Below are 137277 nucleotides of genomic sequence, written 5' to 3' on the forward strand. Positions count from 1 at the left end.
CAGGCTCTGGTCCCAGGTCTTGTGGTCTCTATTCACCATACTTTCTACTACATGAGGCCTCTTCTATGTGACCATGCTTAACATTTTCTTCTGTGCCCCAAAGCACTACATTGTAAATATTCAATAAATAATTACAGGGTTCATTGTTGTAATTATAAGTCAAATGAGTCATAGTTCTTACCACATGCATATTAACAATTACCAACTATACTTTACTTCTCAACAATGCAAGTGATTATTTTCTGACATTGTTCTAGATGAGTGTTTCTCAGGGTATATACCAGCGCAATACCTGCATCAGTCACTTAGGATGCTTGTCAAAACAGATGCCTGGGCTTTTCTCTGTTTCTGTAGAATCTGAATTCCTGAGGATGGAGCCGAGAAACATGCATTTTAATAGGCTTCCCTCATGAGAGTTAATCACACTGAAGTTTAACAATCACTGTTCTAAATAAACATGATGAGGGACAGAATGAACATGAAAGATCAGGTTCTTTTGGAAAGTCAATGTAAGCATATAAAAATATAGAGAAGAGGATATAATTCCTTGACTCAAAGATACCCCCAATTGGAGAATACACCATTGATTTAATGCTAGCTTTTGAAGCAAACAGCATTAAATGTTCAAAAAAATTTTAATTCTGAATCTAGAAAATTTTAAATATTAATAAAGTAAACCTTAGACCTGAAGAAATTCAATAATTATATTTTAAATGGTGTAGTAAAAACAGAAGTTTGGAGATGGGAAGTTAGACATGATCTGAGTAGACTTTGAAAGCTAATCTGGGATTAAGAGAAGAGGAAAGGCATTTCCAATTAGAAAAACAAAATGAGCCAATGATTTGGATAAGTATAATTAGTTCAGTGAATGAGCAAAGCAAATCTTATAGAAAAAGGGTTATTATTACTTTTTAGTAGTTGATAAGGCTGGTTAAATAGAAAGAAGACAAATCAAGAAAAGCTTGAATGCCGGGCCAACTCATAACATTTAGTGATTAAGGAAGTACCTTTATAGGTTCTTCAGCAGTAAATGGAAACAACGAAAGCACTCTTTAATCTGGAGGTATATACAATGTAGTCGAAGGAAAAGAAACAGTAGAGAAATTATTTAGCAGGTTTACTCCAACACACTCACTGACCTAGGACAGCAGCAGAGAGAATGGAAAGTAAGACTTGGATAAAACATTGAAGGAAGAGTCAATTCTTGATTTGACTTGAACGACTGGAAATTTATCTGAGGAATATTGTCATAAGTACATATGTAAAGATTCAGTTACAAGAACATTAATTTCAGTGAAATTCATAATTAAACAATGGAAACAATCTAAATGTCCAAGAAGCAGAAAGTGGTTCAGTCGCATAATGGAAGATTATTAATTTACTAGGAATGTTATAGATGAATACATATTAATGAGTTAGGATACTCACAACACATTGATATCTTTTAAAATGTGTTCAGAATGGTCCAGTTTTTGTTTACAAAAATATGTATGTGTTCAGATGCCTAGAAAAGTCTGGGAAGAATATAGGTAAAGCAAAGTATCACTAGTGTGATCTCTAATACTTCATTCTGCATTGTATGATAAAGGATGTTTTTCTTCTTTTTGCTTATCTATGCTTTCTAATTTTTCTAAAATGAATATGTTTTGGTTTTGTAGTAAGAAATCAAAATTATTTTTTTATGTTAAACATTTTAAATTAAAAAATAAGACTTGTTGACTGAGGAAACTAAAACAAAACTGCTGAATATTGAAAGCCTGGGTGACAGAAACTGATATTAACAAGGAAAAACGTGGGGAAGACAAGAACAAGGAAACATTTTGAGATCAGGATGATAAAACATAGTTTTAGACCTGGCTTTAAAGGTGGATACACACACACACACACACACACCTCAAGAGAGAATATATAGAAAAAATGGCCAAAAGACTAACTTTGGAACATTGTAAAGTTTTGAGAGAATAATGAAAAATAGCATTGGCTGTAGAAAATGAATTTAGAAGCCTTTTACTCTTGCTAAAATTTATTTATTTACCCTAGATGTAGGGAGGGGAGGCTTTTCCTAATGTTAGAATAGTAATTCTCAAACTTTATCATGTATCAGAATCACCTAGAGGTCTTGTTAAAACACAGACCTCTGGGATGCTGGGCTCTACATCCAGTTTCTGATTCTGTAGAATCTGCAGTAGGACTAGAGAATTTTCATTTTTAACAAGTTCCCAGGTGATACTGATACTGCTAATCCAAAAACCACACTGAGAACAACTGTACTAGAGTTGAGAGATATCTGTCAAACTGGTGGATTGGCAGGGCAAAAGTATGTTTGAAGACAGAAGTTCTAAGGAAAGAAGTCCTAAGGCACGATGCACTTGCTCGAATAACAAAACTTTGAAATTTGGTGTAAGACCAGGGTAGTAGGGATTTTTAGTTGAAGGTGATGCAATATGTTCCTTGAATTCATTCCTGGTGCCGCCTATCTGGACCCACATTCAGGTCCCACTTTTGAAAAGGAGTACATAAGTAAAACTGAGAGAACTGTTTCATGATACTGTAGCATATGAAAAGGGAAAAGAAGGTCATTTCCCTCCATTCTCCATCACGCATCTAGAACACCACCAGGGCAGACTAGCATCTGGTAAAGCAGCATGGAGTAGAAGCAGCACATGGTAGGATATCATAGGATTGAATTTGTTTCTGAACAGGTGTGGGACTCCTCATGGGGGCTCTCAGAAATAATTAAATAGGGAATGTACTTTGCAGGAGGCTGGAGTTTCTGCATAAGCAGTTGAGGGCCAGAGCCAGGACAATTTGAATTACACAGAAACCCTTGATTTTCAGAATTTTTACATTATATCTTGAGTAGATAGCTAAGAGGAGTATTTACTTCGTATCTTCTGCTCAGTTAATTTTGATTCAGCTAACAATAAAGAACCATCAAATTACTTTTAGTAGAACCATCAATAAGATAAAAGCAAGATGTTTGATGACAGCTGTTACAGGTATGTTTATGCAGGATAAGCCGAGAAAGAGAAAATGATAGTCTAGGCAATAATTAGAATGCTGCTGTACTCTAGTAGTAAGGTAATAATAAGCAGGACTCCTGGGGGGAGGGCGGCAGCTACAGACCAATGAAGTAGGAAAGGGGTATATAATATCAATAAGACTTGATAGATAAGATAATAGTAAATAAATTCGAGTAAGTCAAAGATAGCACCAACTTTTCTGTCATGGTAGCTAGAAAAGCTATGATCCAACTAAGAAAAACAGAATTTTAAAAGAATAATCATTTTGATAATTAGAGACATATATTTTTTGGATTTCTTAAACCTGAGGTAATAATCAGACTGTGATTTTAATTAGGAGAATGTAGCTTACTTCCTCTTTAGTTATCTCACACTAAAAATTTTTCTTCATCTAAATTTTTATAAGTTATTATTTGTACCACTTATTTAGCATTAATTATTAACTGACATAGTCTCAATGATTATTTCGGGTGTACATGTCTTATTTCCCCAAACAGATTTTGCCCTCCCAAAGAGTAAAACCAATGTTTTACATTTGAATCGCCTATATCTCATTCTCTGGCACTAGCAATAACTCCATAATAAGTATACTTTTTTATAGCATATAGTTCAGATATCCTTTGAAATATATAAAGAATACATTAAAAATTATGATCAATATTCTAAAGATGAAAGGTCAGAATGCATTAAATAATAAAAAGGAACTAGAATGAACTCTTGGAAATTAAATATTCAATAGCATCAATAAACAATGCATTAAAAAAACTGAAAGATCAAGTTGAGGAATCTCTTAGAAAGCAGAACAAAAAGATAAATAAAATTAAAGAATTATAAAATAAATGAAAAAAGAGAATTTCCCAGAACTGAAGGAAATAAGTTTCTACATTGAATGTGATCACCAAGTACCCAGCCCAATGAATAAAGCAAGACCTATCCAAAGCTATATCAAATATTGAAATGTCAGAACACCAAGAAGAAAGAGAAAATCAAATTAACTTCAGAGAGAAGAGACAGGTTACAAATGAATGTTTTGGAGTCTGATAGTATCCAACAACAAACACCTGGAAGCTAGAAGATAATTGATCAATGACTTTAAAATGATGAAAAAGTACTTCCAACGTTGAATTTTATATCCAGCCAAGCTATAGAATGTAAAGGGAGGATAAGGATCTATCTCCTTTCAGATATACACAATCTACAGAAATCTTCTATGCACTCTTTCTCAGGAAGCTAAGAATATGTTCCACCAAATTAAAGAAAAAGAAAGACAGGAGTTCCAAAAAAAAAAAAAGGAATCAATGTGGAAGACAAAAGGAAGGAACTCCTAAGACAATTGCAAAGAGAACTCCTTGGATGACAGCAGTGCATCCAGTCTGTAAAAGAAGTCCACATCAGAGCAAGAGAAGTGCGTGTTCCAGGAGGGATGGACCCAAGACTAAAATGGATCTGAGAGGTAACTTGATATAGTTGACCATGCTGGTAAGTTTGTGGCTGAGTTAGTGGTAGATGAAGAGTTAAGCAAATAAAACAAGGCAATTGTTAATTCCAGGGGGAAAAAAAACTTTAACAGGAAAAGAAATATAATCACAGTCACAGTAAAATGTCTGACTTACTGTGAATATTTACATAACTCTAATGCTTTTTTTGAGCACTTTATTTAATTAAAAATTTTGAAATAATTGGAAGGTTGGAGCAAGAAGAGGAAGAATAGTGTGAGATAAAAGAACTAAATCCTCATCTTTCATGGGACTAAATCAATAAACAGTATCTACAATTTTTTTAATTGAAAAAAATCAGAGTGTAATCATGTTACTTAGGAATATGGATATAGGAGCTAATATCTACAAGTTGAGTGCGACTACTTCTAAAAAACACGACTCAAGACTGTGGAGGAAAATTATATGATGTTATTAACCAATGTTACCCCAGTAAATTTAATTTAAAAAATGCTTTTTAATTGAGGTGAAAAAAAATTGTGGAGAGATAGAGGAGACTTTTTAAATTTTATTATCATCTGGCATTTCTCCCTAGATGCCACTTCCCACCTCCCTTAGAAAAATAACTATGTACATTTTCACAAACTTAAATAAATACATACATATTCATCTTGGCTTATGTAATTGCTGACAACATATGAAAAGAAAAACTGGTTCTGTTTCTTTCTGTTACAAATGTATTGTTAAATTATGTGTGTGAGCATTTGAAACATATACCAATAAAAACTACCAGAGCAAGTATCAATTTATCTAAGTAGGGTTTTGATAAAACAGTGAAAAGCCATTATTTGAGACCTGTTTCATGGCTTTTGGCTCTACTATGGTTTCTGGCCTGGAAATAATTTGTTCATTCAATTTATTCATATTACACACCTTTATAAAACTCCTTTTTATAATCAAGGCACCATGCTAAATTCTGAATATCCTGAAATATGTAATATTCTCATTTGCACTTAATAGCCTGAAATACTGTAGTGCTTAGACTAGCAGCATATTTTTTAATCTATTAACATTGCAACTCTTTTTCAGGAAAAATTCTAATTTGAACAATACTATTTATTGTTCACAGATTGACACGGAGATCAAAACACACACAAAACTCCTTAATTTAACATTCTAAAGAAGCTTTACATTATCTTTTCTAATTTTCCTCTTTTCCGAGAGTTGGATAAATATGATTGTCAATGTAAAAAAAAAGTGGAAGGAGGTCTATCTCCTGCATTCTCAAGAAACAGTTCTTCCCAAGCATTAAAAATGTAGCAATAAGAAAAAACCGCTAGGCAGTAAACCCCATGAAGAGGAGAGCACTTCCGGGTGGGCTGGTTAGCTCAGTTGGTTAGAGCACCTGGCTCCTAACAAGGTTGCCGGTTAGATCCCCACATGGGCCACTGTGAGCTGGGCCCTCCACAACTAGACTGAAACAACTACTTGACTTGGAGCTCATGGATCCTGAAAAAACACACTTAAATAAATAAAATTTAACAGAAAAAAAAGAGATGAGCATTCCTCTTATTCACCATGGCATCCCCAATGCCAAACACAGCAGCCAAACACAGTATCCAGCACGTGCTGTGCGTGCTTGGTACTGAAATGTGTTAAAATGAGTGAATGAAACACTGCTTGGCAATTCTGTCTGCCTACTCTAACCAAAAGAGATACAAAAGATTACATTCTATTAGGTATCAGGTATTTGTATGTCTATGAAGGCACACCTGTCTTGTCAATTTTTGCATCTCCAGACCCTAGAAAATGTTGAAAGATTTTTAAAATAATAGGAAAACAAAAAGCCCTTCTCTGGAACAGGTCAGAATAGCACCCAAATCCATTTTGTTACCAACAAACCTTCCAGTCTAGTTTGTCCTCTCTGAAAATTGCATGGCCCTAAGAGGAGTCAGTTCTAATTAGAAAAGTAACTTTTTCAGGAACAGGCTCTTCCTACTCTATGCAAAGCGAGGCCAAGTTAACCAAACCTCAAAGACTTGGCTAATTCAAGCACAAGCTAATTTATTATTATTGGCCCCAATTACCCACATTTCTTTCTTTCTTTCTTTCTTTTTCCTGCTGCGCAGGCCAATATCCACAACCGCACTGACGCCTCCTGTAGGGCGAACTTTTTCACCGGTAGCTGGTGGGGAACACTGTTGTTTCTCAGCCACACCCGAAGGAGACTGGAATTTGTGCAGGGTGGTCATCCAAACACCTCAAGTAGATCCCAGCCTTTAAAATCTGCGCCTTGTAAGAAACTCCTTCAACTTTCCACATCATATGCTGGGGAAACAAACCTCCTCAACCCTTCAGGACGAGCTTTTTCCCATTCACGAGCCCAAGACGGGGCCCCACAAGACGCAGCTCTGAAGGGTCACAGCGAAGCTGCGCGCCGCTCGCCTGGCCTTTACAGAAACCGCATGTGGTGGGGATGCCTCGTCGTCCAACTTCCGGCCACAGAGTGAAAGGAGGTTTTCCTCCTGGCCACGCCCCGGACACGCCCACCACGCCCCGCCTTCAGAGCGCGCGCTCCGACGGACCGGCGAGAGCGCGCGTGGGAGGGAGGGGGCCACGTGGGAGGCCGCCTCGCAGATGGCCGTCACCCGGCGGCGCGCCGGAACGCGTCGAGTCGCCCCGAGTTTGCCGACCACGCGGCGGCGCGCGCGCGCTCCCGGTGCCCTCCCCCGTGACGTGCGTGGACGAGGCCGCGCAAGGGCGCTGTAGCTGCCAGTACCGCTGTCATGGCGTCGGAGGCGCTGGCGGAGGAGAACCCGCGGCGGTCCCTTTAGAGCGAGGGGCGGGCGGCCGGGTATGGAGAGCGGCCCCGAGAGCCTGCAGCCGCTAGAACACGGGGTGGCCACCGGGCCTGCGCCAGGGACAGGTTCTCCGCAGGAAGGGCGACAGGAGACCCGGCTCGCCGCCGGGGATGGTCCTGAAGTATGGGCGGCAGAGAGCGGCGGCGGGAATGGGCAGGGGGCGGCGGCCGCCGGGAGGCGCCTCCAGGACCCGGTGCCTCCCGCCAGCCCTCCTCGGGTTCCTGAACCGTGCGGCCCCTTCACGGGCTTGGACTTGCAGAAGAGCGATTTGGAGAGCCCTGCTGCCCAGAAGGTGCCTCTGAGAGGACAGCACAAGGTGACCGCCTCCCCGGAGACAGCCGAGGCCGGAGCGGGCCATGGGCTGGGTCCGGCCGGAGACTCGGGCGCCCGCTCGGATCCCGCCGGCACCTGCCGGCCGGAGTTGGCCGCGGGCTCCTCGGAGCCCAGCAGCGCCGGCGGCCTCAGCAGCAGTTGCAGCGACCCGAGTCCTCCCGGGGAATCGCCGAGCCTGGACTCCCTGGAGTCGTTCTCTAACCTGCATTCTTTCCCCAGTAGCTCTGAGTTCAATAGTGAAGAAGGAGCTGAGAGCAGGGTCCCCGAGGAGGAGGAGGAGGAGGGCGGCAAGGCGGTGTTGCCCGGGGTTGTGCCTCTGTGCAGGGGGGAGGAGGAGGAGGAGGAGGAAGAAGGGGAGGCAGCTCAGGTGCTGGCGGCCTCCAAGGAACGCTTCCCGGGACAATCTGTCTATCACATCAAGTGGATTCAGTGGAAAGAAGAGAACACACCCATCATTACCCAGAATGAGAATGGACCCTGCCCTTTACTGGCCATCCTCAATGTTTTGCTTCTGGCCTGGAAGGTACATTCTGCAGCTTTTTATTTCCTACAGCTTTTGGGGAGGGGGAAAAAAACGGGGTGGAGGAGCTTGCTGTGTATTAACTGATGACTTCCTCCTTTCTTTCCTCATTAGTCCCCTTTTCTTCTTACATGAAATTCATTCTGAGACTACCATGTTGAAAGCATTATACGTATGTCAGAAAGAATTGCTGGCAACCTCACGTCTCTCTTGTACTGTTTAAATAAGAGTTTAACTTTCAGTTGTGGCTGGTATACTTACAATAAACTAGGACTTAGAGCATCCTAACCCTTATCATTATGTTTAAACTATATTTTTCTATGTTATTCTTTCTTACTGAATTTATCACATATGCAAAAGAGTGAATAATAGGGGGAAATGATTTTCAGAAGTTATCATCAATCTGTGATATCAGGGAGCAAGTTCTGATTGTTATGTTTAGTCTATTTTCCAACAAATGCTAGCTCTATTTGGGTGTGGACACTTAACAAAATGGTGATAGGGAAGATGTGGCCCCTCAGACAAATTCCATTTAAGGAAAAGCTTTGGTCTGAGACCCAATTACCATAACTTCTTGGTTTTCAAAGATTGTTATAATTTTATGCATGATTTTTGCTTGCCTCATTTCTGTGGCTCTTTTTAGTTTGGCATTATTACCAGTAACCATGCATCAGAATGTTAGGGGAGCTAAAATTGTATCAACTAAAATAAGAAAGATATATTCAAGGTAAATGAGCATAAAAGGGAAGTGCCCATCAAAAGTGAGTAGATTGAGGACTCAGACTCAAAGTGAGTTAGTTATCTATAAATGGAGTGTCCTTTATAAGCTTGCATTTTTACGGTGCTGAGAAGATGTATCTTATAACACATATTTTATTTTCAAATTGATAATTATATCTATAGATAAAACGTTCCCTAGAAAAAAATAGCCTGGATTATTCTGACCAGTTAGGAAGAAAATCAAGTAAAGGGAATTGTATTTATTACGTGCCTTAGTATTCCTGTTACTAGGAAAGGTTGATGCAAAAGAAATAAGATTAGAAAAAACTTACCAGCATCTGGTACATACTGCCACTCAAATATTTTGAATGAAGACTGTGCTTGCTCTTAAAGAGCTGTGGAGTTATTTGGGGTTGCAGCATTGACTTATACTTGAAATTATTAAAGAACAATGCAAGACAATACACTATAAATACTAGATTATAGGTAACATTTTGAAATGCATTAGATATCCCAAAAGGGGAAATTTTCCTTTGGCCTGGCATAGTCCCAGAGAGCTTTGTGGAATTTTTGGGTCTTGAACCAAGCTTTTAAAGAAAAATAGAATTTAGAATAACAAGGAAATGGAATTCCTGGGAGAGACAAGGGTATAAACAAAAGAGAAAAAGAAATAGAATGAATAGTGTGTTTTGGGTGACAGGAGTGGGAGAATAATAGAAAATAAAATTGAAAAGGTGAAGAGCCACTGATGAAGGAGGCCACTGAATGTCAGACTAGGGAACTAGACTTGGTCCTCTGGGCCAATGTTCCCAGTCTTTTTGTAGGAAGGTTATAAGACTTTCCTTTAGGCTTTTCGTTCTTCTTAGTTTCTGTATAGTATGTATTGCAGAAGTTCAGATGAAGGAGCAAATACTGTGGGCTAGAATGTTTGCGGACAGATGAGCATTGAACTGACTCTTTGAAAGACATTGCTTCGAGTGAATGATCAAACGTTTGGGTTCCCACTATGAGTGAGGTACTAGAAATACAAAGACGAGTAAGGTGCAAGTCTGTCCTCCTGTAGCTCACAATTAGTGGGGAGACAGACAATAATTACGATGCAATGTGAGAAGTTCTAAATGTGCTATGGAATTGCAAAGAAAAAGGTAATTGGGGATGGGATGTGTCAGAGAAAGCTTCAAAGAATTGGCAACCTATGGCGTGGGTCTGAAGGATGAGAGAAGACCTTCCCGGCAGAGGGAATAGTGTATTCAAAGATGCTGAAGCAAAAAAAAAGAAAAGGTTTGTTCTGTTTGAGGAGTACAGGGGAGGAGGGAAAGGAAATGGCAATAGTAGGAAATAAAATTGATAGGTGAGGTTAGACTGAATGAGCAGGCATGCTAATGAATTTGGAGATTATTTTCAAATTTGTGATTCTTAGCTTTATTTCTGCCTCCATGCTATTGCTGAACACAAAAGTTACTCATCAGTAGTCATCAGTGATTGATAGGGAGACTGATTAAGAAAATGGGGTCGGATAGTGTTCTTAAAGTGAGCCAGGGGTTCTAGAGGTCAAAACTGTTTCATAGTACTAAGAGGTTATTTGCATTTTTCCCTCTCATTCTCTCACAAATGTCAGTGGAATTTTCCAGGCTGCATGATGTGTGATGACATCATTGCTTTGACAGTTAATGGAATGTGTGCTTGTGTATTCTTATGTGTAAAATTTTTCTCAATTTTCATTTTTAGTACAGTAAGCATTGATACATGTAACCCTGATAGGCTAAAGCTCTTTGGGGTCCTCAATAATTTTTCAGGACTGTAAGGGTCCTGAGACCAAAAAGTTTCAGAAATGCTATAGTAGAGAAAAATAGTAAATAGGCTATGAAGGTAGTTGTCCGATTTCAGATGGGTCCCATCACTGGGGCTATTTAGACTTTATATATCGCTGATTATAGTGAGCTAGTATAAATTACTGGACAGAAAAATGCCATGGTGAAAGTGGTATTTTTGTTTGAGATGAGACTAGAGCTAAGATTGTGGTGAATATAGTAAGAATTGATGAGGATAGCTGTTTTGGATGGGGAGTTCTTTGCCTTTTCTCTTTGATGTCACAGCCTAAATGATGCACTGATCACTACTTGGCTATAGGAAATGAAGGGGCTGACACCACTGTTTCTAATCTGGGCAATGGAGAGTGCTTGGGTCATTCAAAAGGTAGAGATGTTTTAGATGGGAACTTTAGAAAGTTGATGTTAAAGTTTGGTTGTGTCAGGTTGGAAATGTCTGGTAGTGGGACATAAAAATATAAATATTTATTATGTCTCTAGAAGCATGGACTGGGTCTCAGGAAAGAGGTCAAAATTATGGAGAAAAATTGAATTGGGGAAATACTACCTAGATGTAAGCTATGAGAATAAATGAATTCTCTATAGAGTGGTGAGCAATAGTTGTTAACTTTTTCCATCCCAGTTTATATAGGGAACTACAAATTGCTGGGGAAAACATCGTCCCTATCCTCACTCAGTTTCTTCACTCCCTCTTCTACCCCATTCTCTAGCAGACAGAGAAAACAGAGGAATAAAGATTAAACTTGGTCGGGAGAGGGGAATGCTAGACATTAAGGGAGAGAATATCAATGAAACCAGCATAGGCACAATTTGAGACAAGAATAAGAACTAGAAATAGGAGAATGTCATTATAGTCAGAGAGAGACTATAATAAAAAAAAGTGGTTAGAAAAAACAAGTGGTTAGTTATTGTCGAAAGCAACAGCGTCGAGGAGCTGATGGTGGAGGAAAGATTTTGTCAAAAAGGACAGTCGTGAGGACAAGGGTACTGAAAAATCAGGAAGGTATGAACTCCTCAGACTAGGTGGTAAACTTCTCTTCAGAGGAAAGAAACAACAATCTCATTTTCTGAAGTAATGGAAGGAATGGAACAAGGCAGAGTCATACAGAGACATGTTAAGATAGAGGCAGACAGAAATTGAGGCCTCATTTTCCATTTTGACAGTGTAACAGTTGACATCAGTAATAACTATTAACATCAAACTTGTCAGTAATTAAGAGGTAAAGAGGTTGTAAAGCATCGAGGGGTTGGTTTTGTGAGAAAAGTACATTGTATTTTTTTAAAAATTCTAATCTCATTCGACATTATGCATAGTAGGAATCTTAGGTATATGTAGAAAGGTAATAAATAGCAATGGATAAGTTAGGGTATTCTTTAAAAACTTGATATATTAATTTTTCTTTCCTCCCGCCCCAGTAATTCTCTTATACCTGGAAATACAGACAGGAAGAATGGCTAGTTAGGGTTATCAGGGATTGGGCTTTTCAAGAGTTGATTCATGGAAAGTCAATGGAATTAGAGTTGAAAGTGAAACAGTTGATCATCTGTTTTGGGGGATGAAGTAATGAGAAAACCAATAAACTGAACATATTGGGAGGATTTGAATGATTCAAAGGAAGTATCTACATCAGAGATAACAGTTAAAATTATCAAATGTAAGTACTGAGTTGAAATGTTGGAGTTTTAATTAAAAGTGTTGTTTTTGGACTGGAGAGTAGGTAGGTGATCATTCATAATTTGTAAAATAGTTGAGCTGTGATAATCTCAACAAATCAAGAAAAAAGGAAAAGCTACTCATTAAATTTAATGCAAGCTCAAATTTCTAAATCTGTTTAACTAACATCAGGTAAATTTATGTCTTGGAATACATTTCCAATTTGGTTCTTTACTTTAGACTATATTTGGTGATTATTTTAGTTTTTCTTTAATCTCATTTTTATCTGTCAAAAACAATGCCATTTATAGGCATATTTGAGGGCTGTGACTCATTTAATTAGATGTGTTTATAAAAATCAACAAGTCAGAAGATATAAAATATAAAATTTGGTTTCTGGTGATACTGGCCTTATTTTATAAATGTTGACGCTAAGTGATTTAGAAGTTCATTACGCTATTATTTTTCTATTGTGTATGATTTAAATTTTATATTATGAAACATTTAAAAAACTTTCTGCCTTAATATTTTTATGTTTATGAAGGTATTAATTTAATAGAAGGAGTATCTGCTTTGTCCTACTTTTGTTTTCTTATAGAAAGAATGTTATAGTTTCTGGGCCCCACACACTCAAAAAAACCCTTTATATCTTATACTGTACATTGTGATAGAGGACATGTCATATTTTATAGCTAATCATTATGTATCTAATCATTATATAGCATTCTAGTAGAAAAATGAGTACACTGTTCTGATTTAAGATGCTGGAGACACATCTCCTCTCCTCCCCAGCCCTTTTGGGTAGGAAATTCTTTTCTCCCTCTCTTTTTTTGCTTAATAGGAGCTGAGACCATCTCCTACTCCAAGTCAAGGGAGAAATACTAGGGTTCTGAAGCAAGATTTTTTACATTAAACTGTTTTCTCCAGACAGTAAACCTAGAAACGGTAACATAAGGATAAATACATTTGAATTTGTAAAAAAACCAGAAAATTGAAGGTTAAAAAAAAGGCAAAAAACATACACACACCCCCCAAAAAAAAATCCTACCAGAAACTAATAAATCAAAACACACACTACAAACTGAGGGAATTATTTGCCAGATTATGTGTCTAAGGGCTAATTTCTTAATTTATAAAGAGCCCTTACAAATTACAAAAAGATGAGCAATCCAATAGCAAAATGAGCAAAAGGCCATTAACAGAAAATTCAAAGACGTTTAAATGGACATCCTCTATCACCTGCATAGTGGGACACCATGAGGGTGAGCCTCTTGCCAGCAATGAGTGTTTGCTCTAGTTCTCCCTCCCTCCTTGAGGACTTTTTCTTTTGTCATACTCTTCAGATACCTCTTCTTGCTTCTGACTAGGGTTTGGTTTTTTTAACTTCCTGACTTGTAGGAACATTGCAATCACACAAATTTTCTCATATTCCCCTTTTCCTAAAGTAGACAGAAAGCTGTTTTGAGGTTTTCCAAGAGTGTTTATTACTTGTAAAAATGGAAAAACAGATGGTGAGCTTCCATTTTAGCCTCTGCCCACCCTGTTTTTTAATATAGATCCTGTAAAAAGAGATTAGAAATTTCACACAGTGATGGAGTTTTGTTTATACAATAGGTGCAAGTAACACTTCAGAGACTTTCATGTCTAGTCTCTCCTAAGAATTAGGATTGGTGTGGTATCTCTAGATTGGTGAGATAAAGTGGATGAGGGCTGATGATAGTATCCATACTGACAGTGGGGTGATTGTCCCATTATCAGTGTGTTCATTTTCTCCTCTCCCCTTGCTATGGAGTAGCCCTTCAGTGGGAAAACCTTCCCATTCCCCATCCAACCTTGTCTATGTCGAGTCCCGGGTGAAGGACATTTGAGCACAGGTGGTACCAGCAATCATAGAGCTTTGAGTAATAATGGTAAGTACTCAATTATTTTTATGTCTAGGTACTATGCTAAGTATTTTACAGGCATTATATGCATTTTTCTCTTTTAATTTCCTCAACCCCATCATGAAATCCTCATGTAGATATTGTTCCTATTTTATATATATAGAAAATTGAAGTGCATAAAGGTTAAGTAATTTGCCCAAGGAAGATTATCACCCTCTCCAGAACCAGAACTCTTACTTGGGATATTTGGTTGGGAAGTTAAAATTCAAGATACCAGTAAGCCTGTGGACAATTGGTCTAAAACAAAGCAGGGTGAAAGAGACAGTGATAAAGTCAGAGAAACAGAACTAGACTTCGTGATTCCTTAGACGAAAACCTGGGGATCTGGTACCAGCTGCTCTTTAACAGAGACTCCTTCTGTTTTTAGCCCTCTATGCTTTATCCCATGTCTTCTGATTCCTCAAGACACTTCCAATTTCAGAGCCTTTCTTGGGTTCTTTCTGTGGTGAATGAGCTTGCCTTTCCATCATAGTTTATTAAATACGATATTTTCAATAATTAGTAACTATCTCTACTACCACTACTCTAGTTCAGACTACCTTCATCTCTCACCTGGACTACTTGAATAGCCTACTAACTGGTCTCTTGTCTTCCCTATTACTGGCTGTCTGTCAAGCAATTAATGTAAAACTTTCAGCTTTTTTTGAGGGAGGGGGTGGAATTTTCAGCATGGTAAGCTTGCTGACCTTCTTAAATATAAATCCAGTGTATTTTGAACTGAAGATGTCTTTTTTTACTAGTAAATCTTTTTTTTTTTGTCTTTTCTTTTTTTAATTTTTTGGGGTGACAATTGTTAGTGAAATTACATAGATTTCAGGTGTACAATTCTGTATTACATCATCTATAAATCCCACTGTGTGTTCACCACCCAGAGTCAGTTCTTCTTCCATCACCATATATTTGATCCCCCTTACCCTCATTTCCCTCCCCCCAACCCTCACTAGTAAATCTTTTACTGGTAAAATTCACTGTAACAACATTCTTCATTACTCTAAAACCCTTTGAATTGCATATAAAATAGGACATTCTTGAAAATCTAATATGTGTGAATATATCTGCAGTTTCTGATGGTTTTAAATAGTTTTAAGTAGGCCTCGGTATTACTCTGAGGATGAGGTCTAAATTATTATAAAAATTGATGGTGAAAGTGTTTCAAATTGGCCTAAGTTGAAGGTTGTCTCTTATAAAATTTTCCTGCTTTGAAATACTGCTGGCAAGTAGAAAGTCAGTTAGATTTACTAAAAATCTTGAGTTTTACTATTTTTAAGTACAGTAATTATTAATAATAAATAGTACATATAAGAAATTAGAATATAAAGCATGATGTGTAATAGTTTGTAATGCATAAGTTTATTTGCTGTAGCCAAAATTAAAGGCATGCTGAAAGAATCCTTAATTTTTTAGTCCTTATTTTGAAAAAACGACATTTCTTCCTTTTAATTCCCATTAATAATGCTTCTAATATTTTCAAAAAAATAATTTCTTTACAATTTCAATTAAAAATAGCATGAATGAAATATGATTTACAGCATATTAAAAATTAGTAAAATTTTTGCTAAGAAGAAATTACATTATTTAGTTGGTCCATTTTACCATAGTAATGCAAAAATAGACTGCAGTACAAGAATCAAATATTTCATGTACAAATCAATACTGGTTCTCTCCTGAGCTCCAACTCAACTTTCTGTTTGAATGTTAAACTAAACTTCACAGTTCTGAAGCAGATATCATCTTCTACAAACTTATCTCCCCTTACCCAAAATCTGATTTTTATTGATTGCATGGATCTTCATTTTTAGTCATGGATCTTCATTTTTAGTCTCCTGAGCCTTAGAGTCAACTTCAATTATTCTTTCCCCATCATCCTCCACTTTTCATTGGTCACGAAGTGCTGTCAATTATTTATTTAAAATATATTTCAGATGACGTTTTACATACGATTTCATTGTTTTGTAAAAGTCTATAAATACTGGTATAATGGAGAAGATAATTGGCTTAGGAGTCAGGATCTCAATTCACACTACAGCTCTTCTACTTTGGACAAATTAACTTTTTAATGCCTTCGTTTATTCTTTGAACTTAATAATGCCTGCTTCATAGGATTGTTGTGGACTAAGGGTAATATGTAAATTGAATGGCAATTAGTAGAAGTTCAATACGTTTAAATATTTTTCCTGACTTTCCTAAAGAGCAGAGACTGGCAGCTAATATTTTATCTCCTTAAGTATTTTTCCAACTTTAAAGAGGTGTTAGAATTCAAACTATGTATTTCTTGAGTACTTATTAATTGGTGTTCTAATGAAACATTTAATAATGTTCTTTGGCTGGTTATTTTCATACTTACCATTACCTATATAAACTGCTTCTTATTTCTTAGTTATTTCTGGGTCCTCTGCATTTCTTTCTACCCTCAGAATATTAAAATCATAGGTATCAAAGTCTTGGCGTGTATCTTTTTGGATGTTTTACATTCCTGTTTAAGATTTTATTAACACTTTAAACAGAAGGTCTTTTGTTGTTCTCCCTTTTGGTTGCTTGAGTCTATTCTAAAATACACTTCACTCTTTAAATGACTAAAAATCACAGATAATTGGGCTGAATTAATGAGGTTTTATCCTATAGCTGAGTATTTGGAGTTGGAGTAGCTATTTCCTTTGTTAATTGAACTATTCTTGCTGTGCTTATAGTATTAATTTGCTCAGGAAATCTAGTTAATACAATAAAATATTTATAGGATAGGACATTATTTTCCTGGAGAATAAAAGCTTCATTTTATTTGTACTCTATTAATTTGGAACTATGTGTTAATTTGGGAGGCTTTGCTCAGATTTCAGGAAGACTATTTAAACTACTTAAGAGAATACCTTCCAAGTACCTACATATACATTGAAGTACTCTCCTGTACTTATAAACTTTATAGGTTATTACTAAAAGAGGACCACCTGAGAACCTAGGTCATACTCCATTTTTTTTTCTAATTATAAAATTGTAAATTTAGAGATTCAGACAGAACTCCACAATTGTTAATTCTTAGCTAATTGTATATTCTTAGCTAGCTGTCCCATAACCTATTGCTCTTTAATAAAATTTAAAGAGACAAAGGAGTGAAAGTCTTAGGATCATTAACAAAACCTTTAGCACTTGCTTTGAGGCTATGGTGTTAGAAGAAAGCAAAAAGAGAAGCAAACTTTCAGGAAGATCATTTTGTGGTTAAAAAAAAATTAAGATCTGTTGATGGCTCCAAAGTATTAGTGAGAGGCAGCTATTTTTCTTCACTATTATACTCTTTTGTCCCTAGTTTTAATGAACATCCAGAATATTATATAGGCTAAGATTTAGGAAACCAACATACCTCTGAGTATGCTTGTGAATAAGTCAGTTACAATATTTGCATATTTGTTGTTTCACTTCTAAAATCATTATAGAGGTTGTCATTTCCTATTTCAAATATCTGAAGCAACACATGGTAGGCAGTTATTATTTGGAAATTTCAAGGCTAAACCCTGAAACGATCTGTTTGTAGAAATCGAGGATTGTAGAATATATTTCACAAATACGTATACTGGTTAGTGCCTTGGTTTCTTATTTTTATAATTCTATAATAGGATTACTACATTAACCAAAGCAGAGGGATAAGTAAGCTATTCATTTATGGAATATTTTGGTGAATATATTTCTGTAGTGAATCTGTCTGGGATAAAAGAATGCATAGGTATTATTTAAGAAACATTGCTAGATGTAAATGGGACTTTCAATTGGTCTGACAGTTCAGAATATAAACATTCACAGTGGTTTAAATATCAGACCTTCAAAAGCAATACTGAAGCACCTGATAAAGTATTATATTATATAAAAACAGTTAAAATTATCTAAAGCAGGGATCAGCAAACTTTTCCTGTAAAGGACCAGATAGTAAATGTTTTAGATTTTGTGGACCATGTGGTCTCTGTTGCAAAGACTCAACTCTACTACTGTAGTGCAAAAGCAGCCAGACAATACATACAAGGTTAGGCGATTAAGTTCGCGAACTCATCCTACAAAAAGTGCTACACACCTCATTGCTGAATATCCCTATGGTCACCTTCGAAGTACTCCCCTTGGGAAGTTATGCACCGACGCCAATGCCTAGTCCACCCTTCAAAGCAATTTTGGAACTCTTTTTTTGTAATGGTCATCAGAGCTGTTGTCGTATTATCCTTGATGTCCTGAATGTCGTCAAAATGTCTTCTTTTCAATATTTCCTTTATCTTTGGGTAAAGAAAGTCACTGGGGGGCAGATCAGGTGAGTAGGGAGTAAACAATTCAGTTATTTGTTTACTGGGTAAAAACTCCCTCACAGACAGTACCGTGTGAGCTGGTGCAGTGTCATGATGAAAGAGCCGTGAATTGTTGGTGAAAAGTTCAGGTTGTCTAACTTTTTCACGGGGCCTTTTCAGCACTTCCAAATAGTAAACTTGGTTAACTGTTTGTCCATTTGGTACAAATTCATAATGAATAAGCCCTCTGATATCAAAAAATGCTAGCCCATCATTGCAGCAAGTTCTCGAACTTAATTGTCACACCTCATAAACAAATGAGGGTGTATTTGTTTATGATAACACTTTATTTAGAAAAACAGCCAGGGGACTACAATTTGCCAATGAGGGTCAATTTAAAAATATACCATATATATAGGAACACTCTGTACTTTCTGCCCAATTTTTTTCTGTAAACCTAAAACTACTAAAAAAAAATAGTCTATTGCATTTAAAAAAAAAAGTTACAGAAAATAAAAATATTTAGAATCAAGTAATGATCAAAACCTCCATGGAATCTCTTTGTTTTCACTGAGCAATAAATCCACTGGATGACTAAATCATTGTCAACTGTCATGTATGCTCTCAGACGGTCTCACACTGTTCTGTGTACAGGGATCTTTTTTAGAACCTATTCATTGACTGAAACAGATAAACAAAAAATTATGACATACTATTACCACATTTGGTACCAAAAACACCCTAGAGCACCTTTTTCAGCCTTTGGGGGAATTGTTGGAGAAATTGCTAATTTCAGTGATTTCCTTGGTTGAACAGAAAATAATTCCTGAAGAATTTTAAACTATGTTGCTATTCTATCATTGGTATATTAATTACTTTGTTTGAGTTTCCATCTTACAGTATTTACTTTTCTCCTATGACTATACCACAGAGTATGCTTTTGAATAAGTCAGTTAAAATATTTATAATCATTAGCTATAATATCTGTGTAACTCATCTGACAATTCATTTGAAAAATTAATTTAGACTGTGTTAAAGCTGAATTAACGTTAGAAACAAATATGACTATAACATGTATCTACTTTAAAATGTTTATTGTCAAATACAATACAGAAAAGTACATAAAACACATATCTAGTTTAACAAGTTATTATAAAGCAAATGTTAGTGGAACTATCATACAAGTAAGAAACAGAGTTGCCAGCATGTCAGATGTGTCTTATATGCTCTTTTCCAACTCCCCTTATCCCTAGGGCTAACCATAATCCTGATTTTTATGGTATTCATATCCTTACTTTTTTAAATAGTTTTATCACCAAATGTGCAGCTCTAAATAATACAGCTTAATTTTGTCTGTTTCAAAACCTTACAAGTAGCATCATACGGTATGAATTATTCAGTGTGTGACTGGTACTTTAATACTGTATTCATTTTAGCCATTCAACAATAAAAAATGGCCAGTGCAGACTGAAGTAATAGGATATTGAGTTGTGGTCAAGCCTGTCTTCAGTAATATTTTTGGTGCCTCTTCCTGCCTTTTAACTGCATTTCTGTCACGCAGAACACTGCTGCAGGTGCCTAATGACAGTCATAGTGGGCGGTGAAAGGCAGAGCACGAGGCTCTGAAAACAGATTTCTCAGTGTCTCTATGAGACCTTATATCATTTTGTAAAGTTTATGGTGATAGGATTGACTTTGTTGTATTTTATAACAATTCATTATAAAGATTTTATGTGAATGTTGATGTATACATACAGTAGATACACATACACACTTGTGTTTCTAGAAGAAATTGTTTAATCACCTAAAACATTTGATTTTATAGAAAATGTACTTTGTTTTTCAGGTGAAACTTCCACCGATGATGGAAATCATAACCGCTGAACAGCTGATGGAATATTTAGGTTAGTGTTGAAAAGTAGATGATTTTTTATCTCTTTCAAAATAAAACAAAGTTTTCAAAGCTAATATAGTATCAAATCTCACCTTCCTGAAGTGCTATTATATAATCTACTTTAAATTATAATTTTTAATGTCTTAATTAAAATTTTGTTTCAGTATGCTACTGTTCTTGGATGTTAAAGCCTTCTTTCTGACGAGGATTAAAATTTTGTAATATAAATAAGGAGACTGGATTACTTCTAGAAAACAAGATACATATTCATTCAAATAAATTGAAGAATCGGAAATGGCATAGAAACTCTGATATTGCCTGGTGAAAGTGTTAAGAAATGCTGAGTAGACTTGAATGAAAGACCCAGGAGATGATTTGGAACAGTGCTACCCAAAGTATGATTCATGGACCTATGCCGGTCTATAAAATGCTAGCTACCAGTCTGCAGTGAGATAGGGGCTTGTACCAGAATGTAAAACATTTACATTAATAAGCACATTGTTCTGTTCACCGGAAATTTTTTCATAGCAAAATTTTCTTGATGAAGGAAGCAGTGGTATTGAATTGCATTCTTATGCAAGCTTCTTATTTCAAAATAGACCAGTAATACACAGTTTGCAGACCAACTGCATTGAGTAGATCTTGTTTATGAGCAGGTAGTTGTGTATCATACTGAGGTCTTTTATAATTGAGCAAATAAAAATTTATATATTTATACTATTACCAAATAGGATATCTTAATCTGTATTCTCACAATATTTTTATTAATTAATTTTTTTGTTAGCTGATTAGTTTGTCTATGCCATTTTAGACAACTAGCTGTTTTTTTGTGTGTATGAGATGTAGGCTTGATGAAGTAAGAGATTGCAGCTTTTGGAAAACCCTCCTTTATGTAATTAATATCATATTATCCCATTTACTGGCTAGGGAACCTCACAGACGTGGGTAGATTACTTTGACTACCTAGATATCTAGAAATAGAATTTCTAATTATACCTCTTTTAGTCTAGTTTGGTGATTCTTAGACGGTGATTTCTAAGATATATTTCATGGGAAGGCTGAAACATGTGTCATGCTTTTAAGGAACAGCCAGTATAACTTCCATGGAGGGTGCAAAGGGGACGTAGCAAAAGATGATGGTAGGTAACGGGGTCATATCATATACGGCCCTGTAGGCTATTACAGCAACTTGAACTTTTGCTGGGAATGAGCTGGGAAGCCATTAGAGGATTTTCAACAAAGAACTAACATCATCTGACTTTGAGTTTAACAAGAATTCTCTAGCTGTTATGATGAAAATAGAACTTAGGTGGGGTAAGGACAGAAACAGGGAGATCAGGAAGCTATTAGACCTGGCAAAAGATGGTGGTAGCTTCAAACAGGGTAGTAGAAGTAGAGGTTGTAAAATGTGGTCAGTTTCTGGATATAGAGCTGGCAGAATTTGCTGGTTGGTGGACTGTGGGGTGAGATTGAGAGTGGAGTCAAGGGTCATCCGTGGTTTTTGGCTTGAACAACTGGAAGGATGGAGTTCACTTCAACTGAAATAGGAAAAAATGGAAGGAACGTGTTTAGGGAGGAATGTCACAATTTTGGTTTTGAGATGTTTATTGATATCCAAGTGGAGATTTCAGGAAGGCAATGGGATATAAAAATCTAGAGCTCAGAGGAAAGGTCCAGACCAGCACTGTACAATGGCACTTCCTGTAATGATCGAAACGTTCTGTATCCGTGTTCTCCAGTTTGGTAGCCACTAGCCACGTGTGGCTCTTGAGCTCTTAAAATACAACTAACATGACTGAGGAACTGAACATCAAATTTAATTTTAATTTAAATTTATATAGCCACGTGCTGCTGCTGGCTAATACATTGGACAGTACAGATCTAGTCTGTAAATTTACATTTAGGACCAGAAAACATAAACAAAGTGGGTTAGACTAAGAGGGATCATGAAATTTTAATGGGGGATAAACAAAAATTGATGAAGAAATATCTAGATCTAGGGTAGTGAAAGAGGTTTGGAAGTCCTGGGTGAGGGCACTCAGCTATAGGGCAGGCAGCATGAAAGTAATGTAATCGTAATGGGGTGTGGGGGAGCAGTGAGCAAGAGAGATGCGAGAAAAAAGATTCTGAAGAATTTGCCTTGCCAAAAGTAAACTTCATTCAAGGCCAATCCTGCCAGGACAAATTGTTTAATTTTCTAAGTTATTTGAATTTTCTCCTCTTGAGATTACTCCAGTTCTCTGGAGGAACTAGAAATGCTTTTGAGTTAATAAGCAAACACTAGTAGAAGGTTATAAGTGAAACCAGTAATTGATTTCCTAGCACCACACTGAGGAACCACAAGGGAATGGGAATTTTGATGGGTAAAGATTAGAGGAGGAGTGGATTTTAATTTGGAAATTTTTATTAACTAGAGTAGTAGAGCAGGGCCACACGTGGACAAGGCTTGTTGTAGGGCTTTGGTGTACAGAAGAAAAGAACAGGGATACCTAGGAAGTACTAAGAGATCTAATAAAGTAAAGTGGGGAGGAAGTGTGGCAGAAATGGTAGGAGGATAACATAAAAAAGTGTCACACAAATTGGAATTTAAACTATGACTTGACTCATCCAAAATAATTTATATGATGATGAGATTAACATAGTATTACAGTAAGGAAAATGGTTGTTGGGATGGTGGTGTTCTCTGACTTTAAAAGAGACAATGGATTTTATCTTTTGAATATAAATACTATATTGGTTGGTCAATGTTGAAGCATTTTAACATTGCCCAGAGTTGACCATGTTTCCTCTTTTCCAAATGCTCACATGGGATAAGCTAACTGCTGCCAAACCCTGTCTTCCATTTTTCGGCCTCATGAAGCTCTCAGATTTTTGTTTCTTGATTTCTGCTTATTTGGTATATCCCATTAGCAGCAAAGTCTTATGGATTCTTTCTTTGAAATTCTTCTCCTCTTTGTATATTAATACTTCACAACATGATTTATTGCAAACTCTATTATTTCCTTTCCCCCTCCAAATAAGCCTACATACCAGTGTTATCTTTCAAAAGCATCAATTTCATCCTGCACTTGTCTAGTTAAAAACATAAAGATCCCTTATGATGTTTTATAAGCAGCCATATTATTTATGACTTATTATTATCTGATCGAGTTTACTAATCCAGCCATATTTCCCACCACTCTGCAACATAAATCTTACATATAAACCTTCTTATAAGCTGTCTGTATGAAATGATGTTTCTTAATATGTACTTTTTCCATCACTCTTTCTCCCTCAAAGAATGCTGTTTCCTTCACTGCCTTGCCAAGTTCTGCCCATTTTTCTGAATCCAGTTTAAATACTGCCCTCTCCAAAATATATTTCTGAGTACTACAGACATTATCAATATCTCTTTTTAAAATTATATGATACTTAAGGCATTTATTACATTTTTACTGTATTATACTTTATCATTATCTTATTCTCTGTTTCCTATATGTTCTTTGCTCAAATGGATTATTGGTTTTTTAAGAGAATCATTCATCTCCTAATATTTGTTTTAACCCATTAATAAATACAGACTCTCATGAAATAGTTAATAGATTGAAATAATATTGTTGACTAATTTCAGGTAATAAAGGTTAGATAAGCTAGAAAAAAACAGCACTCTTAAGAGTAGATTTATTTAGGTATCTAAAACTGAAAGATGCTATCTTAGAAACTCAAACTCAGAACTGACTCTGAGTGGTGAACACACTATGTGGCATATAGACGATGTATCACAGAACTGTACACCTGAAATCTGTGTAACTTTATTAACAGTTGTCACCCCAATAAACTTTAATTTTAAAAAAAGATTTAAAAAAAACTAACTCAAACTCAGCCTTTTAAAAATATCTGATTCTTCTACCAAATGAAATAATACAGTACAAATACAGCAATTATGTTCTTGATTATTTGAATAAATAATGTACAGAATTTACTCAAAATAAAGTATAGTAGTTTTCAGTTAAATGCTGTATTAAAACCCCTCTCTATGTGCACACACGGCACACATGCTATGTGCCATATAGGGAAGGACTCAAAAATGCTTGTTAAATAGCCTTGCTTATATAGCTCTGCAGTCAATTAATTTAGTGCTTTTGAAGTAGTTCTTTTACCTATGTGAAATAAAATCTTTACTAGTTAGGTTTTGCTATCATGAAGTTCTAATTAGAAGTACAAATAATAATATATTAATGTTCAAAGGAATTTTTTATCAGTTGGAAAGCTTAAGAGAATACTTGATGCAGTCTTAAATTAATTTGAATTAGAAAATAAAGTTTATATTATAAACAATTTAATCAACGTGTTAGTGACTTCGGAGGGACGGTGAGAAGCTGGTTTCATATATAACTTTATATCAAAATAAATTCCAGATAAATAAAAGATTTAAACATTAAAAAAGACAAACATAAAATTACATGAAGAAAGCATATGTGAATGTTTGTATACTTTTAAGAGGTGGAGATCTTTCTAAACATGACATTCAACCCAGAAGCTGTAATAGAGGAGTTTGACTATATTATAATTAAGTATTTCTGTATCACAGAAAGTAGACAAAAAATCATCAACATAAAGTCAGAAGTCCATATAGGAAAAAATATTTACCACCTATATAACAGTAAATGTTCTGATTCCTCTAATTCAAAAAGAGCTTTTATAGTTCAATGAGAGTATAGTTAATACATAATTAAAAAGGCAAAATATAAATTAAAAGGCACAGCCAATATCAAAATGGAGCTACATATATTTAAAAGGTGCCACATATACTAAAAGTCATACATACATTAAAAAGGTGACACCAAATAAAAATACATATGTAAAAAGATATCAGTTTTTTTAAATGCAAAATAATTTTATTTACTTCTCAAAATGGCAAACATTTAGAAGACTGATAACACCCATTCTTGTTATATTGTTAATATCAGTGAAACTTGGTACAACCCTTTAGAGCTTTATTGTAGTTAGTGAAAGATGTTCAAATATATTGTAAAATGTAAGGAAAAGAAAGCTCAAAAGAATTAGAGTATGTACTCTGAAAAAAATATGTAAGACTAGCAAACAGTTAATATCGATTTTCTCTGAGTAGAGTTGGGGAGTTAATTTTATATGCCAACTATTGCTATAATTTATAATTAAAATCTATTACCTTTGTAATCAGAAAAAAGTACTATTTTAAAAAGGCAACTTCATAATTTCTTTTTACAGGAGATTACATGCTTGATGCAAAGCCAAAAGAAATTTCAGAAATTCAACGTTTAAACTATGAACAGGTAATAGAAACAATTTTTGTTATATTAAAATATGTCATTTTTAACTTATGGCCATATTCATTGGTCTCTCTATCAGTGGCCAGTCTGTTTTATATGAACATATATGCTATATAGAATGAAATATAGATATCATTCTACAGGACTATGTAGAATGATAACCTGGTATTTTCCTTGCAAATATTGACTTTCAAGTGATTTTGTCATTGAGTCATCCTTCCTCATTTTATTTATTTATATTTTATAATTATATTTAAGAGAAAGTTGAGCAAATGATATCTAGGGTATGTCATTAGGACCCTGCAGTTTCATAGTTTCAATGTGTCCCCATTTCTTAGCATGTTCTTTCGAGATTCTGTTCCATAATATAGAAGGGGTCACTAGGCTCAAAATTATTGGAGCTGGAAGAAAGCAAGCAGAGCTTCCTTTTCCTCAGTATTCTTTCTTTCTTTGATAGTAGAAGGCAAGATGCTATAGTGGAAGGAAGTCTCAACCAGGGAAGAAGTAGATGTCATTGGAACCTTTACATTTACTTTCAGAGCTTTTTTATATATTTTCACTAGTATCAAATTTGCAAAAAGGAAGCAAAACCTCATTTCAGTATTGCAAAATTTATTGAATTTGAATATTCAGATGATCTAGTCCTAAGAGAATGGAAAAGCTAACATGTTGCATTGCATCACTGTGTGAGGTAGGAAATCTGTAGCTAAAGCCAAATTGGTATGCTAAGTAATTTAACTTCTATTGAAATTTATAGCTTAAAGCAAGGGTTTCAAAATGTTTTTTGCAATAGAAACCACTTTTCAAATGAAATCTTATGGTAACCTCCAATATATAAAACCAGTAAATAATATTTTATAAGTATAAACTGATATGGTTTAGTGTTTATTATTTATCAGATTTATGTCATCTCTTACTGAAAGCAGGCTGTTTTGATTAAAAACTTGAAATTAAGAATTATGGATGATAATTGCAATTTCAATTCAACCTCAAAATTCATTTTACTTCTGTTATACAGTCTAGAGAGAATCTTGATGAATCTTTGCAAATAATATCAGTATTTTGTTTGTTGTCCATCTTGCAGTCTCAGGATACACTTTCATTAAGGTGTTGTAGACTCTTGGAAAATGATTGGAAGTAAAGTTTTGTTTCAGAGTTAAAACAAACAATATCTAACAACCGTTTATAAACATGCCAGACAAAAAGTACCCTGCATTTAAAATAAGCTCTAAAACTATTTATAAGGTATTGTGATTACACTATCATTAGCTTTGGGAGTAGTATGTATCAAGCTAGCATGTCTGAGTATGAGCCGGTATCTAGTGTTCCACAAGTATGATGTAATAATGTTACTTTCTGTAAAATTTTATATGAACAAAATGTTCAAGCCTGGATTATAGGAAGACCAGTGCAGAGCTGCCGCCTTCCTAATTAAAACCTCTTCATCAGAAGTTGTAATGTAAACAAAGAGCATATTTTCCCCAGTTTTGCTTAATGATAGATACCCTGACAAAATAAGAAAACGTTGTGTATTTGTGTATGGGTTTATGACAGATTTTTAAATGAATACAAATATATTTTAAAATACATTTTATATTAACCATTGTCACCCCAATAAACTTTAATTTTAAAATAATTAAAATATTTCACCATGTTAGAAGTACGTTTGGGGAAAATTCAAAGAAACAGTTTAACCACTGGCTTAAAGGAACCAATAGTAATTCTTTCTTGTGATGGCTTGCTTACACCATACCTAAGGTCTCTGTATTTTATAATACGATCATAATTTGGATTTAGGAACAAGATAACAAAATATTTATCCTTTTAAACTCTTTGTTTAGAAATTTATTTATTTTTATCATTTATTAATCATTACAAAGACTATCAAATGGTATCAATTTAGTTATTTTAATACTATATAATCTATAAAAAATGTGGAAGATATATAAAGGTATAAGCATGAGCTCAGAAGCTATTTGAAATTACAATTTCCCTAAAGGAAATTGGGTGACTGGTGACCTAGAATTTAACAAATATAAAAGAAAAATCAGTAATAGTAGAACTACAATCCTATATAATTGCTCACTATTGTTACAATTTTTTTGTGTTCATCTTTGCTATAGCTTTAGGCAAAATTTTAAAAACACTGAAGGAAAAAATGTGAACTGTTTTTAAGGGTTCAACTTTTGAGAAAATACAGTTGACCCTTGAACAGTGCACCGACAGGTGCCACTGTTGGGGGCACCGACAGGCTACACACAGTCAAAAATCTGCATATAACTTTTGACTCCCCAAAAACGTAACTACTAATAGCCTAGTGTTGACTGGAAGCCGTAACAATGACATAAACAGTCATTTAACACATATTTTGTATGTTATATGTATTATGTACTGTATTCTTATAGTAAAGTAAGCTAGAGAAAAGAAAATATTAAGAAAATCACAAGGAAACTAAGATAATATTGAATAGCAACTATAATTGAAAAAATAAAATAAAACAAAATCATAAGGAAGAGAAAATACATTTACAGTATTTACTGAAAAAGATCCGCTGAAAACGATTTACTGAAAACTTTGTTCTTATGACCTAAATTTAGAGAGTTCCGAGTTTTAATATAAAAGGATTTATTTCATGTTCACCCTTTCTACTCTAAGCTCTCAAATAGCCTATAGTCTACTCCTGTTTTATATCTTTATATCTTTTAATGGCTTGATAGCACAGTGTCTGATTAACATTAGGGATCCCGTAAAATTTTATTAAATTTTATATATTGGCTTTTATTTGTTCCATCAAATATATCCTCTATAAGCATATCCATATTTAATGTATTAAGATGTTTAGAAAAACACGTTTAAAATAGTCTTTGTAACAAACTTATGTGATCATATTTATTGAGAAAACTGATGTGAACAGAGTGACTCCTTAATTTGGCCAACAAGACTTTGTGATCCAGCCGCTGTCTCTTGCAGACTTCATCTCCCACCACTTTGCACTTCATTTATTTTGTTCTAGCCGTGCCGGACTCTTTGTTATTCCATGGACACAATATTGAACTCATTTCTGCATCAGAGTTTTTGCACTGATGCCCACTTTGTCTGGAATACCTTTTTTCCAGAGCTCCCAAGACTCAATAGTTTGCTTGGTCACTATTGGTCATTATTTAAGTGTCATTCTTATATAGATCTTTTTTTAAAGCAGTTTAAGTTCACAGCAAAATTGAGTAGAAAGTACAGAGTTCCCATATCCCCCCAACACACACCACAACCTTCCCCACTATCAACATCCTGTACCAGAGTGATACATTTGTTATAACTGATGAACCTACATTGACACGTAATTAATACCCAAAGCCCATAGTTTACGTTAGGGCTCACTCTTGATTTTATATATATATTCTATGGGTTTTGATAAATGTATAATGCCATGTACCCATCATTGTAGTGTCATACTGAATAATTTCACTGCCCTAAAAATCCTGTGCTCTGCCTATTCATTCCTCCCTCCTCCTAACCTCTGGCAACCACAGATCTTTTTACTGTCTCCATCTTTTGACTTTTCCCACAATGTTGTTTGAAATCATATACAGCATGTAGTCATTTCAGATTGGCTTCTTTCACTTAGTAATGTACATTCAAATTTCCTCTGTATCTTTTAGTGACTTGATAGCTCATTACATTTTTCTTTTTTTGTGTGTGTGGTTAAAAACCATATATAATTTACTCTTAACCATTTTTCAGGGTATAATTCAGTAGTGTTAACATATTCATGTTGTTTTATAAACAGATCTCTAGAACATTTTCATCTTATAAAACTGAAATTCTATTCCCATCAAACAATTCCCCAGCTCTTCCTCCCTCCAGCCCCTGACAACTACCATTCTGCTTTGTTTCCATGATTTTGGCAACTCTAGGTATCTCATATAAATGGAATAATGCATTATTTGTCCTTTTGCAACAGCTTATTTCATTCAGCACGGTGTCCTCAAGTTTCATCCCTGTTGTACCATGTAATAGGATTTGCTTTTTTTTTTTAAGGCTGGATAATATTCTATTGTATGTGTATACCACATTTTCTTTATTTATCTGTCAATGGGCATTTGGGTTACTTCTGCACATGGGTATACAAATATCTCTTCAAGATGCTGCTTTCATTTCTTTTGGATATATACCTAGAAATGAGAGAGGCCTTCCTCTAGAAACGTTTATCTTTAGGCTTCCTGGTCTAAAATAGGTCCCTCATCCCTGTCACTTTGTACATCCTTATCTGCTCAATTTTTCTTACCAGTACTAGACATTATATATTTTTATATTTGTCTCTCACAATAGAATGTTAGTTGCACAAGATCAGGAACTTTGTCTATTTTATTTACTATTAGATTTTTAGAACTCAGATTTGTGCCTGGCACCTAGTAGGTACTTTTGTTTTAAGGAGGGTGCAGCTCACAGTGGCCCATGCGAGGATCGAACCAGCAACCTTGGTGTTATCAGCACCACGTTCTAACCAGCTGAGCTAACTGGCCACCCCCTAGTAGGTACTTAATAATAAAAGTTGAAGGGATGAATAAAATGGACAAAATGAAAAATTAGAAGTACATGTGCTTACATTTACATATCTTTGTTGTTGTTGTTGTTTGACTTTTTTCATTTTTACCCTTCCCTTTCTTTTTTCAGAATATGAGTGATGCTATGGCAATCTTGCACAAACTGCAGACAGGCTTGGATGTAAATGTAAAATTCACTGGTGTTCGAGTGTTTGAATATACTCCAGAGTGCATAGTATTTGATCTTCTTGATATTCCTTTGTACCATGGGTGGTTAGTAGACCCTCAGGTAAGTAGAAATTATATAAATTATATAAACACAAATGTAGTAAAATTTTATTAATTTGGCAAATTAATCTCGATTTATGTTTTCTGATACTTATATTTCTATGCTTTTTCCTGGAATTAGCCAAATTGTGAGGTTAAGGGCGCAGACTGCTAAACCTGCCCAAGACTGCTGAGTAATTTCAAGGAGTTAGGGGCCACATCCTCACCAACACTTGTTATTATCTTTCTTTTTTATTATAGTCATCCTAATAGGTGGATCCTAATAGGTCATATCTCGTGGATTTATTTGCATTTCTCTGATGACTAGTGATGTTGAGCATCTTTTCATGTGCTTATTGGCCATTTGTATATCTCTTTGGAGAAATGTCTGCAGATCCCTTGCCCATTTTTTATTGGGCTATTTGTCTATTTGTTACTGAGTTACAAGAGTTCTTTATATATTCTAGGTATAACTCTCTTATCAGATACATGATTTGCAAATATTTTCTCCCATGCTATGGGTTGTCTTTTCACTTTCTTGATGATATGCTTTGAAAAAAGTTTTTAATTTTGATAAAGTCCAATTTATCTATTTTTCTTTTGTTGCTTATGCTTTTGGTGTCCTACCTAAGAAGGCTTTGACTAAGCCAAAGTCACAAGGATTTACTCCTATATCTTCTAATAGTTTGATAGTTTTAATGCTTAGGTTTAGGAGTATGACTCATTTTGAGAAGATTTTTGTGTATTGTTTGAGGAAGGAATCCAACTTTATTCTTTTGCATGTGGATATCCAGTTGATTTAGTACAGTTTGTAGAAAAGATTATTCTTTCCCCCATTGAATTGTCTTAGCACTCAGAGTGATCTGTATAAAATAAACCCTCCCCATTATCCTTGTACTCTTCTCCTTTCCTTAAAAGCCTCCAGTGTAACTAAAATAAAGTGCAAAATCCTTATTAGAATTTTTATGATAATGCTACATGATCTAGACTTGGCTCATTTGTCCAAATTCACCTCATACAATTCTCCTACTTTTTACTACCCTCTAACGACACTAACTGCCTTTCTGTTCTTCAGACATGTCAAGTTCATTCCTGTCTCGGGTTTTTATACTAGTTGATTGCCCACTGTGGAACATTGTGTTACTACCCTAACTCATTGTTCTACCAGATCTTCCTATTTCTAGTTCCTCATTATTCAGGCCTTAGGTCACATATCACATTGTAAGAGAGACCCTCCCTGACCAACTTGTTGAAATTAGTCACCCTTCTTTTCTCCAGTCATTTCCTCTTTTATTACCCTATTTGATTTTCTTTTCCACTTATCTAGAATTAGTATTTATTTCTTTACTTGATTGACTGTCATCTCCCACGAGAATGTATGTTTTATTAGGACTGGGCTCTTATTTCTGATTACTTAAAACAATGCTCGGAACATAATCGGTTCTCAAATATTGACTGATGGAATGAAGTTTGCATTTAGGCATGCATTAACTACACAGTAGAGGGCGCAATAGCAAGGACTGGGCAGTGTTTTTTTATCCCTGACCATTGGTAAAAGCAACTGGTATTCTGGGCAATGAAAGGGTGTTTTTCTGTAAGCAGGATATCTGTATTATCTGTCTCTAAGAATATCACTGAAAAGTCTAAACATGTCCAGCACTTTACACATCCAAGGGGAGACTTGTTGGATGCTGACAGATGACAGTGCCAGGTAGCTTAGATTCTTGAGAATGAGCTGATGGCCTAAGGAACTTAAGCCTGAGTTCTTACGATTGGACTCAGATCATCCCTCTGACTATATGTAGCTGTTTGTTTTGGTAAACAGTTAAATTCAGATGCTTAAAGAAAAAAATGTAATATAGGACAGACATGGTTCATCAGACTTTTCTGATCTACACAGTGGTTTTCAAAGTCTTGTGCTCTATATCTATTTTACTTGTTTTGTGACAAAAGGATTCTACTCCTGAAAAAGAAAAAAAGAATAAGGCAAAGTTTGAAATAGGTCTGTGAAATATCTTTTAGAACTGGCTAGTTCTTTGTATTCTAATTATGTGTTCTGCAAATAATTATCCTAAAAATAAATATGATCAGTTCTCTGAATGGTGGGTACCAAAATTCAGCCACGGAGAAATTATTTCTCATTATTAATTGGTAACTAACTCGTTAGGAGCAACATTGGAAGCCAGATGACAGTGGAAGTGATATATTCAATGTGCTGAAAAAAGACAATGCTAACCTACAATCCTGTTCGCAGAAAAATGATCTTGCAAAATAAAGTCATTTCTTAGATTAATTAAATTAAGATAATTTCCTGCTGGTAGACCATCATTAATGGAAACTCCAAACAGGATTTTTGAGAAGGAAAGTGATCCCAGATGGAAGGAAGAGTGAATGAAGAGAAAATAACATGATGAATATGTGGACAAATAATAAATGTTGACTGTCTCAGATAATAACATTATCTTTTGGGGTTTGAATAAAGAACATTAGCATATACAAAAAATAACATAAGGTGGGAGGAAAGTATTCTAAGGGCCTAGAATTAATTCTTCAAAAAGAGAGTATTAACTTCTGACTTTGATATGGTAGGGAGAAATATTATAATATCTATAATTTCTCTGTTCAATATGGTAGCCAAGTGGGGCTATTTAAATTTAATTAAAAATTTATTTCCTGAATTGCACTAGACACATTTCAATTGTTAATTACCACAAGTGGCTAGTGGATAACTTATTGGGCAACACAGATTTGGAATATTTCCATTATTGCAGAATATGCTTTTGGATATTACTCTTTTAGAGTAACCATGAAAAGCATAGAAAATATAGTGGGTAACTTCTAGATTAGTAGAAGGAAAAATTAATCAATCCAAGAAGAAAGAAGAGGTATTGAACTGATAGGATAGAGAGAAGAATATTGAACTGATAGGATAGAGAAAATGGTAGATTTAATAAATTCAAATACATGAATAATTATAGTAAGTATAAATAGGACTAAATCCTCTAGTTAAAAGATAGTGATTCTGAAGCTAGATTAAAATATATATATTTGCTGTTTACAAGAGACATGTATAAAACAGTATGAAATTAAACAGAAAGATTGAAAATAAAAAGAAGAAAAAAACAGATGCCATACAATTGCTAATCAAAAGAAGGCTGGTGTACCTATAGTAATTTCAGAAAGAACAGACTTATAGTTTAAGTCACAGCATTACTAATGATAGATTGTTTAATTTGCTAAGAAGATACAATCATTTTAAATTTCTACGTGCCTGGAGACACCTGGAAAGTAAAAAAACGTCTTAATTGACTGTTCATTCCTTGAACAATAGAAACTGTCACAAAGAGTAAAGGTCAGTTTTTGACAATGAAAAACAAAATTTGTATGCATCTAATAACATAACTTCAAAGTACATAAAGCAAAATTTAATAGAAGTATAAGAAGAAATAGGTCATCATACTGGAAAACTTTAATATACCTTTCTTTGTAATTGTTAAGAGCACAAAAGAAAACCTAATGAACATACATTCTTCTAAAAGAATTTAATGAACTTTTTATTTTTGAATAATTTCAGAAACAGGAAATTTGCAAAAATATTATAGAGAATTCCCGTATACTCTTTAGCCAGTTTCCTTTAATCTAACGTGACCATAGTATATGTGTCAAAACATAGAAATTTAATATTGATACATTACTATTAAATATATTAAAGTCTTCATTCACATTTCACCAATTTTCCCACTAATTTCTTTGTTGTTCCAGAATCCCATCTAGGGTATCACATTGCATTAAATCATCGTATCTTCCTACTCTCTTCCTGTCCATGACATTTTTTCAGTCTTCGTTTTTCATGAACCTGACTATACATTCTTTTTATACACCTTAAATTTTAGATTTCGAGACTAAATTTATAAAGATGTTAGTTTTCTCTAAAATAAATTACAGTTTCAATACAATCCCAAACAAAATCCCAGCAGATTTGTGGGGAGTAGTTGTGGAATGTGACAAGTTCATTATGTAATTTATATGGAAATGCAAAGAGCTAGGAATAGAAGCCAAGATACTCTTGAAGCAGAACAAGTAGGAAGGACTTGCTCTTCTAGATACAAAATATTTTCAATATTATAATTAAGAATTAGAACAGTGACAGAGAATAGAGAGGCCAAAAAGACCGTGCACTATAGAGCAGTGGGGGAAGGAAAAGCCAGTCCTTTCAATAAAAGGTGCTAAGACAGATAGCCATTAGATAGACAGCCAATTCAAATTTCTAATTAGATAGCCAATTAGAAAAAAAGAAATTGTTTCCCCAAACTCACACCATAAAATTCTGTGCCACGTACATTGATGTTTAACTGGAAAAGATAAAACTACATTAGTTTGAGAATATGTTTCTAACCTTAATGATGGAAAAGGGTTTCTAAAACAAGACACAAAAGCATTAACTGAAGAACGTTGGTAGAACATGAGTATATTAAAATTGAGAATTTCTGTTTATCTAAAGAAATCCCAATGAGAATGTAAAAGTAAGCCACAAAGTAGGAGATGATTGCAACTTATATAATGAATAAAGGATTAATATCCAGAAGGAATAAAGCGCTCCTAAAAGACGGACAACCCAGTAAAAGAGGAGTAAATGACTTGAACAGGAGTTTCACAAAAATGGATATCCAAATGGCCAGTGAACATATGAACTAGTCATCAGGGAAGTGCCAATTAAAACCAAAAATGAGATAGCACTACTTACCCAACAGAATGGCTAACATTTAAAAGTCTGACAATACTAAATGTTTGCGAAAATATGCAATGTAGAGAATTCTCATTCGGCTGATGAGAATGTAAATTGGCTATCTACTTTGGAAAGCAGTTTGGAGTTACCTAGTAAAGTTGAAGATAAGCATATCCTAAGACTCAGAAATTTAACAAGGCATATTCTCTAGAAAAATTCTTGACATGTGGAACAGGATAAGTGTACAAGAACATGTGCAGTACATTTGCAGTTCATAGCAGTATTACTTGGCATAGACCCAAACCGAAGACAACTTAGACAGCCATCAAAAGATGAATAAATAAATACATTGTTGTATAGTCATATTATGGAACACTAAAGAACAATGAAAATAAAGAACAGCTACATACCACTACATACAACTACCTAGTATATTATATATTTGCTTATTTGGTTTATTGTTTGTCTTTGCTCCAGAATATAAATTTTATAAAAGCATAGACCATCTATTTTGCTCACTGCTAAGTCTGCAGTTTCTCTCACAGCACCTGGTACATAGTAGTGCATAAGTGACTACTACTGAATTAATTGAATGAAATACTAATGTAGATTTGGTCTATGAAAACTTGAAATTTTGTATTGTTCATTGCTAGTCTATAGAAGTACAATTTATTTTTATATATTGATCTTGTATTTATTGTTCTAGTTGTATTTTTGTGGATTCCTTAGTATTGAATATTCAGATTCTTTGGAAAGGCAATGAAGTTGATTCATTAAAGACAATTGCTGTAAACAATAAAAGTGTTAAGAAAAATAATGAAAATCTAAGGGCTTGTGCCTTCAAATTGCTTCTTAGGGGTCTAAGTTTTCATTTTAAATGAATCAAAGCTAAAAGTCATACCGTTTTGTGCGGTTTACATAAACTTATAGCCGAAAGATCACCTTTGAAAGAAAAGGCCTTATTTGGCTCTACATCAAAAGATTGACAAGTGAATACATTCATGTGTTTTTAATTAACATGAAATGTTTAAGATATGTGTATAACATTTAACACAATTCTCTGCTTTGACTTTTTCAATTACCTGATCTTCCCAATCAACCATCAGTCCCACTTGCATAGCTAAGAGGCTTTTACCATCCTAGAATTTTGCAGGAACAAAGAAAATAAATTCCTAGAGCACAGCCGCTGTTCTCCAACTTTGCGATGCAGCCGTGGAATAAAACTTAGACAACTGAGAAGCAACTTGAGCCTGGAATTCTTTTAGATCTTTTTAACAAACTCCCAGTTTGGGAACTACTGTCCAGAGGATTATTTGTGCTGATATATGTCAAGACTTGTGGTATTCAGAGATTAAGTATTTAAGATCATTTTGATGTGGAAAGAAATACATTGGCAGTCTTATGTTTTATATCATTATATTAATTTGTACTTGTTTTATTATGCATATATAATTAATACAGTAGTACACATAACTAATTCAGAAGTATATTGTAGGGATAGAAGGGCAATCAAAATAAGTTATTTAGACAGCAGAAGCCTATTTTTCTTCAATAATCAAAGCAAAGTATAATGGAGGAAGAGTAGAGATGCCCAATTTTATTTTCCTATAGCTTAAAACTTTGAATTTATTTTCCTACTGTACCTTCAAAGACAGATTAAATAAGAATCATTAGGCAAATACTGTCCATCATTAACATAGTATATTAACTTCAGTAAAACAATGTTAGTTATGTCTACTCATATCTCCGCTGTACTTTGCTAGGAAGGAAATAATAAATAAAATGGAAAACCTTTAATCCAATAAATTAATATCTTTAGATTGCCTTGCTTTAAATACAAAACATTTGTGTTTTAGTAAAAACAATAAATAAATAACTGAGATTTTTCTTATTTTTTCTCTGAAATATTTTAATCACTTAAATGCATCTTTAAGACCTTAAGAAATAAAGTTGCATGTAATAATCCCATTTATTTTTTGCATAATTGAAATACAGCTTAGCAATAATTTTCATAATATGTTATAGCTGTAAACAAAATTGGAAACTGTTGGGTATTGATTTTAGTGCTGATTTTTTTCATAAGTAATATTTGTATATTTAGCATTGTATTAGAATAAAACCCTAAAGACTTATATAGATTTCTTTGTAATTGTTTTTAATCTTATCATGATTAGTGAGACAGTCATTTGTTTTCTAGATTGATGACATTGTAAAAGCTGTTGGTAACTGCAGCTACAACCAACTAGTGGAGAAGATCATCTCTTGTAAGCAGTCAGACAATAGTGAGCTGGTTAGTGAAGGTGGGTGAGTGCTATTACATGACTTACTCTTGGCAAAATAACTTCTCTGGTAATTGAATATCTTTTAAATGTCTTAAGACTTACGAAAGAATACAAGTGATGCTACTTGTAGGAATTAAAAGAAGTAGTTATTCATAAAGGTGCCAGTGAAAGGTTTGTCTTAGAACCCTTTTCACTTGACTTGTAAAATCAGGCCTGGATTTTAATAAGAGTCTTTGGACTCTTGCTAGTTTTGATATGGTGTGTTACCCAGGGGTAACTGATAATTGCTCTTTTTAAAAAGGATTATTATTTGTGAGCCCTGTGTGAACTTCATAATTCATCCTGAACACTTCAGTTGACGGGGATGAGTATTATGATACGCAAGTGTTCATTTTAGTAGGGCTCTGCCGTATGTTTCAGTACAATATAGTATATACTAAAGCTCTATTCCAGATCAAAGTATACCTCTAATTGTCAATTTTTCCAATCCTTAGCTACTTAAAATCGCTGATTTCGTCACCATAGAAGCAGTTTCATTTTTTTTTTCAGCTGTGTTCCAGTCAGTGAAGGGAAGAACAGATTTGAACCCAGAATGCTGGCAGGAGATACAGCATTTAGATATAGTTCTACATAGTACCTTCTCCACCACCCCGTTCACTTTTTCATAAATATGCTCAAATACTGAAACTGCTATTCTCCTGTTTGAAGGGTAAACAAAATAAAGAGAAATCATGAGAAGCAGGAGGTGAACTACATCATTCTAAGACAAATTTTTTACGAGGTATAAAAAAAGTTGATTACAATGACCACATTCTTAAAAATTAAAACTGAATGACTAGAAGAGTATATGAGAATATATAAAAGAAGATGTGTACATGAATACCATACTATATTGATTAACCAGAACCCAACTAATTATATTACTCAATTATCCATAAGTTTAACATAGTTATGCAAGAGGCAAGTACCAAGGAAATACACAGTGTTTTACTTGAGGCTTATCCTAGTCTACTTGCAGTAAACATATAAATGTACAGGGATATTGATCATTGATTTGTATGACAGTTCTTTCACTACAACCTAAGGCAGCAAAGTTTAAATTTTAGGGGGGAGAGGAACAATAAAAGCTGTTAAAAATATTTTCTCTCAGTTAACAAACTTCCACTCACTAGAACTTATCAAGCTCTCATTACTATAAATATATTCCAAAACAACAGCCTATAAAGAAAATTTCCATCTGTGGATTCCTACTTTCTCAGTAACTTCTAATATGCTATTCAATAACAATTAAGGGAACAATAGGATTCAGAAAGTGTTAACAGATGAAATGATAGCCACGAAGTGATATTTGGGTGAACAGACTTACAGGGTAAAGAGGCCATAGGAAACACTGTCAACAGCATTTTTCCCAAGCCAGGCTGCAATATAACAAGGTAGGACTTAGGTAATATACTAATTTACAAATGAATAACAACAACAAAAAACCCCGTCCCTTTTTGTTACAACTATTTGTTACAACTATTATTATTTCTCTGACATTGATTCCCCAGGATAAGAAAAATAATAGCTAATTTATATAGTATCGATAACTTGAGAAGAATATCTCAGTAAAAGGAAGGAAGGAATTATCCTCTTTAGTGGTACAGAATTTTCAGGTAATATATATCAGAATTGATTAACTCCCTGATATATAAATTTTATAATGGTGAAATTCTGCATATTAGATTTCCATATCAACGAATAATTATATATGGGATTCACTACAATTAAAAAGCTAAACTACTTTTTTGTTTATAAGAAACTACAAATATGTAGTCTGTTTGAAATAATTTTTGACCAATGGTTACTTGTATAAGGCACTAAGAAATATAGGAAAGAAAAGGCCACAGGGACATTTTTACTTATAATGTAGCAATTAGCTTCCCTCCATCATTTTCTTCATCATATTTTCTTGGGTATAGTGCTTAACTGAAGTACTCTGCTTTCTTTTCTATATAACCTACAACTGTAACTTTCCTTCTTATTCAATAAAATAGGCAAAAGGTGATTTATTAATAATTAACAATCCTTTATTAAAAATAATTAAGCTTTGGTCTTAGATGATAACTATATTTTTTAAATTCAAATATTTCATTTTTATAAGGTTCATAATATTAGAAATACTTTTACTATCTTTTTTTATTAAAAATGTTATTTAGCTGACAGTCAAATAGAATTCTTTCAAATTCTTTCAGATGACATTCATTTTCTTTTGATGACAACACCTTATAAATAAAAATACAAAAAACACTACATTTACATAGAATGCATATTATTGGCTATCTCTTCTGGGTGTTAATACTTCCTTGAATCTAGTTATAATGATGATTTGTGGCATAGCAGCATAAATCAACAATGAAAACAATAATAGCACGGTACCAGCTGCCAGACTTCACCAGAGCTGGTCATTTAATTCCAGATGCTCTCTCAGGAAGAATTTCTTCTTTTAACAATTGTTTCTAGGTAAAAAAACATGCTTAAAGAAATAATTCCAGAATAACCGTTTATTCAAATATTTATTGAGCCTTTATTATGTGTTATAAACACAGAAAATTATAGTTTGAATTCATATTATTTTTATTGAATAATATTGATTTCCTTTTTTATTCTTTTATTTTGAAAAAATCTCAAACCCATGAAAAAGTTGCAATAGCACAACGAATATATATACACATATAAATATATGCATATATATGTCTATATATATATATATATATATATATATATATATATGCTTCACCTAAATTTACCAATTAACATACTGAATTTTTGCTTTCTATTCTCTTTTTCCCTCTCTCTCCCCCCTCACATGTTTTTGCCTAAAATTTTGTGAGAATTAGTTACAAATATCATAGTACTTAACCCATTAATACTTCAACACTTGTCTCCTAAGAACAAAGAATTCTCCTGTATAATTGTCACACAATTAACTCAGGAAATTTGTCATAATATACTGCTATTATGTAATATACTGTTCATATTCAAAATTCCCCAATTGTCCCAATAATGCCCTTTATACCTGTAAGTTTTTCAGTGTAGGTTCCAATCAAGAATCATCTAATTGGCATATCAATTTAGTCTATTAAAATCTAAAACAGATTGCTAAACTTTTGTCTGTCTTTTCTTTTTTTCTTTTTGGTCTTTTGTGTTGTTGACTTTTCTTAATAGTCTAGGCCAGTTGTTTTGTAGAATAGTCCTCAATTTGGATTCATGTGATTGTTTCTCCATGAGCGGATTTAGGTTATATATTTTTGGTGGGAATACTACATAGGTGACATTGCGTCAAATGAGGTGGCACATGATGTCTGATTATTCTATTATTGATGATGTTCATATATGATTAAGGTGGTATCTGCCAGACTTTTTTGTTGTAAAGATGCCCTTTGCTCTTTGTAATTAATAAGTAATCTCTGCTGTTATGCTTTGAAACTGTGTGAATACCCTGTTGCCTAAGTCTTTCACCCAATAGAGTTGGCATTCATTGATTCTTGCCTGAATCCATTATTACTATGGTGGTTATGATATTTCTGTTATTGCTTCTACATTTACTAGTTGGCATTCTTCTGTAAAAAATAGCTTTCCCTTCTCCTCCCCTATTAAAAAATTTTTTTTTATCCATGTAGACTCATGGATTGTTTCTTATTTGTTGTGTTACGATCCACTATTGTCTTTATTCTTTCTGATTCTTCGAATTTTCCCATAAATGACCAATCGGATGGTCTCAAGTTGGATCCCATGTTCTTTTGATATCTTCATCATTTCTTGAGCACTTCCTTGTTTTCTATCATAATAAGATGTTCTGGGCTCTGTACTGCATCCCTAGAATCAAATCATATCAACCCCTGTATTTTCAAAGAAAATCAGGCCATTAGATATATTAAAAGTAATATTTTTTTTGCCCCCTCCTCTTGAGAGAAAACATTCATATAATATGTTCGATTTTTGAAACTTTACATAAATGAATTTAAAAAGAAAATCAGACCATTTGTTTAAAGCTATCACAATGACACAGTTAAATTTTGATTGAGTTTAAATGTGAGCACAAATCTCAGGCAGGGCTACATCTAGCCAACATTTTAAAATAAGCAAAATTTCCTTTTATCCTGTTTCCTCTTTTTGTTACTTTTTGCCTAATCTAGTGCCCCTCTTTCTAACTTTACATCTTTTAAGGCACTCAGTACTTTGTCTCTAATAACTCTTTAATAATAGTGGAAAATAATTTGGTAAACTAATTTAGCATTGAATTTCTGAAACTAATAAATATTTTCAAACACATTAATGTCAGCAAAATAATTCTTAATTTAAATTTATTTTCAGTAATGTTTTATTATTACCATTACATTGTTTTACCTTACTTTAGTATCATTAATAAGACTATAACAAAATAGAAATTTAATCTAAATGTTGCAAATTTAAAAAAAATAAATGTTGCAAATTAATTATTTGTCATTTGAAGCAGCAATGGAGATAAATACACTGCTATGTAACACTTAGAATTGTTTACCAAAGTTTGTTTAATTAGTTATGAAAAGTTGAAACTAGAATAGTCTTTTGAATATTCCATTAAAATCACAGGAGTGTTAGTGTTTAAGAGTTGGTAGAAACATTGTTCTCTATGTGTCTAAATTACTATACTTTATGGTTTGAAGAGAAATTCAGTTTGCATTTGTAATAATAAATACTAAATTTTTTAACTTATTACCAATAATTCTTCTGGGTTCCAGTCTTCACTTTACCATGTGTAGTTTTGTCCTTGAGCAAATCACTTCTTCTCTTTGAGTCTCTGTCCTGTTCTATAGAAAGACCTTTCTAATGTTGAATTTCTTAATTTCACCCACATACAAGTAATGTGCTATATCTCCACTTATTGTGTCTTCTTGAAAGGGATTTGTAGAGAGGATGTTGTGTGGATGAGGTGTGTGAGGGGCATGTAGAAACATCTTTCTGAAGGAAGTATTTAGTAACACTGACATTACAAACAGCAGTGGTACATCTCAGCACAGGCATTATACTTAATTTTTAAATGCTATATAATAATAAAGTACTTTAGTATTTAACCCATATAGTCTACTCAGTAACGTAGTACTTAGCAAAGTAATGATAATAATATTGGGGGGGGGAACTCTTATTTCTGAATATATAATCCCAAAGAGTTGCAAATGTGCTATAAATTTCCTTTGGCTGTGGCCTTCTATATAACTTTGCATTTCCTCTCCTACCTTAACCAATTCTTTGGAATAGTGCGATACGAGGTCTAACAATTAAGTTTGCGAACTTTGTTGCAACGATGTTGCTTAACCTTTTTTGGTATCAGAAGGATTCTTTGTTATAAATTTGTGCCAACTGTACAAACAGTTAACCAAGTTTACTATTTGGAAGTGCTGAAAAGGCTGCGTGAAAAAGTTAGACGACCTGAACTTTTCACCAACAATTCATGGCTCTTGCATCACGACAATGCACCAGCTCACATGGCACTGCCTGTGAGGGAGTTTTTAGTCAGTAAACAAATCACTGTATTGGAACACCCTCCCTACTCACCTGATCTGGCCCCAATGACTTCCTTCTTTACCCAAAGATAAAGGAAATATTGAAAGGAAGACATTTTGATGATATTCAGGACATCAAGGGTAATACGATGACAACTCTGATGGCCATTCCAGGAAAAGAGTTCCAAAATTGCTTTGAAGGATGGACTAGGCGTTGGTGTCAGTGCAAGCTTCCCAGGGGAAGTACTTTGAAGGTGACCGTAGTGATATTCAGCAATGAGGTATGTAGCACTTTTTCTGGGATTAGTTCATGAACTTAATTGTCAGACCTCGTATATTGGTAACTTTTTACAACCACTTTGCAGCTTGACATTAAGGTTGAGGGACGGAGAGGGAGTAGAATAAACCTATACTCTCCAGCTGCCTCTAGCCCTACCAAGTTTGTTTTCAATTTCTTGTTGACGTGTCAATTTCTTAAACACAGGTTCATCTTTACTCCCTATATTTGCACGTCTGTTCACTTAAATATTTTAGAGCACTCTCTTCCCCCTTTTGCTTCTGAGACATTTCTTCCTTATTAAAGGAAGAGAACAAAAGGAGGAAGAGAAGAAGAGAGATACAGGCACTTAAAATATTATACAGTCGATTTTCATTATTCCCAGTAGTTATGTTCTATAAAGTTGCCGTGAACACTGAACGAAGTGAATACTAAACCACTGCTCCTAGGGGAAGCACAGGATTAGGTTCCTGTGAGCCTCTGGTCAAAAGATTTGCATCAACTCGTAAATGCATAACCTTGTTTTATGTGCATCTCTGTTTAGAGACACCTTATTTACTATATATTGTTGATTCAGTAACATTAAACTTACGGCCAACAGCACTATACCTTGCTAGAGCAAAGCTGCAAAAATATGTGCTTTCTCCGTAAGACACATCACAGCCTTTGTGCATTAGGAACACTAAATAGCACTTCAGCAATATGCTTGGGGGCCATTTTACACAGTAAAAATCAATCTCCCAACAAAGCACAAAAATGTGAAGAATGTGGCACCAAACAAGCTCTGTGAAAAGGACACTTGTTTATAGTATGAGAGCTGAAAGAGAAGGCAACATTGCCTTGTTTGACCTCAGTGGGGAATGTGTAAGTTGGGTGACTCAATTTTTTTGCCATTTTGCACATATCCAGAAATGACTCTGAAAGCACAGCAAGTATTGATTTTAGAGTTATAAATTTTAGGTAGTAGGCAAATTTGCAAATATGAACCCGCACCAATAAGGAGGATCAACTGTACATATATCTTTTAAACCCCAGAAATCTTCTTTATATTTTATTATGTTTTGAAAACAAAAGAGATCATTTCCATTTCGGAACTTGATATATCTATGTAATGCAATAATATATCTAAAGTGGCATATGTTGGAGGAGATTAGGATAAAAATGACATCAATTATCGCACTGTTTTCTGTTCATTTTACGTGTACTTTTAGTTTTAAGGCAAGAATTGAGCAGTTTGTAAATTGAGGATTATCTGAGAGCTTTGTTAAAATCTTGAGCAACTCAATTTGTTAAGGCTGCTTTTAATTTCTAAACACCTATCTATTGGGGAAGTAGCTGTTGACATACATCTTTCGCTCCTATGGACTTTTTAAATTGCTAACTCTTGCCGTCTTATTTCTTTTAATGGGTTTTAGTTGTATTGTATCTGTGTGTTTTGTTGTAAGCTGCCGGAAATCCTTTTTGGAAGTAGGTGAAGTATAAGTAAATACATTAATTGATAAAAAAATTTCATATAACTGTTTCTTTAGGATGGGAATGTCTGTAGACACATCTTCCAGAATAAAAAAAGTAGTCTCCAATTTGGGGCCATCATGTTATAGTAGGAAAAGTCTTATTTTAGCTAGCCTTTCTTCATACAATGTAAGTAGAAAATCTTTTTAATTTTGAAATTATTATTCCATCTAATATTATGCATTGGTTCCATAGGCTTTGTAGCTGAGCAGTTTCTAAATAACACAGCCACTCAACTGACGTACCATGGATTATGTGAACTAACTTCAACGGTTCAGGAAGGAGAACTTTGTGTGTTTTTTCGGAATAATCATTTTAGCACCATGACCAAATACAAGGTATGATATCGAAATAGCTATTTAATTGTTATTTGAAATTAAAGGAGCTTGGTTTAGAGATGTCTTATGATCTACTTCAAAATAAAAAATAAATAAATTTAGCATAATATTCCTTAACCATCAAATGATGAAGGTAATTATTAAATACTTCTTTAGGGTAGAGTGTTTTTTCAAATCAGTTTTTTGTTTTTATTTAAGTCTCAACTACTTTTTCAGATTACTTACTGCATTAAAACATATTTATTTCCTTTTTAAGAAAAAATAAAATAAATCCTACAGATAGACCTAGGATGACTGCTAATGGTAGATGTTTATATTTGAGGGCTATAGGAGTTTAGAAGAATCGAGATTTGTCTTTATGATAGTGTTTGCTATTATTAATCAGTATGACTTTAAATTCTTATCATGCCATTTATGGCTCTGCCAAACAATCTTACTGATTCATCCCTTTTGTTATCTCTTTATCCTTCCCTTCATTTTTATAGCTGCCACCTAATTCAGGATATATTTTATAGCTGCCACCTAATTTATACCTAAACTTCTGCGGTAGACTACTACTCTGATCATGTCAATAATATAACAAAAATGTTCATTAGCACCCAGTGCATACAGGATAACAATGCAAGGTATTTTCTACTCTCCCCCTGTGCCAACACTTTGCTTCAGCCGTAACGGTCTGTCTACTCATTGATAATCCTCCTTTCCCGTACACTTTATGCTTTTCCATATCTGCATCTTTACTGCCATTTACTTTTGCTTACTCCCTATTTGAAAAGATCACTCCTTTTTGCCTATCCAAATTTCACCTTTTAAGAAGCATTTCAAAGACCAGTTCTTCAGTAAAGCTACTACTTCTCTCCTTAAACCAAAGGTTCTCAACCCAGCTTGCATGCTAGAACTCCCTAGGGAGCTTTTTAAATAACCCCAATGCACAGAGCCTACCACCCACTCAAATCAGAGTCCCTGGAGAAAGGACCTGAGCGTCAGTATTTTTTAGACGCTCCCGGGTGATTTGAACATAAAGGTAAAGCTAAGGCTGAGGACCGCTACTTTACCATCCTTCTCTAGCTGTTATGGGCCATAGCATGCTTACCCTTATTGATGAATACCTAGTTACTAGTTTTCTTTATAAATGTTTCTTACTTTTCTAAATGAAAGTAAGCTTATTGAAGTCAGGAATCAGGTCTTCATGTTTCCTGTAACACTTTAATCAATGAATTGCACAAAGAAGTGTAAATAATAATGTGTTTGCTTTCATAAGAATACCTTAGCTCTCCTACTCCTATACTAGCTATGGCAAGTGTTCATCTTATTGCTCCCACATTTGAGCTAGATGTGTACTAGATATGGGCCCCAAGTCATCCATATGCCTCAGAAATTTAAGGCCAAAGAACCTCAGGATCAGAATTATTGCTATATAGTAAATACGGCTAAGTCATCTTGCTTTACCTGATCTCTTCAAGCCCATACTTTATTCATTCATTTAACAAATAACTATTGAGCATGATTATGTCAAATATCTATTGAGCCCGATTCTGGGAGCTCAGCTAAGTATGAGACCCTTATTCTATAGCTAAACAGTGTATCACAATTGATAAATTGTCCTCTTGCCTCTTGCACAACACTAAAGTGCTTTGGACTTGGAGGCAAGAGTGGTTGGGGATTTACTTAGACTTTTTTTTTTTTTTTTTTATTTACTTAGACTTTTGCAGGAGGCCCAGTAAGAAGTTACACTGACTTGGACTAGGGTGGTAAAGAAATGGAGACTAGACAGATTCCATAGACATTTTGGAGATGTAATCTACCAGATGGGTGGTTAGGATATGAACAATAAGAAAGAATGATTTCTGGGTTCTGAGCATGAACAACTGGATGAACACTGCTGCTCTTGATTGAAACAGAGAATACTGGAAGAGGAGAAGAAACACATGAAATCAGCCTTGGAACTGTTATAGCTGCTTCTGAGGCATGCTGCAAGTGGAAATGTTGGGAAAATTGTTAAAGACTAGAATAATTTTTGTGTAAAATAGTAATTTGGGGAGAGGATGTAATTTACATGAAAAATATGGAATGAGAAGAAAAGAGAAGGCCCAGGACAGAGATTTGAGAAGTGCCAACATTTAAGGATCAACTAGAGGAGTATGAACTAGCAAAGAAGACTGAGAAAGAAAAGAATAAAAGGAAAGTCTGAAGAATGTGGTATCATGTAAGTCAACAGGGAGAGAGTATTTCAAAAATAATGGAGATTTCAGTTGTTAAATGCTGATGAGAGAGCATTGGGGAGGAGGGAAAGTATCCATTAGCAATATGGATTTCATTGGTATCTTTTAGAGAATGGTAGCAGCAGAAAAAAACCAAATTTGAATTGGTTAAGAAAGAAGCGGAATGTCAGGAACTGAAAACAGATGATAAGCACTCTGAAACAGTTTGTCGGTGAGGGGACATAGACATGCCTCATAGCTGTAGTGGAGTGTGGAATCCAGGGAGGGGGTTTCTTGTTGTTTTTTAACATGAGAGATTTGATCATGTTTAACTATTGAAGGACTCAACAGAGAAAGGTTGAAGACTGGAGAGGGGATAATTGATGTTAGAAGGCTCCTAAAAAAGTGAGAAAGGATAGAAATTTTCACAGGTGACGGGGATTGGTTCTTGATTAAAAAAAGAGATCTCTTCATTGTAAAGGAGGGAAGAAATAAACTATGAGTACAACTACAGGTGAATTTATAGATTTGATGGCAGGAAGTAGAGAAAGTTACTGTTTGAATGCTCCTGTTTTCTGTATTATGTGGAAGGCAAGATCATTTACTGAGACTGAGTAAGGGGTGGGAAGGTTTGGTTTCAGATTGGAAGAAGGAAAGTTTTAAGTCGTCCTTATAGCATGTGGGAAAAAGCTCTAACTAGAGAAAGTAAGAAGAATCACCAGGCAGTGTTGGGAATGGTAGTTATTACATGAATATGCCACTTGCGTAATTTTTCTGCAGGAGTATCCATCAGAGTATGGAGAAGGTGGCTAGTTTGTCATTCTAGACTTGGGACTGTTAAGTGGTGCAACAAAGAGTAGAAGCGCAAAAGAATTTAGGGACATGATGGTATTATGAACATAATATTGTCCAAATTTATAAATATTGCCTAGAGAAAACAAAATACCATTCTTCACTAAGGTGATTCTCTTTATATAGAAAGGATAAATAGCAACAATTATACTGGCGGCTACAGTCACTAGGAGAAATGCCACTGTTTACTATAGTGACCACCAAACCAAAACAGTAACATTATTTTTTACTTTTTACTATGAAAAATTGCAAACTTACAGGAAAGTAACGAGTGTATGCCTATTATACTCATTTTATACTCATTTACTTTTAACAATTTTGACATTATACTGTCTTCATCTATTTTTATATTTTTTGCTTATACTTTAATATGCATCTCTAAACAAGAAAATTTTCCTTTCAAATCACAGTACCATTATAGCATCTAACAAAATTAACTATAATTTTTAATATCATCTAACACCCAATCCATATTCAAATTTCCCACTTGTCCTGTGTGTTTTTATGGTTGGTTTGTTCAAACCAGAATCTAAGCAAGGACCGTGCATTACATTTGGTTAAAGTAACTGCATTTTAATATGATGCAAATCTTGTGTTTTACAGAGATCTCACAGACCTTTGGGCTGTTTGTTTATGCCTCGTTAGAATCCTCTCCGTCCTATTTCCTATATTCCCATTGAACTATATTTTCATTCCTGAGAGTCTTGAAATAAAACACTGCTTTACTATGGCAGAGTACCCAATGAGTACATTTTTTACAAGAATCACAGACTTTCCCTCCTTATTGATCCAGTGACTGATTAACTGGATTTACAACAAAATCTACAACACTTCTTTGACTGTTGCTGTAGAAGTAGAAGCCCTAGAGGAATACTTAATAAAATTTAGGAAGGGGTTCCTCCAATATGGTATCCATTTGCTTAATAAGGAAATAGGATAGAAGATTCTGTCCGTGTTCTGTTAAACCTGTTAAGCATTAGAACTAATTTCTACCACTAATTCCTGAGTTTCTGTAGTTCTTTATAAACTTGAATGCCAGGGAATTGGACGTGATCTAATAATGATACAAGTAAGGAAAAACTAGAAAGCTGCTTTTTCAAACAAGATATGGTTACTTTTAATACTATTAAGTTGGTGCAAAAGTAATTGCAGTTTTTGCAGTTATTTCTAACCTTTTAAACCACAATTATTTTTGCACCAACCTAATAATATATTAGATCTTCATAATGCCTTCTCACATTTCACTTTTGAAGAACCCCGAGATTTTAGGGCCATTTTATGCATTCATATTTAATGATCACTTTATTTCCCATGTTCTATCCCTGTGAACTCTTTGGAACACCTATAGTATAAACACAGTCCATCCCACAGAATTCAGATGTACTTTCAACAAAAAAATGAATTTAGTATCTGGATAGAATACTTTCTACTACATATAAGTGGTATCTATAACTAGGGGCCTATAATAATAATAAAATGCCAGTCTATAATAAAATAACAATCAGTCATAAATATCTTCAAATTTATTATTTTATTAGTGGGGCTTATTTCTATTAGAATTTCCAGAAAGGATCTTTATGCTTTTTGGTACCCATATCACATCATATGCCATTGTCATCTCAGGACCAAGACCAACAAGGAAGAAGTCCAGGACAAAAAGGATTACTTAGGAAAGGTCATCTCCAGCTTTATTATTGGTTGTTTCAGTTTCCTTAGGAATTTAGTAAACTCTTAACTTGTGTGTAAAAATCTTTCGTCATCTAAAGTCTTTTGAAATTCTAGAGGTGTATGAGCTATGGACTTTTCTTTGACCAAGGGGAGGTATATTTCTGTTACAGCATTCTCCAGTACTAGCTCTCTGTTCTAACTCCCGTCTTTAGACTTTCGATAGAGGCAAGGGCAGATTCTCTAGTACTCTCTCTACATCAAAGCATTGAAGAGTGTAGATATTTCTAAAATCTTTACCTGGACAAAGTATTCTCTCTTTTTTAACTTGACGATTCCATCTCCATAGACTTTTTATTAGGACTTCTATCATCACGCAGTCACAATGGATGTGTTAATCAAATTGACTATTTTTGTGTGTGTAATATCTACCAATCGACCTCACATTTCCCAACTATCTAACATAGTATGGTATGATCTGTGGTTTTATTTTATTTATTTGTTTATTTTTTATTGGGGAAGGGGAACAGGACTTTATTGGGGAACAGTGTGTACTTCCAGAACTTTTTTCCAAGTCAAGTTGTTGTCCTTTCAATCTAAGTTTTAGAGGGTGCAGCTCAGCTCCAGGTCCAGTTGCCGTTGGTAGTTGTAGGGGGCGCAGCCCATCATCCCTTGCGGGACTCAAAGAGTTAACCCGGCAACGTTGTGGTTGAAAGCCCACTGGCCCAGGTGGGAATGGACCCGGCAGCCTTCGGAGTCAGGAGGATGGAGCTCCAACCGCCTGAGCCACCGGGCCGGCCCTGATCTGTGGTTTTAATTGCACAGCTTCTCATGACATTTTCTCTAACCACGCATGCTAATTGACTTCCTGTTGTTGGAAAGTCTTACCATTCCTAGTTTTGTGGTTTACTATTCCTAAACTCTGGACAGGTACCTCTGCTGTTTCTTCCACTAGTCGTAGCAAGGTAATCAAGTCCAGCTCGTGTTAATTATTAGTTGTAATAGCACTCTCCTTGAACCCTTGATTATATTCATCCTTCATCTGTCCATTGGCAGCAAATACATATAACCTCCAATTTCTGCTACCACTTACATTACCTTGCTCCACGGACTTCCGCCTAATCTTGTACAATTAAATTGCCTAGATCATCTTGGCAAATGCACACTGATCCTATCAAGATTTGTACTTTTCATCAGTATGACTAGGTTAGAATCTGAAGCAGGAGGAGACTAGTGAGAGAGAGCAGGGCCCGTGCTTTCAGGGCCAATCATGTGGTTCTAGATAGTGAGATGATTTTTTATATAGGCAGGAAATTTTAAAATATAAAAATGAGTTGTAAATAAACTACCTTTTCCCTAGATACAGACTTTTTAAAGTCTGGGTTTTTTTTGTTCGTTTTATAATTTTTTAAATTTTTTTTATTGGGGAACAGTGTGTACTTCTAGGACTTTCTTCCAAGTCAAGTTGTTGTCCTTTCAATATTAGTTGTGGAGGGTGCAGCTCAGCTCCAGGTCCATTTGCCGTTGCTAGTTGCAGGGGGCACAGCCCACCATCCCTTGTGGGACTCGAGGAATTGAATTGGCAACCTTGTGGTTGAGAGCCCACCCTCCAACCAACTGAGCCATCCGGGAGGCAGCTCAGCTCAAGGTGCTGTGTTCAATCTTAGTTGAAGGGGGCAGAGCCCACCATCCCTTTCGGCACTCAAGGAGTTGAACTGGCAACCTTGTGGTTGAGAGCCCACTGGCCCATGTGGGAATTGAACCGGCAGCCTTCGGAGTTAGGAGCACGGAGCTCCAACCGCCTGTGCCACTGGGCTGGCCCCTTAAAGTCTGTTTTGCTTTTCATATTATCCATATGATCATGACTGTCAGATTCTTATATACGAGTATATAATTCTACCGAGGGTGCCAAAAAAATGTACGTAAGCGGACACTTGAGTCAGTGTTGCTCAAGCAGTAGTTCGCCGTAATCAGAAGTGTCCGGACACTGATGGTAACCACTTTAGCACCTATTGTAATTGCAGAAGTCAAACATGACTTGTATTCATCTTTTGTTATCGGTATATGTTGAATATTACAATTTTAATAGTACTTTCCTTTCTTAAAATGTATACACACTTTTTTGGCACCCTCTGTATATCCAAGATGTAGTTACATTCTTTTACCTTTATGATCCTTCTCCACTTCTCCAGTACTTCCTGCTTGCTTTTGAGTAATATAAACTACTGATCCCTGGGTCCCTGTCTTAGGTCACCTAGCTTCTACATCTTTGGTTTATATGACATCTGCATAACTCTTTCCCCGTCGTGACTTCCTCTTGATCATCCCTTTCCCCTAACAACTTTATGTCTATCATAACAGTTTCCTCTGCCTTTGGTTTCAAATTACTGACACATCTCTGGAGTATAAAACCAAGGTTTTTGAGGTTGGCTTTTGTGTGTTTGCTTTTTTACTTTACATGTAATAATTAGAAGTAAAAAGCAGATTAGAAGGAACTACAGTTCTAGAGAAGTACTAAAGCAGGGTTGTCCAAACTGCGGCCTGCAGGCCAACTGCGGCCCTCGATCCATTGTTAATTGGCCCACAGCAAATTCCAAAAATATATTTAGTTTACTTAAATAAACCAGGTGAGGCAATACGTACTTCACCTCGAGTGAGTGGCCCGGCTGTTTGTGTATTTTACCGCATATGGCCCTTGGTGAAAACCATTGAAAAAAATTTGGACACCCCTGATTTAAAGCCATATTAAAGAAAGTTGTTCATTCTCTTTCCTCTTTGACCAAGACTACAGTAGGAATTTTTTTTCCACAGAAGGCTACACTTAAGTAACAATTCACTTAATTTAGTTATTTTAAAAAGGTGGTTGATACATCAAAAATTGTCACTTCCTTAAAATTTTTTTTTTTTAAATGGGGGCACAGTGTAGAGAAATGTAGAAACAGAGTAAGGAAAGTGATAGATTCCACAGTATAGGAAGAGAGATTTATCTTTTTCTCTTAAATAGGAGGCAGGAGAAGGAAATAGATACAGAAACTGAGATCTAGGGGATATTCATGAATATAGTATCTTATATTCATTAAGTACCATGTGTATTACATGGTGGTAGCACTGTCACTTTATATTCATTATCTCATTTAATTTTCACAAGTCTCCGATGAGATGCGAATATTATTACTCGTTTATTATTTTAGAACTGAGAGAAAAGGCTTACAGCCCCTCTGGTACTTGCCTAAGACCACGCTTTGTCAGCAGCTCCAATCTGACTTTCATGTCCACACTCTCCACAGCTCCACCTTTCCGGGGAGACTTCTTTGTGGATGAGATTTATGTTTGTTAAGTAAGAGTCAAGTTCTTTCAATTTCTAAAATATCTTAGAAATTCTCAGATCTAACTGCCTCTATATCACTTTTTAAGAAAAGAAAACTAAGATCCAAAGACATAAAGTAATTTGAATCTAAGCTAGTAAACCAAACATATTCAGGCAGTGCTTTCCTCCATATTTTAAAGGCTGGAATTATTTAATTTTTTTAAATTGCGTTTGACACATTTCCTTTTATCAATTTACAAATTGTGATGATATCACATGTGTTATTCAAACTCTGTGTACTACTAATTTATCAGGATATCAGTTTTGGTATCCACTTGCCTATTTTTAAAAAAAATTATAAAAATTTCTAATTTATCATTTTATATGTTATGCATTTTTCTATATTTACATAATTTAAGAATTAACACATCTATTAGTTATTTTTTACGAAATTAATATTTTAGAGAGTGGTGAGAGAGACCTTCTAAATAAATTAATATTTTAGAAGACTGGTGACTCTTCTAAGATTCAAGGCTTAGAAAAGAAAGCTTTGACTAGATAATGTAGCAAAAGTGATGCAAACTATATTCTTGATGGTGATTTAACTGTAGACTCTCAGGAAAAACGGGCCTAAACTAATCATTACTATGCTAATACATAGTTTGCTGTTCTACACTGCAATTATATAAAGGAACTGTTGAGTAATAACCAGCGTTGTTGACAGTGGGCCACTGACAGACCTTTTAGATAAATGTCAAGATCTAAAAGAAGAAGAAATTGAGGCTGATGGTCCATGAGAAGACAGGTCAGCTGTACCAAGAAAGGGATACCATTTTAGTTAAAACTTATATTCAGATGCTATAGATGATAATAGCTTTAATAGAAACCCTCCCAGAAATTACCCATCCTAACGAGGCATTTGGAAAAAAATCATTAAGTTGTGGTTACTCCCCTAACACACAGCCAATCTATGATCTGCATAAAATAAATTATAAAGCCTAGATATTGTATAATATAGTGGTATGTTGAAATGTATTATGATAAGTGTAAACAGAAGAGTCATATCCATTCAGTAGAAAATTGGCTGGAAAGAACTTTTGGTTTTTCTCTTACATTATCCTAGGACAAGGTAGACCCTAACTGGAAATTAAAAATGTGTCACATAATGAGGACTATGGCTCTGGTCCTCAGGGAGTTTGAAATGTATTAAGAGAGATGAATAAGTAAGCAGACAACTACAATTTAATGTATAGTGTTATGATAGTGGTAAGTGCAGGAATCACATAAAGGGGGTGCCTAATTCCGGACTAAGGTGGGACCATTACTTCCCATGAGAATCCTCAAGCACTTAGCGTATGGCAGGCATTCAAATAGTTGATGAATTGAAACATACCTGATTTCTTAAAATGCATGAACATGGAGTTAATTTTTGCTTAGAACAGTGTCTTTCAACTTTGTATCAAAATGTTTTTCTTTATGAATACTTTTCATGTTACTAGAGTAATTTCAGTGACTGTATATATTATTCGGTATTTACAGCTAATTCTTGAATGTAACTGGAAGTAGACAACAGGGAAGACTTTGTACTTTAGGAAGAGCTATGTCCCACAGTGCTAGACACATAATAAATGTCGAAAAATAATTAGATTTTTAAAGCTTCAGAATTTTATCTACACACACCATCAAACTCTTTAAAGGAATTTTTTATTCTTAATTATTAAGATTAATTGTGAATGATAATAGAGAACATGAAAAGTATGATTTTTGTGAATAAACACTGTGTTAACCAGTGGGAACTCTGAACAAGTAAATGAAAGTCATATCCTTGGCACATCTGAAGAAAATGGCATGTAAACCTTATATGCTATACTAGGGACACTTTATATATGACTGGAGTTAAACTAATGCCTGTGAAAAATTACATGTCAGTGCTAAGTTCTGTGTTAGTGACTGTAAATACAGTATGAGTTCATTGCTTGATTCAATAAATATTAGGCTCCAACTTTATGATAAATACTACAATAAGGTCCAGAGTAACAGAGATTAAAAACTATAGTCTGGGGAATAAGGCAGGAAAACTCAATCATGGTACAGTGTTATTCAGTGCTACAGAGAAAGGAAAAATTGATATGGATTAGTCATATAGGCTTCATTTAAAAAAAAAGACAGACAATGTGATATCATTTTATTGTAACTGTGTCTTACTTGTTACCTGATGTATTTTTTTAGGAACTTGTATTTTGCTATTTTGTGAAATGAGACTATAAAACCTAAAGGTTATTTATAAGTCATTTATTTAGTTGAGCATGCCACGAGATATTTTTCATTATACTGTAGTGTACCAATTATAAATTATATTTAAAACTAGGTAGATTTAATTCAGTAAGCAAATTAGATGTCTATTTGATCTATTATTATGTTGTATAGACCTAACAAGTAGGAATAATTAATATGCTTTAAAAATCCAGATTAAAAATTTCTCTTAAATCTTAACTAGTTTTGATCAATTTAACAGTCCATTTTCTTTTGTTGTTTCTTGTTAAGGGTCTACTGTATTTGTTGGTAACAGACCAGGGGTTTCTTACTGAAGAAAAAGTTGTTTGGGAAAGCCTACACAATGTCGATGGTGATGGAAATTTCTGTGACTCAGAATTTCATCTGAGGCCTCCTTCAGATCCTGAAACTGTATACAGAGGACAACAAGATCAGATAGATCAGGTAAATTTGTTTTGTCTTCTTCATATTGTTTAAAATTCTCATTCCTTTTAAATATGAATTTAGTAGTCCAAAACTTTTGAACTAAAGATTTATTCATTAATATGCTTGTGAAATTTTCCTGACACTTCCTAAATAGGTAAGTGATCATTCTGCATGTAAATTAATTACACACTTTGGTTCAGAAGGCCAGATCATATTGAACTGTGAAGTTCATGGTAAAGAGTTTGAATTTTATTCCAGTTAACGTAGGGAAGATATGCCCAGTATATCACATGGAAGTGACATAATCTACTTTTTAAAAGGATGCTAGGTAGAGAATGCATAGGAAGGACACAGGTATAAGCAGAGAGGTGATGATGGCCTGGGGTGGTAGAGATGATGAGATGAACACATATTTGAAATATATTTTGGCTAATCAGAAGAAGTAGAAAAGAGGGAGTTTTAAAGATAGCATGCACTGGGTGGATATTCGAAGCCTTAGAGTCCAAGATAGCGAAGAGTAGACACTTACAGCAGGAGCTGCACTAGTGAGTAGAATTATTTAGAACTGAGACAGATAAGATTTTTGCCTGCTATAGGTAAGTAGGCTTGCTGCCACAAATGTGTTTATTACTAGAAGTATAACAGTGATGTGACTTCTTCTCTGAGGCAGAAATCTGGGTATATTAAATGGTTGGCAAATGTTTTGTGATGACAGTTTAAGTGCATAGAGACTGGGTTCATTTAGCCAGTATTCATTGAGCAGTTATATTCCTAGCACTATAATTAGGTCCTGGGGACACAAAGATAAATTATTCAATTTTGTCCTCAAAGATTCTGCAGTCTAGCAGGGGAGACAGACGTTTGACCCCCTAATATTATATATTGTTATATCATGGCAATTTGAAGATCAAGGTATGAGTGTACAGAAGAATACTTGATTCAATCTAATATTATTTATAGGACTCTTAGCTTTCCTTTGACAAACAGTCATAATAAGAAACTTACTCATTTTCTTTCAGAAGCTATACAGGGGTATTGTTTTTTTAAATATTAAGAGAAATGTGCAAGATTTTTCTAACCACTGTATGTACAAACTATTGGAGCAGAGAGAATGAAGGTAAAGCAATATATTGCCACAGTAGGTCTAGTTGTAAGGTGTTGAGATCACACACACACAAACACACACACACACACACACACACACACACACACACACACACGGTGCCAAAAAAATGTCTATACATTTTAAGAAAGGAAAAAACTATTAAAATTGTAATACTCAATACATACCAATAACAAAAGATGAATACAAATCACATTTGCCTTCTGCAATTACAAGAAGTGCTCAGAGTGGTTACCATCAGCGTCCACACACTTCTGATCACAGCGAACTACTGTTTGAGCAACAACGACCAAAGCGTCCACTTGTACACATTTTTTTGACACCCCCGGTGTGTGTGTGTGTATAAAATAGTTGATAGTGTCTGTGGAAACAGCATTGAAGGAGTGGATTTAAGACCATGGAACTTGGCAAAGAGCAGAGTTTGAGTAATTGAGAAAATTTGAAGGATAAATTCTTGCTATCACAGAGATAGTCATACTAGATAGTATAAGGTTTTCACAAGCAACATATTCTCTTCAGTTATTTAAAATTCTCTTATTTTGAGGGTGGGGGGAGATGCACAGAGTAGTCAATTCATTCAGCATTAATGCTTAATTAAATTTAAAATTATCTAAATTTGTTAAATTAGATAATTTAATCAAAGATGCATCTTTTTCTGAAAGGAAATAATCTGCTTGTGTACATGGGAGGATGGAGGCGATGGTTAAGTAATTGAATACAACTGTATGATGGACAACTATGTTGGCTTTAAAAATAATGTTTTAAAAGAATATTTAATACATAATCTTGGAAAACTCTTATGATTTAAAAACAAAACAAAACCGGAAGACTTGTGACACTGAATGGAAAAAATCAGATTACAATAGTTTCAAGGTTTGGGAGATTTGTTTCAGTTTGTATGTGAATGTAGAAAAAACTAGATGAATATATATTAATTATAAACAATAGTTATCTCTGTGTAATAATATTATGGTAATTTTAACTTGCTTACGGTTTCCTATTTTGCCTTAATTTTCTACTGACATGTTTCTTTTATAAACAGTTATTTTTAAGCTTTCTCAAATGCCTCATATACTGTTTCTACAAAGAATTTCAAAGAAGGCCAAAAATATTTAGAACAATGGCAGCATCACTGAAATGAGTTTATACTCCAAATAGAAACATTTAGATAACTTTTGTTTTTATATTTAAGTTCTGGTATATTTTTTAAAAGCCATTCTCATAGCTTTCTAGATCATAACCTCTGTATTTATACTCATTAGTTCTTTGGTAAAGTCTCATAGCTAAAAGTGGTTACAATTTAATTTCTTAGGACTATCTTATGGCATTATCTCTACAACAAGAACAGCAGAGCCAAGAGATCAATTGGGAACAAATACCCGAAGGAATCAGTGATTTGGAACTAGCAAAGCAGCTCCAAGAAGAAGAGGACCGACGGGCTTCTCAATATTATCAGGAACAGGAACAAGCAGCAGCTGCGGCTGCTTCTGCTTCTACACAGGCTGAGGTGAGACTAGTGCTCTGGTTCTTAAATACAGGGATCACGTAAAGAAATTGTGCTGAGATAAAAACAATTTAAATTTAAATTAGGTGTTGGCTCTTCACTTATGTGAGCATTTTAGTACCCATTAGGTTGTATAACATTGTCTGAATTTTGTGATGAATATTTTTCTAATTTAGTAAAATTATTTTTCCTGAGGTTCTGATGGCAAGATTTTTCAAATTTATTTTTTATGTTCTTAATACCTGCAAAGAATATAAACCAAATTGAACAAAGCCTTTTCTGTCAAGAGGGCAGTGTGAGGTACTACTGGAATGTAGACTTCAAGCCAGATAAACATGGATTGGCAGTTCCTGCTGCAACATCTCAGACAAAGTTCTCTACTCTCTTAGCCTCATTTTCCCTGTATTTCTGTGAAATATAAGATAATACTTTGATTAGCTCTTAGGTTTGTGGTTGAGAATAACTAAATCCAGTGCCTGACACCTACTAAGTATTCAACAAAGGTTAGCACTTTCCCACTTTTTACTTTTTTCCCAGTTTAATGTTTTAAGCACTGAAAATGTGACTATTAATTGGGTTTCTGTATGTTAAATCTCATTTCATTAAATGAAAAGATATTCCCCTTCTTTTGTGTTTAACTGTACCACGCCAGAGCTGTTCCTTTGATTTGGGTATACAAGAAAGCGAGATGTCCTTTAAGGTCTGATTAAGCTTTAAATATAGAGGTCTCCACTGAAATAACATTTCTGTTTCTAGCTCAAATATTGACTATCCCAAGCTTAAAAGTTAAAACCTACCATTTATGACTAGCTTTTCACTAAAAAATGTTTTCTTATTTCACAGAATATACTTAGTCCACACTCTCAGTTCTCAGGACTTTTTTCTCCTTTTAAAATCTGTTTATTATAGTATTTAATGAGAACTTGGAGAGCTATTGTAGTTTACCAAACGGTGTCACTCTCATTAACATTTTCTGAACTTTAACATAAACATTTCTTGAATTTTTTTTTTGAGAGTTTAAAGGCATTTATACAAAAATAGTTAAACTACAATGTTTTTGACATACAAATGGACATCTGTGAGTTTCTCATAATTTTCCTAAGAAATAACAACCGTGGGCCAAGTTTTTAGAAGAAAACTATATTCTCTAAAATGAAAATATTCTTAAAGGAAAAACTTAATTTAAGTCAAATCACATGCATTTGTCATGGAGTCTGATACACAGTGCTTTCCTGCAACAGGTGTTCTCCCCACTGCTTCAAGCAGTGTAATCCTACACATTCTTTTTTGAATTCCATTTACTTGGAATAACAGATACATTAATTGTATCTGTCCAGAATAGTAGAGGCAACTGTTTAGATACCATGTAACATAACTATACATCAGTAGCTTCTTTTACCATTAATGATTCCTTTCACTCTCCGTGGTTTTTCTTTCTAGATAACTATGATTAAGCACCTTAGAAAAGTTGAGGTAATTTCTTCCTGTTTATTTTTCTTAAAGCAAAGCCAGCCAGCACAAGCCTCTCCATCAAGTGGAAGACAATCTGGGAATAGTGAACGTAAACGAAAGGAACCTCGAGAAAAAGATAAAGAAAAAGAAAAGGAAAAAAATAGCTGTGTCATTTTGTAACAAGTGTTGGATTATATCGGAACCATCTATATGTCTTGAGAAACAAAACCGCAGGAGGAAAAGAAGAAAAACCGATAAATACCGTCTGTGCCTGATTTCCCAATGGATTTTGTTCATGTTTTTCAGGGGAAAGGTTGTTACTTAGTTATAATCAGACTCTTTCAAGTCACACAGTACACTCTTTATGAGCTGGAGGTTCATGTTACAAGTTGGAAATGCTGTGTGTTGTCATTCATGAAAAATACTATACTTGTAGCCAAATAAGCAAATCACAGCAAATTTTGTGTCACAGTGACATTCATAACTCATATCAGTTAGTAAGCTATTTTATCTTCTGTTCTAACAGTGAATGGAGGTAATTGATTTTGTCTGATTCCTTCCCGAAATCTAAATATTAGCACAATAGTTTCTGAAATTAATTTTTACAATGTTAAATTATGATATAATCCACAAGAAACCAGGGGTTTAATATAGGGATTTAAAAAGCAAATAATAATAATAAAATAACAGGAATAAATAACTCTTAATTGTATATTGGACTAGTTCAGCCCTTGAACAGCTTTACCTTTCTTTAGGAATGTACATTTTTAGATATTATCTTGAGAATTGATAACGGAGCTTGGATTTAATTTAGATAGAAAAAAAATAAAGATTTGTATTTCTTTTCCAATAGCAAAAAAATTACATAACACTAATATTCATATCCTATCAAATCAGATATTATTGACTTTGTAGTGTGACATTTTGAGGAATTTTGAAATCTTGAATATAGGTAACTTGGACCACAGTTACTATTTATTGACAGTGTGATAAGTGAGAGTAAGAAGGAATCCACAGTGGATGCTAGGCTTTGTAAATATGGGGACGTAGAAAAGCAAATAGTTCGATGTCTACCTTTTTCTAGAATTACCTTGAACCTTAAAATTTAAATCATGTTTATTTGCTAGAAAATTAAGTATACTTAACTAAAACCAACAAAAAAGCACATTTCTGAGTTAGACATAGATGATCTCTGAGTCTCGTAAGAAAGCATTAATAAAAATCTGAAGGGATTTATGTAAAAGCAATCAGATTTTTTTAACTTATGGGAACCAAATAAACCTATAACATCTTGTAGTGTTTGTAGGATTCAGAAAGAATATTTATTGAACTTTATTATGAGGCAATACATATTTTCCTGTATTTCTAGATATAGTTTGGAAAACTATCCTTAATAGTCCTTTTTATATGCTTTATATTTAAAAGTTTGTTTTAGTCATTTTTGAAATGACTATTGCTGCTGCAAGTAGTTATATGATTTACATTCTAAGCCTCGGTAAATTTGTTGGTTTAAGAGCATTTTAATCTAACCTGAGCATCCACTTGGAGAGAGTTTTTTGTGGTCTGGGGTGACAATAGACTACAAAAAAATGTGGTCTAGATTTCTTAAGCTATGTCATTAACATTATCCGTGATCCAAGACCAGTTATAGGAGTAGTCTATATGTAAAAAGTAAAGTCTTATTTATGGAAGGAGTTATTCTAAGGGGAAAATCCAGGGTCAAGCTGTATCTTTTATGTCCTTCTGTATTGCATGTCTGTTTATATTATACCATGTGTTAGTCCTTCAGATTTACTACACTAGCATGATACATCATCAGAGAACCTGCTTGGGGTATAAAACTTTAACACAAAATATTTGGTGAGTTTCCTTCATAAACCAGGATATGCGTATATTGGTAAAGTAATCAGATGTACCACACAATTCTCTGTTGGCTCCAGCGAGTTGACCTGAGTCCAAGTTTACTTGATATCACTCTGTTGGTTGAAGGAGGAAACTCAAACCTAAGGGTTTGTTTTTCCCAGAACAGATAGCAATGACCGTTACATTATATTTTAATAAGAAAAAAACAAAGCAAGAAACCCTGAGAAATTTTAAAAAGCGCATTTGAGGCATATTTTTCCATAATTATATACTGATCTATGTATTGCCCTTGTAATATGTGTAGAGGTGATTCGTCTGCTATTTGCTACCATCTTCTGAATTTGTTCCAAAGATAACACTGCCATCCCCATCCCCGGAAGAAGGCAGCTCACTCAAAAGCAGCAGAGCTGCTCAGAGAAGTAGCTGTCGATTACACTAATAAGAAGTAACTACAAAGTGTAATGTGTTTGTTAATTCAACCCTTTTCTATGTAATATTTTCAAGTCCGACTTTCTTACATTCCTGGAATTGTTTGATATACCAAGAGTAATAATGATAAAATGTTTGCTTTGATTACTGTGGGGAAAAATTAAATGTTCAATTCTATTAAAACAAATACAGAAATACTGGTTTCCCATCCTTGAAGATTATAAAGAATTTAGAGCTATTGTGTCTTTATTTTCTTATATTTTACTCAAGGCAACAAATTATGTATGCAGACATTTCATTGCTGGTTTGGATACATTGGAATTTGACAGTGGTATAGTCAAGTCTTTCCTTCACAGTATTTTGCAATACTTGAAAACTGTTACATGTACACTGCTGCCAGAAGTTAGAACTCAAACATTTTTGTTTTTAATATTTATAGGCTATTTGGGGCACCTCTGCATCAACCAGTTATACCATTAGAGCTAGCAAAAGAGGCACGTGAATAAATGTGATCACTGCACTTTCTCCTGTTTTTAGAGCCTGTTCCTTCATGTCTAATCCCACTGAACCAACGAGACTGTGATTTACAGCAGATTATCAACTCTTAAAAGTAGTGTGTGTTTCTAAAGCAAGGATCCATGACTTCTATTAGACTGTCAAAAGAATCTGGGACTTTTCCCTCAAATTTAATAATCACCTTTTTAAGACTATACACACTAAGTAGTTTGAGGCAGCTGAAATTGGCAGTGGCTGCTTTCTGTAATATGCTGGTCCATTGTGCTTAAAGTAACTTCTTCCATGTTTCAAGGTGTGTCAGGTTAGTAGTTCGATGAGGCATAGATTTAAGTTTAGGATTAGGTTTTGGAATATGTTTTGTTTCACATATGTAGTATTTGACTACTTATCCCTTACTATGTTTCAAAGTCTTTCTCATACTTCTTGATCTTAGTTTAACTAGGCAAGTTAGTATCAGAAATTAGTTGACTGAAACCAACATTAACCATTTTGTACTTGCACAAAAACTTAACATTTTGTTTTCAATGAATCACCAATTCAATTCATTAAAATCTTGAGAGGAAAGGATTAGAGGTCAAGTAGATAGTTAAGGAAAGAATTATTGTGGTCCTATAGTAATACAGGCATATGAAGCAGAAAAACCAAGGCAAGAATTTCCAGAACTCATTTATTTATGTCCTCGATCTCATTTAAATTTTTTTTAGAAAGCAAAAAGCAAACATCACATTTCACTTCTTTCCTATTCAATGTACCAGTTAAATGATGGAAAGCCTATGGGCTTTAACCTATCAAATGATCCTTGAGTATACAACTTAAACTATAATTGTAAACTTAACTAATGTTAAAATAAGATGGAGGTATTAAAGGTAGCATATAATTTCTATTTTAAGGAACTGGAAATGTGGAATTCTGAATCATGTCTAAAAACCTGCCTTTTATCTTGCCATGGGCAAACTTTCTGTACTTCAATTTACTCTAAATATGTAAATGATGCTTATTTTTTAGTGCTTTGCACTCCAGAATAAAGGGCATACTATAAGCACTGAGTATTACTTAAATAATCATAAATAACACGGATCTTTTGTTCTTGAATATGCAGGATTTTCCCCCAGTGACTATTTATTAAGCCAGTTTTTTAATGCTGTCAAAATTTGTAGAATTGTCTGAGTATAGCCTCATTTCTTCCCAAAATGTATTTTACAGTTGCTTTTGTGTTCTGCGGACTATAGGGTCAAAATCAAGAGTATGTTGGCAGAATAAAAATGATTATAAATTTATTGTTTCCAATATCTTTCATATATCTAAATATGTAGATTCTCTTTGCTTTTCCTCCATTGAACGAAGTACAACGGTATCAGGTCACTAATACCATATATGTCAATTTATTGCATGGATGGAATTCATTTAGATCTCTCAAGTACTGTCATTTGTAGGGCTATTTAAATTATTTTTAGTATAAAATGTTACTTGATAATGTGCAGATAAATTCCTTTTAAAAAGTGACTGAAAATGGTAAAGGAACTCATCAGAATCAGAGTTCTTAGGTTCTCTGGAAATTTAGTGTCTTTTTTTTTTTTTTTAAACTGACGGCTAATACTTCTGAAGCTCTTGGGAAAACATGAACTGAGGTTACTCTTGTCAGGTGACACTATAAAACAAACTAAAATTTAAAATCGAAGGCTTCCTAAACAACATAAATTGCAAAATAGAGATAAGGGAGTCTGAGTCACAAATTGCAGGGCCCTGATAAATTTCACTTACTTTGAAGATCTATCTAAATGTCAATTTGGGCATGTATCTTAATCCTGGTGTTTCTGCTGTTAAGAAATTAGAGTTTAATAAATTGTGATATATACATATATATATATATTTTTTTACATAAAGGATTCTAGTTTCTAATTTCACTTCTGATCACAAAAACATGAAACTCAAAAACGGTAAAAGTCTTCAACTACTGCCTCAAGTTCAGCTTCATCCTGTTATCCTAAGAAAGGAGATTTAGACTTGTCTGCCTATAACAGATGTTTTTTAGGGCATGGTACTATCTTAGATAAGGTATTGAAATACCATGGCAGAAATACAAAACCTAAGCTTTAAACCACAGTAGATTAAAGAACTATAAATTGTATTAATCTACAACTCTCTACTTTGATATTAATTCACACAATTTTTTCAAATTACTTAATTTGTCACCATTAACTTTAAAAGCTGTGCACCCAAGCTCACTGTAATACCCCTACTTTGAGAGGCAGGGATGCCTCCTAGATTTAGAGAATGCACAAAGCAAAATTCTTCTGAAGGTGATCCTGGCTTGGCTTTAGTAGTTACAGCTTCAGATAGGAAGTCAGAAAACTGAAATTCCCATTTAAATTCCCAAATCAGCCACCTATCCATATGGGAGTTACAACAAACACCCTACAGACTGCTTCTAATTAATAGGATGTGTTTTAAGACTAAGATTGACATTTAATCTTTAAAGAGGTATCCTATGTTGTCAATTTTTGTCAGCTTTTGTTGTTCTTTTTTACATCTTAATTGTGTGAAATAACTTTTTTTCCCCCAGACTACATAGGATATCTAAGCTTTACAGATTTTTAAAGATGAGGATTTTAAAAGCTTACAGCTGTTTTTGTTAAAAAGTTATCTTAATAAATGACAACTGTTACAGTTTTTACAGATCCACACATAAGTAGGACAGTATGATAGAAGATTGATACATGATTGCTATATAACAGTAAAAGGGATGATCTTCACTGGTGAAACTTCTTAGGAACTCTGAAAGTAATTTCCTAATGTTAGTGCATAAGAGACTTTTTCCTTGAATTGTGCAGAATAATTGGATTGTGGCACACATTTTGTGGAATAGCAGGTAAAATGTTATACACTGCAGAGAAAGTGATCTTGAAATATAACAAGAAGAAGAAACAAGTTTTCTTCCTTTACTGTCGGACTATTTGGGTCCAGAAGTTGCTATGACATATCAGAGGTCTCTGTGCCAGGCTAAGGATTGGCCAATTGGCAAAGAGTTTAAACACATAAACTGTATATGAGTACCTATGCTCTTCTCCTTTCTTTTGCTATCCTAATGCCCTTTCTACTTCTGAAATAACTCATCTGTTTTGCTTTATGACCAGCTTTAATTCCAGTTTAAGAATAATAGCAATCCTAGAGATTGATAGGAAAGAGCATTGTCATACATTCTTTGAATAAAGACACCTTAAAGCATCTATGCCACTTAGGGTTGAATTCAATTTCCATGAAAGTTATTGTCTTAAATGCTAATTATGCTAAAACTATTTCATTCTAAAAAGTATGTCTTAAATAACTTTCAAAATTTCACTTAAAAAGATACACTTAACATAGATTGGAAAGTATAAAATAATTCTGACAGAATTATTCAGTATTATTCAACATTTTACTTCATGTTTGTTACTGTATCACAGGATGGTGTTATTCTTGAATTAAAATATTGGATTTCTTGTTAATATACTTAAAACTGTAACCAATGATAACACCTTTTTTTTATTATAGATTATATTTTATTTCAATAAACTTTGATATTTAGACCAAACAGTCTTTCTGCTATGTATATTCACCTTATTAAGCTATTTCTAATAAATTTAAAATGAGTGGGGAAATGGGGAATTGACATGGTGATTCAAGTTTACGAAGGATTAACTCAGAATACTTGGACCAACTCTTGATAAAGACAGATTTTCTCCACCGCAGGCACTGAATAAAGAAAATTAATTCTAAACCATATACTAGTTAACTACCTGATTCCAGCGGTAGATTTGTTGTATCTGCTACTTCTATCCTCTTGGTGGACTTAACTTAGAACTGAGAAGGGATCATTTTCTCTTTACACCAAGCCAACCCTAATATAAAATTTTTGTCCAACAATTTAATGTCCAAATGAGCTAATGTCTGACATTCTCTGTGGAAGCTTTTTTAGACTCCCCAGCCCTTTAAGCAGAATTAATCATTCCACATAGTGTTTTGCTGAACGCCCCTCATTGTAGCACCTAAGCTAACTAGACTGTGAGCCTTTTAAGGACAGAGATCGTGTGTTACTCATCTTGACTTTCTTGGCATGTTACGTAATTATTGGTACTTTAAATGAACTCTCATATCTATTTACATGAATTATTTTAAAATGTATTATGTAGTTATGGTTGCCTGTGCTTTAAAATAAGTGAGTCAGGTTACTGAATCAATTTTCCCTCTTAGCTTAAAAGTTATGTACATAGAGGGAAGTAAAATCTTTAATCTTTTGTCCACCCCCTCTTCTCTGATTTTCCCTGGATATCATCCTACATCCTCCTAGAGCCAATGGCAGAACACCTAGGGAACAGCAGCATCAACAAGACTAAGGTAAGCAGCACTGTTCTTCCCCCATTTCACAGCCTTCTTGTAGGGTCTCTTTCCTCACTTCATATTATCCTATTTGTTGGAGCTGAGATTTGAAGCCAAGTAGTCTGACTCCAGAGCCTGCGCTTATAAATATGAGTACATATGGAAGACTACAGGTAAGCCAAAGCCAAGTCTGTGTTCAACTTCTGACTCTGGTATTTGTAAGTAATTTTTCTTTCAAACTCTGCAGAAATCTTCAAAATTGGACCTCCTAGCCTTTTTTGTACTCTATAGTCTTAGATCAAGTTCATTCTGCACAGCCTGTTTTTTCATCTCTAAATTGGAATAATTTCTAACTCTTGAAATTATAAAGATTAAAGATAATGTACATAAAATGTCGTATACATAATAAACTGTCAATAAATTGTAACAGATTATTAATAACACATTAGGGACAACTTTTTTATAACCAAGCCAAGAACTTTAAGTGAGAAAAACCTTTGACTAAGGAGATTAAGAGTGGTATACTTTAAGTGGGTGAATTGTATGGTATATCAATTATAGCTCAACAAAGCACTTTTAAAAACCTCCTTAACAAAATTTTAGTAAATCAAATTGAGATACATATAAATATATATTACATATATTATACATAATATAACCAAATTCATATATATAACATCCAAATGTGAATTTTCCCTAGTACACAAGATCGATTTAACATTTAATATTAATGTAATTCACCATATTAACAGAATGAAGGGGAAAACCTATACGATCATCTCAATAGACACAAAAACCATTCGACAGAATTCAGTACCCATTTGTAATAAAAACTATTAGCATATTAGGAACAAAAGGGAACTTCCTCAACTCATAAAGGGTATAAATGAAAAACAGTTGGCATCACACTTAATGATGAAAGACTAAACTGCTTTTCCCTTAAAATTGGGAATTACGTAAGAATGTCTGTCCTTACTATTCCTATTCAACATTCTATTGGAGCTACTAGCCACCAAAAAAGGCCAGGGGTTTATGAAAAAGATAAAAGAAATTTAGAATGGTAAGGGAGATTAACTGCTGTCTTTGTTTTCAGTACATAGAAAACCCTGAGGCATCTACAATAAAACTAGTAGACTTAATAAGTAAATTTAGCAAGGTCACACTATAGAAGAGTCAATAGACAAAAATCAATTGTTTCTATGTACTAGCAATGAACAATAAAAAATTAAACATTTTAAGTATCATTTATAACAGCATCAAAAATATTAACTACTTAGGGATAAATTTTACAGAAATGTGTAACCTACACAATGAAAATTAAAATACATGGCTGAGACATATTAAAGAAGGCCTACTAGGGATGGACAGTTAGCTCAGTTGTTTACAGCGTGGTGCTGGTAGCACCAGGGTTGCCGGTTTGATCCCCGCATGGGCCACTGTGAGCTGCGCCCTCCTTAAAAAAAAGGGCCTACTACATGAAGAGATACACTAATTATGGATTGGAAGATTCAGTATTTTTGGTTAACGTGTCAGTTCTCCCCAAATTCACCTATGTATGCAACACAATTTCATTCAAAGTCCCAACAGACTTTCCTTACAGAAACTAGTAAGCTGAATTTAAAACTTATATGGAAAGCAAGGAAGTGAGATTAACCAAAATAATTTTGAAAAACATAAATAACAACATTGGAGGAGTTACATTACTTGATTTCAACACTTAATATAAAGCTACAGCAATCCAGACAGTGAGGTATTGGTGAAGTATAAACATATATACAGATTAATGGAACAAAATAAAATCCAGAAATAGATTCACACACATACAAATTGATTTTTTTTAAAAAAGGTGCTAAGATAATTAATAGGTAAAAGATAGTGTTTTCAACAAATTACACTGGAAAAACTGTGTATCAATATAGAAAAATAATTGTACCTCAACCTTTAATTTTTGCCATATATAAATCAATTTGAAACACATTTTTTCTAAATGTAAAAGCTAAAACTATGAAACTTCTAAAATAAAACAGGAGAAAAACTTGTGTGATCTTGGGGTAGGCAAAAATATCCATGAACCTTGAAAGAAAACTGATAAATTAAAACTTCATCAAAACTAAAAACTATACTTCAAAGGATACCATTAAAAAAATGAAAAGGCAGAGATCCAAAATGGCAGAGTACACACTGTCTACATCCATATGTGAACATATTAAAATTACAACTAAATTACAAAACAATCAACCTGGAGAACCATCTGAAGTTTAGCCAAACAGAAGTCCTATTAACTAAAAATATAAAGAAACCACAACAAGCCTGGTAGGAGAAGCACAGACAGAACAGGCCCCAAACCTCCCTGCAGCAGTTGAGATTCACGAGGGATATCTGAGATTCATGAGGGACAGCCACAAAGGACACCCCTGGAGGAGCGAGGGACCCCAGACCCCCACACCAGGCTTCCCAGCCCAGAGTACTGGTGCCAGGAAGAGGAGCCCCCACAACATCTGGCTGTGAAAAATAGTGGGGACTCTGACTGTTAGGGTGGGACGGAAGGCTGCAGGAAACCAAGGCGTGTCTTAAACAGCCCGCACACAGACTCACTCGTTCACAGGCACTCACCTTGGGCTCCAGACAAGGTATGGTGACTTGGGGGCCTCAGAGACATGCGTGGGAGTGGTGGGAGGGCAGAGTAAGGAGTGCTGCTGGCTTCAGGTGGACGACTGGAGGTCAGTCAGCATTTTCCCACTAAGGGGTCCTTTTCCTGGGCAGCCGGCAAGTGGGCGCCATCTTTCCTATGTTGAACCTGCCCCCACAGGCCAAATCTGAACCTAATTGGTCTGATGAGCTCCACAGCTCTGCCCTGCAGACTCAGCTGGGACCTCGCCCCACCCAACTTGCACACAGCTGGAGGCACTTTCTCCAGGAGAAGCCAGTCCCTCCTGCACTGCACTCTTTCTTGGAAACTATCAGAGTCCACAGCCCCAGGCAGACAGGGACTGGCCTCGGTGTGCTCTAAGACTTTTGCTGAGTTACGCCAAGCTCAGCACTGGCACCAAACCAGAATCTACATTAACTTGGTGACCACAACTCTTCCCACTCTAGTGACTCCCTGAAACCCTGCCTCACTTAACTCACAAACTGAACAAGACTTTATCAGTGGCTGAACCTTAAGGGAGCCAGCAAGTGGCAGCAGGCCTGGGAATGTCCTGGCTTTTTGCAGTTACCCCAGGCCCGGGACTGGTGGCAGCCATACTCAGTCTGCAGTTGTGGCCTCTCTCCCATGCCTCCAGGTTAAGCAGAGGCAGTGAACAACTAGGCATCACTTTGTAACTACTGCTAGGCAGCCTCCAGACAGTCACAGGCAGTAGCTGACCTCCTGCACCGGAGCTCTTCCCAAGAGGCCCCAGAACCACATATTTGGTGGCTTCAGACCACAGCATAGCACTGCCTAATTAGCCTCACATGGCACACACAAAGGGTGACCTCAAAAGGCACCAGAGCCAGCTTGGGCGAATCCCACCCAGTGGGATAAGTCTTCCCCACAGCATCCAATAAGCTGTAGATGTGGCCAAAGCCCACAGCCAATTAGCCTGAGGGTCAGTCCCACCCACTGATTTGCCAATAGCAATCAAGGCTCAACTATAACAGGAGAGCACACATAACCCACACAAGGGACACTCCTGGAGCACCCAGAGCAGGTGATGAAGGAGACTGTACCACTGAGCCCCACAGGACACCTACTACATAAGGTCACCCAACCAAGACTGGAAGAAATAGCAGATCTACCTAATACATAGAAACAAACAGACAAGCAGCCAAAATGAGAAAACAAAGAAATGCGTTGCAAATGAAAGAACAGGAGAAAAATCCAGGAAAATAACTAAATGAAATGGAGGGAAGCAACCTACCAGAGACAGAGTTCAAACCAATGGTTGTACAATGCTCAAGGAACTCAGTGAGATCTTCAACGAAGAGACTGTAAGCATAAAAAAGGACATAGAAACCATAAAAAAGAACCAGTCAGAAGTGAAGAATACAATAATTGAAATGAAGAATGCATTGGAAGGAATCACCAACAGACAAGATGAAGCAGAGGATCAAATCAGTGATTTGGGAGATACGGTAGCAGAAAACGTCCAATTGGAAGAGCAAAGAGAAAAAAAGAATAAGAAAAAAATGAGGACAATTTAAGAGACCTCTGGGACAACACCAAACATGACAACATTCACATCATAGGGGTACCAGAAGAAGAGAGAAAGCAAGGGATTGAGAACCTATTTGAACAATGACTGAAAACTCTCCTAACCTCGTGAGGGAAATAGACATACAAGTCCAGAAAGTGCAGAGCATCCCAAACAGAACGAACCCAAACAGGCCCACACAGAGACATATTATAATTACAATGGCAAAGGTTAAAGACAAAGAGAGAATCCTAAAATCAGTAAGAGAAAGGCAATTGGAAACTTATAAGGGAGCTCCCATAAGACTATAAGCTGATTTCTCAACAAACTTTGCAGGCCAAAAGGGATTGGCAGGAAATATTCAACGTGGTGAAAAGCAAGGACCTACAATGAAGATTACTCTTCCTAGCAAAGCTATCGTTTAAAATTGAAGGACAGATAAAGAGTTTCCCAGACAAGAAAAAGCTAAAGGAAATCATAACCATCAAACCAGTATGAGGATGTAAAGAAAAGCATAAGGAATATAGTCAGTGATATAGTAATATTAATAACTATGTATAGTGCCAGGTGGCTACTAGTCAGGGGGATCACTTCTTAAATAATGTAAATGTCTAACCGTTAGACTGTACACCTGAAATTAGCATGAAATAATATTGAATGTCAGCTCTAATTGGTAAATTTTAAAAGGAAAGGGGAAGAGCAATAAGAGGTCCATATTTCCAGGTGTAAAATAAGTCATGGGGATGTAATGTAGAGCACAGGGAATATAGTCAACAATATTGTGATAGCATAGTACAGTGTCAGACGGTTGCTGGACTTATCATGGTGAGCACTTCTTTGGGCATATAAATGTCGAATAACTATTTGTTATTCAACTATTTGCTATTGTTTTGTGTACACCTGAAATTAATATAATATTGTATGTTAGCTATATTTTTAATAAAAATCTTTTTAAAAATAAGCAAATGAAAAAGCAGGCCACAAACTGGAAGAAAATATTCCATATATATATATATATATATATATATATATATATATATATATATGATAAAGAACTGGTATCCATGATACGTAAAGAGGTCTTACAGCTCAATAAAATCACAAAAAGCACAATTAAAAATGAGGTAAAGATTTGAACAGACAATTCACAACCAAAAATCTATCAGTGGTCAACAAGTACATAAAAACATGATTAACATCAATAGTCAGCAGGGTAACGTAAACTAAGACCACAGAAAGAGAGTTCTGTATGCCCACTAAAATGGTTAAAATAAAAAAAATTAATACCAATTGTTGGTGAGTCAGTGGAGTAATGTGTACCCTTTACATTGCTGACGCATAATGGTTCAGCCACTTTAGAAAACTCTGGCAGTTTCCTGTAATGTTAGGACATATACTTACTATTATAATAGATAATTGTATGATATATAACAGGTAAAAAATTATATATATATGAGTTGTTATATATATATATTTGATATATTGACACATTTTTACTATTATATATATATGTGAGTTGTTGACACTTTTACTATTATATATCCTAGAAATTCCACTCCTAGATATTTAGTCAAAAGTGAAAATGTATGTATACAGACTTGTATACAAATATTCATAGCAGTTTTATTCATAATAGTAAAAATGTGTCAACAACTCAAATTTCCATCAATAATAGGCGCATGCATAAAAAATTGTGGCACATCCATACAGTGGAATACCAACCACCCAGCAACAAAAAGAAGGAACTACTGATACAATACAAAGCAACATGGCTGAACTGCAGAAACATTACACTGAACGAAAGGAGCCAGGTACAAAAGACATTACTGAATGATTGTGTTTATATGAATCTCTAGGAGACAGAAAATCTGTAGTGATAGAAAGTAAGTGGTTGTCTGGGGCCAGAGCTGTGGACTGTGATGATCAGGAAAGGGCACAAGGAAAACTTTTAGTGATGGAAATATTCTGCACCTTTATCAAGGTCGTGGTCACTTGGGTGTATCCATTTGCCAAAACTCATTATACTTAAAATGTGCACATATCATTTGTAAATTTTACTTCAAAAAATTGTATTTCTAAACACTAGAGAAGCAGTTGAAAACTGAAAATTTTAAAACTTCATTCATAACAGCATCAAACAACATATTTAGATATAAATTTAACAAACGTGTAAGACCTATACACTGAAAACCGGGAATTCAGTTACTTCATTTCTGTCATTCTATGTGCCCACTTGGAGTTTTTATGTTTAAATTTTTTAAATAAACAGAGATGTAGAAAGGGTAATATTTTTGCTTGCTATATGCAAATTTTAGTTGATGCAAAAAATATACTGCATTGTAGTATCTTTTAAATTCAAAATTTTTATTTTAAAACTAAAGAAATAAAGGAAATGCTTATTACAAAAGGTGATTGTGTCATATAAAGGTTATGTTAAGAATTTGCTTTGTGGTGTCCAATATAATATTTATTCACTGGTCATATCTGCCCAACCCTGGATGAAAGGACTTGAAGTGATGTTCTTGTATGTGCCTATGTTTGAATCTTGGTTCCACCGCTTGCTATGATTTTGGGCAAACTGTTCCTTAGTTTCCACACATATAAACTGGAAATAATAATAGTACCTACATCTAAATCATAAGCTGTTGCAGGAATTGAGTTAATGCACGTAAATTACCTAGCACAATGCCTAGCACAAGCAAGTGCTCAATAAATAGTAACTTTTGTGATGATAATCTTACTCATATTTAACAAGCCTGATACACAGTAAGCTTGAAATGTTACCTTATCATGTGGTAAGATTTTTTTCCCTTTAGTGTCCTACAATTGGTTAGAATGATCAGCTGCCTATATTTTGAATTTTCATTTTAAGTTAGACAGTAGGAATCATAAAGGTCATAAATCTATGGATACAGAAATTGGGATGCTTAAGGTTAAATTGCATGCTCCAGCTAGTAGGATCAGACCCAGACTCTAGACCTTCTAATTATTGAACTAGTTTCTTAATCTTGGTATTTGGCTATAACTCTTTCAAACCCTTTTCAAAGGTGACTCTCTAATAGTATGAAAACAAAGTACTGTTTACAGAAATAATACATACTATTTAATATTTCACAGCTCAACCTGGACAGTTCTGAAAGCTCTGGACACAAGTTCCTAAAGCTGATGTATAAGTTCCCCTTCTCCTACCTCAAGTGGTTCAACCATATAAAATTATCAATAATCAGTTAACTAGAAAATAACATCAATCAGAGCATCTCATCCCACTGGCATAAGATTGGGTTTCTAAAACTAAAATGACATTTTGGAGCAGTGATGAGCAAAACTCTCCTACCCATACAATTGTGAGCTGCTCCTCAAAGAACATTCGGGACTACCTACTCTGAGCTGTGTCTCTACAGTGATTCCCAATCCTGACTGCACATATGAATTCTCTGGGGGAACTTTTTTGTGGGAAAATATGCCTAGGCCCCACTCATTAGTATTTCGGGTTAGGACTCAGCTTTGGAACTACTGCCGTATTTCACCCAGTTAGACCTCAGATTTTGTCCGGTACAGCAGCTGTTCCAGTTCAGTTCTCCATTTAACCAGCAACATTTACAAATGAATTTACTCTTCTTTGTCTTACAATCAGAGTATAATGTGACAAGAGAAATAACGAGAATTTGTTCAGTATTCCACACAGATTTTCCCATTGAAATCCTTACAATAGCCCTGGCAGGTAAGCCAAGTTGATCATAGCACCCTGAACCTACAGATAAATTGCCCATAATTGCACACATCTAGTAAACGGCACAACTAGCCCTTGAACCCTCAATTCCTGCATATTCCCAAGCCTATGATCTTGAGACTACAGCACCCTGCAAGCTGTCCCAGAAGTGAGGGCCTGTCCTGTAATCTTGCCCAAGTTTGCAGGATCAGAGTAGCTCTTGGTGGTGAGATGTAGAGCAGGCGAAGCAGGCCCAGTCAGGCTGCCTTCCCCGAGACCAGAGGTAGGAACAAGAGGGACCAAGGATAGCAGATCAATTGGAGAACAGAGTACTAAGTCATTAACGACTAAATATATGGTTTTAGGAAGATGAGAACATTGTAGAAGGGTGTTCCTTTTCTTACTGAATCAGGAGTTTTAGTCTTATCATGCACTTAAGTGACGCATGGTATCCTGTCGTAGCATCTGATCCGTTTCCCTTCCGCTCCACGTTCTAAACACTTGGCAGAGCATGAGAGTCAATAAATGAATTAATATATGTTGATGGACATCACTAGAGACTTATTAAGAGAAAGAAAACCATCTCCATCCCAATGACGAGTTATTGCTTGAGCTTTGGATGGGCTTAGTCAGTCTCTAATAAACTGATGAAAATTTAACTACTGAGCAGATGTCACACTGTTTCCTAAGTCTGTTGGCAAATCCACGTGGGAAGCAAAAGATGACTGAGCACAGAGTTGGGGCAAAGATGACTTCCTGGCTCACGTTCCTGCCTGAGGCAGGCATCTCCTCTCGGGGAAGTGCGTCTGATGGTCTGGGCAGTCTGTCCCTAAACAGTCCTGTTTCATCCTGGTGGCTGCACCAAGGTATGGCTTGGGAGAGGCTTTTGGCCTCAAGTCCTCACTTTAGTTTGCATCAGATACTCTCAAAGTCGCCTGTAAGTATTCAATCTTAGAACAGTATGTTTGTTACACCAATGCAATTTCAAGACAAAACCCAGACCCTGTCCCCCAGTTCCAACCAGACTGTTGCCCGTATGCCTCTACTATAAAAAGTCTGAATCCTCCTCATGGTTGGTTTTTCATTCAAGAACTATTTGAGTGGCTACTAAGTGCCATGTGCTGGAGATACAGCAGTGGGGAAAAAATAGGACAAAAACTTCTGTCCTGGGGGAGCACACATACATCTGAGTAAGAGCCAGATAAGAAATGTCAGATGGGAAAGCAGAGGGAATACGAAGGGTGGGTTAAGAGTGTGGCAGTTTTAAATATCAGGGAAGGCATCCCTGAGAGAACATTTTAGCAAAGACCTAAAGTAAAGATACGTGGATATCTGGGGAAAGCGCATTCCGGATATTGTGTTCAAGAAACAAGAGGGCAATGTGACTAAAACAAAGTGAGCAAGGATAGTAGGAAAAGAGGTAAGAGAAATAGAGCACTCAAAGATTTTTGATTTACTCCAAGGGAGATGGGGAGATATCAGAGGGTTTAAAGCGGGGAAAGAAAAATACGACGTGTGGTGGTGTAGACGTAAGATAAAGGTGATTAGTACAGAATATTTATGTGAAATTTAACTATATGAAACCTGTCTCTTAAGCCTGGTTCAATGTTTAAGTATAGCAGAAAGAGAAAGAAAAGGTACAAGTTTATCTTGTAGAAAGTACTTAAGGATTTCAGAAAACAACTGGTTTCAGGTAAAAATAAGCAATATTTGCTGATTGCTACATTTTTTAAGTGATGTAGGAAGGAGAATTTTATGTATGGCAGCCTTATTGACTTGAAGATAGTGCCTAAATATTTGTGAGGATTAGTCAACTTGTGGGGGGATAATCGAACAAGTTAAATTACAAGTGCTTGAGAGAATGGCAATTAAGCGTATGTTGGAGGTATTGGAAAAGATTCATCTTTGGGTAAGGAATTGGATTAAATGACGTTCTATATAAAGAATGCAAAAGTAATTTGACATTTTCCCCCATAAGGATTCAGTAAGTATTAATATTTCATTGTTGGAATTTAAGTATGGAGGAACTGAGTTAAGTGGCCATCTAGCAAGGGATATAAATATAGGCAGAAGAGTTCCATTTCTCTTTAACTTCATAACTTAAGAGCTTGTAAATTTTTTCTTGTAATTCTAAAGCTTTTATTTTTCATAAAATTATTTTTGGCATGTGTAGTTTCTGACTTCAGTGTCTTGCCCAAGTTTATTAAGAGTAGCTCTTTCTTGAACCACTGTAAGCTATCTATTGCTCCTAAATTATTGAAACCTTTGTTTACATTATGGTGGAACTTCTGGATTGCTCATCCAGTATATGGAGAAGAGCAAAATTCCTTCCTTTCTCTTGGGTTTGAGGAACCCAGCTTCCTTTATAAAATCTCTGTAAATTTGATTTTCACTACTGACCCTTAGCCAGCGAGATTTCTACTAACTGGTTTCCCTGAACCTTGAGAACTATTCCCAACCTCAATGCTCACATTTCAGAAGGTTGTATTGTCAGGTTTTTTCAACTTAAAAAATGAGATCTTTGATTTGTTCCAATTTTTCTTCACTTACACTGAACGGTACAACAGTTCACAGTGTAAGTAATTATTTTTCCCTCAGGTTGCCATGGTGTCACTTTTTGAAGAGCAGATCACTTCTCAGATACACATCTGAAACTGGGTAGGACAGTACTTATTACCTATAGCTAGCAGGATTCTTCTGAGCATTAGGGCAAGCAGGAGCATTTGAAATGCTAAGCACATTGCCCAGCACGTAAAGTGCTTAGCAAATGCCAGCAACCATGGAAGCCCTTGTATAGTTCCACTCTACAAAGGAGGAAACAGACTAGAAGCGACAGAATGACACAAAGTCACTGAAAGAGGTACAGCTGAAGTTAGTTCATTCTTATCCCGAGGTTTCTACAAAGTGTGGGAAACCAGGAAATGAAGTACCGTGTTTCCCCGAAAATAAGACCTACCCCGAAAATAGGCTCCAGTTAAGATGGTCAGCTAGACGGACGCATTTAGTACGTTATGATGATGTTCCAGAAGACGACATAACTGTATTTGAATAAATGTAGATGGTTGTACGTGAAAAAATAAGACATCCCCTGAAAATACGCCCTAATGCGTCTTTTTGGAGCAAAAATTAATGTAAGACCTGGTCTTACTTTCGGGGAAACACTATAGAGACACACACACACACACCTGCTCCTACAGGTGTAGGGCTGGGAAGGGCAAAAAAGGCTGTGATATCCAGAGCAATACAGAAAGTGTCAGTTCCCCAAAAGGGCCAAAGGCCAGGATACAGTGACTGTACTCAGAAATCTGAGCCATTTCACGAGCACGACCATACCCATCCAGTAACATTTACAATTTCTATAAAAGACTCCTCCTCAAATCAAAAGTTGACCTCAGCGCGATTGCTTGCTCCCATCTTTCACTTTGTGGGAATATACAGACTCCTTAATTTACCAAGAAGCTAGACTATCTGGATTATTCATCACTGATTTCCATAAAGGAATATAGGCGGCTTTAAGAGGTAGTATTCAGAATTTACCTTGAACAGCTTTCCTAGAAAAGGTGCCTTTAAAAAAAGCCATAAGATTAGTAGTTACATCACCAACACTTCAACAGAACGTACTGCCCAGTTAGAGTTGAAGAGTCAAAGTTAGTCTTATTTTCTAGGTACAAAGACCAAAAGACTTTGTAACTCTAAACCTAGTCAATTACTTTGGTTTTAATTCCAGAAAGGGATGGACGACTAACACCTAAAAAGCTGAAAAGCTGGAAACAAAGACACATACACTTCTAGGTGTGGATTTTTATTTTCACAAGGAGACAACAATGCCTTCCCACATACAAGTATTTACATAACCCAAGTGATTCACCAATCTAGAACCTGGGTTTTTTTCCACTTCTCAACATAGTTGGGAACATGGAAACAGTAATACCCACATAATTACCAGAGATGGAATTTATCCATCAAACAGTACAAATTACCTAGAAGTGCACTTACCTGCACAACTCAGTCTAAGAACCCCAGTGATACAAACCTCATGGCCAAGGTTTCATGAATCTATTTGGTTTCATACCATGCAAACCTGAACAAGTATGCACTACACTAAACTGAAAATCGGTTCTCATTTTGTAATTAAAAAGGTTCTCAACACTTTAGCAACTATTACAGAATATGAAGGTTTATTTCAAAAAAGAGTACATTTTTAAAACGGGTACACAGATGCACTTAATGTAACAGTACCTTCTGCAAAAATAGGTTACATAATACTCAGAAATGCAAGGAACAATCTTACTCTCTAAAAATTAGACAGCAGACCTTTTAAGCTTAGACAGCCTTCAAAATGGAGGCTGAAAATGCCAGGTGACAAGTAACTCTAGAGCCTGATACCACAGAGCTAGGGCTGCAAATTAAACTACTACCACACAGCTGCAAACTACTCTTTATATTCATACAGCATTAAACAAAATGGTTTTGATTCCAATCTTTCCAAATGTCTCGGTGCTGCAAGAAAAAAAGTTGAATGATACACAAAACTATTAAAAGTTACAACAGAACTATTTAAACATCTTCTCCAAAATTGAGAAAAGCAATCATGTTAAATTTTAAAAAAGGAGAAACAAAGAAAAGTCCGACAGAACTCTCAAGCAAGTCAGAGGTCCTCTTCATAAGTAGTCAAGTAAAGTTTACAGGAGATTTCAATAAATTATCTTGAAACCATGGCAGAGAACTAATTTTCAAAATCGTCGTGGAGGTCCACCCTTAAATGGCTTAAATCCAGAGCCACTTCCTCTTGGTATGGAATTGCCACTGATTTGTACAATTCTATTAATTGGGGATGCATTACTGGAAAAGGTTTAAAAGAAAATAAAAGTCAGAGAACAAAAGAACAAATAATTACAGTTAATACCTACAGAGTACTTATAGTTTATCAGGCACTGTTCTTTGTATTGTATCCATATTAACTAATTTCCTGTTTTGAACAGTCCTGTGAGGTATGTACCATCACTAACCCCAGTTTACTGATGAAGAAACTGAGATCTGGAGGTTAAGTAACTTCTTCAAGATCACCAAGCTAGCTAATCAATGGTGGAGCAAGGATTTGAACTTGGGTAGGTGAACGTGCCTCTTAGTAAGGAATTTAATGGCGTGCACATGAATGAACTGGAGCAGTGGTTATCAAAGCACAGTCACCAGCTCAGTGTCAACTAGGAACTTGAACCTGAGTTAGAAAACATCATTCAAGGAATGTTTCTGGAATTTTTTATATATATAATGCAACACAGTAGATACTAATGAGTAACACAAGAAGAAAGACTCCCCCAAAAAACCTTATAACAAATTTGGGAGACAAAAACCCACAATAAAATGGTTTAAGTGGAATAAAACCACATTATGGAAAGGTTTGAGTATCAGGCTAAGGAATCTGGATTAGATCCTATGACCTGGAGAAGCTGCTTGTGGTTTTGGAGCAAGTAAATTGTATAACAAATCTATTGGGCTAGTTCCAATAGTCCAATTTAGAAATAGTGTGAATAATGGAGAAGGAAAAAGACTAATTTGGAAAGACCACATAGAAACTAAAATGAAGAAGAAAGCATAGCTATTACAAATATTTTTTTAAAAAATTGAACCACACTTTAAAATATATACTAGGAATGAAAACAGATAAAGATGAGGCCCATAGTTTTGCAGTCTAACTGAGATGTGTATTCTAGGCACTGTCAAATTAAAAGAAGCTGAAGGCAACCACTGGGAGCAAACCAAAAAAAAAGGTTTGGAACAGGAGAGTAGAGTTTGCCTGTGACCTTGAATTTATGGATGCGGCAAGGCATTTACATGGAGATCACAATATAGAGCTAAAAATAAAGAGCAGTGTCTAAAGTCCAACCATTTGAATGAAGGAGCCAGCAAAAGAAATCAAAAAGGTAGAAAAGAAAATTATGGTGCATTAGAAACAGAAGGGTATTTCAATAAATGGAAAGGTAATAGTGGGAAATAGTGCTTAACCACCAAGAAGCCCGAAAACTAAGAAAATAAAGGAATCTATACTTATCAAGAAACAAAGGCATTGGTGACCTTTAAAAATCAAAGACAGAAGGAGTGATGAGCTGTGCAGGCACCAGGATAAACACTCCCTTAGAGCTGGATGGTAGAAGCGACGAATAGAATAGTAACTTGGGTTACTAAGCCAAGCCAGTATTTCTTCTAAGACAGGGGAATGGGAAAGAAAGAAGGGCTTGGAAGAGAGAGAGAGAGGCCAAAGACTTGCCAGCTGAAGGGCACGATGGATGTTAGTGTGAAGAGAAAATAAAGCTTGCCTCTTAGCATATGAACTGGCTTTAAGTCAAATGTCTAAATGTTTCTGCTAGAGTTACTTGAAAAGGCAGGAAGCCAAACATACTTTCAGTTTCTTCTTCCTTTCTAGGAATTTTAGGAATAGTAGGTAGTGAACAAGAAGATGGTTCCAACTTGAAGTTAATGTTCATTATCTCTTGGCTTCTGACATATGAACATACCTATATTTAGATTAATATTCCAGAATGCCAATCAATTAACTTATAATGAGGAATATAAACAAATTATAAATTAATCAACTGCCTGGCATAAAATTTCCTGGAGATTTGGAGTTCATATGGGGAAATGTTTGGGCAGACCTAAGGTTGTTATAATTCAATCTCTCATAAGAAAAGATAAAGGTTTGTATTCGCAGAAAGGTTTAACTTAACTGATTAACTACTTACCTTGCATGTTGCGTTATCATGCCTGCCCCTGTCCGGCCATCACCCATTCGCCTGGCATCATGATAGCCAGGCCCTTGAGAAGGTGGACCGTGCCATTCTTTCCTTGGTCCACTTGTGTCCCGTCCATGGCGTTCAACCACATGTCGTTCTTCAGGATAGTGCTAAAAAATAGCATATTAAAGGAAAGTCATGACACCCTCAGTCTCACACCAATTTACTTATGCTGGTGTGTGTTTAAGGTCAAAAGCAAATCAGTAAGATGTCTGAGAAGATAAAAGGATGAGTAATACAACAGCATATATAAAGCGTTTCCTTCTATTTTTGCATTGAGAAGTTACTCAGGCTTCACGGTAGGGTATGGGAGAAGTGATTCAGCACTGTAATTTCTATACCTTCCAGTAACCATGTACTTTTTGACCCATGAGTATTTCTGGACCCATATATATGTAAAAAGGGTATAATGAGAGGTCAAAACCTTAAGAATTCAGGGTGGGTATATGATCAACAGGCAAACAGCACATAGAAATAGAGGTTGTCATCTTATTTTACAGAGTACTACTCAGTTCTCTTACAAAGTCTTACATCCATGACTGAAAAATAGTACTGACTATAAAGAAACAAAAGCGACAGAACTAAGGATCTGAGGAAAGAAGAGGCCAAAATTATGAAACTCAGCCTACAGAAAATAAAGCTAAAGGTACCCTAGAGAGATAATACTGGCAGAACAACTTAGAGATTTACATTATGAAAACAAGAATTTTCAAGGAAGGAATATGATCTCCTTTTCAGGACACCTTTCCTAAAAGAGTATCTGAATGCAGGGGGCTAGTCTACGAGACTGCCTTAAGTTTTACTCTAAATAAGGCAAAACATGTGGATTATAAACCCAGTCTTAAAGTTCTGTTCAGGGTAAACAGCTCAATGAAGTCATCTACTGGACATTTCTACTTATTAGAAACATTAAAGCTTATAATGCCATCAGGCCCAAATCTGTTTCATAAATGCTATGGATGAAACGAAAAGCATATAGAGGTATTAGCTAGGACACCAAGGGATTCAAAAATTTTCCAGTAAAAAAAAGCTTCCTACAAAACCTAGTATATGTTCAAATACAAAACAGGGCATCAGTATAGAATGCAGGCTGAAGGATGGATACACGTACACTTCAGAGTTCTTCTGTATGTAATTTAAGATGACATTCTCTACGTGCTACTATCAACTCATATGCCAGGATTTCATTAATAAATGCTTTCAAATTAGGTAAAAGGTTTTTTGCTTATTATAGTTACTTAAGCGATGAAGGTACTTTGCTCTGTCCAGGTTCATTAACTTACAAAATATTCATTAACTTATAAAATGTCACAAGTAAAAAGCAGTTTAAAAAAATAAAATATTCCACTTATCTACCCTTAGAAATGAAAGAACAAAATAGAGATAAAGTTCTATTTCAATTCTATAGTTTAAGCTACTTAAGGAGAGTACTTTAAAGAAAAAAGGAAAAAGTGAAAGGGAAACCCAAGTAGGGGCCAAACATTTCCCATTTGGTTTGAAAGCCTAAATTATTTAAAAAGAAACAAAACAGAAGTCATTAGGAAGGCTCGTCTACCAAACATAACAATTCTCAAATGTTCCATTTTAATAAAAAACAGAACAAAAATTTCACAGCTAGTATCCTACTTTTTGGACCACTGACATTCAAATGATGTTTACGGACAGTGAAATTTGAGAAATATTATGATCTTTTACAGGAAATTAGTCTCCTAATCATTCTAATCTATGTAATCTAGGCCACATCAAAATAAGTCCTCTAAATTTTTTTTAAAGAGTTGAGAGTAAACATTTCATACGCATTTACCTGCGCTCCACTTCCCCGGTCTGTGATGACTCTGTCTCCTTCTCTGCTTCCATAGCTTGAAGCATTACTGCGACTCCCAGGGGGCGCCCCTCTTACACTGTGTCCTGACACTTCTCTCCCGGATCGTTCAGGCCTTTCAACTCTAATAAATAAAACCCCAAAACATGTACAATCAAGATTCTGTTGTAACTTTTCTTAAAACCCAAATGCATTATAAATCACTAGCCAAGCATTAGAAACTAAACAAATACCTTGTTTCCCGCTTGTCATTGGACATGCCTCCTTCACTTTTCCAGGTGGTTGGTCTAGATGGATTGGGCCCTGCTTCTCGAGGATGTCTCGGGTGAGTGATATCAGGTCTGTCGTGAATGATCACAGTTCTCCTTTCATCTCGTTCCCCTCGTACTTCTCGCCTGTCTGTTTCTCTAAGTTCATTTCTTGGTGGTGGAGGCTCATTTCTTCTGGAATCACTGAAATTTTTGGGGTACCTTTCAAAACCTGGATCTTCTCTTCGTGTAGTCGGACGTGTTTTTTTCCCTTCACTTTGACCAACAAAGCGTTCTCGCCTATTGATTATCCAAAACAAAGAACATAGGTCCTGAGAGGTACTTATTTGGCCTTATTCTTTTTTTTTTTTTATTAAATTTATTGGGGTGACAATTGTTAGTAAATTTACATAGATTTCAGGTGTACAATTCTGTATTACATCATCTATAAATCCCATTGTGTGTTCACCACCCAGAGTCAGTTCTCCTTCCATCACCATATATTTGATCCCCTTTACCCTCATCACCCACCCTCCACCCCCTTACCCTCTGGTAACCACAAAATTATTGTCTGTGTCTATGAGTTTTTCTTTCTCATTTGTTTGTCTTGTTCTTTTTGGTTTATATACCACATATCAGTGAAACCATAGGGTTCTCTGCTTTGTCTGTCTGACTTATTTCACTTAGCATTATACTCTCAAGATCCATCCATGTTGTCACAAATGCTCCTATATCATCTTTCCTTAATGCCGAATAGTATTCCATTGTGTATATATACCACAACTTATTTGGCCTTATTCTTAACTTTATTTGTATAACCTACAATTATACCTTCTGTAAAAATTAACTTAAGACAAAGCCACCAAAAAAGCCACAATTATTGATTACAGTAACTCATATTCTTTTAAATTGAGCTAAGTGTCTGGCATGAAGGTTGTTGTTTTTTTTTGGTATCCAGGAGGCATTACATCCAATGCTCAAGTCACTACCAACGTGAAGGGTATTTTACTGCTCTGAACTGAGGCACATCCAAAGCTAACAGTACTCCCACTTAGTTCAAAAAAATAAAGCCAACCTACTTAACCTTGTTATTGTGGCCTAGTGAACTAATTCTGAATACTGAATAATATTCCCATTAATGAAAATAAAAACCAAGCATATAATTTTTTTCTGAATACTCAGTTTGGACCTGTACTTCTTAATTAAGATTTTAACAGAGAATCAAATTATCACCAAGGCTCATATACCAAACACAACAATCTTCAATATATCTATTTACCTTTCAAAAGATGAAGACTGTACTGAACTCTCGGGAAACCTGCCCCTCTCTCGGTGATCAAAGTCATTAAATCTGTTCTGCTGCCGAGAGTAGTCAGACCCATGGCTGAATCGTGCATCTGTATCTAGAGACAACTTTTTACTCTCGCTCCAGTAAGGATCATCTCGCCTTGAAGAGAAACATTTGCTCATTTATATAAATTAGTGTTACAATAATCAAACACCAATTAGCAGGAGCCATACATACCACATGCTAGGAACTGTAGATACAGAGAGCTAACTAATAAACTCAAGACAAAACATTCTGTTACAAGGACAATTGAGCAACTAATTTTTAAATTACATCGTCATACAGTGTTAGAGGAATTTCATAGGAGAAAATAGTTGAAAAATTATCCATTTGAAAATTATTAGATGGAAAAGACCAGTAAGAGAAAATACTTGATACCATTTTATAGTGAAATTCTAACCAGCAGTATACAACCTTTTCAGTTACATTTAACTTTGGAAAGGTTAGAGAGGTAAGTCCCAAGCACAATTCATTCATTCCATCTATTTCTCAACACAATTAACTAAATCTCATAGAATTTATATTAAGAAAATTACTATGTTTTTGAAGTCTAATGCAAAGCATGAACTCAAACACACAACAGAATCTATATTTAAGTCTTCCTAAGTTTGACTTCCATTTTTGTACTATCTGTATTATCCTGTAAGAATTCTGCAAATGGGCCTGAGTTTGAGAACCAACATCACTGAAACTTACTATGACCATGTATTTCCAGTCATAATGGAAAAACATCTGGCACTCGAAAGGAAAAACAGAAAGAACAGACTCTTCCTACTTGACCACGCATTGGGTCCACTCCAGTACTGCAATCATTCTCATCCTTGTTGATCATGACCTCTTGGTCCAGTGATGGTTGCCTGTACTTGCTAGTTCTCTGGTTAGTTTTGAGTTAAAAGGAATACGATAGCAAGTGTAACTGTAAAAGATAAAAGCAAGCAACTACCTATGATCTACATCACGTGGGCGTTTCAAAGAATTCCTCTTTTCCTGTTCATAACGAAGCTGCTGCTGTTGCCTTCTCAGTTCCTCTCGTTCTCGAGCAATACGTTCAGCTTCCTTACGACGTTCCTTCAGACAACACAGAAGGAAGAACCAACCAATGCAAAATGAAAACATATGTTAAGTATAGATACAGCCTTGTTTTACTCCTGTCATTAAGAAACCATCATAGACAAGCAACTGACAAAACATACTTGGGACAAATACATTAAAAAAATTTGACTCTAGGAATCAGTAATCTAGGCTATGGCTATTGTTCTCCAACATTAAAAGTAATAGATTGGGTGGTAAAAGTAATTGGGAAGGTCAGATTTCATCATCTGATTGAAACAAAGGCACCTACAGGGAATTAGAAATAGAGTTCTTAACACATATGGGCACTAAGTGCCTTAAAACCCTGGATGCAATTCTGCAGAGAGGCATTATTTCCTTCCAGCCTGGGAGATCATTCCCACTACAATAAGGAAGGAAATACTCATTATTTTCTAAGATTGGGATAGTGACAGAGCCTGGATTACAACTACTCTGGACTCATAGTCCTATGCTCAGACTATTAGGCTGCCATGACACTGCAGTTTGAGTTTTCACCAATTGGCTACAACAAAATCACTACTAGTAAATGTATTTTTAACTAGCACCTAATTCATTGTTATCTTTCAGGGACACTTAATAAATGCTCAGCAGTTGAACTCATTCTACAGAAGCTTTACAAACGTAAAGCAAATTTTAGGGCAATAATCACAATGTTTAAAAAAGGTATTATTTAAGATGAAAAGATTTTCTGACTGCACCTGTTCAATACGAATGCGTTCCCTTTCCAAGCGTTCGCGTTCCATTCTCTCTCTCTCTAGTTTTTGCCTCTCAATTTCTAGGCGCTCTCTCTCTCTCTGTAAGCGTTCCCGTTCTTCCAGTTCACGAATTATTCTAATGCGTTCTCGCTCTCGACGCTCTCTTTCTGCAATCTCTCTTCGTCTAACAAAAATCAGTATTTAGAAATATTTAAATTATGCTAGCACTGTGTGAAAGAGAATAGCTTTTGAATTTAAACTTTTTCTTGAGATTGGCGATTTTAAACTTCAACTTAATCTAAGTCGTTTTAATATAATTGGAAAGAGAACTCAAAACTTTAAACAGACTCCAACACTCATTTACTGAGACTGTCAACTGAATTTTATAAAGTAGTTGCCTCTTAAATGATTCCTGTTTAAATAAAAATCCTGCTATAATAACCCATTAATTAACTGATATTTTAAAAAGGAGATATTCTACAAAAATGAATTTACCAAATTACAACTTCTATTGTTTTTGATAGAAAATTTTTTATCATCTAGTCTATATTCTATGTCCTTAAACAAAGTATACCTTCTTTTGATGACCTGGGATCATACCCATCAACATGAATTATAGCAAATGCTATTATAATAAAATGGTGGCCTAAAGAGCTTTTTGGAGTGTTCACTGGTCCATAATAGATGGCTCCATGTAATATGCACTTTTGAGTCAGGGGCAGTTCAAATGTTTGTTGAACTGAACTAAGTTATTGTATTGGACTTTTAATAGTTTTGTCATTTCCTCACTCTAAGGAACTCAGTATACTTTGCCTATCAGCATGTCTTTCTCTAGCAACCCAGTGGTTCTCAATGGGTCACTACTGCCCCCATGGAAATCTGAGTGGCATTTTTAATTATCACAATGACATTTACTGAGTGGGGACGAAGGATTCTTAAATATTTTATGATGCAAAGGATAGTCCTGCATAACAAAAAAACTATCCGACACTCCTAAAATCTTTCAAACGACATAATAGACATTTATGTCATTATGACAAAACAAAACCACCTTAAAAAAGTTTGAGCCTAGAACTTAACTCATTTTTAATTAACGCTAGGTTGCTTTTATATACACTAAAATTTCTAGGTGTGCAACTCCCTGTAAATAAAGGGAAAATTATACTTTCTTGAGAATTTCACCAAGAGTTGTTCACCACTTCAGAAATAATGTCATAATGTCAACACTACTCCTGGTTTTTGACTCACCAATACGACACACCAATATCAGTCTGTTATCTGTTGCTGTCACCTTCTAAAAGAGGGGTACAAACATCTGACTATTTCATTAGGACTTCTGGTGAGTCATGCCCAAACATTCACGTCTAGAATATTTGCTTTATTATAATTTACTTTCTCCTTTAAATCAGAGGTAAGGCATTATATTGATTTTTTGAAAATTATCTGTACAGACAGGTATATTATGTATCAATTTTATTTCAAAATAAACAGGGTACTCTAACTTTTTTTTATATAAAAGGGGTGTGGGTCTGATAGTTTTGAGAATAGTTTCTTTAGTAGCTACCGGTCTCATCTTCTCTCAAATTACTGTCATCTAAATAGGAAGCTCAGCATATAGGGACTTCAACCAAAAAAAAAAAGGAAACAGATTCTGAATAATGCAAGGATTATTTCCTTTTAATAAAGTGTGTGGCAATCATAGTATTATTTAAGTTACTAAAAGTATCTCTGATAGTTCCTAACACTCTTGTGAATGAATAGGTGAAAGCCCGTAAGTTACCGCTCGGTTAGCTAGGTTAATTTTTGGAACTTTATATTATAAAACACTTTCACAAGAGCTTTTTAAGTGACATCCTATAAATTGACATACCAAAAGCAACTGGCACTCATGGAAACCAGCTGAGATACTGCTACTAAAAACAGAAATGTTTTGTTTGGTTCTCATTTCTTTTAAAGAGAATTCTTGCTTTGGGATAGAGCTTGAACAAAAGAAGGTTCATAGGGCAAATCTTCTTTCCCTTGGGCTCTAATCCAAAGTACAGTGAATTTTTCTTACAATGTCAACATACTCTTTGAACACTGTAGCTTACACTGAGACTTATCTTACCTGAAAAACCAATTTAAATCATGTCTTTTATGGCAGCAGTTTTGGAGAGGAAAGAGCATTGGACTTGGAGTCAGAAGACTTGGGTCTGAGTCCCGACTCTGCCACTTATTAGCAATGTGGCACTGGAAGAGTCATTTAGCCTCTCTGGGCCTCCATTTTTTTCAATTATATAATGGGCAAAATTAACCTTATACAACTATTGAGACAGAGATAATAGATGGAAAGATACTTTGTACATTGTAAAATGCTATGCAAACTTAAGAAATAATTAGGTTTCACTGCATTTCTTGAATGTGGCAAATAGCTTTCTGTGGGAACACAATTTCCAATAGTGTTAAATATGTACCTATAGTTAAAGATAGGTATAGGTACAAAATAGGCTTTTTCTACCTTCGAAGTTCCACTGCTTGTCGCAATCTTTCAAAACGAACTAAATGTTCTCTCAGTCTTTGTTCCTTCATCTTTTCAAAAGGCAAAATGTCCTTCCTTCTGTAGTCTTTGTCCCTTTTTTTATCTAGGCTAGCTCTCTCCTTTTCCTTGCTTCTTCCATGAATCTGTAGGAAAAAAAGTGTAAGAGGACCAGATGTTAAAATAATTTGGGGTTTTATTTTTCAAGCTCAGCTTTTCATTTAAAAAGCTTACATGAGTAATGACATCCCCCTTTTCTTAGATTTTCTAGCATGGACGTATGCAAAAGTAGTTACAGAGATACTGAGTTATCTTCTTTTGGAAACAGGAGACTTACTTTCTCATATCTTCCTCTTCTTGATGGCCTACAATGGTCTCCTTTAGTTTGGTCTAGTATTACCATATGTCCAGGACTCTTTGAACCTAAGAGAAAAAAAATTAGATAAACAAATGTCCAAAAAATTATTTCATCAAAAATGAAAATATGATGTAAAAATGCTGAATTCCTAGACAGCCAGACATTCACAAACCAATACATGAAATAACCTACTTGTTTTATGAAAACATAAATGCAAAGCTTTTAGAACTAGCTCAGTCTCCTAACAAGTATTTTCAGTGATACCAAAAGATCCTAATTCAACTACACAGCTATAAATCAATGATCATTTTTTTAAGTCAGCCCAGATTTAATAGTAAAGAGGCTTAGTGAGAAGAATACATTTGTTTTCCAAGAGTAGAAAAGACGACAATTAGTTCTATTAGACCTCCTTTTCTAAAACAGTAACATCTAACAACGAATTTTAAATATTTTTCTGGTTTATAATCTCAAGTTATCCCTTCCACTATAAAAATTAAGTTGTAGAATGAATTAGAAAGGGAGTGAGAAGAAAGATACATAGCATACTTATTCGCTTCTTTTCTTCACTTTTTTTAATCAATTCTGAAGTTTGGCCACTTGATCCATTATCATTCTTCTCATCTTTACCTTCTATTTTCTTAGTATCCTTGCTTTCTTTTTTTTCAGATTTCTCAGACGACCTTTTCTCTTCTTTTTTGAGAGAGGCTTGTGTCCTAACCATACCACGCCACCCAAAAAAAAAAAAACAGAATGAGAACTATGTCATCCATGTACCAAAAATGTCTATGTACTTATCAAAAAGAAAAAAAAAGTCCTTACTTGCTACTTCTATCACTCAAATTTTTTTTGTCTCCAGAACTTCTTGAACTACTCTTTTCATCATTTTCTTTCTTCAAGTCTTTCTTAGAAGGATCACCTTTAACCTGAAAGGTTTAAAAAGAAAAAATATCTTTATGTTTTAAAATTAAATTTTTATGATTATAAGAAGTATGTTGATGGTAGAAAATCTGAAAAACACAGGAGTAAAAAAAATTTAAAAGGAATGTATAAAATTAAAATCATCACTAATTCTACTCCCTACCAGTGTAACATCTTTAAAATAAGAATCACTAGCCCTCCAAGTAACCTACCTTGTATAAACAGTTAGGCAAGCTTACTTTTTCAACAGAAATCAGTTGTCCATGCAGCTCAGTACGATGAAGATGTGCGATGCATCTGGACGCCTCGGTGCTGGAAGACATAGTTACTATGCCGTAGCACTTGGCCCCAGGACTTCGAGCATTTGTAACCACCTTTGCACTCAGAACCTGTAAAATAAGACTATACTTAGAATGTTTTAGAACTTCGCAAGTACATACATTTCTAAGTAGATGAAACTTCAGAACTGAGACTATTCAAATTAAAGGACATAGTCACAATACATAGATTCAAGATAAAGGATAAATTTAGGATATGTAGTATTATTCTGCTTCACATGCTTGTGATCACCATCTACCATGTCTATAAATACTTAGTAAATATTCAAGGGAACAATGTGAAGTGTCAAAAAGCAACTTAAGCTACTTTTAGTTTTTCTTTCTCTTTTTTTAAATACATAGCCAAACATAATTAGTCACGTCAATGAAGTCATGGCACACTTAATGAAAGCAAAAAAATAATGTTCTCAATTAGATTTAAGCCAAAATTTCCTTGTTACAGTCCCACCCTGAATCTCTTAAAAGAGAAAAAAAAAGTCCAGGAAATTTCTAAATGAGGGTTAACACTGTTCTGTGAGTCACAATAAGCTTTCAAAAATAAAGAATCAGCCGTATGTAAAAAAGCAGCCTAAAATTACATCCTAAAAAATATACTATAAAAAGACATACTTCCTTCTATGTGCTTTTAAAATGCATACCAGTATAAAAGTGACAATTTCAGTTCTACAAAATGAATAGTTAAGAGAGATATGGCAGGGATGGGTGAATGAGAAGAAAAGTTACAGAGAACAATCTAGTACTGTGTTCAGTACTGTAAACAGACATAATGCCAGGAAGAGGTCAACGGGATTTCGGAAGTTGTATGGTGTAGGTGGCTGGAAACTACTACCGTCTTCTATCTCAACTCTGGGAAAGGCTAACTTGCCCCAACAGCAGTTTTATCAAATGCATGGTATCCATCAGTCCTAATAAATGCCAACATTAAAATACTGTTTTTATATCTCTAACAATGAATTATTGAAAATAGAACAAAAAGTATACCACAGCTGGCCATGGGACTACAATTCTCAGTGTTCTGTATCTGACACCTATAAAATTATCTCCTTAATGCTCAGCCAACTCTCTAAATTAAATTAGAAAAAAAAAACCTCTTAAAATCAATAGATTTTTATAATATTCATTAATAGCTATTTACCAATACTGGTCATTAATTTAATAAATATTTGAAAGTTTACCATGTACATACAAAGTATAGTAGATAAACTGTTATCCAGCTTACACTGGAGTAGGTTAACTGCTGTATTTTTAAATGTAGGGGTTACAGATTATTGCAATTCAACAACTATTAATTGAATATTCTTTATTGACCATTTTTCTCTTCCGCTAGTTCTCCCTTGTATGTCAGAGAAACTTTTCCTAGTAATTAAACTACAGTAAAGCCTCCCCTCTAACTCACTGAGTATCCTGTACTCTTCCCTCATAGCACGTATCACAACTTCTGATTAAGTGTATTTTACCAGTTTTACATTTTTCTCCAGCACTGTACTGGAATCTGTATTATGACAGGGACCACATAAGTTTTGTGTTCTTTTTCCCAATTCTATATCCCATTGCCTAATATTATATTAGTCTACCTATATTTTCCAGATGACCAGATCAGCCTCAGAAATTCTAAGGTCCTAGAAAAATAATGATGAATGGGGATGAATAAAACTCAGTACTTGGCTTAAATGGGCTCAAAATATGAGCTTTTAATACAAAGATCCTCAGGGCTCAGAGTGAGATTATATGATGAAACTCACCATTATCACAGAACTCAATAATTATGCCTATAACAGTCCTAAGAGAAACAAGAAATTAGAAGAGTTTATATAATACTGTGTTAAATACAATCCGTTTCAAATGGAGATATTAGAAAGATAAAAAGATAAAAAGAATGTACCTTTCCATATTTGCCAAAGAGGTTCTTCAAATCAGCAGCTTTGGTATTAGAAGAAAGTCCACTAACCCAGATATTTTTAGTTGAGCTTCCACTGCTACCAGTAGTACTACTTGTACTTCCTAGAATAGATTTAATACCAGACGTTTAGGTCTCAATTGGACTTTTTTTTTTAGAAAATTACTAGGACCACATTCTTTCAAAATTATAAAACCCTCTCATTTAATTTTGATAGTATGATCTTACTAAATCAAAACCCTATGAATTTACTATTATTAAAATCACATACAATAACAAGCAATACAACTGTAGTGAGGAAACAAGTCTGAACATCGTATACTTCCTACTGCATGAGTTTTAAATGGGTAAAAAAATCAATTACATGTCTTGGACTTTTGCTATTAAGTTTAATAATTTATACTCTACCACTGCACTCAATACTGGCACCCAGGAAGCAGTCATCTAGGAATGTACAGACTGCTTAAGTACCTGTTTTACTGTGGGCTTTAGATCCTGAGCAACTGGGAGTGTAAGAGGGAAAAGCCAATGCAAGGGATAAACTGCTTTCAAGAATTTAAATGTTTAATGACAAAGACTAACCAACTAGCTCATTTTCATTCTCTACTAGAGAAAGAAGAGAAAATGGGCATTATATGCAGCTGGATAACTCTGGATTTAATAAAATACAATCTTCTAGAACAAATTAATTATAAGAATAAGTTGAGACCTTAAAATTCTTTAGAACAGGTAAATGGCTGAATCATTTCTGTATTATTTCCACATACAAATTACAGTTTCACACATACAGATGTCATTTCTTAGAATACAGGCCTAGTCAGTCACCCTCCAGTGCTTTTCTTCAATTGTGCTGTTATAAAAGGGGAATTTTCATTCATTTGACTTATTTGAAAAAACACTCTTACCCACTGTAAGAGAAACAGTATATAAGCAATTAAAAGTAAATTTTTATAACGTCAAGTTGTTGTATGTAGAAAGAATAAAATTTTCAATGTTTTTAAAAACTACATGCCACAAGTTTTAGTTCCTGTCAGTGTAAGCTTCTGAGAAGACAATACATATCTGACTCAACTATTTTAAATATTAATGGTTGCCGCATTTCTATTCTCAAAGAACACATTTATCAACAAGATCTGTTTTATCTTATGAAATGTTAACCAGAAGTTTGTGTATCTTTTTTGTTACCAGCAACATTTGGGCCCAGATACTTCTCTAATTACAAATAAAAAAATTTCTAATAATGGAAGAAAGTTAACATTTAACCAAGACTACTCCTTCTGAATGTAAAGGGTAACATTTAGTAAGTTTATTACATCTTATCTATTAACCGAAACTATAAGGATAATGTGGGTATTACAATTAATTGTAAATTAGTAAATAAATCACCGAAATTTCCAACGATGAAAATATGCCAACAAAATACACTAAATAAGCCATAAAGGACACATAACACTCCTTTTTCAGGCACTGGGAGTCATTTTAGGACTTTGTATTATCTGAAATGTATTTCTCTTAAAATGCTTTTTTAGAAAATTAAAAATATTTTTCAAGTAGGCAGCATATGTGTAAGATGAAACTACAGTGCATGGCCGTGAGATAACCAGAGAGTTCCCAATAACAGAAAGCAATCAATGTTAAGCTTATAGCAAGCTTAAGCCTATAAGCTTACAAGAATTTAAAATAAAACTATTTTCCAATATAAGACTCCCATCAACCCAAAATAAATTAAATTAGGAAGTAAATTCTGAAGAATTAAAATATACTGTATACTGGCTATGTTAATAGAAGTGTGCCCTAATTTAAAGAATGAAAAAAGTAAAATCAAATATTAGAGACTGATTTACTTTTAAATATTATACTCCACAAATATATACAAGTATAATGTATAGCACACTTCCTACTAGATAGAACAGGGAAATGGTTGTGGTGGAGTATGGGGTTACAAATGACTGCAACTAATGATAAAATACATTTGAAATTATAACATAAGGAAATGAAATATCCATGATATTAACATTCAATACAGTTGCTTAGAACACATTAAAAACAAATACCAAATGGATTTTTAGCATACTCAAACTAGTTTACAAATTAACTAATTACAGAGCAATGCTTCAATCACACCAAGAGTTTGCTGTAATCTAACTAACTCTATAGTTCACACAAAGACACAATCCAAAATTTTTAATATGTCATTTTTAAGGACTAAATGTCAAAGGAAACCCCATGAAATTATTCCTTTTTAATGAAAATATGCAATTTACCACTGAAATAAATAGGAAAAAATACATTACCTTTGTCATCTTTGGATGATGTCTTGCTGTCTTTAGATTCCTTCGAAGAGCTAAAGAAGCAAATCACCAGAAGAAAATTGAAAACAAAAACCCAAAAATCGAACAACTTGACATTGACTATATTTCAAACTACTGCTATTCATACAAATTGACAATTCCAAAGGCCTAGGTTAGGTTATTCGAACAAATGATTCCCTTAGGATTCTTGCACTGAGTTTCCCCAAGATGCCTGAAGATCTAGATTTTCTGACAATTCTATTCAGTGGATATATGGCCATCTTCTCCAGATTTCAGGACTGGGACTTGACTTCATTTTGTGTTGTTAGGACTGATAGTTGTTCATTAACCATCATCACAAGGATTTTTAAAAATAAAACAAAAAAATTGTCAATTTGAAAAAAAAACAAAAACAACCAAAAAAACAAATATATGCTGACAATTCGACAATGCAATCAGTAGAACACACTGCATATTACGAAGATCTTGAAATTTTTTTAAAAGTAACTTATGACGGTCAAGAATATTATAGGCAGGATCATAAGTACTAATTACTGTACATGGTCTTGAAGCCACCCCCTTAATGTAGAGTGATCTTATTGAATGCTGGAATTCAGTATCGTAAAGAACTGACATAGAAAAACAAACCTCTTTGCTTGACCAGAGGCCCCAGTAGACGAGGGCCCTTTCTTCAAAGTATCCTTTTCTTTGTCTCCAGATTCTGCTTTCTTAGAACATTCTCTGGCTTCCTTCTCGACAGGATCACCCTTCATGCAGTCTTCCTTCTTACCATCTTTATGGTTCGCATTCATCTCATAATCCTTGCTTTCCTTCTCCGGGCTCTGTGCAATGGCGTCCTGCCCATCTTTTGGCTTACTTGCTTCAGAATCTGTAATTTTCACATTTTTACCTGTTTCTAGGAGGTCATCACCATCAAAATCCAGAGTGATGGCATCTTCAGCCTGGATTGTGACCGAGATGTTGTCATCCTCAGCTTCTTTCACAGTCGCATTAGCTTCCATCTCTTCCTGAGCTGTGTGATCAGCCTCAGCTAGGCTCCCTTCTGAAGGAAGAGGTTTAGATACTTCTTGTGTACCATCACCAGAACCTGCTATATCTAAGAGGATTTAACAGGAATAAATATGGCAAAACAAGAAGTTTAAACAATTTCATATTCATAAGCTAGAATAGGACCTAGAAAATATAAAGCCAGTTATTAGCACTGATGGAAGGTTAGGGGAAAAAAACACAAGGGTATTAACTAACATAAACAATCCTTTACCCAGGATCACTTATTCTTCATGGAAAAAAATGATCTCTACATACAGATACCAAGCAACAAAAGTGAGGAAATGGTTCCATCCTGGGGATACCAGCTCTTCGTTTCTGGTTATATGGAAGATATTTTTTCCTCCATGAAATAGTGACGAATGTGAAGATTTGTTATTCAATGTTCGAATCATCTTGGGATTGAGCCCTTGTGACCGTCAGAACTCCCATGGTGACATCTTGCAAGGTCACAGTCTGAGGATATCAGTCTTCAAAGTATTTCAGGGCCCATCTTTTTCACTCTTCTTATTCAATTCTTGGGTAGTCCAGAATCATACGGAAAACTGCTACAGAAGGCTCCAAAGATGGCTTGCTCCATTATGTTCAGGAAATTGGTTATTTCCAGTCTTCATCCTGGTCCAGTCAGTCCCACAGTTACCATTTTCAAAGATGTCTCGCATTCCCCCAAAATAGATAGGCTTCAGGCATGTGAGATTTTCAGTCAGCTTTACTTCATCAGTGCTTCTAGGCTTTTTATTCTGTCTTGTTTAGAACCCTGCTCCATGTCCTTGCCAGTCCGAGCTAGGATCCTTTGACTTCTGTCCAAGAACTCTTCCGTAATCTCATACTGACTACATGTATTGCTACTGATGTCCCTGTAATTGTATTGGATGAGACAGCTCTCCTAAGCCACTAAAACTGTCAGAGATTGTAGGAAAGTTTGTTTAAGCAGCGAACAAAAAGTCAGTCTCCTGGTCACCCACCATTTTTGGGACTATTTGCAAAATTAACTATTCCATTTACATGCTACAACTCCAATAAGTACACATGAGTTACTGCAGTGCCAGTTTTCTGGATGTAATCAACTTACCGTATGCTAGAAGCTAATTCTTTAAAAAAAAATTAAAACTGGGTTAAATAAATGGCATTGTCCACTACAGTAACTGATATGTACTGTTAAGTTTGAACATATCTTAAGTGTTAAAAATAAAATTAAAACCAATTGAAAAATAAAATCGAGATGCTAAATTCACTAAATTGATAAATTTGAAAATAAACTTATTTCAAAATAAGGTTTCAAGAAACGAATGCTTTTTTTTCATGTAATTTACCATTTTTCTAAATGGGAGCAATTTTTAAACTCTACTCAGCATCACACATACCTTTCTCATTTTCTTCTTCCTCACCATCCTGAAATTCAAAGAATAATCAAATGTAAAATGAATTCACTTAAAATTGGATTTTAGTAATAGTACAAAAATCAGTCAATTTAAATTGGTCTAAAATTTAATATTAATTAGGGTTATCTATTACAAACAAATGTATGATATTATGATATTCCAATCAAAATCAGAGCCTATTTCGAGAAATGTGGCACATGCCTGATATATATGACTTTAGACAAGAAAACAGGCAAATCCATCAATGATTAGACCAAGAATGAACTATATTATTTATATTTAGTATTCAAAGCCTGCTTATATAACCTGAATATTACTCATATCAGAGCTGCCAATAAAAAGAATGACCTGATTATTTTATGTAACTCAGTTCACTCTTAAAGCATACTATTCAAAATAGTACCAGAAAATATAACCTTAAGACATATACGTTCATGAGCTTAAATGCATATTAATAGACAAAACAAACAAACAAAAACCACACTCCCTGTTTAGGCATCTCAGAAAAAGGATGGCTACAAAAGCAGTAGTTAGTTTCAAATTACTCATTCCTTCTTAACTGCTAAAAATAAATTCATAGTTGTCACAGACACCGGTGGCCAGCCACTTTAAAAATCGTATTTGTGCTATAGATAAATCAAAACAAATAACACACATTTTTTAAAGATTGATTTTAATGTTAAAATATGTGATATCTTCACCTAATCTAAAATTAAGCATGTGCTAGCTTGAAAACAGGAATACCACAAAGGGAAAACCTCATTTACACCAAGCAAATACTGCAAAAATTCCTGAAGTGATCACACAAAGGTAAAACCAATATTGTCCCTATAATGTATCTAAGTAATATGCATCATAACCCCAGGAATGGAAAAAAAAAGGGATGTTTTAATTGATACCTTTTAAAATAAAACCTGAGTAGAAGCAGGTCATCTTCAGTCAAGGTGGTGTGAATTTACCAGGTACAAGCCTTACAGTGGTTCTCAAACTTTGAGTCTGTATCAGAATCCCCTGGAGGGCTTGTTTAAAACACAGATTGCTGAGTACAACCCCAAACTTTCTGATTCACGTCTCCAGTGGGGCTTGAGAATTTACATCCCTAATAAGTTTCCAGGTGATACTGATACCATTGGTCCAGGGACTACACTTGAACCACTCACATGCTTTAGAGCAGGAGTGTCCAAACTTTTTTCAGCGTTTTTCACCAAGGGCCATATGCGGTAAAATACACAAACAGCCGGGCGACTCACTCGAGGTGAAGTAGTATTGCCTCATGTGGTTTATTTAAGTAAACTAAATATATTTTTGGAATTTGCTGCGGGGCAATTAACAATGGATCATGGGCCGCAGTTGGCCGTGGGCCGCATTTTGGACACCTGCTTTAGAGTGACAGCGCAGCAGTGAAAGAAGACTTAAAGCAAAATTTAACTGCAACAAAACTTTGAATGGCATACTTATCTTATAACACAATTTTAGATTCATATAAAAGCATGACTCCTTAAAAATGTTCAATATTTCACCATATGCTCAAAATTACATTTAAGTAACTACCATATTTTTATGAAATCATGTAAAATAATGTTTTGATTTTAAGTTAATCTATAAGTACCCCAATTAAGGAATAACCAATTATTTTACGCACTAAAGTAATATGAGGAAAACTAAAAACACTGAACTAACCCACAAGAGTAGAAAGTAAAACAGTCCAAGGTAAGTTGATTATTGATAACAATGTGAATCCTAATTATTACATAAGTCCCTTATATTGCACTCTAGTAATCTCTTAATTACTATACTGTATTGTTATACGCAAAGAAATTGTTGTTCTGAAATTTAGTTTTAATCTGCAACCTGGAAAGGAAAAGAAAAATGCTTTAACTTGGGTGGAGAGGTGGGCAGTGGCAGCAAAGGAAGGATGTTATGCTGGAATTATGATAAATCTTTTTCTTATAAACTCTCTGAGTTTAGTAATTTATCTTGGAGGAATAAGTAAACTGGAATACCTTAACTTTCACTCAAATGCAGAACAAATGAACTTAAGGAATGTAACTTGCCTCTCCTTTATCTATCTACCTGTGATGCCAATAGCAAACTACTTCCAAATTATTCTTTTAGAGATGCAATATTGATAAGTTCATGAAAAAAATAGCCAAATTATTTGCTATTCTAAAAAGTAAAAATTTTTAAATACTCTGATATAGGAAAACAAAATCCTTTCTGCTATAGCTCCGACCAATTAGAAATGTTACATCTAGCTGCTAAAATAACTAGTAAGGTGTGTCTTACTTTGCTGAAGAGTTTTCAGATATTTATCCTAATTATTCAACATGTTTTCTGAAAGGTTTCATAACCTTAGTTTCTTAAAAGAGCGGTAACACTGCCTTATTACATATACTAAAATGCCCTTAGGAGAAGGCTCTTACCTAGCTTCTATAACATAAAACCAATTACAATGGAGGTGAAGCACAAAACAACTAGGGTTAGTAAAAAAGGTGAGCCTATGTATCAGTGCATATTTGTTTTACTGTGCAATACACAACTAACGTTAAACGAAAAGTGAGAAATAAGCCTGACAATCCTTGCAATAAGGAAACAAATCAAGAAATGTATGAAAGACACTAGGAAAAATTTCCTGTCTAAAGGATACATACGCAGACACAATACGTACTTTATTTGAAAACATTTTCCACCAAAAACTTTTTTAGAATCAGAAATATAGGAAATAAGTAACAACAATCTAAAGGATCATTTTATATTAACTACTTTTTGAGTTCATCATGACAAAATGTATTTCACAAATGAAAATGAAGCAAATGCTCTGTAAGGTAGGTCCTCGTGTTGTTTGTCTTTGTAGTGGGATCTACAACCTTTAGTCAAATGCCAAGTCATACACAAAGCTTCTGTTTCTTTTTATTTCATCCTAGGAGCAGCAATGATTAGTAAGAGATAAAGGCAAGCCTAAGACTTATTTTTCAGTTAACAAAAGTGTTTACTATATGCCCATTTTATTGCCTTCTAGGTTAATCTTGTGATACACATACAGATACTCTGTTTCCCCGAAAATAACACCTAGCCAGACCATCAGCTCTAATGCGTCTTTTGGAGCAAAAATTAATATAAGACCTGGTATTATATTTTATTTTATATTATATTATAGTAAAATAAGACCGGGTCTAATATAACTAATATAAACTAGTATTATTACAACAAAATGTACTATTACAATAAGACTGGGTCTTATATTAATTTTTGCTCCCAAAGATGCCTTAGAGCCGATTGTCCGGCTAGGTGTTATTTCCGGGGAAACACGGTATGTGCCAAGTAAGAAGACGGCTCTTCTGGAAGGCCTCTTATCCCTTGACTTGCATGTAAACACTGTATTCAGCCTGGCTGACTTAAAATAAAGCTTCAAAATAACCCTAAACAACTAACTGCCTGCTACCTATCTGGCAATATACTAAAGATCACAGGAAATACAAAATACGTGGCACATAATAAGCACTCATTAAATAGTTGTTGAATGAATTTACTGAATAAATGTAGTGAAGACACTGCTGTTTTTTAGGTGGAGGGATTGAAGGCACTGATCATTCCAATGTATGTAAAAAGCTTAATTGCGAACACGGTACAACTGGAACTCACAAAACAACATTTACTAGTATGGAGTTATTTTAGTGAAACGAATACCAGACTAGGCATCATGAAACCTAGGTATTTATCCTGTCTTTACCACTGAAATAGTTTTACTCTGTTGTACTGTCCTCTATCGAGATGAATTTTACCTACAGAGGTAACATAGACCTAAATAGGATATATAGGATTAAGATAATGGATATAAAAAAGTTCTCTGTAAACAGTAAAGCATTACATAAGAGAGATACTACAGTAAGCTTTATGGAGGAGATCGAGAGAAATCTTGCTTTGAGAGGTATAGACTTCACATGACTGAAGAGGGAGGGGGAGGAGGCCCTCCTTTTTTTTTTTTTCTTTTTTAAGGAGGGCACAGTTCACCGTGGCCCATGCAAGGATCGAACCAGCAACCTTGGTGCCATCAGCACCACGCTCCAACCAATTGAGCTAACCAGTTACCCCCCAGGAAGACCCTTTAAGTTAGTGAAACATTAGGGGCACAGGAATACAGAAACAGGAATATATATGGTGTAATCATAGAAGACAGAAGAGATTGAGACTACAGGAAATTTTTAATAATTAAAGCATTAGCAAACACAAACGTTTTAGAAAAATTTCCAGAAAATTCTCATGTAATGGGTATCTTAAAGCTAGTAAAACAGTAATACGAATAACCACTAATTGCACATGTACTATGTGCCAGGACCTATGACTAATCCTCACATCAATCTAGCAGGTAGGAATTATGTTTCCTTTTAGACATAGAAATTGACTAAGACAACCTGCCAAAAGCCATAATATTGTTAATAAAAGTAGAATTTGAAGCAAACTCTATCTACTAGAGAAACTGCATAAAGGCTAAAGATTTAAGCCTCAAGTCAAAGCCTGAAGATTGGCTTTAAATAAATGTATCTCTACACAAGTATACTGCCTAGTAGCTATTTTTTAAAAGCAAGCAATAGAAGGACAAATCATGAATTTTAAGTTTACAAACAGGTGATGGGTGAAGGGGACTTTTTGGAATATATTTTCTCTTGTAGCTTTAACTTTGGAACCATGTAAATATTTTAAATAATTATAAAATTATATTAATTTTCTAAGTTTTTATTTTGAAGTGACAGACTCACAAGAGTTGCAGATGAAAATGTTTTTTTTTAATTTTTTAAAAATGTTTTAAAACTCAATATTGAAAATAAAATGAAACAAGTCAACCTAAGTATGTATTAGTTGGTATATAAGTATGTCTGCTCTGCACAGAGAGTAGAACTAGTCTAAAATACAGTGATTTGTTCATTCCTACAGGGGTACATCTTTGAAAAGAGAAAACGGGGGGGGGGGTATCTTAAATTATTTTCAATAATCATATTGGTGGTGGTGTTGGCATTACCATTCTAAGAGTGTTGTATGTGTACTATGAGATAAATGATTAACTTAGAAGTACCCTATGAACTCAGAATCTATTTTATCTTAAAAGTAAAAACAAACAAAAAAAACCCCACACATTCTCTAGCACTATACCATTTACCAGTAAAAGGAAAAATTGGCTAATTTTAGGTCTGGAGCAGGAAATGAAACATCATTACATACCAGAAAGCAAGGAAGCAATCAAAGACTAGTAGAATCATGTTGAAAGAACTCAAGAGCCAACTTGTGGAGGCTCTCGCTAGCAATAGCTAGGACAATTTGAGAATAAGAATAACTACAATGGATTGATATACATTAGATATATTTAAATCCATGACTTCAAAATGAAACTAAGGTAGAAAAAAGGAAAAATAAAAAACTCATTAGTCACTGTTAATGAACCAGCTCATTATTCTGAAAATTGGTAAATAAAAGGAAAAGAATCAACCATATATCCTGGCTCTCCTTTGTAAACAGTACGACTGGAAAACCAAATAGAAGGTGAGAAGTTTCTATTTCGAGAAACATTCCAGCGAATGATTAAGGAAGAAATGACGAAATTAGAATATCACCACTTTGATCAATGGGGTATGGATCATTAATGATTGGCACCATCACCAAGAAGATATGAGACATTATATGTAACCAAATGGAAGAACCTGTGAAATAGTTGTGTGTACTGGAGGGTGGTGGGAGCGCCCTGGAGTGGATAACAAGCCTCTATATCCTATAACTAACTTACCGATTTACAGGGAATACAGTAAACAGAGGCACATGTTGAACAACTCCACATAATGTCATCAGCAAAATCTAGACGCTCAGGGGTCGGTAAACTACACTAGATGCCTCATTTTAAAAATATTTTTACTGAAATAGCCATGTCCATTCATTTACCTACAGTCTACGGCTGCTTTCACACAACGATGGCAGAGTTGAACAGTTGTGACACAGATCATATGGTCCACAATGGCTAACGTATTTTCTACCTCGTCCTTTAAGAAAAACTTTATTAATCCTCGCTCTATAGGATAAACAACTCAATTTCTTTAACAAATAAAATTGGGGGGGGGGGGGAGATGGAAGGGAAAATCTACAGATTAAAAGAGACCTAAATAGAAATCTCAATCAATCAAGAATGTGTAGATCTTATTTGTACCTGGATTCAAATAAAACCTGTTTTTTAAAAAAAAAAAAACTACAGACAACTGAACATTTGAATACTAACTGTGTATTTAATGGCATTAACATCTTAGAAGTAATAATGTAAAATATAAGAGTTCTCGTTTAGAGACACATACTGAAAAATTTTAAGCAAAATATGTCATCCAGGATTTGTTTCAATGATGCAGAAAAGGAAAGTGAATGGAGCTATAGATGAAAAAAGACTGCCCATGAGTAAATAGACAATAGCTGAAGCTGGGTGATGGTTTCACTCTATGTAGTATTCCTTAATGCACACAGTAAGACATATTCATTAAGCATGTTTAGAAGCCTTAGATCATGATAGAATCCAGAAACATTTATGTTTCTAGATGCTTCACTACACATTATTTAGAAAGGGAAAAAAAGTCATTTTACTTCAAGAGATCTTCTCTGAAAAAACCTCTGTCTTTTGATACAATAAGGCAAAACTTGCCCCTTCGTCAGGACAAAATGGGAGCAAGGCCATCTCTAGCCCATAAATATTTGTGAAATTAGAAAAAGGCACCCATTCCTTAACATACTTTACTTTCATCATTAAATTTTTGTAATAAATAGTCTATTATATGAACGAGGTCCCTTAGCCATGATACCTTCACACAACTCACAACCCATACAACTGTAAGACAGGCTATTGATAGAAATTAAAAAACTAGTTGCCAAAGAATATAAAGAGCTCAACTTCACTTTATTGCAAATTAGCGCTACCCCAATCTGAGAGCTTGTCGTGTTCATCTACTCTTTATCACTCAGACATGAACGTACTTGGGGGTAGAGTGTAGGACAAGTCTATAGACTTTCACAAGCCTAATACATTTCCTTCCAGAACATTCCAAATTATCAGAAACATTTCTCCAAGAAATGCAGTTTCTCCCCACTGCAATAAACACAGAGAGCCAATAATATACAGCCTCCCCAGCATCCTGGCTCACCAGCAATTCAAAGGCAAGACAGCTGCAGGAAAGAAGGCATGACCAGAGGCCATCAGCTTGGCAGTGCATGAATATAACCCACTATATACACTTCTAGTAAATATTACTGTAAGGAAGTAACAGACCTGATCACTATTTTTCCTAAATCTAGTCAACAGGGCACCTCATCTATTTAAAAGTATACCATTTAAAGAGGATATGAACAAGGGATTGTTGAGTACAGATATGAGAGAAAGACAAAGGATAATTAAAAAAAAAAACACACTGGAGAAATTGAGCTAATAGATGGTTATAGCATCTGTAAATCATGCTTTAAAATGTACACTATGTACATTACATATACCAAAAACAAACTTTAACACACAATAGGAGAGTGATCATTTTCTATACACAGACACACCACAAGTAAATTTCTAGAACAGAGATTTTTATCATTTTTATACTATCCCGATCCCAGGATTGTTAAATTAACAAAAATTTAAATAAAGCTTTGGAAAGAATATTAGTACTTTCAAATGACTTACTTTATATCAAAGTGACAGAAAAAAATCAAGGAGAATGTAGACTGCAAAAAACTGGTAATTAGAGTTTTGTTTTCCCGAAAAGATAGGCTGTTTTTATTTTTCTTCTGAAAATGGTAGGAACCTTATTATAATAACTTCCAAATACCTTTCTGGCAAAAAAATTTTGGCTGCCAATTTTAAGTATTTTGTGTATACCACATAAACAACTTAATCTTCAATTGAAGGCCATTGTATGAATTAGAGAATTATATAGTCAAAATCAGATTCCTCTTCCAAGCCCTTCCACCCACAATGTCAAATTCATAGGACTAAATGCAAACTTACTTGGGCTGTTAGAAAGGTATCATCTTCACCTTCTTGAGCTTCAATTTCCTAAGTAAAAGGGTATACAATAGCTTTGCTTTACAAAATATCTGAGTAACATGAGAATGCTTTTATTCTATCCCCAATTATCACTTGCCTCATGCTCTGCATAGTGTCTATGATACCGTAGGTACTAAGTCAATGTTTCATATTCAGACTATATTTTCTATGCCAACAAAAGAACAGTCACACTGACAATTAGAAAACTCTCTTGCTTGAGTCCTTCATGTATTAGGATAGGTAGAATGGAAGTCCCAAGCATGACAAAGCACTAAAAGCACTGACTCCCTAATCCACTGATTTTTTTAAGACATACTAACATACTCCAAAGCAGGACAAATGGTCTATTTAATTCAAAGAAAAGATTTTTAAAATTATATGCTTTTAAATTATAGTTTCATAAGTAATTGCCCCATCCTTGATAATAACCAAAATGCAAATTAATCTTATGTAGAAAAATATAGAGTGCCCAAAAAATGTATACACATTTTAAGAAAGGAAAACTGTATTAAAATTGTAATACTCAATATATACTGATAACAAAAGATGAACAAGTCACATTTGACTTCTGCAATTACAAGAGGTGCTCAAAGTGGTTACCATCAGTGTCCAGACACTTCTGATTATGGCGAACTACTGGTTAAGCAATGCTGACCAGTGTCCACTTGTATACATTTTTTTGGCACCCCCGGTATATATACATATATATATATATGTATATATGTATGTGTGTGTATATATATATGTATGTATATATATATATATATATATATATATACATACATATATATATACACACACATATATGTATATATGTGTTTGTGTGTGTGTATATATCACCAGGTAATGTTGGCACGGTCAGAGTGAAATTGGTACATTCATTCGTAGTGGCGTAGAGAACATAAAACTTAAACGTCCCAAAACTCAGAGTGGCTATTTGGCCCATAGAAAGCCATCTAATATACGTTATGGTATAACACACAGATTATGAAATCATTCTGATATGTTATGTGAAAATATTATACAGAATAAATAGTAATTTATAGCATGATAATTAAGTAAAAATATATACATATGTGGAAGATAAAAATTTAAAAGATCATCTTAGGCGGTAGGATCCTGGGTGATTTTATAAATAAAAAAAATTTTTTCTGAAAATTCTGAGACTTCCACATTGAACTAGAAAAAAATGCCTTTTATTATTTAGTACTTAATTTATCTGAGTCATGTTTTAAAAAAACTGGCTAAAGACCTGACTTTCGATGTCCTCTTTTTCTACATCTTCTATTGCTTCTGCCTCTATTAATTCATGAGCTCTCTTGTTCTCTTCTGTGGAAAGTAACTCCTTGGAATGCATATATTCTTCTTCATTTTCACCAAACTCTTCGGAGTCCTTTAGTTCGTCATTTCCATCTTGTTCAAGTGCTTCTTGATTCTCCAATTCACAGTCCTTTTAATGGTAAGAAAATTTGGTACAACTAGAAACAAAGCAGTGTAGGCTAGCCACCAAACGTTTTTGGTAATTTACATCTCTATATATTTTAAATTTTACCATATTTTGAGACATTATTCCCAAAGTCAAAGTTCAATCATTTTATCTTATATGTTAACTGTGTCTTTGAAAATAGAGGGGGTCTATTACCAAGGTCATTAAACCACATATCTGAGTTCCCAAATCTCTCATACTGAAATACACATGAATTGGATTGCTACAAGAGATGTTTTCAAGTCCCAGTTATTTAATATTTACCAATCCACATCCCACGAGCTGTCCTGGAAGATACGGCTTTAAACAAACAATTTGATTTCTCCATGTGCCATAGTTTAACTTCAAAGATCCTGGAAGTCTTATGTATTATGACATAAGGTTTATTTCTAATTAATAATAAGGAATCTCATCTGTTATACCAATATTTGTTCTTTAAAAATATGCAAATAATTTATTTAAATGTATTTGTTTTGAAATCTATCACTATGCCACGATGTCAATTAGGCAAGGGAACATTGGTTGGGATTATCTCTCTAAGGAAAAGTCTGTTTGACCTTCAAAGTCTATAGATATTCGATAATTAAGCAGGGGGGAAAAAAAGCAGCAATCTGCTTAGTTTCCTCTTTAATTACGCAAAGAAAGAGTTGAAAGCAATGAACGTTCCTTCCTCCTTTCCTACTCTTTTAGCAAATCCAGCAGAAAGGGTTTCTGGGTTATACAGGGAAAAGGGCAGGGGCATGCCTTAATCATTCATAGCTAAACTGCAGTAAGAGAACAGAAATTTCTGAGGAGGGGTAGGCACAGAGAGGAAATTGTTTTGGAATGTGGAATGCTTGGGGAGCCGGTAGATTTAACCAATCTCACCAACTATGAGTGGTGGAACCTTGGGGATTGAAAACAGAGTAGGTAATTGTATGGTAGTAGAACAGGTGCAAATAAGTAAATTAAAACCAAGGGAAGTCACCAAGGGAACTCCATCTATTCTTAAGTGCCAACTTGAACCATTCTCCTCACTTACAAATGAAAGCAAATCCTACACTATTCAGGTATCTAGGCAATAGGTGATATATACCTATCACTACTATAAATTTCTAAATTACCAGTTCTGGAAGACAAGGAAAGTATATTAACAATTTCTATCTAATACGACACATATGCTGATACTTCCAAAGTGAAAACGAAACAAAGAACTGCAGATATATTTCAATAGGATTTTTTTAAAAAAGTTCTTTTGTTCTTCTAGGCATCATGATCAGGTTCACTTAATAACACAAAGGCATCCCTTGCAGCACATATAAGAGTACTATGATGCTGAATAGAAGTATACACTTCCTTGGAACATTTCAAATGACTAAGATTTTTATGAACTGAAGAACTCAAAGAAAGTTAGACATTTGAAAATTAAAAGGTTTTTTACTAAGTGACAATGTTTTCCCAGCTTATGGATAATTTTTGCTTAATCATATACTCCCTAGTGAAGACAATTAGAGAAAATAAGAACAAGGGAACAAACCTCAAGCAGATATACCACAAAGATAACAGAATACACAGAAGAGTTCTTAAAAGGCCCAAACAAAAGCCGATTTATAGGTGAGCAGTCTTCAATTTTAACAGATCCCTTGGCAAATACTCTCTAAAATATTCTGATTTCAGGGTTAGCTCCTCAACCAAACATTTCTTTCTGCCTGTGCCTGACTTCTAAGTGCAAGGTGCAAAGTGTGGGATGTGTGGTACGTTGTGTGGTCTATGTGTAACATGGAGGGGGTAGAAAGCTAGATGGTAGAAGAGATGGGCAGGTGAATGGACAGAAGGTGACTTCATGGTGGAACACACAGACATCCAGAGATGCTATGACAATATGGACTAACTGTGCACAGAGCATGGAATATATGGGGATATGAATGTACATAATTTAAGAGGAACTATGTTCATTAAATAATTCCTGCTAATGCCACACTACTTAGGACCTAATGATCAGTAAGTAGGAGATCATGTCTCAGTAAAATAAAACCAAAAAAACTTTAACCACGATTAAAACTAAGTTGGTATATAGAACTGCCACAACCCTAATAAAAATTACATACATTATTTTTCCAGCTAGTCAGTTTTAAATATTCTTTTTTAACCAAAGAAAGACCTGGTTTATTTATCATTAGAGCACAAAACAAATTTCTTACTTTTACCAAGAAGCAAAACATCAGCAATTTTCTTGCTCCACTTTAAGGACTACATTAATCTAAATTCTGTATATTATATACAAAAGTTAAATGCAATGGGCAGATGAAAAATAAAACTACCACCATCCTTCACTGCAGTACCTTGTCCAGGAACTAACATATCAATTGTCCTGTAGCTGTTCCTCTGGCACCTATGTCGCAAATTTCTACTTAAAGATCTGGACAAACATTATTTTTAGCTCTATGTCTCATTTAACTGAAGATAAAGTTATTTATTATATTTCTCAACTATTAGAATTAATGAGATTGACAATATTACAGAAATCTCTACCTTTATTTTCCCTACATACTTCAGTATCGTTCAAATAGAATGCATGAGTTCATCACACAAAATACTAGACTCAAAATAAACATCTTAACCTGAGTTACACTTTACCTTGGCAAAAGCATCATCGTCCACAGAAGCATCTCCACTCAACTCATCTGCTTCCTGTTTTTTACCTACAAAAGAAGGAAAATGGGCTAAAACCAGTATTTTATTACTTTAAGAGCAAAAAACATTCAGAGAAGTTTACCCAGCAGTTTTAACTCTCTATTCCCAACACTTGACAAAGCCAATGCCAACAGGTTATAAACTATTTGCGCATAGCTGTCCCAAACGAAAAAAGCTTTAACAATGTCATGCTAAAATAAACTGTGCAAATAATTCATCTTACATATGAACTCATCATCTTAACTGACTTGATATATATGATCATTTTTCTTTACACCACTCAAATTCTCTCCCTTCAATTCTCCCAGAAGTAGCAACACCTCAACAGTACTCTACTAACTGTATCTGTGTGTGTGCGTGCGTGTGTATCTCCACATATCTGACAGCTAAACTCAAGACTCATATCCCCCACCAAAGCCTTCCTTAAGTTCTCTTCTTCAACGAACTTTCTCTGAAATAAAATTCTCACACTGTAATCTACACCTTACAATCTATCAGTTGTGTATCTATTACCTTGTACTCTCAAGTACATCTTGCTAAGCATTATTTTGTATTTCGCCAAAGGCCTAAATATAAACAGGGCTGGGCACTTAACATAATGACTGATTTAACTGACTCAAGGCAAGTAGGAATTACTTCATAGTGAAAACTGTTGATAGCTTCCAGATAGATTACAGTCCTCCTAAACCCAATCCTCAAAATCTTCAATCTTCAAAACTTTAAACTGGTGGTTGAAACTTAGAATGTTATCTACATCAAAAAAACAAAAAAAAAACTATCCCACAGAGCCAATGCTAAAAGTTTTTTCAGACTAGTCCACAAAAACACAATAACCCATGATGTATTAGAAATGCTATAAAAACCACATCTACTGGAACTTTTTAAATTTTTAAAATTTATTTATTTTGAAATGTGAATGAATACGCTTTCCTGAGGCTAATTAATCAACTTTCCCTTTTGCCTAAAACAGGAACTGCTATCTCAAGTTCCTATCTCAAATTCCTGTGATCCCAGGGTAGAGGGTTTAGAGGTGAAATAACTATTAAAAAAAGTTAGGTTATCTCCCTTTCCCTAGTCTCTTCATCAGCCCCTATCTTCTACCCGCAATTCGACACACTTCCCACAAAAGAGCGATAAAAAGGAAAACAAGATACTGGTCCTTCCAGGTAAAGAAAAAGACAAGATTAAAAATTGGAATTTTATTTTACCCACTGAGGTAAGAGGGCTTCCCTATCCCAAAGGCCTTGTGTGAATCAAAAGAGAAAGTGTGAGCTTAGTGTGGTGTTCACTTCCTATTTGGAAAGTTGGTGTTTGTATTTCAGGAAAAATATAAATTGTAAGTTACTACATAGATAACAACTAAGAAAGCCTGTTCACCAGAAAGTGTTCCTTCCCCCCAGAAGAAAACAGTATCAGGTAAGAAAGTGCTCACTAAATTCTTCTATCACATTTAAATTTCCAAATATAAAAACCATGAAGACGTTACCTTTTGGGAGAAATAAGCTTTTCAAAAATGTAGGCTCTTTTCCCCGACTCCACCCCCAACACACATCACCAAATGACCTACTGAGTAGGGCTTTGGGGGAAGACTCCTTCAGATCATTTGCTAATACTATTTACTCCTTACAATTATAAACTGCTTTACAAATAGCAAAACACTTAAAAAAAAGTTCAATTGATTTTTCCAAGCACTCTATGGGCACATGGGGAAGGTCATCACAATTTTAAAAAGAGAAAATGAACCCGAGAGGTTAAATAAGCTTGGCCAAAGCCAATAAATGGCATTTTGCAAACTGGAAGCCAAGGCTTCTCATTTCCAGTTCTAAATTCTGTCCACTACATTTTACTATGACCTACTTATTCTAATAAGGCGTGGTTAACTCAATTTAAAGATATTATCTTTGAAATGGCAGCTCTCAGCACAATGACAAACGACATATACTATGCACACTCCACGGTGAATTTCACTTGCTTTAGTTTACTGAAAGGAAAATCAAATTACACTACCACAACAAAAACATCAGTAGTCACTACCACTGCTTAAGTGGTTTTCACAGTCCTAGGATAAATGCTTTATATACATTAATGTATTTATTTTATCCTCCCAACTATATTCCAATTTTACAAGGAGGAAACTAATGCTGAAAGTTAATCAGTTTACGAAACTAGTAAAGGCAGTGCTTCCATTTAAACCTACAAAACCATTAGATCTTCAAGGAGTTAAAATGTGCCAGTTGTTAAAATGTTATCTTTTAGTGTAAACCGAGGTTCTAAAAGCCACATCTATAAAATCTTAAAATGTGAGACACAAAGATTATATAACTTGCCCCACGACAAACAGGCAACAAGAGACAGAGGTACACAAAAAGGTCCAACTTCACTATCCCCTAGTATTTTTAACAGCTGTATCATAGGAAAGCACTTGACATTTAATGTGTCATGAGCTCCTAAATACAAAAACCAGGAGGGCGAGATTCGCATACATACTGTGATGAAACTGTAATAGTAACCTGATAGATACATAGTGTTCAAGAAAACAGAAATTTTACACCCTAGCTTTTGACTGTTTTCATAATCTGTAACTTGGGGCTTGTTTTACATATGCCAAATTAGAAACTATATTGTAATTAATTCCTCTGTGAAAAAAGTATCACCCGTTCTCCATACAATATAACACATATTTTAAAAAGCTATGATGTTCACATCCAGCCCAGAACCGAGCATGGTGATGTATCATGAGCAGGTACTCAAGCATTATCTATGAATGTCCTGACTGATAATGGAGTAAGTCCTCGGTTGGATGCTAGTGTTAAACAAGGTCTGGATTTCTAATTCAGTCCTCAGTGGAACAGAGGTGACATGCCAGTCAAACTAGCACTGTATGCAACTCCATCCTTTCCGTAAGACTGTAAACTCCCAACTTTCCTGATGCTACAAAGTACATTACAGATTTCTAACTTTTATGATGTCACAGATGAGAAATAAAAACAAAAACCAGATCCCCCTTAAACTCCAACAAGCACCATCACCTTAGGCACAGTTCTGTATGGTGAGTAACCATTTTTATCCCTATCTCCCATTTAAGCCAGTGCTATCCAAGCTCTTATGGCAACTTAATTAAATAATATTTTATCCTTCAAGGAATCTGTCATGTGCCACAAAAATGTGAATGGTCCAAAGGACAGCAGCATGAGAGAGAGCAGGATGAGAGAGCTAACTCAAAAGTGTCACGGAGACTGAAGTCTAACTTTAATGCTTGAGAGACTAAACTAGAAAACAAACTGAGCTGTAAAGACAGTCTAAATAACAAAATAAAAAATGGAAGCAAAATGAACTTATCACACCTTAAATTGTATCAGTAGTAACATATGGCTGTTTTGAAATTACATAAAATACACTGCAATATTCTTTGCTTGATTTTAGGGTCTAAAGTAAAACGGTAAAGTAAAAACGTATACACCAGAGGATGACATTAGAAACATCTCGTTTATGCAACATAAATTTGTATAGGTCCACAAATCCTTAAGACTGTTGGGGCCAGACATGTTTCAGAATTCAGAATTTTCAGATTTTAGAGGAGTAGGATTTATTATTTTAAACCTTCCAGTGCCTTCTGAAACAGTTTCTCTCAATCACAGTAATATTTGTGCAATGAAATATATGCATATTCACATCAAATGGGATAAATCAAGACTATAAATAGCCTCACTTCTGCCACCAACCTAAGAAAAAATTTTCAGTTTCCAAAACTTCTGTCATTTCAGAATTATGTATAAAAGCATTAAGGATTGTAAATTGATGTTCCCCTCCAAAGGCAAATTGGTCCTTATAAACTTTGCAATTTTCCTTTTCAAGTTCAGAAATACCCCCAAAACAAAAAAATTGTGCTCAATTAGAATTAAAATAATTTTGCCAAATAAAAAAACACCAAACTGTGGCTTGAGTAATTTATCCCCTAATACAGTTACAGAAATTATGAAATGCAGAAAATATTTAGTCATAAAATTTCTACTGGAGAAGTGGAGGCAAGATTCAGAGTATAAGCCAAACTGAACAACATTTAATGTTTCCAGGAACAACCTATCCCCAGCTACGTGTTATTTCTTAAAATAATCACAAACTATGTCTTGTGTTACTTGTTTGCATGTGTTTTAGCCTCTCTTGTATTAAACCAATATTTTACTAATGAAATCACTTTTCTAAAAGGCTTTGTACATTGTCTTAAACATAGCAGTCATACAACAGGTCATTTTACTATTATTTTTGAATCTACTCTTAAGATAATTCACTCAGTGTAATCTGAAAAACACCAAAACTATATTATGAAAGTCTCTACCTTTGGTTATCTAAAGATAACCAAACTACACACACACATGCGTGTATACAAATGATATTTTAAAAGACAGCAAAACTGTAACTGACTTCTTAATGGATTATTTTTATTCTATCAATAAAAAGAAAATACTACTGCTTCATAGCGCTGTTGCCAGAATCAAATAGAGCAATGTGAAAGTTTTTTGAAAACCGTAAGTATATAGAACAATTTGCAAACTGACAGGCAGAAAAAGATGAATGAAAATGATACTAAGTTTCAAGCTCTAGTCTACGGTCAGTGGTTAACACTAGCTGCATGAGAATCACCTGAAGAACTTTAGAAAATACTGGCCCCCAATAGAGCAACCAAAATCAAATCTCTGAGGCAGGAGCCTGGTTTCTGTACTTTTACAAACGCGAATGACTCTAAGGTAGAGTAGATTGTGAATCGCTAAGATGACTGAGTGTAAGTAAGTGGAAGAGCTAGAGTGAGACTATAAGAGAAAGATTATTGTTTTCAGCCTCTCTAGACTAGAAAAAGTTAAATTCTACCTACCTTTAACAAAACACCATATATGGTGTCAACTCATTTTAGTTGTTGAAAAGGAAAAAAAAATCCTTAACGTAAACCAGTAAGATATGCACCTGTATGTACATACCTTAGATCAACAAAATGCTACCGGTGATAAATTCAGGATGGTGGAATCATGGGCAATTTTCACTTTTTGAGCTTTTCTGGATTATCTAATTTATAAAATGAAAACGTTTCACTTTTATAATCTGGAAAACAATACTGTAAAGCCATAATGCAAACTACTATTCCAGGGTAGCAGGACTGCCATGTAAAGCTAACTCCTGAAATTACAAACACTGAGTCCCTTTTACTATAATACGTGAGAACTATAGAAGAGGTGATTAAATAAATCAGTAAATTCCACCCTTATATCCCAAGCCATTGTTCAACCTCTTCACTAAAGTCTTCTGATGCCACCAACTAATAATAATGATTTCTTTTTCTTCCAATTTCTGGACAATTTGCACTTTATTTTTAAATAAAAAACTATGTCCTTACCCCTACAAAGCTTCTAGCTTAGTGGGTACCCAAAAATCTGTGAAAATTCTGTCCCCAAGCCCTTCTCAAATGCCACAATTCTGATTAAGTTTTCCGTAACATCCAAACATATTGCAGTTAAAAAAACAGAAAGTTACAGTACACTATGATATCGTATTAAAAGCATCTTATGTGGTTGATTACTGTAGTCTCATTTGACATAAATTTTAGAAAGCTTTACACAGTACACATGTAATTAATTATACTGGCTGTGGTATTGTCCACACAAAATTAGACATCAGATGTTAAGCTAAACCTATAACCCCAAATTATACTTTTTTTCCCATAGAGGGAAATACCAGATTTTATACAGCATTTTGAAACCTCTTTTAAGCCTGCATGTATTGCAAATAAGTTCCAACATCAGTAAGTACTGCATTACATATTTCTTAATACTTATACTGATTAACTACATAAAATAACTTTTACTGAAGTTTAGAGGTGACTCTAAAGGTTGAAAATCCAAAAGAATGGTATGCAATTGCCAGCTGAAACAAAAGAAACTTTAAATCTATAATCTCTAAAACAAGCCAATGAGGAGGAGTTAGCTCTACCTGTTTAACCACTTTCTTAATACACACCCAAATAACATGATAGCAAATCTCACTGATGAAGCTTTCTTCTAGGTTACTTATTAAAAAGTTCATATTGCAAAGAGAAAATAAAAAGACTCAGAAGGGAGAACCAAACTAAGCTACAAACTATTTCACCATATTAACTGTATGCAAACAGATTTTATAAATGTTGATCATAAATATTAGAACCCAGCACATTATCAAGTTATCAATACTATCAAACTTTTATTACAAGTTTGTGTTTATAAAACTGCATTTTAAAGTCTGCAACGTACTTAAGACTGCAGATTCCTTTTCCTCCCATCTGTCCAAACACAATCATTTTAACACACAAAAATAACTTGCTTTACGCTTGCTTTCTTAACATCATTTAACTTTTACCAAAAGATTTTTTTTTCTGACAAGCTATTATATGTTGTGTCTTGCTGCTGTCTACATGACTGGCCTCTAAGTAATTAATCCGTCTTTGCTCTTTCCCTTTTCTAATAATCTGCCCTAAAGAATATTTCTGCTGGTTGAAGACCTATGTTCCTTCCTTATACATCTAGTTTAGCTGAACAGAAAGCATTTTTCTTCTGGCTCCTGGTTATATGTAATTATTAAATTTTAGAACTAAAGAGCCTTGTAGATAATCTAGTAAAATTTCCAACCTTACAAAAAAGGAAACACCTATTAGAGGAAAAGAAGTATAAGATCAAGTTGACATTATCTTCAAGGTAGACATTGCTAAGTGAAATAAGATTTGGCAAAAAGAACGATGTAGTAATTCTGCGCCTAGCCTGAAAACCTGACATCACGATAAAATAATATTTAATTTCTTGAATCCTTAGTCTTAAGTCTGTTCATTGTTGACATTTTTAAGTTTCCCTATTCAACTTTGATTTCTAAGAATTATTTTAAACTTCTTAATTTAAAATTCAAACTAATTTTTATTTATACTCATCTTAATTGTAAATTAATTCAAAGTAGGTTCTTAGGTTGGGATTTACATTATGTTTTTTTGCAATCCACAGGATTTTCAGAACAATGATAAATGTAATTCAAGGAGACAAAAGCTATTTATCATGCATGTCCTAGAATTAGTCTCAGGGAATACTCAGTAGTAACCTGCTGGAGACAAATGATCAAATGTTACAACTTCTAATTAAAGACCACAAGACAGCTTAACATCAGAGTTCAGGAAAAATTAAAGTTCAAATATCCTTATAATCCATATAAAAGAAAAAAATTAACATACTTATTTTATATCTATACTGAAAAACACATTGCTGAAATTATTTCTAAAGGTAAGATACTGAAAAAGGGCTAGTAGCTACACAGAGATTAAAAGTAGGTGAGAATGAATAAATCAAAGGATTATTTTAGATGCTAAAATCAATAATCAAATTACTTGAGACTATGATTAATACATAGTATCTGTCAAACTATCACAAAGCACTAAACAAAGGACAAATCAAAATCATTGTAAGAAATTACTATAAGAAACATGGTTAATTCCTAATGTACTTATTTCCAAATTTTTTATGCTCAGTATGAAATAGCCTATGGTTTGTGGCAGAGGCTTCTCAGCACAAACTTCTCTAAACACAGGGAAATGTATTTTTCAAAGTGACATATGGAGTGTTACATTAAAAGCCACAAGATAACTGTTAGTTTTCTTAAACTCTACTTCCACCTTTGCCATTCCCATGCCACCCAGAAAATGCTTCTTAGCCCTTGTCAATTTCCTCTGACAGAACTAGGGGACTCTTGAAAACATACGAACTCTCAAACAGTGAGATGACATCAAGATCTGCCTGGTCCTTATTCCCACATAGACTGCTTAAGATCAAACTTTAATATTCCCTTCTTTTCAAGGTTAATCCATTCCATCATTTTACTCCAGTTACAATCAATCTGGTCTATGGCAGATGGAGTAGCAGTTGAATCACTTAAAGCAGTAAATAAAGTTAGATTTTTAAAATGCTGTAACTATCCATGACACACACTGCATGGAACTTATAGATAGGTACCAGGATCCAGATACCCACATCACGTCCACCCTCTGCCACTGTCCTGATGGGAGGGAGGGAGAAATTTGATGTATGTATTCAAATAAAGATTTCACTTACCAGAACCTTTTAAAAATATATGTCCCATTTATATTGTCAAAATGTTAATTTTAAATCACTTTTATCTATTCACTAAATCACCATATCCTGGAAATATATTCTGGCCTAGTTTAAAAGTTATCAAATCAAAATCCTTAAGAAATCCCTATAACTGAACACTTTTATAAGCTAACTTATCATGGATTTTCCCTACCTTGTTAGTATGATGGGTGAGGTCTTTTTGAATTTCACTGTAAATTAGAATGCATAATGGCATAAATGCAAATTAAGTTCACCGTGTCAAACAAAATACTAAACATAAAGGTTATAGACTTTTAATGTACTAGAGAAAACAGCAAGGAGCCAAGGTGAAAGATTTGGTAGAAATTCCATCAATACTCTGCCAATTGTGGGGCAAGGTAGATATGAAATTAAATTGTATTTTATTCTTCAGGTCTTCGCACTATGAATGAAGAAACACTATAAAACTTGACTTTGTAATTTTTTCGGAAGCAATAAAGAACTGGTCTCACTTTCAGGTCAGCTTCAGCCAAATCTTAAGGTCTACAAGTCACCCAGAGCCTGGCAACAGGAACTTTTTCTTCCTTGACCCAAGAAGGCAGAGTGCCAGAGGGAAATAGCAAAGAGTAGCACTATATAAACAGGGCAAGTGGCACAAGAGCAGAGGCAAGTTATATAACCAAAATATATTTTAAAATATGTTCATAACTCGTAACAACCTTTGCCTTTGGCTGGTTTCTTGTTTGGAGTATCAGTTGAAACAGTTAATTCAATATTATCTGGATCGCCTCCTTCCTCTTCAATAGCCTACATTAGAAAGAGAAGTTAATATGCTACACAATCTATCTAAACTTATTTTATAAAAACGAAATGAAAAAAAATATCAGCAAACCTCAAGCCTCAAGACATTCGAATTGCCAGTCATTTCACAAACCGACTTCAAAAAAAGCAATTAAAGTACACGAGTGAGAGAAACTTTAGGGGGAAATATCATTAGGTTTCAAAATCACAGGGACTTTTAAATTCTACCGAGTCGAGATAATTGAATATCATTTATCACACTAAACAAAAGTCTCAATATTCTCGATGGCAGAAAAGTTGCTAGGCACTCAAGTAAATAACTAAAAGGAGCTTTCCTAATTGCTATAATGCAAACTGGTTTCTCCTCTACTACAGTTCCAACGCTCACTCAAGTAAACCAGAAAGATAATCAGAGATGAAAAAGCACATTATTGAGCTGATGCAAAAACTGAAATTCCAGCGGTAAACAAACCCTTTCTCTTACCCACCCATCAACTTCCACTTCCAATTCCCCCCCAAGATGGGGAAGAAACGGTTGGACACAATTAAACGGTAACTTCGCATAAGTCACCAAAGTAACCAGTCCCTCCGAGGCCAAGAAATGCACGCGCTCACCATCGCTAAAGGCTGGGGACCGAGTGCCTCCCGGGTCTCCACGCCTGCCCCAGGGAGGCCCCGCCAGCCGGCTGCAGCCCTCGCAGCCTGGGGGGTACGTCCGGGCGGAGGCAGGGGCGCGCTCGGCTGCGGCGGCCGGTCCCAGTCCTGGGCGGCTCGCGGACGGGTCGCAGGCCCGGCCCGGCGCGCGGGGGCGGAGGCACCGCGGGAGGATCCTCGCTCACCCCGTGCGCGTGGGCGCCTCCCGGGGCCTCCCCACGGCGCTGCCGGGCGGGCACCGGCGGCTGCGGGCGCCCGGGGGCTGCGGCGGAAGGTGGGGCTCCGAGACGCGGCCTAAGTTCCCCTTCCCGGACCTTGCCGGGCCTCACCTGCTTGAGTCGGGAGACGAGCACCGTCTTGACTCCGGTGATGTCTAAGTTCCGCCGCTTCAGCTCGGACTTGAGATCGATGACCCGCAGATCGGTGATCTTTTTACCCTCCGCCTGACCCGAGGCAGCCGCCACTGCCACAGCACCGGTAGCGGCAGCCATTTTAGAAGTGCAGCGCGCTGCTGAGGCAGCAAGTGAGCTGCAGGGCGGCGGCAGCAGCGCCAACTTCAACCCAGGCCTCGGGTACAGCCGGCGCCGCGCAGCGCTGCGCACAATGAGCCGCTGGCTCCGCCCCCTATCGATGCCCCAGCACAACCTGCAGCCGCAGCCGGCACCCGGATGACGGGCGCGCGTGCGCACTGACGTGAGGCTCGGGGCCGGCTCTGCGCGCTCCGCCTAGCGGGTCGGCGCCAAGTGGGCGGTGCGTCGCCCGGCGTGGACTAAGGAGGTCAGGCAAGTCCAACTGCGCCGAGGTCGGGTCTACCGAGGTTCCCCCGCCGCTTCGTTAGTCATTGTCTGGCAACATCTCGAGTCTTGAGCAACAGCAGTGTGCTCGACCCTACACAGCATACATGGTTTGCGCGTTACTCAACACGGGCCGAGGGGCGTGTGCGCGGCCTCAACCTCTCCCAGGGAAGTACTTTATCGGTTGTGCTGAATAATCGAGAAAAATGTGGCCGGTGTGCACTAGGGAACTGGGTTCCCCGATTTCCATACAAAGGGCTGCAAAGAAACCCTCGGGCGGTAAGAATGTAAAGAGTTTCAAAGGCTGTCGGGGTTGTAAGACTGTTAGGGGCTGGCCCGTGGGACCCGGCCCACTAGCGGTCCCGGGAAAACGTGCCTCATTCCCGAAGAGGCGTAGTTAGTCCTAGGGCTGCCCCACTCGCTGAAGAACGGGGCAGCTTCCCTCTCCGGCCTCAGTTTGTCGTCCTCTCCGGGGGACCTGGTGACTCAACGCAAAAGCCATCACTGAATAAGGGAGTTCGTTCATAAGTGCTCATTACCATCCTCATACACGGCGCGTGCTAGTGGGAATATGAGACGGCACAGCTGCACTGCAAAAGTTTGGCCATTTATCAACAAAGGAAACATGCATAGCACGTGATGTTTTTTTCCTTCTTACTGAGAAGGTCTTTTTACTAGTAGGGATATTAACCTTTCGTTTTTGACAGAGTTGTAGCAGCATTCACACCCCTGGGCATTTGTCCCAGAGAAATGACTTACGTCCACAACAATCCAGGCCCCAAATGGAGTCACTTGTGCTCAAGCCCATGACACCACACCTAGACTCAATACCTGACCTAAGGGCAGTTGCAAACTTTTCCAGGAACGCAGCCTTAATCGGTTACCCTGGGATTTTGTGGTCAGTACCAAGGAGTGATGTCACGTGAGGTCATCTGTGATGTGGGCCTTCTCCGTCCCTCACAGGAAGTTGAGGCAACCTGCCTGATAATCTTCTTGTCCCACCGGTTTCTACCTATGAAATTCTCCCATTTGCACAGTTCCTCGGAGCAGCTCTCTAGATGGGATGCTGCCAGATTCCTGATGACGCAAAACCCATTAGTTCTTCAGATTTATTCGATTGATTTTTTTTTCTTTAACTCGTTTATGATATTACTTTTTTGAGGAATCCAGAGCAGGTATTGTGTAGAATGTCCGACAATGGGACTTGTCCTGATAGTTCACTCGTGAGATTCAGGTTAAACATTCTTGGTATTTTGGCAGATGATGTGTTCTTTTCAAGTACATCACGTCAGAAGGCACAGGTCTCCATTTTAACATAACTCCATTATTAGAGTATTTATTGGACAAAGGAAAACTCATTCACTTTAAGTATAACATGAGCTTTTGGTACTATAACCCTAATTTATAAGTGTCCACAGAAAGGGGGAGCAGGTGGCTGAGTGGGAAAGACACTGGAATGAGATCTGAGCTTTAGTGACCGTTTGGCCAATAATTAGTTGTGGGTCCCTAGATAAATTTCTTCCTTTTTTTAATTAAAGTTTATTGGGGAGACAATTATTAATAAAGTTACATAGATTTCAGGTGTACAATGCTGTAATACATCATTTATATATCTCATTATGTGTTCACCACCCAGAGTCAGATCTCTTTCCATCACCCTATATTGGATCCCCTCTACCCTCATCTACCACCCCTCCCAATAAATTTCTTAAAATCTTCATATATTAAAAAAAAGGGTGGGGGGAGGATTGCGCCAGAAGATTTCTAAAGATCCTTTGAATTCTAAAATTCTATGATTGTGAATCAAGTTGTAGTAAAGACAGAGCTAGATTTGGAATAAGAGCTGGATTTGGAATCAGGAGACCCAGATTTGAGCACCAGTTCGGTCACGTACCAGCTGATTGATATTCATATACCGTGTGAATTAAAAACAAGCCATTTAATCACTCTAAGCCTCACAGAGATTTCCCTCTCAGAGTCCGGAGGAATTAAGTGGGTTGTTGCATGTCAAAGTGCACTATCAACCACAAAGAACTACCTGAATGTCAGGTATTGCTTTATAATGTCCAGGTTTTTTTTCCTTTTGATCAAATTAATCAATCAGGAAAAGCAACCTAAAGTGAGACAGACCTCATCAACCAGGAAAATTCCAGTGTAGTTGATTTTGAGTCATACTCAGTGTATGGAATTTATAGTTTTATTCTATAAATGCTTATGCTTTGATGATTAATAATACCGGCTAAGGTACAAATAGGTACTTACTTGCACAGGCTAGTAGGATGTAAGATGGTCATTGTTCTTGGGATCCCAAATTTTCGGGAGGGCAAAACCAGTGTTTGGGTATTGTGACTTTTTAAAATTTCACCTGTTTTAATCGGTATGTAGTGATGTCTCATCGAAAATTGGGGTTTTTAATAACTGAAGAGAATCTATTTCTAATACCAGGACAAATTCCAAATGTATTAGGTATTTAAATATAAGAGAAGAAATCATACAAGTTCTGGAAGAGAACATTGGTGAATTCCCAGTTCCTGGCAACCATTGATAATGATTTCTGTCCCCATAATTGTGCTTTTTACAGTTTGTCATATAAATGGGATCAGATAGTATGAAGCCTTTTGTTTTTGGCTTATTTTCAGTAGCTGGAGCCTGTTGAGATATATCTGTGTTCTTGCACATACTATTACTTCCTTCTGTTCAATACTGTTCTCTTTTGAGCAGTATTTCATTATATGGTTGTACCACAATTTATCGATTAACCAGTTGATGGGCATTTGAGTTGTTTTGAATATTATGAATAAAACTGCCATAAACATTAACATACAGGTATTTCTGTAGACATATGTTTTCATTTTTCTTCTTCTAAGTAGATACCTACAAGTGGATAGTAATTATATATTTAACTTCTGGAGAAATTGCCCAGCTATTTTACAGAGAGGCCATTTTGCATTCCCACCAGCAACATCTGAGGGTTTCAGTTGCTCTAAATCCTTATTAGCACTTAATATGGTCGGCCTTTATACATTTTAACTGTTTTAGCAGATATGTGTTATTTTTGTCATTTTAATTTGCGTTTCTGTAATGACTAACATACTTTGGATATGTTTTCATGTACTTACTTGCCATCCGCATATGTGGTGAGGTGTCCAAATTGTTTCCTCATTTTAAAAATTGGATCGTGTTATTGAATTTTAAGGTGTTTTTTTTAATAGTATGCATATGCACACATGACTTTCAGATATTTTCTCTTGGTCTCTAGCTTGTACCATCATTTTGGTATTAGCAGTACTTTGAAAGAGCAGGACTTTTAAACTTTGAGCAAGTCTAGTCTATCATTTTTCTCATGATTCATGCTTTTTGCATCTTATCTAAGTATTTGCCTAACTCAAGGTCACAAAGATTTTCTCTGATGTTTTCTTCTAAAAGTATTATAATTTTAACTCTTAAGCCTCTGATCCATTTTGAGTTAATTTTTGCATATCGTGTGGGGTAACAATAAAAAATTCATTTTATTGCATGTGGAAGTATAATTGTCTCATCACCATTTATTGAAAACACCATTCTTTCCCCCATTGAATTATCTTGGCAACATTAAGTCAACTGAACATGAAAATCAATTGAACATATATGTTTTGCTCTGTTGTGTTCTGTTGTGCTATGTATCCGTCATTACAGGATTGCCATACTGTCTTGATTATTGTACCCTTATAATAAGTCTTGAAATTAGATACTGTGAGTTCCCAAATTTGTTCTCCTTTTTGAGAATTGTTTTGCTATTCAAGGTCCTTTACATTTCCATATAAATTTGAGAATCAGTTTTTCAATTTGTACAAAGTCTTCTGGGATTTTAGTTGGGATTAGATTGAATCTACAGATAGATTAATTCAGAGAGAATTGGCAACTTAATATCAAGACTTCCCAATCACATATGTCCCAATCATGGTATATCTCTCCATTTAGTTTGACCTTCTTAGCTATCTTTCAGCAATCAATGGTTTATAGCTTTAACATACAAATTTTGTATAGTTTGTTAAATATAGTCACAAGAATTTAATGTTTTTTGATGCTATTATAAATTGTATGGTTTTCTTCATTTCATTTTTCAATTGTTACTAGTACAAAATGCAATTGATTATGGTATATTGACATTGGGTCCTGATATCTTTCTAAATGTACTTAAAATTATAAAAAGTTTTTTTGTAGATTCTGTTTTTTTCTTGATAGACGATAATCTTTTCTGATCCATATGTTTTTCATTTCTTTACCTTCCCTTATTTCAGCAATGTATGAGGATATATTGGACCTGAGAGCAATGATAAATACAAGTGGTGAGAGCACATACAAGTATGCTTGCATTGTTCCAGATTTTAAGAAGAAAGCATTTGGTCTTTCAACCTAAGTATGAGATTAGCTACACATTTTTTACAGATGTCCTTTATCAAGTTGAAGAATTTGACATTCCTAGTTTACTGTGAATTCTTGTGATTGCTGTTGAATTTGTTAAATAATGTTTCTGTATATTTTGAGATGATCGTGTGGAGTTTATTTAATCTTTAATATGGTAAATTATATTGATTGATTTTGGAATGTTGAGCTAAGTTTGCATTCTTGTGATAAACTCCAATTGAAAACTTAAATTTTTTTTGTATTCCATAAGTTATATATTATTCTTTTGAATATAACTGAATTATACTAGTTAACCTTATGGTAGAGATTTTTTAATCTATGTTTACGGAGTATGACGTTTTCTTTCCTTGTAATATCTTTATCTGCTTTTGGCATCAAGTTAGTGTTGGCCCCATAAAATTATTTGGGAGGGGTTTTTTTTCTCTTCTGTTTTTTTTTTAAAGTGTATATAGAGTGAGTATCATTTTTTTCTTACATGTCATCCAGAGTTCTTCATTGAAGCACTCTAAATCTAAAGTTTTCCTACTGGGAAGTTTAAGTACAAAATCAATTCTTCACTAGATATATGTCTCCTCAAGAAACTGTTAATACTGGGGACGGCCCGGTGGCTCAGGCAGTTGGAGCTCCGTGCTCCTCACTCCAAAGGCTGCCGGTTCGATTCCCACATGGGCCTGTGGTCTCTCAACCACAAGGTTGCCGGTTCAGCTCCTCGAGTCCCGCAAGGCGCAGTTCGACTCCCACAAGGGATGGTGGGCTGCACCCCCTGCAACTAGCAACGGCTACTGGACCTGGAGCTGAGCTGCGCCCTCCACAACTAAGACTGAAAGGACAACAACTTGACTTGGAAAAAAGTCCTGGAAGTACACACTGTTCCCCAATAAAGTTCTGTTCCCCTTCCCCAATAAAATCTAAAAAAAAAATAACGAAAAAAACCCTTCATACTAGTTGCTTTGTTGAGATATAATTTTATCTTAGTCTGTTCTGGCTGCTGTTACAAAACAACATAGACTGAGTGGCTTATAAACAACAGAATTTATTTCTCACGGTTCTGGAGGTTCAGAAGTCTAAGATCAAGGCACCAGCAGATTTGGTGTCTGGTGAGAGCAGAAGGGACAGGGAGTTCTCAGGAGCTTCTTTTCTAAGGGCACTAATCCCATTCATGAGGGTTCTGCTCTCATATGCTAATCACTAGGCCCCACCTCTAAATACCATCACATTGACAGGTTTCAACATACGAATTTCAGGAGGACACAATCTATAGCAAATTACATAACATTTAAAATGTATGATTCAGTGAATTTTAGTAAATTTACAAAGTTGTGCAACCATCTTCATAATCCAGTTTTAGTACATTTCTATTACACCAAAATGATCCCTTATGCCCATTTGTGATCAACCTTTGTTCTCACGTCCAGCCCTTGGCAATCACTAATGTACTTTATGTTTTTATAGATTTATCTTTTTGGGACATTTCATATAAATGGAATTATATGTGTTATGCATCTGGCTTCTTTGAGGGTCATTTATTTTGTAGCCTGTATCAGTGGTCGGTTCCTTTATGTTGCTGACAGTGTTCCATTATTTAGATATAACACATTGTGTTTATCTCTCCACTAGTTGATAGACACTTGGATTGTTACTTTTTGGCTATTATAAAAATGCTGCTATGAACATTTGTGTACAAGTCTGTATGTGTGGGCATATGTTTTCATTTTCTTGGATAGATATCTAGGAGTGGAATTACTGGGTTTCGTTGTAAATTTGTGTTTAATTTTTAAGAAACTGCCAGCATTTTCCAAAGTAGCTGTACCATGTACATACCCATCAACAATGTACCCTTTACATACCTATTAGCAATGTATGGGAGTTCCATTTCTCCACATCTTTTCCAACACTTGTTATTGTCTGTCTTTTTGATTATAGCCATACTAGTGGGTGTGAAGTTGTATCTTATGACAGTTTTAATTTCTTTAATGACTACTGCTGTTGAGCATCTTTCCATGTGCTTATTCCAGCCATTTTTTTGTAAAATAACTATTCAAATCTTTGCCCATTTATAATTGGGTTGTTTTAGGGTTTTTTATTGCTACTGTTGTATTTCTGGAACTTCTAAATTGGTACTTTCATATCCATCTACTCTTGTTTTATTTCTGTCTTTTATAATTTGTTTTATAATTTCTTTTTTATAATATTTTATTGGGGAAGGGGATCAGGACCTTATTGGGAAACAGTGTGTACTTCCAGGATTTTCTCCAAGTCAAGTTGTTGTCCTTTCAGTCTTAGTTGTGGAGGACGCAGCTCAGCTCCAGGTCCAGTTGCCATTGCTAGTTGGAGGGGACGCTGCCCACCATCCCTTTCAGGACTCTAGGAATCGAACTGGCAACCTTGTGATTGGGAGCCTGTGCTCCAACCAACTGAGCCATCCGGGAGACAGTTCAGCTCAAGGTGCTGTGTTCAATCTTAATTGCAGGGGGCGCTGCCCACCATCCCTTACGGGACTCGAGGAGTTGAACCAGCAACCTGTGGTTGAGATCCCACTGGCCCATGTGGGAATAGAACACATAGCAGCCTTCCGCATTAGGAGCACGGAGCTCCAATCTCCTGAGACACCGGGCCGGCCCCTATAATTTCTTGTTATTAAGAAAAATTTTCTTTTATAAATGTTACTTCTTCATCTCTTTGAAGATCTTCAGCACAATTATATTTTCTTAGTTTTGTATTATAAAAAATGTCAAACAGACAAAAGTTGAAAAAGAACATAGTAAACATTCATGAATTCATCACACAGCTTAATATTCTCTCCCATTTCTTTTAAGACTGATGCTTTAAAAAACCTTGTCCTAGGCTACTCAAGACATACCTATCGAAACCCTACCCACACCTCACACGTTTCCCCATATAGGTGGTACTGTTGGAATACTCGTGCTTGTTTATGTCGTGCACCAACTGTCCCTTTATGACTAGTAGAAGAGTGTTCTAAAATCCATGGTCTTTGTCTTACCTAGCTTTTGGATTTCAGATGAACTATAGGTACCAGGCAGACAGGAGGAAATGGTATGCAGGAGATTTTACCTATAGAAGAATCCTCCGGCAAAGCCCTTGTCTTGACTTAGTGAAAAAGTAGATGGCCCTAAACCTCCTAGAAGGTTTTTGTATGAAGAGAGTATGAGAGGGTTTATGATCAGACTCCCACTTTGGCTGCTATATCACCCTCCCTCTCATATGTTTACATTTAGTTGGGCTCACCTCCTGACTTAAAACGTTACAGAAGGATCTCCCCGTGGTATAGTCTCCTTGGCTTCCTTCTCTTCATGGAACTCACCATGATAATTATTGTAGGGATGTTGTTAAGAATGTTGTTTGCTGTTACACATCGTTTTAGTGATAATGTTTCTTTCAGGTGTCAATGTAAGGAAAATTGCTGCTGCTTCTGGGACATACTACCTTATTGTCAGTTGTGAATCTTGAAACTGGTTGCATTTCCCTATTGGCTTTGGTGGAAAGAAATCCAAAGCTAAATTTGTGGCTCAGGTCTCGAAGTTGTCGAGGATTCTCTGGTATGTATTTGTGTGTCATAATTACCTCTGAGTTTTGCTATTCTCACTTATTTTTCATTTTTTTCAAGTCTTAATCCATTTACGTTTCTACCCTAATAGTATATGTGTTCATGTAAGCTGTCACAAATACTATTAAAGAATAATGTTGGAAGTGTTTGCAAATGTAAGTAAATACAATAAAAGATGGTTCACTTAAAGTGGCATTTGTGGCAAGGAATTGGTGAATATTTCACATTTTAAAACATGCTCATAGTTTCAGATTTTTAGGTTATATCTCTAAGCTCATTTTCTCATTGTTAAGACTTAGGTTTTTACTGCACAAACCAGAAGTGAAACAGTAGAAAATAATCTTCCTCCAACAACAAAAATATTTTTAATGTGGAACTTCTTCTCTTTGTATACTCTTTGCTTTAACACTTAATATTGACCATGGGCAAGTATATTTAAACTTTCTCAGCTATAATAGTCTCATTTATAATGTGAATAAAGCCTACTTCATTTCATAATTAGTTCCAAGAAACAGTTCCTCTTAGATGAAAAGACACAGTTGATTGTTACTACTAACTAACTTGCTATGCGATATTAGACAAGTTACTTGATCTCTCTGGAGTTTCCTCTAGTAGAAAATAGGATGATTGAACTAGATGATTCTTAAGACCCTATAGAACTCTTAATTGAGTTATTCAATAAATATTCATACAAAGATGAGTAAAGCAAAGGACTTATCATTTAGAAGGTCACTGTAGAGTAAGAGACAGAAGGGTAAATGGATGAATTAAATTGTGGTAAATGCTCAAATAGAGGTTATAACATAATTTTATTGATACATAAAATATAACATAATTTTATTGATAGGAGGAAAACATGACTCTGATTGCAAAGCCAGAGGAAGATTCAGAGGCGTATGACATTGTTTTTCTTTGTTCCTTGTTTTAAAGGAAAAGGCTTTAGTCTTTCACTATTAAGTATGATGTTAGCTGTAGGTTTTTTTTATAGATTCTGTTTTTAGACTGAGGAAGATTTGTTTGTTGTTTTCCATTCTTAGTTTACTGTGAGTTGTCATGAGTGAATGTTCAATTTTGTCAAATGATTTTTTTCTGAATCTATTGAGATAATCATATAGTTTTTCTTTTTTTAGTATAATTATACGGTGAATTACATTGACTGCTTTTTATTATTAACTCGATCATGTATTCCTGTGATAAAATACGGCTGGTCACAATGTATTATCCATTTTTATATATCGCTGGATTTGATTTACTAAAATTTTGTTAAGGATTGTTGTGTCTATGTTCATGAAGGATATTGGTTCATATTTTCTTTTAATTTTTTTGGTTTGGTTTTAGGGTAATGCTGGCCCCATAGAATGAATTGAGATGTATTCACTCTTCTATTGTCTACAAGAGTTTGTGTAGAATTGATATCATTTCTTCCTTAAATAGCTTATAGAATTTACCAGTGACGTCAGCTGGTCCTCAATCTTTCTTTAAAGTTTTAATTTACATTCCCACCAACAATGCACAGGGTTCCCTTTACTCCACATCCTCTTCAACACCTGCTATTTCTTGTCTTTTTGATAATAGCCCTTCTAACAGGTGTGAGATATTATCTCATTGTACTTTTTTGACTATAATCTCCCTAATAACTGGTGACGTTGAACATCTTTTCATATGCCTGTTGTCCATCTGTATGTCTTTCTTGGAAAAATGATCTTCTGCCCATTTTTTAATTGGATTGTTTGTGTTTTTTGCTATTGAGTTGTAGGAGTTCTTTATATTTTTTGGATATTAACTCCTTATCAGATACATGATTTGCAAATTCTTTCATTCAATAGGTTGCCTTTTTATTTTGTTGATGTTTCCTTTGCTGTGCAGAAGCATTTTAGTTTGATATAGTCCCATTTGTTTATTTTTTGCTTTTGTTTCTTTTACTTTTGGTATCAGATTCAAAAAAATCATCGCTAAGACCTATGTCAAGAAGCTTACTGCTTATATTTTCTTCTAGGAGTTTTATAGTGTCAGAACTTATGTTCAAGGTTTAAATCCATTTTGAATTGATTTTTGTGTGTGGTGTAAGATAGTGGTCCACTTTCATTCTTTTGCATGTGCTGTCCTGTTTTCCCAGCGCCACTTATTAAAGAGACTGTCCTTTCCCCATTGTATTATTTTTTCTTCGCTGCCAACTTTTCCTTCCATTGCTGCTGTTTCCACCACGTGAACATTAAGTACTGCCGCTGTTTGATCTTAATTTATGAAACTTGGAAGCCAGGAGGAAAAGCCGCCTCTCCTCAGAGATTGCAACCTCCTGAATTCTTCAGTCTCAGCTTTGTGTTCAGGCTTTTCTCTCTGCTGCCACTGCTCTTAGCCCTTCTGGCCTTCTCCATGGTGTTTGCTCCTTTGCGTCTGTCTATAAAAGTCTTCTTAATATTATGAAACAGCGAATAATTTAGTGAGAAAATACAAGACAAGATATTGGAGAGGACTGGGGCCCACAAAGGTGAGCCATTTAGGAACACTTTTTTTAAAAAACTAAGGTATAATTGTCATATACCATTATATTAGTTTTAGGAACACTTTTGTCCTAGGTATGTATACCAGTCCTAAGAATGCAAATGAGAGACTAAGCTGCACTTTTAGAAGACTTGCTTGGCTGGAAGAATGAGGATCTAAGGATGGTGACTCAGCCCCGACTTTGGTCTAAGGCCATGATTATCTATTGTCTGAGAGAAAGGATATGGATTGTGGTCTTCATATTATATGGTGGTGCAGCAAATCATATGCCTTCGTCCTTCACTGCTGACCATCTTGAACACCTTACAGATACAAAAAAACACACACAACTCTTTGTGGAGGAAGTTAACATCATAACACATCTTAGGTGATTTCTATAAATAAAATTTCAAGCACAATGTCCTGAAAACAGCTAAATATACAGAGGCACACAAAGAGAGGAGGTGCCATGAGTTAGGACCAGCAAGAAAAATAAATAGCAGGAAAAGATACACAGAGACTACAGAAATTGAACTTATCAGGCACAGACTTTGTAAAACAACTATGGTATGATTTGATTACAGTCAAAATCAAGCTTGAAAATTTTAGCAGGGAACTATAAAAAAAAGTAACATAGCAGATGTAGGAAAAAGTGCAAATTACAAAAGTGAAAATATAATACCAAATTTGTAAAAAATGGTTTAGTAGATTAGTCACATTGAAGAGATAATTAAGTACTGGAATAAATTTAAGAAGAAAGTATCCAGAATGAAGCAAGACGTAATTAAAATATATGTAATACAGGATAAAGGACAAGAGACATATCAGATACAGTGAGAGGCTCTAACATGTTTAATTGAAGTACCAGAAGAAAAAGAGAAAGGATGGATCTGAGACAATATTTTGAAGAGATGATTGCTGATAATCTATTAATTCAAGAAACCCTACAAAACCCAAGCAGAATGAATAAAACAAATCCTCAACATTACATATAAAAATGAAACTTTAGGGGGTGCTGGATGGCTCAGTTGGTTAGAGCATGAGCTCTCAACAACAAGGTTGCCAATTCAATTCCTCCATGGGATGGTGGGCGAGCTGCCTGCAACCAAAGACTGAAAATGGCAACTGGACTTGGAGCTGAGCTGCATCCTCCACAACTAGATTGAAGGACAACGACTTGGAGCTGATGGGCCCTGGAGAAACACACTGTTCCCCAATATTCCCCAATAAAAAATTTTTTTAAAAAAGGAAACTTTAGTAAGTCAAGACAAAGAAAAAAATCTTAAAATAGCCAGAAAAAAAATAGATTAACTTTGAAGAAGCTATCATTAAACTCACCACTGATGTCTCAATGACAAAGAGCTTCAGAAGACAGTGAAATGCTATCTACAAGGTGTTGTGAGCACCACCTTAGAAATACTTCAATAATGAAGGCAAAATAAACACATTTTCAATAAAAATAAAAATTATTGTTAACGGATAAGAATTAAAGAATATTCTAGAAGTGTTCATCATGCAGAAGGAAGTAATCTTGCATGAAAGATCAGATGCAGAAAGTGATGGAGACCAGAGAAAATGATAATTATCAGGATAAACCTAAATCACATTGGCTGTGAAAGTAGTGGGTGTGAAAAAAAGTAGCATTTAAGTGATATAGAATTATAATACACGACAATTATAATACACATGCACGTGTGGACATGTGGTAGATTTTAATCCATTTATAGATTCTTCCCCAGGAGGATAATAAAGGTAACAATATTAGCTTTTGTTAATTAAGGATAACTGTGGTAATTCCTAAGGTAACCACTAAGAAAATAAAACAGTGTGACCACAATGAGATGCCACTTTACACCCATTAGGATGACTGTAATCAAAAAGGCAGATAATATGTGTTGGCAAGGACATGGAGAAATTGGAACCCTCATATATTGCTGATAGGAATGTAAAATTGTGCAGCCACTGTGGAAAACACGTTTGGTGGTTCCTCAAAAAGCTACTCATAGAATTACTGTATGAGCTAGCAATTCCACTGTTAGATGTACTATATCCAAAATAATTGAAAACGGACTCAAACAGACACTTGTATATGAATGCTCATAACAGCGTTATTCACAGTGGCCAAAAGATGGAAAGAATTTGAGTGTCCATCAAGAGATGAATGAATAAACAATTTTAGAATTTTAGGAATCTTCTTTGCTTCTGGGAATTTCTTTCTTTCATAATTTCTCTTCCCTGTATCCTTTGTTCTCCTTTTCTGGAACCTCTATTAGACATTTTACCTCTAGGATTGGCCCTCTATAACTCATATATTTTCTCATATATTTTTTTCTCATACATTTTCTCATATATTTTCTCATATATTTTTTCATATATTTTTTTTTCATATATTTTTTTCTCATATATTTTTTTTTCTCATATATTTTTTTTTCTTTTTGTCCTACATCCTGGAAGATTTTCTTGCTTTTATCTTTCAATTTTTCGATTGAATTTTAATTTAAGAAATCATCATTTTAATTTCTAAGCAATCTTTGCCTTTCATAGCATCCTTTCCTTCTTATAAGGATGCAGTATCCTATTTAATTTCTGAGGATATTAGGGGTTTAAAATGTTTTTCCCCTTCTGTTTGTCAAATTATCTTTATTCCCTATAGTCATTTTTAAAAAATGTTCATCTTGGTCTCCTTCATGTTACAGGTTTTCCTCAAATATCTGAAATGTCTTAATTGTCAATACATGTTTTTAAATGATATAGTACAAAACTAAATATGAAGTCTGTGTAAAAGGGTGATGCGTACTGCCAGGCAGGTATAGGCAGGTGGAACCTACAAGTATAAGTGTTCAAATGTGAAGTATTCAGTGTGGGTTGTCACACCAGCTCCTCTAGTCTCCTCAACTAGTTCAATCGGTTTCTTTTCACAACTCCCTGCGCTTGTTTTTACCATAGGACTTCAAAGCCTAGATGCTATATATTCTTTACATGGTGAAGAGGGCTGAGCAGAGGTTTGACCATGCCACATATAGACTTACAATTACAGAACTGCTTCCTTTTTCATTTCTTCATTTTTCTTTTTTCTTGGCCTCCCTTGTCTTTGGTCCGAGTCTCTTGGATTCTGTAGGGCATATCAACTTCCTCACTGGTGCAGCCCCTCTGGTCGTATTTTATGGTGTAGCTTTTGTTCACTCTGAAACAACAGTCACTAGTTCTCTATCTAATTTCTATTTTCAGACTTTTGGTGTAATAACTCGCTTGCTGATGACCTACTACCATTTTCTTATTGTTTTGGGTTTGTAACTTTTTGATGATGTTATTGTTTGTTGGGGGGGGACGTTGGGGATGAAACACATGTGGCTAAGTCTGTTATCTTCTACTGGATGGGAATATTTAGTTGAACAATTTTTTAAAGAATACTTTCGGTATGAAGATCCTCTTAAATGTACATCTTTGAGAAAAAAATGCTAGAACTTTAGATGTTCTAAAACATGAATTCAATGTTGAGATGTTTAAGTAATTTTGATTCAGTAGGTGGCACTCTTTCCTAGTTTAACTCAATCCTAAATTAGAGTTTGACTGCTTCAGAGCAGAAAGATTGTTATTTATCCTTATACAAATAAATAAGGTTTCAGAGTTTGGTCACTACCAACTTTGACCAATTTATCTTTTCAGATCTTAAACAATTTGAACAAATTTAAAAATAAAGCTGCTAAGCTAAAATCTCGAAATAATCTTTCCAAATTTCTGAAACAGCTGTGTCATAGTGATTTATGGTCTATCAAAAGTTAAAAAATAATTAAAATATTACCAGAAACCCTGAGAATGAAAAGCATTCAGTCAAGTTGTCAAATATATATATGTATTTTCCCCCCTTTCTTCCGTCTCCCTCTCCCACTCCATTTTAAGCCGTTGTTTCTTAGTCTAGCTGTGTATGGCCCATCCTGGTATTATAAGCCTTGCGCTCACCTCGGCTGAGGCAGTTGCTCACCAGCTCACAGCAGCTCTCAGTGGCATCACCCGGTAGCCCACGCCAACCTCCGGCTGCTCACAACAGCCCAGCTCCAGGAGAGCTGTTGTTCACAATCTTAGCTGTAGAGGGCGCAGTTCACTGGCCCATGTGGGAATCGAACCAGCAACATCGGCTCAGGAGCATAGTGCTCCAACCACCTGAGCCACCTATCGGCACTCAAATATTTTTAAAATCTCCTTTTATTACATGGACAGTTTCATTTCACTTTCTTCTTTCTTCATCTATATCCTCACTTCTAAATATTCGCCAAACATATCAATATTAGTTTATAATCTATACACTAAATAAAATACAGTCTCTGTTTGCAACTATGTAACCCAAAATCATAGTTAATATTCACTTTAAGCAATTAAATACTAATATAGTGTAGGGAAACATTTAATGTTTTCGAAAACTTTACATGACCTACAAGCAGCTACATGGAAACGTCTTCACTTCCCATTCTGAATTTGCAAATTTACCAGTATGTAAATCACACTTGAAATTTTAATAGTCACGGTGTTTCCATATAAATCTTATTAGGTCTGAAGCAAACCATGACATGTTAGAGCTCTAAGGGACTTTAAGGTTATGTAGCCTAACTTTTTTTTTTTTTTTTTTTTTTAGGTTCACTAAATTTATTTTAAAAATCATAAAATGTTTCTTACAAAAGAGCATTACATTCTGCACACTGCTCTGAATAGTTGCCAGGGACATTAAGGACTATTGTTACTTTTCCTCCCTGTCTCCCCCACCCCCAAATGTTACAGTGACCACAAAGTAAGGTGTTCACAATAATTACATAGGGGGAATTTTCCTTTTTAACCAACAATGAACAAAAATTAAATTCACTCACCCTGCTGTTTCAAAATTTCAATGTTAGTTTTTGCACGCCCTCCCCCCACCCTGTTTGTAAGGAACTAAAACATTACATCTGATGAACAGCAAAGATTTCACTACACCTCAAATGCAGAACACCTAGGAAGCAGAGGAATGTTGGCTTTTTAAACAGAAGCAGATAAAAAAAGATGCAGGACTCCTTCAGTTCTTCACTAGTCTTAGAAAAACTTTCCAGAATACTGCTTCACACTATAAAAAAGAAAAAATATCTTGCATTAGAATCCTTCAACATCTGCATATTGCTTCACACTGTTCTGCAGCAAACACTGTGCATTCTGTATCTGGTCCTGTGTTCCTGTAATGGTAATGATCTGATCTTCGGATCCTTCTAAAGGCTCATCAATTTTGATCGAAGCTCCTGACTCATGACGAATTTGTTTAATCCGTTGACCACCTTTGCCAATAATAGATCCAGCCAAATCTTTGGGAATAGTTACTTGTGTAGTAATAATAGGTCCACCAAGATCACCATATGAGCCACGACCCCCTGCATAGGAATAGTCATATCCGGAGCCACCCTGTGGTTCATAAGCCATCTGCCATTCTGAAGGGCTCCATGTATCTATTGCAGAGTCCCAAGTTTCATCAGCACTGAAACCAACCATGCCATCGTAACGGTCTCCAGGTCTTCCTCTTCTGTCATAGGCCATTAGATCTCCTCCTTTAGGAGGTGGTGGTGGAGGAAGAGGAAGGTTCCGAGCTCTGCTACCTCCCCTGCCACCTCATCCAGGAGGAGGTGGAGGAGGTCCTTGCTGAGGGCTCATGTCGTCATAATCTCTTCTAGATGGATGTAGCCTAACTTTTTAATGATCAGAAACTTGTGAACTTTTTTTATTGCTAACCTTTTAGAAATTATGTATATTAAAAAACAGCATTGAAAAAGCATACCAAAAAGAGTTAAAACAACTTACTGTAAAAGTTCAGTGTTAAACCTATGAGCAACTTTGACCAACTATGTAAAAATACTGGTAATTAACAGACTAAAGTATTTTTGAGAATAATTATCAGTCATCTGGATCCCTCATTTGTGACATTAGGCTTTCATTAACATGGTGGTTTACTGTTTAATTTTTCTACAGTTTTATTTTAAAAATATACTTTCACAGACCAGATGGCCTCAAACATGCCCAGAATTTGGCCAGATAGCCAGAAGTATTTCAGGATACTTGAAGTTGCAAATGCTTGTCTACAAAATTCAAGGCATTCTTGTTAGTTTATAATTTGTTAACTCCATTTTTTGTAAACCAAGCCATACAGATAATATTAGTGCTTGATAATTCAAATATATCTTGAAGGTTGCATTCCAAAGACAATCAGAGAAACATAAAAATTGATAAGTATTCATAAAAATTGTACAGTCTTTTGAGATTATTGTCTCACCAAATAGCTCCTCAATTTTTCAAAATCTATGATTCCATTGACTTCAAAACAGTTTAATAATAGGAAATAAGTGCTGTGTGTGTCTAATGACTCTTTACTCTTTCTATTTCTTTGTTTTTCTGTCTC

At 35.2% G+C, this 137277-nt stretch overlaps 2 protein-coding genes across 10 annotated transcripts; one reads left to right on the forward strand and one right to left on the reverse strand.

The window, feature by feature from the left end:
• Positions 1-7035: 7035 nt before the first annotated feature.
• Positions 7036-64116, forward strand: MINDY2 (MINDY lysine 48 deubiquitinase 2). The gene is made up of 9 exons (XM_081048413.1): positions 7036-8176; positions 20422-20479; positions 25699-25763; positions 30432-30590; positions 37492-37594; positions 45086-45228; positions 55798-55971; positions 58389-58583; positions 60084-64116. The coding sequence occupies exons 1-9, from the start codon at positions 7316-7318 to the stop codon at positions 60210-60212; spliced, it is 1887 nt and encodes a 628-aa protein (XP_080904539.1). The 5' UTR covers positions 7036-7315; the 3' UTR covers positions 60213-64116.
• Positions 64117-78868: 14752 nt separating this feature from the next.
• SLTM (SAFB like transcription modulator) lies at positions 78869-120302 on the reverse strand. Of its 9 annotated transcripts, none has more exons than XM_081048416.1 (21): positions 119951-120302; positions 118886-118973; positions 109999-110063; positions 107149-107346; positions 105858-105905; positions 97826-97853; positions 96042-96453; positions 95397-95446; positions 93088-93206; positions 91107-91256; positions 90769-90872; positions 90496-90662; positions 89929-90014; positions 89574-89737; positions 87080-87260; positions 86233-86357; positions 85221-85388; positions 83927-84241; positions 83676-83817; positions 81821-81981; positions 78869-79922 (listed from the first exon to the last, which is right to left on the reverse strand). In XM_081048416.1, exons 1-21 carry the CDS (start codon positions 120110-120112, stop codon positions 79814-79816), a joined length of 3042 nt encoding a protein of 1013 aa, XP_080904542.1. In that variant the 5' UTR covers positions 120113-120302; the 3' UTR covers positions 78869-79813. The 9 variants fall into 9 exon arrangements, with proteins under 9 accessions (XP_080904542.1, XP_080904541.1, XP_080904543.1 ...); XM_081048415.1 differs by having other exon boundaries at positions 96042-96456; XM_081048417.1 differs by having other exon boundaries at positions 90577-90662; positions 96042-96510.
• Between the last annotated feature and the right edge of the window lie 16975 nt (positions 120303-137277).

Source organism: Rhinolophus hipposideros (assembly GCF_964194185.1).
Source record: "Rhinolophus hipposideros genome assembly, chromosome: 5".
NCBI lineage: Eukaryota > Metazoa > Chordata > Mammalia > Chiroptera > Rhinolophidae > Rhinolophus > Rhinolophus hipposideros.

What these genes read in the sequence shown, in the direction of transcription:
- MINDY2 (XM_081048413.1), top strand. Translation starts at nt 7,316, where the DNA reads ATGGAGAGCGGCCCCGAGAGCCTGCAGCCGCTAGAACACGGGGTGGCC. An exon ending in TTTTGCTTCTGGCCTGGAAG is followed by an intron (nt 8,177 to 20,421) that starts GTACATTCTGCA and finishes TTTGTTTTTCAG; the next exon opens with GTGAAACTTCCACCGATGAT. An exon ending in GGTGGTTAGTAGACCCTCAG is followed by an intron (nt 30,591 to 37,491) that starts GTAAGTAGAAAT and finishes TTTGTTTTCTAG; the next exon opens with ATTGATGACATTGTAAAAGC.
- SLTM (XM_081048414.1), bottom strand. Translation starts at nt 120,112, where the DNA reads ATGGCTGCCGCTACCGGTGCTGTGGCAGTGGCGGCTGCCTCGGGTCAG. An exon ending in GGAAGAAGAAAATGAGAAAG is followed by an intron (nt 96,511 to 97,825) that starts GTATGTGTGATG and finishes AAATCCTCTTAG; the next exon opens with ATATAGCAGGTTCTGGTGAT. An exon ending in CAAGCAGTGGAACTTCGAAG is followed by an intron (nt 87,261 to 89,573) that starts GTAGAAAAAGCC and finishes GATTTTTGTTAG; the next exon opens with ACGAAGAGAGATTGCAGAAA.